The sequence below is a fragment of the Mytilus trossulus genome, chromosome 9 (assembly GCF_036588685.1).
Source record: "Mytilus trossulus isolate FHL-02 chromosome 9, PNRI_Mtr1.1.1.hap1, whole genome shotgun sequence".
NCBI lineage: Eukaryota > Metazoa > Mollusca > Bivalvia > Mytilida > Mytilidae > Mytilus > Mytilus trossulus.
Genome location: NC_086381.1, coordinates 17,782,037 through 17,925,445, shown reverse-complemented (window position 1 = coordinate 17,925,445; position 143,409 = coordinate 17,782,037). Strand labels below are relative to the sequence as shown.

Sequence of the window (143,409 nt, the reverse complement as noted above, 5' to 3'; positions counted from 1 at the left end):
ATATTTATAATTTACTGTTTACAAGTTTTTGAATTTTATGAAATACTAAGGCTTTTCTAACTCAGGCATAGATTACCTTAGCTGTATTTGGCAAAACCTTAGGGAATTTTGGTCCTTAATGCTTATCAACTTCGTACTTTGTTTGGCCTTTTTAATTTTTTTGGCTTCGAGAGTCACTGATGAGTCTTTTGAAGACGAAACGCGCATCTGGTGTATATACTAAATTTAGTCCTGGTATCTATGATGAGTTTATTTTCAATTCACTTTCTTTGTGTAAAACAGTATGGTTAATCATGGAGTTTGTAAACAAGCTCATTTATTTGTACCTAATCAATTAAAACGCAATACAAATATACCTTCATGTGCTAATTTTCAATGGCGGCGAAATTTAGATATTTTAATTAAAGATTTTTCTTTTTGGGGGTTGGGGGGGGATTTCAACCCTTTTTTTTATTTATTTTTATTTTAACCAAGATAAGCAGAAATATTTCGCCTTTCTGTATCGGTCAACCAATGGGTTATGTATAGTCCTCTCATAACCCTTATGCCCGTTGTTGTTGCGTGTATAGTGCACCTCTAACAAGAAGTCCATACATACATGTGTACAGACACTCTAACTTTAGTTTGCCTGTGTCGATTTTTTGAAAATAAATTATACAATGCTTATATATAAAGATTATATTCGATTTTGGGTATTGTACCTGCTACGTATCAAGAGTTATGCACCTTGATGTACAGTCCCATCTGATGCTGTATCAATTGAATGGCTTAGTTATTGTTATAGGTCTCTATGAGTTTGTGCTCGACCAATAAAGCAATAAGAATAATAAGAAAAATGGTCAAATATTGATAATATTATTTAGAAATAAAGCTCAATGCAGATGTATTCTGTACTGTATTATTGACTAAGTATTTTATAAATTGTAACAAGTATGGTTAACTATATATTTAGGAGTTAACACAATTATTGTATGTACATCTTTATTTATAGATGAGATTTGAGAATGATATGAAACTGATAATTTTGTTATAAATGGGTATTGATAATAATCTCAAAGAAACAACACATTTTATATTTCTAAATTTTATTGGGATCAATATCTGAAAACCTGAAAAATAACGGTCTTAGATGATTTTCATACACTAAGACAACTTTGGCAAACTCAATTTGGGAAGATCAAATTGTATATTTTTATAATAAGTACCAATTTTATCAGATAACATAACATTTAACATAACGTCTATCAACTTATCAAGTTGACATACCGGTAAAATTCAACTGTCAGTGAACAGGCACTTCGATCACGATTTTCACGGGTCTACATTAAATTCACACTTTCATGGGATAATGGCTTTGTAAAACATGTTTGTCGTTACCTATTCATGCAGTCTCAGTGTTATTTGAAACATCTTTTGGATAGTTTTCCCTTAAATTCCATCGTGGCGAGTGCTTGTTTACGTACATTGGAAGTTGCCATTCCAACGGTACTTCTTCATAAAGTTATAATAATACATACAAGTATTATTAAGATATGATTAAATTACTTGCTGGCCTTCCTTTTACTGTGTAGGATATTTAATAATAAGATATAATTACGTTAAGTACGTTTTTGTGAAGCGCCGTTAAGGAACTATTCTGTGATTTCAATGACGTCATATAGTAACGTAGGTGATAAGGCTACGAGTATTGAATTTTAAGGTTTATATTTATTATGTCACTTATTTATTGGAATTAAAGGCAAACTTTCGCGATTTTATGTATTTATAACGACATTTTGGGACATGAGTCAGTGTTTTCCTTAGTATTTCAAAGTTATAGTAGATTTTCAGTTTTGTGAGTCGCGGATGTATTTTACCGTCAAGTATAAATACGGCGTCGCACTAGTACTTTGACATATCATATCTGGCTATCAAACAGAGCAGTACAATAAACCAAACAACCTTCAAGTCAAGCAAGCTATTAAGGTACAGGATGCATTTCGATATACAGCTATTTCACCTAAAGCTATGCTATAGCATTTCAAGCCTATATTTATCTTTTTACATCTTTTAGAATATTTAACTAAAAGCTCACATAAGGACGTCTAGGAACCAAATATCGCTTTTCTAAATATTCCCGCTTAAGCAGGTCTTCAACAGGAAGTGGCTTCATATTTAGACAAGATGCGGAACCAGTTCAATGTTTACAATTTCTAATAGCAGTTTTTGGCAAATTATACAATTATTAAAGATGTAAAGATACGATGTCCCACCACGTTGACAACTTTCTATATCGTAATTTAATGAAATAAGTATATTTCATTCTCTCATAATTGAATGATTGATAGGATAAAGTCTTGTAAATCTGTATATATAAGTTACAAATGGGACTCGGAAGGCCAGCATCTTACTATTCCAATTTATGGTTATACTATGTTATTGCTGATATTTGCATGAGTTATTTATTGAGATATATGGACAAGAATAAAAGTCATTATCTTACGCTGGATTCATCAATTTATGTATGATTATGCTGGAGTCAACAAACTACACTTAAAACAAGACTAAGTAAAGGAACACTGTCAATAAGCAATCATACGGAATTAAAAGTACAATCGACCCCTACTCGCCCGCCTGTAACAATATGTATATATATATAAAAAAAAAAAAGAGTTATGCCCCTTTATAACTGATTTGGAAGCGGGGGCATCTGTATTTCATCCTACTTTCTTTATTTTTTTCTTAATTTGTATTTTGGAGAAATAATGTCAATTTCCTAGAGATTGGTAAGATTTAAAAAAAAAAATAGAATTTTACCACTCGCCCCACTTGCTTAACATAGGTGGATGACAATCTTTTCAAGACAGTCCGCATTTTAAAATATGAAAAAGAGAAAAGATCTTTCCTTTGCCAACAAAGGTATCGAAGGCGTCAACTTAGGCAATATCCTTCATCATAAATTTGTTCAATCTAAAATATCACCTTATTTCAAAGATCAGTCTGTAATAATCATTTCTTATTCCTGTACCAAACCTATTGTAACTAAAATGTTTAATCACATACAGGTTTTGCAGGATCTCATTATTGACGACTTCAATTATAAACCTCCTGATTGCACTTGTGCTAGTTCCCAATTCACATATAATTCGGCTGGCCACGTTATTACCGGTGACCATAACATTGTTAATAACACTTCCCTACGAAATGTGTTATCAAAAGGTCCGAAATATCGTGAGTCTAAATCCATCAATTGGAAATACAACTTTAAAATGTTGATGGATTCAGTCGAGGATTATGCCAGGCAATGGGCTAAGCGCAAGGAGGATGACGTAGACACTCTTTCAGAATGGATTAAGGCAGTGAGGTCGTTGATATAAATCAGAATTAGGGAACTGAATGGGTCTATCAATGCCCATATAACTTCAATCTTTTAAGACCCAAATGTTGTAAAATACTTACCCTACTCCATGACAAATATGTTGTTGCCCCCGCAGATAAAGCCCCAAACAACGTCGGTTTTGTGTGTAAAACTGCTTGATGAACGAATTAGGAATTGACAATTCATTTGGAACACATTTGAATTTTTTAGATTTGTATGACATATCTAACTTATATTAATAACAGTGAAAATCAAAGACGGGCTTCAGAGTTATTGTGAAACTTCCTGTTCTAGAGGTGGCGTGAATCAGAAATTCCAAAGATCTTTAAGGGTACATACAATCTAACTCTCTTTCATCTTGTAATAGTATTAAAACATTTGGCTCTTCTACACTTTACACAAGTGTTCCACATTCCAAACTAAAAGACAAATTGAAAGAGTTGCTATTGCTTTGTTTTATAAAAAAGAATGATCAACTTAGATACAAGTATCTTGCCTTAGGGAGGGATACATCCTACTGTGTAAAGGATCACTCTGATTCAAAGAACAAGTTCTCCGAAACTGACATTATCGAAATGCTTGATTTCTTGATTGACTACATATTTGTTACGTTCGGAGGACGTGTTTTTCAACAGACTGTCGGCATTCCAATGAAAACATATTGTTCCCCTCTTATTACTGACTTGTTTCTTTATTTCTATGAGACTTCGTACAGGAACCTCTCTGTAAGAGAGATAAGAAATTGGCAATATCCTTTAACTCTACTTTCTCCTATATAGATGATGTTCTTTTACTAAATAATCCAAAATATGGAGACTAGGTTAAACTAATCTATCACATCGAACTAGTGATAAGATAAAGGGTACTACAGATACAGTTAAGTCGGCTTCATATCTTGACTTACATCTATAGAAATTGAGAATGAGGGTCGGTTGAAAACAAAACTTTACGACAAAAGAGATGATTTCATCTTTTTTCCAATTGTGAACTTTCCAATTTTTGAGTAGGAACATTCCAGCAGCACCTGCATATTGGGTATATATCTCCCAATTGCTACGACATTCCCGTGCTTGCATTTCCTGTTATGATTTTTTTGATATAGGATTGTTGCTCACAATGAAGCAATTAAACCAAAAGGCCCAAATGGTGAAGTTGAAATAATTCCTTCGTAAATAACGAGATGGTTGACCATTATGTAATATTCGTTTCACAAATGATACCGGATATGTTCCTTACGTCGTAACTACGATCCCTTCCCGTTCATGAATGTGACCTACCGAATAATACTATTTACCGAATTTGTTATCACTTAAGCAACACGACGGGTGCCAGATGTGGAGCAGGATCTGCTTGTCCCTCCGGAGCACCTAAGATAACCCCTAGTTTTTGGTCGGGTTCATGTTGCTTATTCTCTAGTTTTCTATGTTGTGTCATGTGTACTATTGTTTGTCTGTTTGTCTTTTTTAATTTTAGTCATGACGTTGTCAGTTTATTTTCGATTTATGAGTTTGACTGTCCCTCTGGTATCTTTCGTTCCTGTTTTTCAACTTAACTCTATGTTATGTTACATGTGGCCATACGGGAACTTACTGAAAATCTAGATTAAAAAGAAAATACAAAATATAAAACATGATATTTTCGCCGCTATTTATAGAATTGTCTTCTGATAGAATAGAACGAGGAAATGGTTCTGAAGTGTAATCTAATAGTTTACTGGTAAACACAAATGGCACTCTATGGTAATAAAAATTGGTAGCTTGAAATTAAAATATGTCTTCATAAGATAATAATATGATAGAATAGTACCATGATATAGAGGTGTAGTGAGGTGACAAAATGGTATGAACAAGTTGCTCAATATTATACAAAGACGTCTTTATAGCATAAAATGTATCTTTATGATAAAGCAATATAGCATAATAGTATGGTAATAGTACGAAATGGTTGCTGCATGTTAAATCAAGATATGTTCATAGTATAAAAGAATATCTTCACGAAAAAGTTAAATGAAAGAATGGTAGGAAAAGGTTGCTTATTATAGCGATAGTTATTTTCCTTATGTTAAAAAAAGTAGTTTATTTACTAATCTTATCAAAATGTATGTTTCATATAAAATAATGGTACGACTTATTTCCAACGTGACTAGCTCTTGGTATATTAAAACAGCAAAAGATTAAAATTTAATTTTATGTTAAGACTGATCAAGTTCTCTAAAGGTTCCCATACGTGTATGTTCATTGTCATACAGTCATCCAGTCTATTGTCCTGTAAATTCAGGCTGCGCAAATTAGTTAATCCTATAAAAGATGAATTTCTGAGTTCGTGAATCTCATTGTTTGATAGATCCAGTTTCATCAGGTTGGTCAAGTTATAAAACGCCTGGTCAGGAATAACTTGTATTTCATTGTCCTTAAACAACAGTTCGTCAATGATGTTTGGAAGTTGAGGAATCTCTCTTATTTTCAATCTGGAACAATCGACAGAAAACAAAAGATTGACTGGGTTCAGTCGACAATTGCATTTTTGGAGGAAATCACAACTCTCATGTCTTTCATCTGCTGCCATTACATGGTATATATATCGAAGAAAAAACATTTGAAGCAGCGTGAAATTCATTTTTCTTGCTCTCTAAAAAATGTGATAAGAAATAATCAATACAGTTTGTGATTGAATAATATATCAAAAGCCTTACAGCAATGTTTTATATTCATTCTTTCTTGTTAGGTTTTGAATTATTAATATGTAGTCGACGTATTATTGCCATTGTGTTATTGTGCTATGGTCATTTTATTTAGCCTTGTCTTTAATTTTTGGTCTAATGATTTGTATATAAAGTGTATTTATGTCATTATCTTTTTTGAAGACATGCTGGTTGTTTCTATAGGGACAAATATTATAACACAATAATGTCTGCTGTACCCCCAACTTATTGCATTTGCATCTATCATGTCTGCTTGTTTTGTTCTCAGATTATTGTCAATTTTAAGACAATCATACATGCGAGAGGTTTAACTAGCTTTAAAACAAGATTTAATCTACCATGCCCTACATATGGAAATACCCGCACTAAGTCTGGAATATGACAGTTGTTTTCCATTCGTTTAAAATGTGCGAGCTTTTGATCTTGTCATTTGAGAAGGAGATTTCCGTTTTGAAATTTCCTTGTAGTTCAGTATTTTTGTGATTTGACAGTTTTCATTATGATGAGGACGTAAGACGTGTCATACTCTGATCCTTACTTTCCTATTGTCAAACTGAACTACGTTACATATCCCATGTTACCATTAATAACTAATAAACTTATGATAACTGCATATTTTATAAATGGAATAACTATTTATATATTTGATGCGTCCTTCGGGCTATGTGTTTCACTTTGACCGGGAACAATCAACTTCTAATATCTGAAAGCCAAGTATATATACGAACTTGCACACACCAGCAGCTAAATCACTAAACGGGACATAAAACGAATAGGCAACACCGACTTCGCTGTCTGAGGCCATAAGCAACTTTGTTTCTTGATAATTTCTATCTATGAAGAATATAAGAAACTAAGGGTTTAAATGATTTCAGTTCCGAAGTATTGAAATCCGAGCTGACGACATCGTTAAGAATACCAGAGGCCGAGTTGAACATAGCTAGTATCAGAAAATGAATTTTATTATATATGTAATTGTTTCATCCTAAGCGCAGTCCTAGATATAGCTTAGAATTCATAAGGATTCGTAAAAACCAAACTATAGCGAAAGACGATTGCGAATACATAGCTTGCAGTAAGACATGGTTTCTTTCAAAGAAAGTTGACAAAGGCCGAAATTTAAAATATTTTTTTCAAAACTTGAAAACTATTTAAGGAAAAGTTACTAGGTTTTCTTCTAATATAAAAAAAAAGTGAAAACAAACAAATGTATACGCACTCAAAGCATAATTGCTTTCATCCATATAAAATATAGGTATCAACTTATTAAAGTCATATCACAAATCAAATATTGACAAAAGGCCAATACTAAAAAATGTGTTTCACTGCTGGTAAAAAATACAATGTAAAAGTTTATAGGTTTTACTCAAATAGAATATAGATTAAAGCAAACAAAGTTCAATGCATGCATAGCCAGAATAGCTTTTATTCATGTTAAATATGCGTATACGACTTATTTGACTCATGAGTCATGGCATAAAACTATAAATTACAAAAGGTCGAAAATAGAAAAAAAATATTTTACTGCTTGCCAACGATACAAGGAAAAAAATTGTAGGTTTTCCTCAAACATAATAAAAATGAAAGCAAATAAATTTAAATGCACATAAAAGTAAGAATTATACTTATACTTATACATATAAATGGTATAATTTATTCATACGACTTATTCAATTTAAAACACTAACTTAATGTATTAAGAAAAATCCATAACTTTCTGTACAGCAAAACAACATCTGAATACGCCATTAAAATTTTGTTTAAAGTCGACAAACGGAAAAGAATGATCCAAAAATCCTTTTATTATTATTGTTATTACCATTGACAAGGGTATTCCGTGGTTGTAAGTCGGCTCAGATGCAATACTTGAAATACTAATAATAGATTACCTGAGCTGTAGTTTGCAAACTTTTAAGAATTTTAGTCCTTAATGCTCATCAGCTTTGTACTTTATTCGACCTTTTTTTTGGATTCGAACGTCCTTGATGAGTCTTTTGTAGACGAAACACGCGTCTGGTGTAATTACAAAATTTAATGAGTTTATTTGCAAAAAAAATACATTTTAATATTATAATGCAATAACGATCATTCCGTATCAATGTATTCATCGTTGATTGTGCTATATTAATATTTTTAAAAGTTAACATATATCAGAAAAATATGAATGCAACTTGTACGGTTATACTATGTTAATACTTTTAAAAGTTAATATTAGAAAAAATATGAATGCAACTTGTTTAAAGAGACTAAGTTTATAGAAAATATTGTTGGTTGAAAAATGACCATTTGATAAAAATTGGAATACGCCATTATTATTTCTTTATTTAAAGTCGACAGCGAAAAAGAGTGTTCCAGAAATCTTTTTATTATTACAATATGGACAAGGATTTTCGTTGGGTTCTTGTCGGCTAAGCTGCAAATAATATGAAATTTCTATAAACAAAAAGAAATAACGGTTATAAAAAATAAATGCATCATTCGTTTATGACATTATATTAATATTTCTAAAAGTTTATACTAACATTAGAAAATATTAACGCATCTTGTTATAATATTATCTAATTTGATATATGACAAATTCCTCAAACTAAAAAAAACGAATATTTTATAACTGCTAAAAGATAAATATTAAGGACTTTTCTAAGGTTCGGAAGTATTAGGAATTGACTTACTTGATTCGCTTAAATACAAAAATGACACCAAGGCTATGTCGGTTGGACTAATAAATCACATGCATGGATAAGCCATTTAATCCGATTTTAATTTCCTGTTTTGATGTAAATTCTTTCAACTTAACTTCCTTTTAAATGATTTTGAAAAGTTTTAATCATAAAGACAGCAATAGTTGATAAATGTTTTTCTGCAATTAATAATTCGATATCTGACAAATTCCTCAAGCTAAAAAAAACCGAATATTTTATAACTGCTAAAAGATAAACTTTAAGGAATTTTTTGAGGTTCGAAAGTATTAGGAATTGACTTACTTGGTTCGCTTAAATACAAAAATGACATCAAGGCTATGTCGATTGGACTAATAAATCACATGCATGGATGAGCCATTAAATCCGATTTTAATTTCCTGTTTTGATGTAAATTTTTTCAACTTAACTTCCTTTTAAATGATTTTGAAAAGTTTTAATCATAAAGACAGCAATAGTTGATAAAGATTTTTCTGCAATCAATAATTCGATTAACACAAACTATGTAATAAAAAATTTGAACCAAAAAAAAGGCGAACTCTCAGGAAAATTCAAATGGCAAATTCAAAAGGTCAAAAACATCAAATGAATGGAAAACAACTGTCACAACCCTGACCTGGTACATACATTTTCGTATGTAAAAACAATGGTGAATTTACCTGTTCATATAGCTAACTCAATATCACACTTGTATGGCAATCGCATAGAATTCCTATTTGTTTTAGATAATATTTTTGTGGCGGGATGTATAGAGACACAGACACTTTAATTTTTATCTCTATAGAAGTCGCTCCTCACTATCCTACTACTTGTCGAAACATTTATTTTTGGCATTGTATAAGTCATGTCTTCTCTGACTGTTCATGACGTTAAAATACTCAATCTCTGGGATGTGTTTTAGTTGATTTTATTCTCTGATGCATTATTTGTTATCATTAATTGGTTTTTGGCTTTTAAAACTAGCTGAAAGTAACTGCGAGTACTCTCAAACCGTATTTTCTTGTTAATTCGAACTGTTGATACTGTTTATAATTGTTTTTTGTTATTTTATATTAATACGGATCTTGTCTATATACCAGCTTTGATTTTTTGGAATATACTCTAATTTTCACTTCCTTTATAACATTTGAATAAACTTCAAGATTTACCTGTATTATTAAAACCGGTTTTTTTCAAAAGTGATTATTTTCAATGGGTTAAATATTCCATATATTGACCTATAATGGTTAATTTTTTTGTGATTTAACTTTTTCCTTTACATAAAAGTGTGAAATATTAAACAAATCAGGAATTTAGTTTTCTTCTGTACATATTTCGTGAACTGATGTAGACTATTTGGGGAACTTTAGTTGGTAACATCTACGTCATTTGGTCTTTGGTGGTAGTTGACTCATTTTCAATCATACCATTTAATCTTATTTTATAATGCAATTTAAAATGAATCAGACTTCAATAGTGCATAATGTGCAATCATTTGGTATATTTAAGATATTGTATTCAATATAAATGGTTTTCGATGCCACTGCTGGTGGAGATTTATTTCCCCGAGGGTATCACAAGCCCAGTAGTCAGCACTTTTTGTGTTGACATGAATTGTCATTGATATTGTTATATTTATAATTTACTGTTTACAAGTTTTTTAATTTTATGAAATACTAAGGCTTTTCTAACTCAGGCATAGATTACCTTAGCTGTATTTGGCAAAACCTTAGGGAATTTTGGTCCTTAATGCTTATCAACTTCGTACTTTGTTTGGCCTTTTTAATTTTTTTGGCTTCGAGAGTCACTGATGAGTCTTTTGAAGACGAAACGCGCATCTGGTGTATATACTAAATTTAGTCCTGGTATCTATGATGAGTTTATTTTCAATTCACTTTCTTTGTGTAAAACAGTATGGTTAATCATGGAGTTTGTAAACAAGCTCATTTATTTGTACCTAATCAATTAAAACGCAATACAAATATACCTTCATGTGCTAATTTTCAATGGCGGCGAAATTTAGATATTTTAATTAAAGATTTTTCTTTTTGGGGGTTGGGGGGGGATTTCAACCCTTTTTTTATTTATTTTTATTTTAACCAAGATAAGCAGAAATATTTCGCCTTTCTGTATCGGTCAACCAATGGGTTATGTATAGTCCTCTCATAACCCTTATGCCCGTTGTTGTTGCGTGTATAGTGCACCTCTAACAAGAAGTCCATACATACATGTGTACAGACACTCTAACTTTAGTTTGCCTGTGTCGATTTTTTGAAAATAAATTATACAATGCTTATATATAAAGATTATATTCGATTTTGGGTATTGTACCTGCTACGTATCAAGAGTTATGCACCTTGATGTACAGTCCCATCTGATGCTGTATCAATTGAATGGCTTAGTTATTGTTATAGGTCTCTATGAGTTTGTGCTCGACCAATAAAGCAATAAGAATAATAAGAAAAATGGTCAAATATTGATAATATTATTTAGAAATAAAGCTCAATGCAGATGTATTCTGTACTGTATTATTGACTAAGTATTTTATAAATTGTAACAAGTATGGTTAACTATATATTTAGGAGTTAACACAATTATTGTATGTACATCTTTATTTATAGATGAGATTTGAGAATGATATGAAACTGATAATTTTGTTATAAATGGGTATTGATAATAATCTCAAAGAAACAACACATTTTATATTTCTAAATTTTATTGGGATCAATATCTGAAAACCTGAAAAATAACGGTCTTAGATGATTTTCATACACTAAGACAACTTTGGCAAACTCAATTTGGGAAGATCAAATTGTATATTTTTATAATAAGTACCAATTTTATCAGATAACATAACATTTAACATAACGTCTATCAACTTATCAAGTTGACATACCGGTAAAATTCAACTGTCAGTGAACAGGCACTTCGATCACGATTTTCACGGGTCTACATTAAATTCACACTTTCATGGGATAATGGCTTTGTAAAACATGTTTGTCGTTACCTATTCATGCAGTCTCAGTGTTATTTGAAACATCTTTTGGATAGTTTTCCCTTAAATTCCATCGTGGCGAGTGCTTGTTTACGTACATTGGAAGTTGCCATTCCAACGGTACTTCTTCATAAAGTTATAATAATACATACAAGTATTATTAAGATATGATTAAATTACTTGCTGGCCTTCCTTTTACTGTGTAGGATATTTAATAATAAGATATAATTACGTTAAGTACGTTTTTGTGAAGCGCCGTTAAGGAACTATTCTGTGATTTCAATGACGTCATATAGTAACGTAGGTGATAAGGCTACGAGTATTGAATTTTAAGGTTTATATTTATTATGTCACTTATTTATTGGAATTAAAGGCAAACTTTCGCGATTTTATGTATTTATAACGACATTTTGGGACATGAGTCAGTGTTTTCCTTAGTATTTCAAAGTTATAGTAGATTTTCAGTTTTGTGAGTCGCGGATGTATTTTACCGTCAAGTATAAATACGGCGTCGCACTAGTACTTTGACATATCATATCTGGCTATCAAACAGAGCAGTACAATAAACCAAACAACCTTCAAGTCAAGCAAGCTATTAAGGTACAGGATGCATTTCGATATACAGCTATTTCACCTAAAGCTATGCTATAGCATTTCAAGCCTATATTTATCTTTTTACATCTTTTAGAATATTTAACTAAAAGCTCACATAAGGACGTCTAGGAACCAAATATCGCTTTTCTAAATATTCCCGCTTAAGCAGGTCTTCAACAGGAAGTGGCTTCATATTTAGACAAGATGCGGAACCAGTTCAATGTTTACAATTTCTAATAGCAGTTTTTGGCAAATTATACAATTATTAAAGATGTAAAGATACGATGTCCCACCACGTTGACAACTTTCTATATCGTAATTTAATGAAATAAGTATATTTCATTCTCTCATAATTGAATGATTGATAGGATAAAGTCTTGTAAATCTGTATATATAAGTTACAAATGGGACTCGGAAGGCCAGCATCTTACTATTCCAATTTATGGTTATACTATGTTATTGCTGATATTTGCATGAGTTATTTATTGAGATATATGGACAAGAATAAAAGTCATTATCTTACGCTGGATTCATCAATTTATGTATGATTATGCTGGAGTCAACAAACTACACTTAAAACAAGACTAAGTAAAGGAACACTGTCAATAAGCAATCATACGGAATTAAAAGTACAATCGACCCCTACTCGCCCGCCTGTAACAATATGTATATATATATAAAAAAAAAAAAAGAGTTATGCCCCTTTATAACTGATTTGGAAGCGGGGGCATCTGTATTTCATCCTACTTTCTTTATTTTTTTCTTAATTTGTATTTTGGAGAAATAATGTCAATTTCCTAGAGATTGGTAAGATTTAAAAAAAAAAATAGAATTTTACCACTCGCCCCACTTGCTTAACATAGGTGGATGACAATCTTTTCAAGACAGTCCGCATTTTAAAATATGAAAAAGAGAAAAGATCTTTCCTTAATCTTTCCTTTGCCAACAAAGGTATCGAAGGCGTCAACTTAGGCAATATCCTTCATCATAAATTTGTTCAATCTAAAATATCACCTTATTTCAAAGATCAGTCTGTAATAATCATTTCTTATTCCTGTACCAAACCTATTGTAACTAAAATGTTTAATCACATACAGGTTTTGCAGGATCTCATTATTGACGACTTCAATTATAAACCTCCTGATTGCACTTGTGCTAGTTCCCAATTCACATATAATTCGGCTGGCCACGTTATTACCGGTGACCATAACATTGTTAATAACACTTCCCTACGAAATGTGTTATCAAAAGGTCCGAAATATCGTGAGTCTAAATCCATCAATTGGAAATACAACTTTAAAATGTTGATGGATTCAGTCGAGGATTATGCCAGGCAATGGGCTAAGCGCAAGGAGGATGACGTAGACACTCTTTCAGAATGGATTAAGGCAGTGAGGTCGTTGATATAAATCAGAATTAGGGAACTGAATGGGTCTATCAATGCCCATATAACTTCAATCTTTTAAGACCCAAATGTTGTAAAATACTTACCCTACTCCATGACAAATATGTTGTTGCCCCCGCAGATAAAGCCCCAAACAACGTCGGTTTTGTGTGTAAAACTGCTTGATGAACGAATTAGGAATTGACAATTCATTTGGAACACATTTGAATTTTTTAGATTTGTATGACATATCTAACTTATATTAATAACAGTGAAAATCAAAGACGGGCTTCAGAGTTATTGTGAAACTTCCTGTTCTAGAGGTGGCGTGAATCAGAAATTCCAAAGATCTTTAAGGGTACATACAATCTAACTCTCTTTCATCTTGTAATAGTATTAAAACATTTGGCTCTTCTACACTTTACACAAGTGTTCCACATTCCAAACTAAAAGACAAATTGAAAGAGTTGCTATTGCTTTGTTTTATAAAAAAGAATGATCAACTTAGATACAAGTATCTTGCCTTAGGGAGGGATACATCCTACTGTGTAAAGGATCACTCTGATTCAAAGAACAAGTTCTCCGAAACTGACATTATCGAAATGCTTGATTTCTTGATTGACTACATATTTGTTACGTTCGGAGGACGTGTTTTTCAACAGACTGTCGGCATTCCAATGAAAACATATTGTTCCCCTCTTATTACTGACTTGTTTCTTTATTTCTATGAGACTTCGTACAGGAACCTCTCTGTAAGAGAGATAAGAAATTGGCAATATCCTTTAACTCTACTTTCTCCTATATAGATGATGTTCTTTTACTAAATAATCCAAAATATGGAGACTAGGTTAAACTAATCTATCACATCGAACTAGTGATAAGATAAAGGGTACTACAGATACAGTTAAGTCGGCTTCATATCTTGACTTACATCTATAGAAATTGAGAATGAGGGTCGGTTGAAAACAAAACTTTACGACAAAAGAGATGATTTCATCTTTTTTCCAATTGTGAACTTTCCAATTTTTGAGTAGGAACATTCCAGCAGCACCTGCATATTGGGTATATATCTCCCAATTGCTACGACATTCCCGTGCTTGCATTTCCTGTTATGATTTTTTTGATATAGGATTGTTGCTCACAATGAAGCAATTAAACCAAAAGGCCCAAATGGTGAAGTTGAAATAATTCCTTCGTAAATAACGAGATGGTTGACCATTATGTAATATTCGTTTCACAAATGATACCGGATATGTTCCTTACGTCGTAACTACGATCCCTTCCCGTTCATGAATGTGACCTACCGAATAATACTATTTACCGAATTTGTTATCACTTAAGCAACACGACGGGTGCCAGATGTGGAGCAGGATCTGCTTGTCCCTCCGGAGCACCTAAGATAACCCCTAGTTTTTGGTCGGGTTCATGTTGCTTATTCTCTAGTTTTCTATGTTGTGTCATGTGTACTATTGTTTGTCTGTTTGTCTTTTTTAATTTTAGTCATGACGTTGTCAGTTTATTTTCGATTTATGAGTTTGACTGTCCCTCTGGTATCTTTCGTTCCTGTTTTTCAACTTAACTCTATGTTATGTTACATGTGGCCATACGGGAACTTACTGAAAATCTAGATTAAAAAGAAAATACAAAATATAAAACATGATATTTTCGCCGCTATTTATAGAATTGTCTTCTGATAGAATAGAACGAGGAAATGGTTCTGAAGTGTAATCTAATAGTTTACTGGTAAACACAAATGGCACTCTATGGTAATAAAAATTGGTAGCTTGAAATTAAAATATGTCTTCATAAGATAATAATATGATAGAATAGTACCATGATATAGAGGTGTAGTGAGGTGACAAAATGGTATGAACAAGTTGCTCAATATTATACAAAGACGTCTTTATAGCATAAAATGTATCTTTATGATAAAGCAATATAGCATAATAGTATGGTAATAGTACGAAATGGTTGCTGCATGTTAAATCAAGATATGTTCATAGTATAAAAGAATATCTTCACGAAAAAGTTAAATGAAAGAATGGTAGGAAAAGGTTGCTTATTATAGCGATAGTTATTTTCCTAATGTTAAAAAAAGTAGTTTATTTACTAATCTTATCAAAATGTATGTTTCATATAAAATAATGGTACGACTTATTTCCAACGTGACTAGCTCTTGGTATATTAAAACAGCAAAAGATTAAAATTTAAAAAAAAACCTTTATATTTTAAATTTGACAATTTTAATATCTACCCAAAGATTGTATGCAAGTCCTTTTATTTATTCTTGTTGTAAATGATAAAAATTAGATTCAAGAAATAAAATAATCATTAACAATTTTGCTTCTCTGCTTTGTAGTGTTTAACATTTAGGTATATATTTGAGTTGGAATTCATAAATCGGTATATTTAGATTAGTGCATTCACCACTGATAAACGTACTATTTCTAGTTGGCCACTGTTTCATCCACTGAAGACCCTCACATGTACATATAACATTGCATCCTGTCAAGTCCATCGAATACAGTTTTGTTTTCTTAATTGCTTCAGGAACTGTTTTCAATTTTGTGTACCTTAGATTTAGCACTTGTAATGACCGCGTTGTTGCAAATGCTCCTATTTCCACCACGGATATCGGGTTAGATGACAATTCTAACGTAATCAATGATGGCAAGTTTGAAAAATCACCTGCCCTGATAATTGATATATTTGCTTGAAACATTTCAATCTGTTTTAAGGACGGCATATTACTAAGAGCTTTAGGCACGTCATGTAGTTTTGGAAGAACAAGGCTTATTTCGTATAAGTTAGGTTGTATTTTAGCTGGATATACTGCATCTGTTATATTTGATATATAATCAGACTGAAGAGCAAATGATTTTATGTTAGAAGAATCTTTATAAATAGCTGAGATGTTTGAAAACGCGTTGCCCTGAATAACAATATAATGAATGTTATTAAGTCCTTCAAAGATCTCCTCTGGAAGAACCTTCAAGTTCACATTGTAGTTGATTAATACGGTAAATAACTTTGATAGTTTGTTTATTGACAATGGAAGCCTACTGATTATTGTAGATTGGATCTGTAAAAACTGTAGTGAATATTCTAATCCTTCAAATGCGTTGATAGGGAATGAATCCATAGAAACATTGTATACACTCAATTCCACAAGTTTGTTTAAACCCATAATAGATGTTGGCCATTTCGTCATATTGATTGAACCAAACGATAGTTTCTCAAGATTTGTTGAAACATTCACAAGGATGTTCGTATCTAAATCTTTCATAGGATTATATTGGACATGTAGATCGGAGAGTTTAGACAGACGAGTAAGTGTTATCGGCAATGAAATTAGTTGATTTCCACCTAAATGTAATGACTGCAACGTATCGTCGGATCCTGAAAATGCTTCAATGTCAATGTAAATAATGTTGTTGTTCGATATCCATAACGTGCTTAACTTTATATTAGTGAACGCATTTGCTGTCAGTGATGTTATGTTATTATCTGAAAGGTCTACAAACCATGTTCCATTATAGGATGACGCCGTTAAAGTAGGAACTTCTGTAAATCCCTTGTCCTGGCAATATTCTTGAAGTACTCCGATGGTATGACAATCGCATTGCGGCGGGAAAGGGCACTTTTGTACATCAACTGCATATGCCATGATGTAACCAAACGCAGTCATCACCTTTAAAATTCAAAAAGTATATGTCATGTTTTAAATAGAAAACAACGTTTGTTTTCTACTTGGCAAAACAAAATTTAGTTTATATGAAATTACTGGACATTAAAAAACATGGTATATTTAACTGTATGTGTCTATTTTTATATCGTATTAAAAAGAAATCACAAAAAGGTTCTATTCGTATTCAACAATTGAAAATGCAACAGATAACATTCCAATATGTACTCTTCTCCAATTTTAATTATTGACTGACAGTTTTTCTATCCATGGTCGGTGGTTTCCCCGGGAAACTCCGGCTACCTCTACCAATAAAAACTGGCAGCCATGAATAGCCCAAAAGAGGCATTAAACACTAAAAAATCAAAATCAAATCATATCCAATAAGTATTTAATAAAAACATGCACGCAAATTTAAACAATTGAAATATTAAGGTAAACAAAAACTCGAATGCTGGCATTTATTCTTAACATACTAATAAGAGTTTCAATTTCTTAGGTTAAGTAATAAACAGTTATTATTATTTATATTAATTATGATATTGATTTATCTATTTACTTGATTTTGTGCAAGTATTTGCAAAGGGTAACATTGAACTACGATTATAAAAAAATGAATCCAGGTTTGCCAACTTTACATGGTGCGAAAAGTAACGGCCATGATATTTAAAGATAAATACAAAAATATACCTTATGGAAATTGCGTTAAACGCTTTGAACAAAGCAACTACACAGGCAAAATTTGCTCACATGAATTTCACATGAATCTCACATGAAATTCACATGAAAAATTTCACATGAGATTCACCTCAATTGAGCTTATACATGAAACTCACGTGGAAATGTTCATGTAAATTTCACGTGAATTGAGATTCACATGAATCTGATGTAAAAAAAATCACATGAATTTCACGTGAAATTTACAACAACAAAAAAATATATCTTTCATGATATTTATTAAATTTGAAAATATAGATGTTATTTGAATTACTCTATTTTGAAAATTCATGTGAATTTCGCATGAAAAAATTTACGTGATTTTCATGTGAAATTCACTTGAGTTTCACATTAAATTCACGTGAAACTCACAAAAACAGATTTCACGTATAAGCTCGTTTGAGGTGATATCACCTGAGATTCACATGAATTTAAATTCACGTGAAATTGATGTGAAAGAAATTTGCCTGTGTAACTTACATAGAGACTTGACAAAACAAAATCCATCATAGTTTTCTATCACGCAACAACACAAAGCAATTCAAAACATATGAAGCTATGGCAAGCCGTTCTCGTCAAAACTATGTTTAAACCATTTTTCGAAAAATTGACACACAGAGAATTACAACAAAGCACAATGAAATTTAAAAACTTCAAAACACACACTGAGAATTAAAAATTACACACTGAGAATTAAGAATTACACACTGAGAATTAAAAATTACACACTAAGATTTCATAAAGACGCACTGTGATTACAAAAATGAAAAACACACACTGAGAATTGAAAATTACACACTGAGATTTCAAAAAAAACACATTGAGAATAAATAAACTGATAACACGCACTTAGAATTCAAAATTACAGACTGAGATTTGTGCGCACTTTTTATGCGCACATATCTAATTTGCATACTTGATCTGAATCTATTACAAGCTTAAAACAACTAGGGGACAGAACTCGTTAGTCCTTCAATTTTACAGCTCCAAATTATTTATAAAAAAACTTTAGAAACACAAGAACAAGAAAAATACCCACTTACTTTTATTACAAAATATAACCAAATGGTAAAAAACTTTATTAAATTAATAAGAAAACATTGGAACAATCTGCAAAAAAAAAAAAAAAGATTCCAAAATTTTAACTCAAGTATAAAAAAAAGAAAGTGTGGTATGATTGCTAATGAGACAACTATCCACAAGAGACCAAAATGACACAGACAGTCACATTAACAACTATAGGTTTCGGTACGGCCTTGACTGTTATAGCATATAAACGTAACACAAATATAAAAGATTGTCTTGCTAAATCAGGGTAACAGTTTGAAAACTTTTGGAAGGGGACCCATGCTTGAAAGGTTTTAAGTTTTAAAAAAATACCGATACACTGGTGGTACTGAACTGAATTAAAAGCAACAACATTTGAATATGAGCGATATTAAGTCTTGAAATTTATATCGAATGATGGTTGAAGGAATCGCATTTCAGTGTGTAATTTTGATTTCTCAGCGTGTGTTTTTTAATTTTTTTTAAATCTCAGTGTGTAATTTCGATTTCTCAGTGTGTATTTGTTTTGAAAAAAAAATAAATGAAAACATAGTTTTGACGAGAACGGCTTGCCATATGACGCTATCAATTTGGTTATCGGTATTTACACACAAGAATTTGCTGTATAATGTTTAAATACGCTAGTATCGCAATATCACAATCGAATGATAACCCAATTATAACATTTTGAAACTATAAATAATCTTAAATAACTTTATCCTGGTAAAAAGTTGTACTAGTATATATCATCTATCATTTCTGCGGGCTTCTTTGTCCTCTAATTTTAAGTAATATTCTTCGTTTTCTTTCTGATTCTTTCGTTTTTATGACGATGATAAACTGTTTTATGCAAATGAATCACTTTAATGCGAGCTGATGAACAACTGTTAATGGACAATACATTACAATTAAATCATTAAATTGGAAGCAAGCAATTACATTCTATGTATAGTATCTTCATAGATTTGTTTATCAGATTTGTAAGAACATACACTTACGAATAAAGTATGTAGACAATAATAGTTGAGACAAATGACCTTTTCATTTCCTTAGAAATGTAGATGGTCGATTCAGGAAGATATTGTGGACATACTGCAGGTCAACAAATAGTTCATAAACACAGTGTTTAGTTTTGTACGTTGTGTTTTGATTTATAATTATGAGTGTATATCTCCCTAGGTATCTGTTGTCCCTCATTTACATAATCAAGAGACAGTATGTAACAATGGCTTATTCATTGCAAAACTTCCCTTCGGTCAGCACTGTAAATGAAGATTCCCATTAAACATTTGTTACTTATCGGTTACAAGTGTTTTGTTAAAGAGAGTCCCATTGACAAAGAGAAATTCCTATTGAAATTCATTTTTGTAATGTATTATGATTTACAAAAATTGTATATAAACTCACCAAAGATACCACCATTAGTCATTACAGGAATTATACGCAGAACGCACGTTTCGTCTACACAAAACTCATCAGTGCCTTATGCATCATTATAAAGGGAGATTCCCATTGACATCATTATGATTTATACTTAGTTATTATTTAGGGATTTTCCTATCGTCAAAGATAGATTTGCTTTTGAGCATCATTATAGATAGCCTTTTATTTCCTCTTAGACATCATAATCGACACACATTATTTATACACACAATATAAGTGATTTTCCTCGGGCATAGTTGTATAAAAGCATCATGCAAAAATAGTGTCCCCTTTGTCATTAGAAAAAACTTATTTCAGTGTTCATCTCTGTTGACAATAATTCCCTTGGAATACCTCTGGGTAACACACTGTCTCTGGCAAATACTCAAACTGATAGCTCTCATAAAGCATTAATAATGTACATCTTTATATAGGTTTCTATTATTTCAAAACAAGGATAAGAAATGGTAGATGAAATTTTCTCCTTCACATTCATCTATTGTTGTTTTACTACTATTTACACTATTGAACCATTCTAAATGGCGGTCAAAAGAAAAAAAAACGCGTTTGGGTAGCAAAATCAAGTTTTATTTTTTTCATATTTTATTTCTCACAAATGTCCTGCTGATATTAAGAAAATACATAGAACGTTCTGTTCAAATTTTCAAATGCAAAGTTAACTTTAAATGAATTTGGCGATTTATTTTCCGGTACAGTTCATCAGAAAATTAGAGACTAAACTATATGTTGCTGTTTATTATGTCAAGTCATGTCCAAATATAAAAACACCTGAATTTCATGTGATCACGGTCACCTTCCCCGACTTTGAAACGCACCGCTGGTAAAGTTTAATCAAGAAAAGCTCATCGGACCCACGAATTCATAAAGAGTTATAAAAGGGTCAAATAAAACCACGGAAATGGAAGTCAATACAGTAAAGAAGCAAATAAAAACATTGTGTTCATAGGTCAAAACAGAACGGAAACAAATCACAATATGAGATCAAGAGGTTTATTACAGTAGAAAGTGATTCTATTTTATAAATACTGTGTCCACTTTATAGTCGCCGTCACGTAAATTTGGCACCATGTTTTTTGTCAAAATTTTCTCAAATATCAACCGCGTTTACTAAAGATCATGTTTTTTAATTAGCGGAACAAAAATCCTGTCAAAATATCCACTACTGTCCTACCTTTTATTGTGTTTACACTGTATAACCCTGACCTTTACATAATCCAAGATTATTTTGTTTGGCATTGTTATTACCGAAAGTGTTGCCGTGAAGTTCCACGTGCTCTACATTTGCATGTGTCTCTCGGAGCTTTTCGTCATCTTTACGAAAAAAGCGCGGGAAAGTGTATCATCAATGACAATGATATTACCGGAGAGTAAGGAATGTTATGGAATAGGGGATCCTCATAGAAAGCAAGATGGCGCTTTTACAATGTAAATAATCAGGTCAGGATTATACAGTGCAAACACAATAAAAGGTAGGATAGTAGTGGATATTTGGACAGGATTTTACTTCCGCTCATTGAAAAACATGATCTTGAATAAACGCGGTCGATATTTAAGAAAATTTTGACAAATCATGGTGCCAATTTTATGAGACGGCGACTATAGGAGAAAAGCAAATTTAAATGAGGAATCATAGGTCCAATACTAGAAGCTAATAAATACTTAAAATCTTGATTCAAATACAGGAGTAAGCAATTCTGAACTTGGAAACCTGGATCCAATATAGAAGAAAGCTACTCAGGGTCCAATATAGGATTGAATGACATTTAAACTTTGCATAAAAGGTTAAATTAGTTATCAAAGGTAGCAGGCTTTTAATTTGATACACCGGATGCTCCCTTCATCTACATAAGACTATGCTCAGATCAAAGTCGTTAAAACCAAACAAGTATAAAGTTAAGGCGCATTTAAACACAACATAATTTAATCAAAGTTATTCTGTCAAGAATACTAGTTTGAAAAAAAATAACAGTACACAATGTTGGTATTATTCGTTTGATTTTAATCTCGTTTATATATACAGGGGAATTTCAGTGAAAACTCTTTTACAATGCTATCGACGTTTGCCTTAGTAATAGATGCATTGCTATAGTATAAAAAAAATATTTATAAGAACATTTTATACATTATATTAATGGATAAAGTGGAATTTTGTATACTTTTCGGGAATAAAATCGAATATTGTGTTCAATCTTTTGCTTGCCGGTTGCGTGTTTACATACGTGCTGAACCCTTGCACATTCTTGATGTGTCTATCAAAAAACATGGGACTTTTATCCAATGGATGTCGTTGGCTTCAATGTTGTTTCAACAATTTAAAAAAATTGAATTGTTAACATATTTTGTTCATACCTGCATGAATATTTCTCTTTTCAACTTGAACAAATTTCGAAACATAAATCTAAATCTTTCACTTGTTATACAAGATGCAAGAAAAAGTGCTGGGTAACTAAGTACTACTGTTAAATCAATTGCATTCCTAACCGGTCCGATTCTGTAAAACGTAAAAGATTCATGCGATGGCAAAGTCCAATAATAGATCTGGAAAAACATGAGCACGGTGTAAGGAACCTCAACAATAAAAACTACCGACGACAAAATGAGTATGAGTAGTATTTGAGGATGTCCTTCATGTTTATCGTATTTATTCGATACCGATTTGTATCTATCTTTCACTACATGGTGGATTACTTTTTTGGAAGCATGCGTCATGACATGATGAACTTTTGTAATCATCTTAAGATATATTATTAAAGAAATATCACAGTAAAGTATTATCAAACAAGACGGAAGGATAATAGTAGTAAATTTCAGAATCATAATAAAAATAGCAGCTTCCATCCCATAGATGCCTAGCCAATCAGCAAAATGGGCATGACACGTAGTGAAACTGCAATTGATGCCCGTAATATTTCCTTCACACTCCACTTGATATGGTACTAGTTCAGATCCAATAAACGGAATTATCGATATTAATGTTGAAACTATTAATGCAATGATTATTTTGATTTTTGTTTTATTCACTGTCCATTTCTGAGATCCAGCAAAAGGATGTTTTATGATCTGGTATCGTTGCAATGATAAAAGTGTAACAAACAAAATGGAAGCACAATGAGGCACTTTTGTGAATTCATGCACAAAAAACCACGTCCAACAAAGACTAAATGGAACAAATGTTTTAACGTTTGCATATGTGAATGCATATGTGTGAAGTATTGCTGTAGGTAAAATAGCCGAAATGTTAGATAGTCCAATTACAGAATAAATAAGACTGGCAACTTTTCTGATTTTGTTTTTTGATGTCCTGTATTCCTTCCAGTAAATGACAAAAACAAAAGCACTTGTAAAAACCACTATAACGGCAGCTATAGGAATTACATAACAGTCAATTACTCTTGTCCACGAAAAGTGATATTCTCGTACTTCGCTTAGAATCCCTTTCTTCATCACTTCCAACTGATATGTTCAAGTGTATATAAGTAGACCGTATTCTTCTAAATATGTGCAAATGGTTTGTGCTTCTGTATTCATATATTCATACAGATGCAATTGACAATATCCTAAAGGATTTCTATGAAAATTTCTAATTAATGGATGATGCGTGTTGATGTCTATTATATGATGGACTAAAGACAAAATAGGTTGAATCCGTAGAAAATTAGTATTGAATGAGAACATACCATCTAAGAATGATTAACTGTTATGATCAAATATATATGAAATACATCACGGACATCGCAATGATTCATAACTCATTTGATTTTATTAAATCCTCCTAAAATCTATCAAAATATATGTGATATTATCCCAAAATATGATAGTTGCACAAATTGTAAACGATATGTTATAAATCTGAAGTAAATGCACCTCGATGAAAGAATATTATAGAAAATATAAAGATATCAATGCGTGTAAAATAGATTTTTAATTAAAAACAATACGTGGTTTGTTAATAAGCTTACTCTGAAATCATATAATAGCTTGAAAGAAGTCGTCTAAATGGAATACGAATGGCAACAACTAATTAAAGTAAATTGTGCGAGGCTTAGATATTTATAACCGGGAAACCTTCTAAGGTCACTTGTGTTTTAAAGATATGAACAGTGTTTTATTAACATCATAATAATATCTATTCATCAAATCTTGCTTGTTACAATTTTCATCAATAGTCCAAGCTTCTATTGAAAGCTATGAGTAGTTTTATGTATTTTATTTTGCTTACGATCATTTAAGACTCCAATGTACTTAAAATGAATTGTATAAGGGGTTTTTGATGGGTTCTTGATGGGGTTTACAGAATAGAACAAAATATACAATTTAATTAACACCAGTGAATAAACGACAAAAAAATATAGCCACATAAATTAATAGCCAATTGTCACTTTAAAGAATGAGGAATACTGGAGAGGAAAGAGATACATGGTCTGACAAATTTCAAATTGATCAGAAATGACCCCTACCATCGATACCTTTCTATATTATTATCTCAAGTAAATGTGTTCAGCGCTATGAAATCGTTCATAAGTTTATTTATCAATCTCATCATATCTGGCAAATTACAATGTTGCGTAAATGTCTCGGTAAATGTACGACAAAGGCAGGATGATTCCAGGAGTTTGTGGATAGATTACACAAAAACTGTCAATGGAAAATTTTACAAATAACAAACATAAAATATATATGACACGAGACAACAATTTACGGTCACATGAACATGTTTAATAAAAGAAGGGATATCTTTAATCAAATTATTTAACTCATTGTATTAAACAAATGTTCAGTAAAGTTCTCCCAAAACAATATTAATCACATGGATGAATTGAATAACATAAACGGTACCAATTTTAAGGAACCAGTTGCGTATTTTTTCGTCAACTAATACTCTTCATTGATACTTGATGTTTATTTAGATATCCAAAACATAATACAAAGGTTGTGAAACGTATAAAACCAAAAAGGACCTTAAGTATAGCCAAATTCTAACGCAGAATCAGAGGTATGCATGAGGGAGGTACATTATTTTATTTAAAATAATTTCCGAGATCCTTTAACAGCAATTTATAACCATAAAATATCCGTATTTTCACGACAGTTCCGAATTCCTGGCTGCTGGATTAGTGATATCATATGGGACTAACATTCAACTAAGACAGGTATGGACTATAAATACCATAAACGGTAACATATTTTGATATAGCACAAGATGCGCACATTTCGACTGCTAATGTCTTTTCAATTATTCTCTAGGCAAAAAAAATGAATATCCAAATACAAAATTGTAGAACGAATCGAAATATAGTTATTATTTTCTGTGTCATTTTTGTTTCTTTTTGAGAGTTGTCTAATTGGCAATCATACCACTTTTTTTATAAGTATATCCATAGTCTGACGAAGATTCAAAGGTTTGCATGAGAAAGATATATTCCTTAATTTTGAATGATTTCTAACAATTTTTGTCAGTAAATTTTATTCAAACAACATCCATATTTTCACGCCAGTTCTGAAGTACTTTTTACTGGGTTGCCGGTACACTCGAGACCTAAAAGTCGACCAAATAACATAAACGGTACCAATTCAAATTCACTTGATGCGCATTTCCACAGCTAAAGTCCGCGGCAAAATATTTGAATATTCAAAATTTAATGTTGTAAAATGAATCAACCCCAAAAAAAGACTAAGTCTAAAGTTGAGCCAGGATTCAGAGCTTGGAATGGTGTAGATATATTCTTTATTCCAAAATTTCAATAAATCAATACATTTAAATAAACAATCAATGAATGCATTTAACAGTTATTATCTTATAGTTTCTTTATGTGTTGTATTTTAGTGTTTCTGTTGTGTCGTTGTTCTCCTTTTATATTTGATGTGCTGTGTACAAACATTTATAATGTGAATATCTACATGCCTATCTATTAACGGGTAATTTTTAATTTTGAACAATTCTCAAACAACCTTTTTTACATTTAAACAAATTTCGAAACATAAATCGAAATCTTTTACTTGTAGTACAAGATGCAAGGAAAAGTGCTGGGTAACTAAGAAGCACTACTGATAAATCAATTGTATTTCTTACCGGACCAATTCTAAAAAACGTAAAAGATTCATGTGTCGGTAGAGTCCAATAATAGATCTGGAAAAACATAAATACAGAGTAAGGAATCTCCACAATGAACACTACTAACGACAAAATGAGTATAAGTAGAATTTGAGGATGATCTTCCTGATGGTCGTGTTTATTTGGAACAGATTTGAAGCTGTCTTTCACAACATGCTGGATCACTGTTTTGGAAGCATGTGTCATGACATGGTGAACCCTTGTAATCATTTTCAGATATAAAATTAGAGAAATATCACAGTATAATATAATAAAACAAGACGGCAAAATAATGGTAGCAAATTTCACAATCATTATAAAAATTGCAACTTCCATCCCGTAACTACCTAACCAACTAGCAAAATGTGCATGACATGTAGTGAAACTACTATTGCTAGTCGTTGTATTCTCTTTAAATTCTACATGATATGGTACTAGTTCAGATCCAATGAAAGAAATAATCGATACTAATGTTGAAACTATTACCACAAGGATTATTTTGCTTATTGTTTTACTCACGGTCCATTTCTGAGATCCAACGAACGGATGCTTTATGATCTGGTATCGTTGTAATGATAAAAGTGTAACGAACAGAATGGAAGCACAATGAGGCACTTTTGTAAATTCCTGCACAAAATACCAAGATCTACAGATATTCAATGGAACGAACATTTTAACGTTTCCATACGTGAATGCATATGTATGGATGATCGCTTTAGGTAAAATAGCCGCTATGTTTGATAGTCCAATTACAGAATAGATAAGACTGGCAACCTTTCTGATTTTGTTTTTCGATGTCCTGTATTCCTTGCAGTAAATAAAAATAACAAAAACGCTTGTTATAATCACTATTACGGCAGCTATAGGAACTACATAACAGTCAATAATTCTTGTCCAAGAATGGTGATACTCTCGGACTTCTCTTAAAATCCCTTTCTCCATCAGTTCCAACTTAATCTGACTTATGTTGAGAAATATGTGTGCAACTAGTATTTCTCGAAACAGCTAACGACTTTGTCTTCCATTATTCATATATTCTATCGGATACATTTGATAACGTTTGTCTAAAAGGATGTCAATATAAGATCTTTCAACAGTTTATACGTTAATGAATCATTCATATGCGTGTCGATGTTTATCATATAATGGACTAAGGACAAAATAGGTCAAATCTTTGGAAAATTAGTATTGAAGAGAATACATCATTTAAGATGGATTCACATTTTTTTATCAAACAAATATGAAAAATATCAAGAAAATTGAAAATAAGTTATATCTCATTTTATCTGAATATTCCATGCAATATCTATGAATAAGAGATGTAACTGTTGTAAAAAAATGACAAACGCATTACAGGTGAATGATTTGTTAAGAATACATAAATTTCGCTTTGATGAAATAACCTAAGAAGAAAATATAAAGATATTAATGTGAAATCGTGACAAATAGATTTTTGGTTTTATCAGAAACGGACAGCTTTCCCTGACATCGTACAATAGCTAATTAGCAGCATGAACTAAAATTTAGATAGTGCAAGTTTGAACAATCCTAACCCCTGATGTCAAAATTGTATCATTTGCTAATTTATAAATAACACCATCTTTGGCATTGACAAAATGAGGGTCTTGGTGGGTGTTTAGGTCTCATTTTTTTATAGTAAAATTAATAAGACATATTTCTGCCTTTGTTTTTTCAAATATTCAATTCTCTTTTTTAATCTTCAGCACATTTTCTTTATCCAATTTTCGTTTGCTCATTATTGTCTCATCTTTCGACATTTTTCTCTGTTCTTAATTGTTTATCCCTTTCATTCTCTAAAATATGTAAACACTATTAAAATATCGATGTAACTAAGTGAATGCCAGCAAAAGTGTAAGACAAAGAAATGTTGTGTCTTTGTTTTCGTGTGATGACATAGTCGTTTACAAAAGATTGATACAAAGACAAATTTATCAGAGACAAGGTACTTATATCAAAATAGGTTATATCGAAAACACAACATTTCGTTTCGTCGACAAAAATTTATCAGTCACGCTTCAATATAATTGTTTTTAATCATATAAAGTACGAATTTAAAGAGCATATTAATGAAAGGTGTTGTCAAATACAGCTTATGTAATCTATTATTGGTTGCCTTTAAGTATGAAACAACTATTTGTCGTATGAATTATTGAACTGTAAATTCAGCATGTACGACGTTCATTCTCATTGAACTAGTATATATATTTGTTTAGAGGCCAGCTGAAGGACGCCTGCGGGTGCGGGAGTTTCTCGCTGCTTTGAGGCCTATTGGTGACCTTCTGCTGTTGTCTGTTCTAAGGTCGGGTTATTGTCTCTTGTAAACATTCCCCATTTCTATTCCCAATTTTATGGCAAGAATGTAAATGAAGAACGCCTCCGAGTGCGGGAGTTTCTCGCTGCATTGAAGACATATTGGTGACCTTCTGATGTGGTCTGTTCTAAGATAGGGTTGTTGTCTCTTTGACACATTTCCATTCTTAGTTTTATGTCCAGAATGTAATTTTTTTTGCTTTTAAATCTGTCTTTGTCCAACTTCATTTTTTTATATTATTGATACAGATATAGAAAGGAATAAAATAAGAGAATGAAAAAAAATGTAATGTTATTTCTGTTAGAATAAGTGGTTAAAGAAACAAGAGTTCCTTAGAATTCTGCATGGAATGGATACTCTGGATGCCCACTTGCCCTGTAATCGAATATGAACAGTTAGTGTTAAAGTATATGCAAATAAAAATAATAGAAACACATGACTTGTTTTGCTTAAAAATATTAAAAGGATCCCTCCAAACGGAGTTCTTTGGAATTTGGAAGAATGCTTAAAACCCTTATTCTGATAGTAAAGATGACTTGTCGATGACTATGTACAATAATTGAATACAGTGGACAAATGATCAGATGATCGAAAATACTTATTATTTCATATTGTTTTATATGATAAATGTATTTGTGTACTCTACAAAAGAAGAAATCGTCAATTATAAAATAAGCAAGAATATTTTGCGTCATCGAAACAAAGACAAAGTACAATAGACAATGGGGAATCTATCATACATAGAGAAACTTGACCATCTGATGACCTCTAGTTATATTGGAATGCTATCTTTGCGACTTTGTTAGTAATGTTGTGTGATTTTCTATTAAATTAACAGAAAGAACGATTGTATGACAACAAAAAAGAAGAATCAATAATTGCTGTATACGATTCTCTCATCAAAAGATGTTATTAAATATCTGAATTTGGAAAGATAATATTAAAACAAATGAAAAATACATTGTTTTATCTGTATTCCTGTCATGTAATGAAGTTATTTTAGTGTTATATTTAACATTGCCATTGAAGCCACAAAACCCGGTTCAACCCACCATTTTTCTTAGAATGTCCTGTACCAAGTCAGAAAAATAGCGGCTGTTATCTTCTAGTTCGTTTTTGTGTGTGTTGCATTGCCGTTTGTTTTTGTTGCACTTCAGTGTTTCTGTTGGTTCGTTGTTTTTCCCTTTAAATTGATGTGTTTCACTCGGTTTTAGTTTCAAACCGGAATTTGTTTTCTCTCAATCGATTGATGACTTTCGAACAGCGGTATACTACTGTTGCCTTTATTCATGATATAAATAAATACTGAACCTTACCACTTCTCTATAAATATTCGTGGATGTTTATCTAATGTCCATATCTGTTTCATCTCGTCTGGTGACAACGAAAAACTGAACACCTGAATTAAGAAGATAACTCTAATATTATTTTTTTTCTGAAAGTATGATAAGAAGTAAAATAAATAGGTTTCTGCTGTCTTGTTCATGAGGATAAAATTATTTTGAATTGATCATTGAAGTGCATTTTTGAAAGGGAATACATCCGTACAACATATGTTCTGATTCCTGTGATAACTGTGCTCAATAAATGAATACAAAAAACTGTGATCTCAGTATATAGACATTTTTCACAAACAAAACTTATCTGATTTAAGAAAAACAAATTACTACAAAGATGCTTTAATCTTAAAAAAATTACTGAGATAGTATATAACAAATTTAGGAATTTTGGAGGTTAACACGTATTTGAAATTCGATTTGTGAGCTAAACTGTAATTAACTTTGATTTCATTACCTATACAAATGGTTATACGATTACAGAACTTAATTTTTAAATGCAATATAAATGTGTGAGCAATTATCTATGATTTTCATAAGAAGGATTTAGACACGAAAATTGTTTCATGACAATTCAACACATCCGTTGTGTCCCATATCTTTAATCTACAACATTTTGATCTTACATTAACTACTCACATCAAAATTCTCCTTGATTCTAGACGGCGTAACTGATTTTGGAATCACAATGATATTGCGCTGTAATATGAATCTCAAAACTACCTGCCCAAAAAATATGCAATTAATATTGGATCAGCTTATTATCTATTTTTTAGATCATTATTTTAAATCAAATATACTCGTCCACTTTAACAATTAAAATCACACGTGGAAGCTCGAGTGACGAATGTCAAGGGTTCGAATCTCTCCACTAAGCAAGTAACCCTGATATTTCAGAGTAAAGCATGCTGTTAAAAGTACAATACTGTCTCAGGTTGAGGTGACATATCAAAACGTTTAAACCCGTAACATTTGTATTCACCTGTTCTAAGTCCGGAGCCTTTTGCTCAGTGCTTGTTGTTTGTTATGTGGTATATATGTGCTTCTCGTTTCTGATTTGTTATATATTTGTACAGTTGGTTTTCCTGTTTGCATACTTTTACACTAGTCATTATGGGGCCCTTCATAGCTTTCTGTTAGGTGTGAGCCAATGCCCCATGTACTTTGACCTGTACTTGTTTTATTTTCTACACATTTTGACTTGAATGGAGACTTGTCTCATTGACACTCATACCACATCTTCTCATATATACAATGGGGTATGTCAGGAAAATGTGTCTGGGTATGGATGCCATGTCTTCATTTAAATTATTATCACTTTGTGAGCTAGCCCATTATGGCTAATACAAAGAAGGACTCATATTTGTTTTGGGTCCTCAATGCTCTTCAACTTTGTATTCGTTTGGCTTTTTTAACTATTTTGATCTGAGCGTCACTGATGAGTCTTATGTAGACGAAACGCGCGTCTGGCGTATAAAATTATAATCCTGGTATTTTTGATAACTATATAATCATATTCATATCGCACAAACATGATATGCATGTTATTTTAGCTACTTTTTATTTTTTTGTATTAAAACATCACTGCTGAGTCTGTTGTCAAAGAAACTCGAGGCTGGCATACACAACTTATATTACGGTATCAATATTAATGTGAGTTTATCCACGTATTATCTTCTGAAACGTATTATATTTATAATCGTCAGAATTGTTGGCATAGAAAATATCAGCTGAAGATAGAAAAATCCTACATTTTTTGTAATACGTTTTTTTGTCCAAAATTTTCATAGATTTTTTTTAATTTACTCTTAAATAACGTTCATATTCCAAATATCATACTAAATTTTATTGTGTACATAAAGAATTTCTAAACTGTGATACCATTGCTGTGTTTCATCCCATGAATCACCCTTAATAAATGGCTGTACTAAGATCAACACTTAATAATATTGATATAGCTGTCTTCATTTGACAGCTTATATTGCATTATTTTTGTAATTAATTCTCCTCGCCCTGACTCATCATTCATTTTACCTGGGCTATGGTTTTGCCTTTCTTCTGAGCAATATCCTTAAGAATAGGTTCGTCAAATATGCTGGGTTCTTTCCCTGTTCGCCTATATTATAAATAAAAACTATTATTGACATACAAGTAGTCAGTGAGTCGGTGTTATAACATTTGAAAGGTAATAATGTTACGTTTCATGTTTGACCCTCACTATTAAAAGGTCATAATGTTATTTATTTAAGAATGACCAGCACAAAATTATAATGCGCGCGTTTGTGTTGTATATATTTCATGTAACAACACATTGACTTTATAAGTTCTTAGACGATTTAATAAAAGTTCAATGTCAATATCTATTTCCTTTTAACAAAAATTGTTCTATCTGTCAGAAAATCTTCTAGCAGATAGTTGAATGCAGAGATAATTTATTTCTGTATCATCGGTTTATCTCTAATTGAAGTCATATTATGTTATTATGGAAAACAGTATACATGGACCATTTTACCTACAAAGGACTATCTGGGTTCGCTAGAGGTGCATAAGCCGTAACTGTTATGCATTTTGACAAGCAGAAATCCGCAAGCTTTTGGTTTAAAAAATAAGGATGTATTTCCACCTACAAACAAAATTCTTATATTAAGATATGACATACAATATTATGCAACAAATGTTGGTGTACTGTTAGTTGTTATTCTAGGCAAATAAAAAATACCTTTACTACTTTAATCTTCCATATTTTAACATCATCAAAATTCTTTAGAGGCATTTAAGTAATAATTTTAAATCTGCATTTTGCGCCTGTCCCAAGTCATGAATCTCTTGCATTTGTTAGACTGGTATGATTTGTTTTAATTCTTTTTCAATTCGGGTTAATTTATAAATTTATGAGTATAGAAGTACGTTTATTTTCGCTAAACTGGTACATAATTTTGTTTTGGGGCAAGCTGAAGCCTGCCTCTGCGTGTGTGATTTCCTCGCTGTGTTGAAAACCTGTTAGTTACCTTGGGTTGCCTCTGCTCTTTGGTCGGGCACTTCTTTTTTTGCATATTCCATTCTCAATTGTATTGTATATTATCAATGGGAAAAAACAACATTTTAGGACTAGATTTTAAATTAATCTTACCTGTAGATTACATGGTTTTATCCGGGCACTTTGTAGGATACGTTCTATCTGTGACTTGTTGAAGTTAGACAATCCGATATTCTCGGCCATGCCGGCATCAACTAATTCTTCCATACCCTGCAAGTTCATAAATTCGAAGGTAAAGATGATATAGAAATTAAGAATTTAAGAACAAATAGAAAAAAGATTGAAGTTGCAAGTACCGACTATAAAACGAATTCGAAAATGACTCGTAAAAATCAATGAATTTCACATGTGAACTTTGTCGTTCACCAAAATAACTCATGATACTTGACAGTTTTAGACGCCTTGAAATGTATTTGGTTTATACTAACATTTTGAAGAGAGATGATTGTAATATATCTTCAATCGTAAGATAAAAAATTAAAAGTAATACTAAGTGAAATCAGTATATCAATTCATCGAAAAAGATTAAAAAAGATAAACAAAATATTGATCTAAAAAAAATTTAACAAGATAAAATGGGCTATAAAAGATTTTTTACTTTTTAAATTTTTCAATGAGTATTATTTGAACAAAAAACCAAGTTCTTTGTTTCAAGAAGATGGATATATTTCTATCATAAACCATTCTTTGTCAATATATCGGATTTATGTAACATGACAGCAGGTTCTTTGATTTTATAAGCGAAAGATATTTCTATGACTATGATAAATTATATTTTATAAGTATAATTCCAAAATATTTGATTTTACTCCATAAATCAACATTGTCATGTCTTGGTGTCTTAGAAATGCAAGTAAGTGAACTATACCTTCCATGTATCTACTATGTCGTGATTCTCAAACATAAACTGGTCATTCTCATCTTTGGGAAATAAATCATCTCCGTCCTAAAATGAAGAAAACTATTGGTTTATCATTTGAATAAATTTCTGCCGTACACGACAAAAATGGTTCAATTTTATGATTTAGCAATGAAAAAGGATAAGAATAGTTCAATAAAATTTAAATTTCCCAAAAACAAATTCCTCTCAACACATCCAACCATAGAGCAAAGTAATTTGGTCATAAAATAAAGAATGGAAATGGGGAATGTGTCTAAGAGATAACAACTAGACCACTGAGTAGATGTTGCGCAAGGCAACAATTGGTTCTTAAAGACAGTAAGAAAATCCAATACCCATATGCCAGCTTTAGCTGGCCCCTAAACTAAAATGTTCATTAAAGACATAAAAACAAATCATTTGATAGAAGAAGGAAAAATCCACGAACAAATTAGTTTTGTATCGTTAGGTGTAATAACAGATTTCTTTCTAGAGAAAAAAAGAAATCGAAATTCTAGTACGAAATTCTAATACGAACACAATATAAAGTAATAACCTGACTGCTCTACGGCCAACAAAATCAGACGTCACCTCAAAACAAATGTGTAAACACACAAATGTGCAGGAGCATGGTATTGTTGTGATGAAAGTCGATGAAATCAAAATTAAAGTCACTATGTATAGACCCTTAAACTTCTTTTTACTATCAGTATCTAAAACTAAAATGTGTTTAAATATAAAAAAAAGAAGATTTTAAAAAAGAACACTTACACAAACGGTCTAATTTATGTACAAGAAATGAACAGAAACAAATATGTAACATAGCAACAAACAAAAACAACTGAATTACTGGAATCTATCACAAAAATACTTACCACTTAGATTGATCGTTTTTTTTGTGAAATCTATTTCAGGTTTCTGACTTCTGATAGGCGCATACATACAGAATGTGGCGGGGTTACATTAAAGTATTTTAATATACTAGTAAGTACTCACCTTAAGTGAAATGGGCCAGTGAATGATCAGTAGCTGCACACGGTCGACTTTAAGATTGTTCAATGATTTCTGGAAGTTTTCCTTAATATGTCGTCGATTGTGGTGTGTATCCCAAAGCTGAAAAGTTTTTGATATTTTATTGACTTTATGTTTCAAATTGGTTTAATGTCCAGTGTAAAGTTATGAAATTAATTTTAACGGTTCTTATCAAACAATTTAAATATTTTGGTTTTGTAAGTAATTACAAAATTAGAATAATTTACAATTTTAGAAACTCATTAATTTTAACATTGTAACGCTATTCTATATTGAAGGGTCTCGTGAGAGTTTTAAATTTAAAGTACCTGAAAGTCTGGTAATGGAAATTTTGTAGATTTGTGGGATATTTATGACTTATATAATCTATACTAACACTTTAGTACTTTTTTGTCGATAATTAGTTGCATCATTTCCTTATCTTGTTTTCTAAGATGAATTCGTCCTTTTTTTATGCAAATCATTAAGTTAAAACGGATTTTTATTTGCCATCTCACTAAATAAGCGTTTGCAGTGCATGTTATCATAATAGTGCAGATAATTCCAATTTTTTGTAGAGGCGATGTATAATTATACAAAATGTACTGCATTTCCCCCAATCATGCCCACAGAGGTCATCACTGCATCATGTTTTCTATTATAAAAACAAACCTGTTAAAAGATCTTAAAATAGAAAGAGACAACAGATGAAAAAGTGACATTTAACACTCGTTAGAAAATAGACAACGCCATGACTAGCTGGCAAACTATCTTTAAAAATTGTTTCAAGCCTCCTACCTTAGTCGTGATAAAGATTTCTTTTTTATCTTTAATAGTACCGTCATCTAACTTGGCCTGTATACCCTCTCCTACCTCCTTCTCGTTTAAATATGCATGGGCACAATCAACACTTCTGTATCCTATATCTATGGCATACTTCACTGCATCCCTAACTGAACCGGGTCCACCCTGATTGAATGATTGCAAGTTAAATCAATGACTTAACGGTATGTTTCAGTTTTTTGTGAGCAAGTATCTTAGTGTTCATCATAACAAATAGACAAATATAGCTGTATTTGCAACTCCCAAACTACTAAACACTTACCTTTGCAGTTTAAAAAGTTAAAAGGCCTGGCATCAACTTTATATATAAAGTAAAAAGCATTTTGTGTTTTATGAAGATAAAATCTTTTTTTTGGATTTTGATTGGCATATTTTTTTGTTCCACTATTGTAAAAATTAAAAAAAAAAAAAAAAACAACCTACAGGCAACAGTAGTATATCGCTATTCAAAGTCATAAATCGAATGAGAGAAAACAAATCCAGGTTACAAATTTAAACAGAAGGAAACACATAGGAAATCAACGAAACAACAGAAACACTGAATGGCAACAAAATAATACTGACAAGGCAACACGCACACACACGAACAATGAGATAATAATTCCAATTTTCTGCTTTGTACGGGAGATTTACCAAAAAAATAATGGTGGAATGAACCGGGTTTTGTGGCTAGCCAAACCTCTCGCTTTTATGGCAATGTTAATTATAACACTGTAATGACAACTTTACATGTCAGGAGTATAATAAAACTGCAAGAACATTTAGAACAGAGAAGTATACAAATAAACGATACAATGTTCATTCTCAAGGTAAATAGTACATTTTGACATGAATAAAAACGTACACGTAACATAAACTAGAACAGCACACAAAAAAATCACAAAAGAAACAAAATTGTCCGTTACACGACTGGATCAACGTCACAAAAGTCACAGGTAAATTTCTTAAAATTTGATATAAGATTAAGTTTATAATTATGTTATTGAATAAATTTTATAACAATTACAAAAATATAAATAAAGAGTTGTGTTAATAACTAGATAATGTATTGTATTATCTACCTATGTCAATATTTCTCCCAAATCAAACTATAAAACAAATAAATCGTGTTCATATAGTTGCTTTAACTGAAATCTTATAAATAAACTGGGTGATTAATTTTCTTTACATTTGCATACGAATAGAAACAAAAATAGATATACAACTACAAACGATAACATGGATAAGACATTTAACAATATTCGGTCTGAATCATAAATACATCATCATAACTGAATATATGAAAGTTGGATAAACAAATACCGTCACCCGTCTTGTACCAATGCGAATTACATTCAGCATAACAGTCAGATTCGAAAGAAGGTCATGTTTGGAAAATAAAAGACCGGACTTAACACCTTAATTACATTTACTGTCAACTCAATACTACCTTTAACTCATCTTTTGTTGTGTAGCAATCTATTGTATTTCTATTGTTCATGCCAATCAAGGACAAGCAATAGAATACAATACAGTTGTCAATACCTGCGAGAGAGCATCTCAAAGATTTACCTAACTTAGTGTATTTTTACACCTTTTGCAGAAACAGAAAAAATGCCAAACAAAATTCAGAAATAGTTCTATCTTTCTGAAATACAAAATGCATTGAACTTTTATATATCTAGTGGATACCATGCTTTAAATCTTTCATAACTAAACAGGTAATTCCGTACAAAATAGTTTTTGAAGTGAAAATACGGCCGCATTTGTTCATTTGTTATGATGAACCTTCAAAATTCGTAAGGGTTCCGCGGAACCCAGTGTCTTGCCTACTTTTGATGTTAATCGCAGGTTCATCAAAATGTCGGAAAAAATAAGTAAAAATATTCCTTTCGATAATATCTTTTTATATTTAAGAAACTTCTGTCTACGTGGGACGCTTTATGAATACAATAAATGTTTTAAAAACTTTAACTGCAAACTGTATGTAATGTTAATTGGAAAATCCATTTATAACATGTATAAGTAAAATACGGAAAATCAGGTAAAAAATTTCAACAATTTTGTTTTAAAGATACTAGCTTCTGTCCAAGTTTGGAACCATTCCAGGATAGTTTAAGAAAGTTATTTTAATTTCAAATATCCACAGAGTGAATAATAGTGGACCCCGCCGCCGACGACAGGAATGTAGGATCGCGAAGTATCGCTTTTCGGCTGAAGTCGAATGCTCGACAAAAAATCAAAATTTAAAAAAAGAAGTAAAAGTTACATAACAATTCATTTGCAAAAAATGTTCGGTGAATTAAATATCATATACGTGTTATACCTGTTTCGTAAATTCAATGAAACATACTGACGGTATTACGTAACTATCTATATCAGAGCTTGATGATTCAAGAAATCTATAAATAGAATTACTTGAACTTAACATTAAAAGTAGTACTACATTTGTCGAAGAGTATTATACTTACCGTTACATTATGGGTTCCTAACCCAATCACAGGATATTTTGTTCCATTCGGTAAAACAGCAAACTCTGCAATACCTGAACTCATTTTTTATTCTGCTTGTATCTAAATCCTTCTAATGTATGTCAAATTTTATCTACGAGTGTCTTTCGGTATTCCTAACATTTGTCAACTTTCAACTTTACATCTTATCACAGATAGTGATGTCTCAAGTTTTGAAAGCGCCATGTTTGTTTGGGAAATATATCTTTATTTTTCGCCTTTTTTGGTTTTATCAGTCCTTTAACATTTGTATCAGGTAGTATTAGAATTTGAAAAATAGACTGATCAAATTTATTCGTTCATTGTGTAATCATACGTTTTTTGATTGAGTTAAGTCTGCCAATTGATATTTTATCGTATGTTTTTATATGTTGTGATGTTATGCTATTGTTTCAGAAAAAGGGAGAAGGTTTGTGCCCATTAAAACGTTTAATCCCGCTGCAAATGTTTGCACCTGTCCTAAGTCAGGAATCTGATGTACAGTAGTTGTCGTTTGTTTATGTAATATATTCGTGTTTCTCGTTTCTCGTTTTGTTTATATAGATTAGACCGTTGGTTTTTCCGTTTGAATGGTTTTACACTAGTAATTTTGGGGCCCTTTATAGCTTGTTGTTCGGTGTGAGCCAAGGCTCCGTGTTGAAGGCCGTACTTTAACCTATAATGGTTTAATTTTTAAATTGTTATTTGGATGGAGAGTTGTCTCATTGGCACTCACACCACATCTTCCTATATCTATGTATATTTGAACAGAAAAATATCATGTTTTATCATCAAAATCTCATCCACAAAATAAAACCACAACCTTCATGTTGTCAACGTGAACAAGGTTGGATTCTTTGTGTTAAGTAATTAATTCTTTGTTTTTGACAACGGTATTGAAAGACTCGCATTTTTGACATTATTGAATAACTGATCAATAAATTGTCGCGGATGAGAGAAACACAAAATGTGCAACCACCGATATTACGCTAGTACAAAGACAACACAAAAATGAAATCAACGACTTATCATTTCATCTCCAATCATATAATTTAGAAATGAAATAATAAAATCAAGATGTATAAATTTAAGTTTCTGTTTATTACAAATTGCATCTATATAATATTATTTCTGTTTTCCGGTTAACACATACTGTGGAAAGCTGTGGATTCTTGTTTTATAAGCCATTATTTACATTTCATGGCTGGAAATAGGTGTCGTCCTTGTTTGAAACAAGACGATGCTAGTAATCGAAAGCAAATGCATCCATTACATCATTGAATTGCTTGGGCTAAAATTTTCTTGTAAAAAAATAATATTTAACTAGTTGCTAAAAAACACATGTTCTTACGATTGTTTAACGAATTTCAGAATATAAGGAGGATAGATTTCCACTTTAAAATTCCCTTTGCCTGGTCACTTCTTGTTTTAACATTATAAGATCTGTTTTCCTTGAATCCTCCAAATCTAATTCAAAGTTCGAAAATATTTCATTTAGAATGGAAGTGACAACTGAACAATTATATATCGTGTAATTAATGGTATCCAATACAAAGTTAACGAACCTATAGTAGCCTAAATGGTCTTGGTTCTTTCTTTTTTTTTTAGCAAATCCTCTTAACTGTGCTTTGTAGCCTCGTTGTCTAACAAATTCACCACTTTATTTAGTTTTTTTTTCACCAACCTCCATTTTTCATGGGTAGCAAGGCTTCCTCATCTTCGTAACAAGTCGGGAACATCCTCGTCTATGTTTGTTTCCTCTGTTTTTTCTATTTTTAGAACCACTTTCCACGTTGGTGGTGTTGAGAAAGCTGTCATATTGCACTCCTGGAGTGCCTTTTCTTCACTTATCATCTGTGATGTGATCTAGCCAAGGGCTTGCAAGTTTGATTTATGAATTCAACAAATTAAAACTACTCATTACTCTGGAATATTTCGAATATTCCTACGACTGGTAAAAAAAAAAGAGCAAAAGTGGTTTTGTCGTTTTGTCGTTTCTTTTCCTCTTTCAGTTCACTATAAAAATTGATAACAAATTTTCTAATTCCGTGTCGGAGATACAGCAAGTTGAGAGATTTGACGCTTGCAGTAGTGAATGGTTTATTTGCAATTATTGTAGGTTGAGAAAAAATAGGAAACATGTAAATGCATCTGAAGGTAGGATTTACATGAAAAAACTACCACAGCTAATGTGCTTTATTTTTTATTTTTAAAGGTTTCGTCTATTCACTAATTAATTTTGACATATATATCTGCCTCCATGCAAACCATCTAAAAACCAGCGAAATACTCCAGCTCAGATACAATCTCCTCAGTTACTTCAAACAGATCATGTTACAACTTCCCCAGTTACTTCAACGAGCTCTGATATAACCCATTCAATTACTGCAACCATGACAGATACAGCCTCCTCAGTTACTTCAAACAGCTAATGTTACAACCTCCCCAGTTACTTCAACGAGCTCAGATATAACCTCTTCAATTACTGCAACCAGCGCAAATACAACCTCCTCAGTTACTGCTCAAACCTGCACCACGGTAAGATGAACAGCAATTACGATTTCAACTGAGACGATCTCATAGATTTAAACAAAGGAAACACACAGAGACAGCCATTTTCAAGTTACTGTAAATGACATACATTGTTAAACCTTCAGCAAAAGGAAGATAATCGAAATAAGAAAAATAAGTCAGTGGAGGTTTGAAAACAATAATTCAATAGGTACAAAGTTAATTAAATCTACGTTTAAGAATAACCAAAATATTATTCACATGCAGTATCTCCATTTTTTATTGCATTTGCTAAGGTTTATCAAGTTTAAATTTGTGGAATGAATCAAATACAATTGATAATGTTATAAAGTTTTAGATTTAAAGAGTTGAGTTAGATTTAAAGAGTTGAATTATATGTCAATCTTTGTTTTAAGACTCAAAGAGCTTTTCAATCGTTGCTTTGGTGAGATTAGATGTGTATACATGAGTTTTTTAATTGTAATAAATGAGTTGTATTGAATGGTTTATGTATGTATTTTTTTAATGTTTTGTACTTAGGAAGGGTATTGTGTGACACTATTTTTACTGTTTTTATTAGATGACAAAAATGATAATATAAAAAATATTCTACTATACCACCTTAGTGAAGGAGGCATGAAATGTAACCTTTTTCTCTGTTTGTGTGTCTATGATCATGAGTTTATTTGTACCAAATCGGTTTCTGTTTCCTAACTTTAGTTTGTTTCAACCAAATTCTGTGAATCAAATACGCCTTGCTGATTACCATAACACAGCGATCAAGTTTGAATTTTGGTGCACTCAAACTTTTCGACAATTATATTTCTTTTCAAATGAAAAATTGCTAAATGTTCGTTTCTGTTCTCTAACTTTAGTTTACAACTCAAAAATGTTATGAATCTTTTACACAATGCTTATAACTACAAAACCCAGACCAAGTTTGAATGTTGGTGGTGGCACTGGTACCGTTCTAGAATTATACCCCTTCACAATTGTTAATAATGCTACATTTATAGTTTCCCTTGACTAACTTTAGTTTTTCTCGACTCAATGTTAGGAAACTTATACATAATGCTTATAACCACAAAACGCAGTTCAGATTTGAATATTTGTGGTTTCACTTTTACCGTTCTAGAGTTGTGTCCTTTAACAAATGAAATAAATGCTATTTTTTTTGGTTTCCGATATCTTATTAACTTAAGTTTACCTGAACCAAATGTTATGAAACTTTTACACAATGCTTTTTATCATAATACTAGGATTAAGCACACATTTGGGTAGTGTCACTTTTAGAGTTATCAGTTCTTCTTTTCTTTGTAACGTTATATGCAAGTTGGAGCATCAGCTATGTCCGATGGACACATTCTTCATATTTTTTTCAAATGTATTTATATGTTTGTCCTTCACCGTACCTTATTTAGAGAATCTAGTTCACAATTTATACAAACAAGACATTGCTAAACACAATCTGAATCTATACTTTACAGCTCAGTAATTATTATCTAGATATATACAAACAAGACATTGCTAAACACAATCTGAATCTATACTTTACAGTTCAGTAATTATTACCTAGATAGGTTTTGTACGTTTTGTCTTCTTATGTATGATAGGAATGCTCAAATGTTCTAGAAGTTCTAATTGGATTTAAATAAAGCCTGGTGTCGGTGTATGTATACATATTTTAATGAACCAGTGAATGTTTCAGTTTACTAATTTGCTATATTTTCCTATTAACGATATTGTATATGCGATCGATATGTTAAAGTTGTGATTAAAATTTATAAAAATTGAACCTCCGCGGGAATAGTTTACCTAGTTTATCGATGATTTCAAGTTTTTCATTATTATTTATTTTAAAGAGATGCGAGGTGTAGAATTTATACTTGAAATGGCAATGTCTCTTCCCTGATCGTTAGATGGAATTCATAAACTATTGGTCATTAATGTGAAATTTCATGGGTATTTTTGTTTGTTTCAAATAAAGGTAACAGTAGTATACCGCTGTTCAAAAGTCATAAGCATTAGTTTTCAACAGCGTTCCAATGTATATAAAAAAGGATCAGGGTGCAGTGTGTTCCTTTAGAAATGCCGATTGCATATTGAAGATGTCTGTTGGTGTAAGGTCTTCCCTGTCGTGACCCTTTTTTTTTGTATTCAGTAGATGTGAGTCTTATTGTCAAACATACATCATCTATTTACATACTAAAATTTCAGTAGAATCGCCGTCATTCGACAAACAGTAAACAATAATACAATATAATAAGCCTAAATGATTTTATTTTTACAAAAAAAACATCTCAAACCAGTTAATACAACTCAAGTTAAATGTGATCTTCAATATTCGTCGTGGAATGCATAGTACTTGTGATCTTTGGCACTAAAATATAAAATGTAAATCTTGTTTAATAAAATGTGACCTTAATTATGTATAAGCAGTATTGTTTTAATGCCAACTAATTGTACTTACTTGTAACACACCAAAAGGCAAATTTGCTGACCTAAATTTCAAATGAATCATTAGTACAAGAACTGTAAAGGTAACGCCACCAAAAATCAACTTAAATTTGTGTGTGTTATGGTAATAAACATAGTGTATCATATTTAAAACATTTGGTTGAGGCAAACTTAATATACAAACGGGAAACGAAAGTATCAGCATTTTTTTACATTTAAAAGGAGCGTAACTCGTAGAAAAGTAAAATTGCCACAACCTTTTGTGGTAATAATCAGTGTGTATTTATTTAGTTTAAAAATATTTAGATGAGACAAACTAAACTTAAATAACAGATACCAATTCTGCAACGTATAACAGACGTGATCCATTCTTATGATAATTAACTCATACGTAACATAAAACTCACATAGGTTCACTATAAAAACGTAGATTTTTGTTCAATGACCATATTTTCTGCATTTCTTCATCTGTAAGACTGAAACTAAAAACCTACAAAATACGTTATAAAAAAATGTCATCTTTGACTGTAACATTTAAATATCTTAACCGACTCCAATCTATCAGTAAACCAGTTGCACACTAACATAAATCATATTTTGACTCCATTCCTGTATGTAAGAGGGGTAGGAGGGGTGACATATCGAATTCTGCAAGCAATAAAACATTCTCTTCCGTATCCCGATAGAAAACTTATCATAAATTTCCTATTCTCAAAAAGAAACACTTATTCCCGATGTCCTGAAAAATATTTTTCTGTCCCTCGAGGATAAAGTCAATTACTCTACTTGCTAAAGAACAAAAAGAACATGCACATATATCTGCAAGATTTTAATACTTTCGAAAAAAATAATATTAGTTTCAAATTAAGATTTTGAATTTGGAATATCAAATTTCAATTTTGAATCTCGAATGGTCTGTTTTATGCTTTCGACGATGTTTTTAATATCAATAATGTCGCCTCTGATAAAAAAACGAGACTACACATGTTTCAAAAACTACTGTTAAGATTATGTTTCAAATATGATCAGAATTTTATAAATTAAATGTGATACTTACATCAAAATTTTCCTTAATTCTACTTGGTGTGACAGATTTTGGTATAACAACCAAATTTCTTTGCAGATGAAACCGTAATACTACCTGAAATCAAATTGAAAATAATTAATATATACCATCGAACAGGTTTTGCACATATAGAACAAACGTAATGGCAATTGATACCATGCTTTGTTCTATTACTCACCGACTAACCAATTTCAAAATTTACTTAGTTTAAACATATTTATTTATAGTGGATTGGGAAACAAGTTTTGCAACTTATATTAATCCCTTTCCACTTTGCGGGTGCGAGTGCTGCCTTGTATCGGCATTAGCCTACTCTTTTTCGAAATCTACAAGGGTGTCTTTAACGTGCAAGAGATGTGGCTCTCTCTTAACACGGGCCAGCCATTTATCGTCCCCGTCCGACGGACTATCATCGTTTCCTCAAGACCATACTCGCAAATGGTGTCAAGGGAGAGCCGAAAATTGAGTTCCTGAAATTTTCATCCCAAACGGGAATCGAACCAGGAACCTTTGTGTTAGTTACTTATAGCGGAGGATTAGGTACAAGTAAATGAGTGGGGTTTTTTTTTGTTTTTTTTATTTCATTGGTATGATAATCCCTAACTTAGGCATAAAGACTACCACAAAAACACGAGGGATGAACACAACATACTTCAGAATTGCAATTGAAAGAACTGTAGTACACTTAAATCTGTTATTCACAAATAATCTGTACACTCAGTCGTTACATTTCCAGTTCATGTTATTGTAATCATAGTAAGGTGGCTTCATCAGTATGCATTTTCCCCTCAGTGATCGAAGGTTTGCCATAAAAAATACATTCATAAATCACAGCATATACGTTGTGTCAGGAAACTTACTTGTGTAATAGATTTCCCCTTTGCTTTCGAAATATCTTTCAAAACTGGTTCATCAAATATGATTGGCTCATCTGCACTTTTCCTGAAATACAAAATATTGTGAACCAGAAAAGGAGAAATAATGATTAAAGCTACAATTAACCGACACCTGAAATTTAAAATTTATAATATTCTTCCTTCTTTAGATTTCAACATGTGTAAACTATTTTAAGCCAAGAAGCTACCTGACAAAACTATTTATCTTGTTGTAGAGAGCGAGACGGGACGCTTCTGCAGCGATTCTCTCAAAGATATCGTTGACAAAACTGTTCATGATAGACATAGCCTTTGAGGATACTCCTGTGTCTGGGTAACTTTTGAAATGATATATTTTAAACAGCAATGTACTTACATTACCAAATGAATTGCATACGGAATATATGTGTCACAAGTTAACTAGTTTGAATCTTATGAGCTTGTGTTAACTATTCATATTTTAATGTACACCACAAAAGTCTGTACAGTGCGGCACTGCCAGTTATAAGTCCAAACTGTAAAAGTTCATGACAATTTTGTCACTGTTTTAGAGAGAATCGTTTCAAGAGATGCTTCATTGGCTGAAATGCAGTAATCGCTAAAATTTATTAACTTGAGGTGGATCGTCTGTGTATATATATCTAACATTGTTGGGTTGATGTTTAGACGAGTTGTATATATTTTCTAAGATATACTTTGCCAAAAAGTATTTTTCAATTCTTTTTCAAAAATATAATAAAAAGTATGGGTCTTCGTGCTATTTTTCAAGCTACTAGCAGTGCAAAACTACCCAATCTGCATAGGTTATTTATGGAAAAACATTGTTTTATGAAAAAAAAAAGAAATCTATGTGATTCTTTGAAATAAAATATGAGAAATTAGGTTTTATGATATGTTTTAAGAAAAGAATAAGACAGACTGGATTCCATGAACTTGTTTACATGCTAAAAGATAAAAAAAAAATCATTTAACTATAAGAGTTATCTCCCCTTAAATGAATAATTTGCACAAAAATTGATTCAAACATAACCAAACGTTTTGCATCTATTAAAACAGTTCAAATAATGCAACACATCACATTATTTTCTTTATTCAAAAATCTTCCACATTAATTGTCAATCTGTCTTAAATTTTGCAGATTTAAGCAAAGGACAAAACCGACTGTGTACTGCTATTTTACAATTCAAGATGTCGGAATTCAGTTAATCTACCCAAATCAAATTGCTTACCAAGTTCTTCCTGCATTTCCCAGGGGTGCATAGGCTGTCACTGACATTCCAACAGATTGGCAGAACTCAACTAATTTTTTATTGCAAAAATATGGATGTATTTCGATCTAACAGAGAAACAAAAATGGATAATAAATAAACAAAATTAAATATAATATAATGACTAAAAAAAGTCAAATGATTTTTAGAAAATAAAATTGTATAACAGCTTTGTATGCCCTTCTTCTATTCACATATGTGAAACCATGTGAACATTTCATTCTATTTCTTATCTAATGTAAACATTTGTATAATTTTCTCAATTGAAATTTTAAATGAAAAAGAAAACAGTTGAATCAAATGATATTACTATATACTTTAAAAATCCAAATACCTGCATATTACATGGTTTTATTCTTGCATTTTTTATCAGTCTCTCAGTCTGAGCTTTATTAAAATTTGATATTCCAATGTTTTCAACCAGTTTTGCATCTACCAATTCTTCCATTGCCTAAATATAAAACACAACATTTAGAAATACTAAAACATTTCTACTAAAGTGTGTATATGCATCTACCATGTCAGTAAGCTATCTACATAGTTTTAGTAAACCACCCAGGTCAACACATCTACTTATTCAACAATACCCAATCGCATGCTAGGCTCTTAATAGTCCTGAGTCAGAGCTCTGCAAATATCCACAGCCTTTGACATCTAAGTAAATTTGGTATTTGATGCACAGTTGTCTCATTGGCAATTATGTCATTGATACATCTTCTTTTATTTGTCTTTTATCTAATTAATATATCGATTTGTATATGCTTAGTTGATTTAAGAGATTTCAACATCGGTAAACTATTGGTAATTATAATTCAAATATAAAAACATACTATCCACACTTATCTGTGTGCACACTTGTTAAAATTCAAATTTTAAATTATTATGATATATAATACTAACTAATACGTTAACTAAACCTGTGTACTTACCTTCCATGTATCGACGTAGTCGTGGTCAGAAAATATAACATTTCCATCTTTGTCTTTTGGGAACATGTCGTCTCCATCCTTAGTAGAATGAAAATTTGCTTTAAATAGTATTCCATTGGTTTGATAGAAAATGGTAACAGGTAAATTATAATGTATAAATACTAAAGTAGGGATCTGGGTAGGAATCCTTTAATCCTGTATTCTTATGATATTGTTTAACCCAGTTTTGCTATTCTTCATAAATTTTGCTCATTAGTCTCGATTCTTTATATTTTATCACCATATTATTCTTTATCTTTTATTTATTTTTTTCTGTAATATAGGCTCTATATTTTCTATTTTCTATCTTGTAGTTGCCTATATTTATGAAATGTATGCCTATTATTTCCCTTTCTGTAACGCAGACCCTCTGACCTGATTTTTTTTTATAAATATGTACATAAAGCGAAGTGTCTTTCGTACTTCTAATTGACAATTCTTTTGTTGGAGAAGAAAATAAAAAAAAAAGAAGGAATGGGTCGAAATAATTTTACTCTGAGATGTCTAAACCTTAAAACCAAATGGCCAGTGCATTAGGAACAACTGTACAGATATAAAAACAAGAATGTGTCCTCAGTACACGAATGCCCCACTCGCAATATCATTTTCTATGTTCAGTGGACCGTGACATTGGGATAAAAACTCTAGTTTGGCATTAAAATTAGAAAGATCATATCATAGGGAACATGTGTACTAAGTTTGAAGTTGATTGGACTTCAACTTCATCAAAAGCTACCTTGACCAAAAACTTTAACCTGAAGCGGGACAGACGGACGAACGGACGGACGAACGGACGGACGAACGGACGCACAGACCAGAAAACATAATGCCCCTCACTATCGTAGGTGGGGCATAAAAAATAGAAGAAGATGTGGTATGATTGTCAATGAGACAACTCTTCACAAGAGCCCAAATGACACAGACATTAACTACTATAGGTCAACGGTACAGCCTTCAACAATGAGTCTACTCTGAAATGTCTTACCTTAAAACTGAATGGCCAGTGCATTAGGAATAACTGTACAGATATAAAAAATAGGAGAAGATGTGGTTTGATTGTCAATGAGACAACTCTTCACAAGAGACCAAATGACATAGAAATTAACAACTATGGGTCACCGGTACGGCCTTCAACAATGAGTCTACTGAGATGTCTTACCTTAAAATTAAAACCAAATGGCCAGTACATTAGGAATAACTGTACAGATATAAATACACAAAAAAAGAAGATGTTGTATGGTTGCCAATAAGACAACTCTTCACAAGAGACCAAATGACTCAGACATTAACTACTATATGTCACCGGAACATCCTTCAACAATGAGTTTACTCTGTGGTGTCTTACCTTAAAACCAAATGGCCAGTGCATTAGGAACAACTGTACAGAGTCTACTTACCTTAAAACCAAATGGCCAGTGCATTAGGAACAACTGTACAGAGTCTACTTACCTTAAAACCAAATGGCCAGTGCATTAGGAACAACTGTACAGAGTCTACTTACCTTAAAACCAAATGGCCAGTGCATCAGGAACAACTGTACAGAGTCTACTTACCTTAAAACCAAATGGCCAGTGCATTAGGAACAACTGTACAGAGTCTACTTACCTTAAAACCAAATGGCCAGTGCATTAGGAACAACTGTACAGAGTCTACTTACCTTAAATCCAAATGGCCAGTGCATTAGGAACAACTGTACAGAGTCTACTTACCTTAAAACCAAATGGCCAGTGCATTAGGAACAACTGTACAGAGTCTACTTACCTTAAAACCAAATGGCCAGTGCATTAGGAACAACTGTACAGAGTCTACTTACCTTAAAACCAAATGGCCAGTGCATTAGGAACAACTGTACAGAGTCTACTTACCTTAAAACCAAATGGCCAGTGCATTAGGAACAACTGTACAGAGTCTACTTACCTTAAAACCAAATGGCCAGTGCATTAGGAACAACTGTACAGAGTCTACTTACCTTAAAACCAAATGGCCAGTGCATTAGGAACAACTGTACAGAGTCTACTTACCTTAAATCCAAATGGCCAGTGCATTAGGAACAACTGTACAGAGTCTACTTACCTTAAATCCAAATGGCCAGTGCATTAGGAACAACTGTACAGAGTCTACTTACCTTAAAACCAAATGGCCAGTGCATTAGGAACAACTGTACAGAGTCTACTTACCTTAAAACCAAATGGCCAGTGCATTAGGAACAACTGTACAGAGTCTACTTACCTTAAAACCAAATGGCCAGTGCATTAGGAACAACTGTACAGAGTCTACTTACCTTAAAACCAAATGGCCAGTGCATTAGGAACAACTGTACAGAGTCTACTTACCTTAAAACCAAATGGCCAGTGCATTAGGAACAACTGTACAGAGTCTACTTACCTTAAAACCAAATGGCCAGTGCATTAGGAACAACTGTACAGAGTCTACTTACCTTAAAACCAAATGGCCAGTGCATTAGGAACAACTGTACAGAGTCTACTTACCTTAAATCCAAATGGCCAGTGCATTAGGAACAACTGTACAGAGTCTACTTACCTTAAAACCAAATGGCCAGTGCATTAGGAACAACTGTACAGAGTCTACTTACCTTAAAACCAAATGGCCAGTGCATTAGGAACAACTGTACAGAGTCTACTTACCTTAAAACCAAATGGCCAGTGCATTAGGAACAACTGTACAGAGTCTACTTACCTTAAAACCAAATGGCCAGTGCATTAGGAACAACTGTACAGAGTCTACTTACCTTAAAACCAAATGGCCAGTGCATTAGGAACAACTGTACAGAGTCTACTTACCTTAAAACCAAATGGCCAGTGCATTAGGAACAACTGTACAGAGTCTACTTACCTTAAAACCAAATGGCCAGTGCATTAGGAACAACTGTACAGAGTCTACTTACCTTAAAACCAAATGGCCAGTGCATTAGGAACAACTGTACAGAGTCTACTTACCTTAAAACCAAATGGCCAGTGCATTAGGAACAACTGTACAGAGTCTACTTACCTTAAAACCAAATGGCCAGTGCATTAGGAACAACTGTACAGAGTCTACTTACCTTAAAACCAAATGGCCAGTGCATTAGGAACAACTGTACAGAGTCTACTTACCTTAAATCCAAATGGCCAGTGCATTAGGAACAACTGTACAGAGTCTACTTACCTTAAATCCAAATGGCCAGTGCATTAGGAACAACTGTACAGAGTCTACTTACCTTAAATCCAAATGGCCAGTGCATTAGGAACAACTGTACAGAGTCTACTTACCTTAAATCCAAATGGCCAGTGCATTAGGAACAACTGTACAGAGTCTACTTACCTTAAAACCAAATGGCCAGTGCATTAGGAACAACTGTACAGAGTCTACTTACCTTAAAACCAAATGGCCAGTGCATTAGGAACAACTGTACAGAGTCTACTTACCTTAAAACCAAATGGCCAGTGCATTAGGAACAACTGTACAGAGTCTACTTACCTTAAAACCAAATGGCCAGTGCATTAGGAACAACTGTACAGAGTCTACTTACCTTAAAACCAAATGGCCAGTGCATTAGGAACAACTGTACAGAGTCTACTTACCTTAAAACCAAATGGCCAGTGCATTAGGAACAACTGTACAGAGTCTACTTACCTTAAAACCAAATGACCAGTGCATTAGGAACAACTGTACAGTGTCTACTTACCTTAAAACCAAATGGCCAGTGCATTGCATTAGGAACAACTGTACAGTGTCTACTTACCTTAAAACCAAATGGCCAGTGCATTAGGAACAACTGTACAGTGTCTACTTACCTTAAAACCAAATGGCCAGTGCATTAGGAACAACTGTACAGAGTCTACTTACCTTAAAACCAAATGGCCAGTGCATTAGGAACAACTGTACAGAGTCTACTTACCTTAAAACCAAATGGCCAGTGCATTAGGAACAACTGTACAGTGTCTACTTACCTTAAAACCAAATGGCCAGTGCATTAGGAACAACTGTACAGTGTCTACTCTGAGAAGTTTTAGAGATTTCATTGTATTCTCTTTCATATCTTTTGGATTATGGTGAGTATCCCATAGCTGTTAATTAGAAATGTTCACTATGTATTAAACATTTGATAAAGAATGCTATCAGAATATCATGAAATCACGTATTTTGCTGTTTAAATAAATGTATGTCATTGTTATGCTTTATAGTATATCTACATAATCATTGCTATGATTTAAATATGTTCAAACACTCTTTACAAGATACATTCATTTTGTTATTATCATTGATCAATTATTTTGTCAGTTGAATATGCTTTTAAGCGTTAAATACTCTTAAACGCAGGAATCTATTCCCGATCCTCAAATTCAGATCATCATGATAGGGTATGCTATATATAGCCCTCTTATTTGATTTTTACCCTAAAGATGTATTCAATATTTACACACTGATTAACTATCAATCGGACAATGATAACTTGACCTGTCCGGTGTTATAAATATGTACAGTTATGTACGAATATTCCATTTAGTACATTATAAAAAGAAATTCTCGGAACTCAATACTTCATTGAATCCCTGGTGCCTAAATTAATATAATAAATTTGGTTCAATAAATATAGAGAAAGATGAAGATAATCCAATAAGAACACATACATTTTGTACAATTATGTCAGTGAAACAAATAGATACGCAAACCTTTGTTGTGATGAATATTTCTTTCTTGTTTTTTATTGTTCCGTCGTCTAGTTTTGCTTGTATTGCATCCCCCACTTCGCCTTCGTTTCCATAAACACGGGCAGCGTCTACATGACGGTATCCTATATCAATCGCATATTTAACAGCTTCAAAAACAGCACCTGGTTCACCCTATAAGAATTTGTAAAATGTAAAATGAAAATTTGACACACTGGTATTTCCTATGGAAAGCCACAGTGAACCCCCCGATTATTATTATTATTATTATTTTTTTCCCCTTGGAAATACATGGATACAAATAAATCTTCGGCTTTGACAATCCCGCCGATTATTATAAATTCTACAATCTCCAACTTTTCAAAATCTTCGGCTTTTCAAAATCTACGGCTTTTCAAAATCTTCGGCTTTTCAAAATCTTCGGCTTTTCAAAATCTACGGCTTTTTAAAATCTTCGGCTTTTCAAAATCTACGGCTTTTCAAAATCTACGGCTTTTCAAAATCGTCGGCTTTTCAAAATCTTCGGCTTTTCAAAATCTTCGGCTTTTCAATATCTTCGGCTTTTCAAAATCTTCGGCTTTTCAAAATCTTCGGCTTTTCAATATATTCGGCTTTTCAAAATCTTCGGCTTTTCAATATCTTCGGCTTTTCAAAATCTTCGGCTTTTCAATATCTTCGGCTTTTCAAAATCTTCGGCTTTTCAATATCTTCGGCTTTCCAAAATCTTCGGCTTTTCAATATCTTCGGCTTTTCAAAATCTTCGGCTTTTCAATATATTCGGCTTTTCAAAATCTTCGGCTTTTCAAAATGTTTGCCTTTTCAATATCTACGGCTTTTCAAAATCTTCGGCTTTTCAAAATCTACGGCTTTTCAAAATCTTCGGCTCTTTAAAAATCTACGGCTTTTTATAATCTTCGGCTTTTAAAATTTCACCGACGATTATTATCATAAAATGCAGACGCGGAACGTGCGCGGGACAGAGAAATACATTCGAAGCTCTCTAGATTTGCATATTTTGGCTCATTATATCAAGAAACTTTGAGATATGTAGGTGTTTTTTTACAACTGGAAAACTTACACACGCAAGCACGTGCAGACTATATAGTAAGTATGCATGTACATATTTTGTAAGTGTGTGCGTAAGCGAATTGATATTTTATAAGCCCCCGTAACAAAATTCAGGTTGGGTGTATATATACTGTCCGTTCGTCTGTTCGTCCGTAATGAAATCCTTTCAATAAGGGTATAGTTTATCCCCTTATTGGTAGGATTTCAAACTCCTGTGCCTGTGGTAAGATGATCTAATTAAGATGCATAATTTTGTTTGTCAGGCTATCTCTTATAATTTTGTAGGATGTTCATATACATAATAAAGTTGTGCATGGCCACAGCATTTTCAGGGGCGGATCCAGCCATTCTAAAAAGGGGATGGGGGTGTACCAACTATAAGTCCACAGGGGAGAATCTAGAAATTTTCATTAAGGGATCCCACTGGCTGCCTAAAAGGGGGCAGCTCTGGTTACACTTCAGTGATTCCCAATATAATCAATTATTATTATATTTTTATCTCAAAAGGGGAGGGGGGCCCTTGGCCTGCCCCATCCCCAACCACTAGATCAGCCTCTGGTCCCCATTCAAATGTATTGATCGTCCAAAAAAACAGGGGTTTCAACCTCTAAACCTTCCCCTGGATCCGCCAGTGATACTGATTCCTTCCTAATATTTTGACATTTGCCACTGTATATATAGTTTCTTAAGTTGGAGTTCTGTCATTTTGGGTCATTTTTTTGGAGGGCTATTTTCTTCTACAGTTAAATATACAGTTTAATTAAATGCTGATCAGATGCAGGAATTTAATATCATATTTAGATATTACTGTTAAATAATGCTGGCAATGTTTCTTTTAATCGTTACGCCATGATTATGATTCTATTCCATTTAATACCTGTATGATGTATTTAAAAAGGACATTTATGGTTGCAAAGTCAGCTGGAAATTTGACATTGTTTGACAAATTTCCATATATCACAAAAGGAAGGCTTGGACTCAGTTTTTGGGTTATAATAATAATTGCCCCAAACATGCAGGAATTCACCAGGGGACAACAAAGGATCCAAAAACAAGCATTTCTAATGTTTCAAGACAATACTTAATTTTAAGACAATTGATTTCTCTCAAATTTAAAGACGAGGTTTCATACATCAAAATAAGGACTGGCCAGGTTGAGTTTGATGGCTAATGCTTCAAGGGGGATCAACATTTTTGAAAGGGTTGTCATACTGTTTTTAGGGGGTTTATTTTTAAATTTTTTTTTTCAAATCTAAAATTTTTTAAAAGCTTCAAGAATAAATCATCACTTGCAATGTATTTGATTTGTAAAATCTTTGACTAAATTAATTTTGTGTGTGAAACATAAATTATGTCAAATTGGGATCACAATTCAAATGCACATAGAATCAATCTTCAATATTGTGTCCAAATTTGTACCACCCATTCCAGGTTCTACCACTGCAATTTTATTAGGCTGCACTCAGCAAAGCATTTTAGTTTTGTTTGAATGGAAACACATTGTGTCATCTTTATTAGGCTGCACTCAGATATGAGTTTTGGATTTTCCTCATTATTGAAGGATGTAGGTTGACCTTTAAACCTTAAATCTGCAGTCATTTCAAGTCAGTCAGATAGTTAATTCCATCACATCTTTTTAATTGTTTTATATAGTTAAGGTTCTGGATTGCAGTCTTTCCAAATTGTATTGTTCAGTAATGAAGGTCACTTTTTATAAAAAAAATCCCTTATTATTTATCATATTATTAAATCCGTTTGACTGGTCTTTTTTTTACCCTTTTTTCTGTAGTATTGGTTCATTATTCTATATTCCGAAAACCCAATCTAGACTTCATAAGAAGAAACCCATTTTGAAGGTTGGAATTGATACACTACATGCATCCTGATCACTTCTGACAATAGAAACAGCATAGCTACAATATACACTTGGCTTATATGACTTTTACGTTGTTATTGAACACCTGTTCAAAATGTTAATTAGGAAATTTGGAACTCCAGTCAGTAATAAATCAGTGCCCTTTAAATCTGCATCCAAAGAAATGCTAGGTCATGTTGGTACATGTATTGTAACCTTCCTATTTTTAAAGCAAAAAAAACAAACCCTACCTACCATGACCTACAATGTACTTAACCTATTTTGTCATTGATGCTTTTGGAAACACACATATTAGTTATTTTTGTCAATAAGGCTATCAAAGTGGATCTAAATAAAACTGTCCAATCTTATTTTTTAATTTCTGCAGCTCCAATTAATAACCAATAAAAAAATAAACACTTCACAGTTACCATGTTTCTCTCAAACTATTTACTACAAATGTATATGCATGCTGATCACTTCCAACAAATATATATATATATATATATATACATACATGTATCCCAACAAACACAATATTACCTAGATTAACCAGATTTACAGGGTGTCCAGAAATTGTGTAAAAAATAAATGTTAAGCACCTCATGTTTGTTGTTTACCATCTTTTCTGGGAAGTTTATTGTTTCCTGTTTGGTATCAAATACAAATGTAGATATAAAGATCCATTTTGTTACATGTTGTGATCAATTTATTTGTTAATCATATAAAAAAGAAGATGTGGTATGATTGCCAATGAGGCAACTACCCACAAAAAACCCTAAATGACACAAACAAACAAACAAATATTTTATTTGCCAATCACTGCGCCCAGAATGCGCAGAATAATTATAATATAATTTTCAAACATAATGTAAAGTAAATTAAAAATAGGTTAAACAAAGTACATAATATGATTGATTTTGATTTAGTTGGTTGATATAATATTAAAGAAAATGAAGTAAGCAATTTGTAAATAATAAACATATATAATACAATATGACCAATAGTCTGTTACTCTGGTCCCTTTATTGGACAGCACACCTCGTAGTATACTAATAATTTATCAAATGTAAAAGAAATAACTTATGTAAATATATATTTGATCATACATAATTTTATATAGAGAAATCTAATTTAATATTGTATTTCTGTTTATATTTAAAACCTCTAATAACTGACAAATTATTATCAAAATTTTTTTATCTTCATTTCCCATTAGCCAAATAAAAAAAGATTTGTTATCAAGTTTTGAAATATTTTTATTTTTACTATTTATTTTGCTTAGGATGAGATTTCTAACATTATCCAGAGTTTTACATGTTAAAAGAAAATGCATCTCATCTTTTATTTCCTCATTACAGAGTTTGCATATTCTATTTTCTAGTTTAATATTAAAATAACGACCTTCTTCTATTTCAAGTTTGTGAGCTCCAATTCTAAATCTTGTTTTAAAAACACATCTATAGGTTACTGTACAGCCTTCAACAATGAACAAAGCCCATACCGCATAGTCAGCTATAAAAATGGCAGTCACCAGGGTTTAAGCAAACCAGTTGTTCAACCTGTTAGTCAAATGTCTCTACAACAAAATTTGTTTTACATGCACACTTATAAAAATTGCAGTTTTGTCTTGTTGTTTGCTGCTCTAGGTTTTTTTTTGGTAGAAATGTAGATTCCTTCAACATGACTTATCATAGGGAAAATAGAAACCTTCTTCAGATTTTTAATCCTATTTTGAAATGCATTTATAGCATCTCCAGAATGCTGTAACAATGAACTTGTATCATCTTCAAGGCATATATTCCACAAATTCAAGTTTTAATCAAAATTAAACAGTATTGTAGTATTGTTAAGTATTCTGCATGGCAATTATTTCAACCATTTTCATTAAACAGACAATTACATTATATTACATTATATATAAGTCACTCATTACTGTGAATACTCATACTGACAAATTGATGAAACCTCATTTTCAACAATTCACATGATATTATGTTGAAAAAATCTACATGCTATATACCAGCTAGAGTGAGTTTCATGTTTTCTATATTTTCGTGCATCGGATATTTTATTGAAGAATTTATGTGTATCATTCCAGCTACAAATGTAAAGTATTGTTCAGGTAATTTTACTAATACCTTATTTTAATGTATAGTCGTAACTAGTATCTTATGTGATAAATATATTTATTATTGTTTAAAACTAGCTCTGTCGTAATCATGGATTTATTTTCTGAAGAAGGATGTCAATCTTAAGTTGTCACACGTTTAGATTTATACATATATATTTATAAGTACATTTCTTGTATATGAAAAATCTGGATGTTAATTATTGAACGAATTTCCTATGACAGTATACATGGGATAAGATCAAAAACCTGTTGCTTTCTTTAAGAAAAAGAAAAGCAATATGTGAACCGTAGACCGCTGACTTGTCACTTAAAGATTGTTACTGAAATTTTGTTTACATTTGAACTGAAAAAAAAAATGACTTTACATAGAATAAGACAATGATGGTTAAACTACCTTTATTAAAAATGTTAAAGATATGCACTTGTGTGTATTTTCTTGCACAAGTCAATTGATGGTAATGTTGGACAGATATTACAGCACATATCATATCAAACACACCTTCAACATGTTATCAATAAATTTTCAATTTAGATTGCTATTAGTTGTTAAATCCGACAGAGTATACATGGGATAAGATGAAAAACCTGTTGCTTTCTTTAAGAAAAAGAAAAGCAATATGTGAACCTTAGACCACTGACTTGTCACTTAAAGATTGTTACTGAAATTTTGTTTACATTTGAACTGAAAAAAAAAATGACTTTACATAGAATAAGACAATGATGGTTAAACTACCTTTATTAAAAATGTTAAAGATATGTACTTGTGTGTATTTTCTTGCACAAGTCAATTGAAGGTAATGTTGGACAGATATTACAGCACATATCATATCAAACACACCTTCAACATGTTATCAATAAATTTTCAATTTAGATTGCTATTAGTTGTTAAATCCTACAGAATATTTAATACTGTCATAGTCTTATTTGTTCTTTTTTTCAGGTCCTCTGTATAATAGCACCATTACAAGATTAACTCAAGATGATACCTGATGGTTAGTGTTACTTATAAATATTTGAACTTCTGTAGATTTCCTGTTAAGTTTATGTTCAAACTATGCACTTACTAATGGATTTCTTATTATACTACAGTCAGGAATTTACTCATAAAATGTTTTTGAAAAAGTTTTTAATTTACAGTGTCGAGTGAAATATTTTTTTTTGCATTGATTTCAGTGCTGTAGTTAATCGTATTAATCTACAAAAAAGTTATCTACCTTAAATTTATGTTGTAAAATTATATTATATAACTATTGTAAAAATTTACTGATATATACAGTTGTGTTCTTTAAAGTCAAATAGTGATGTTTGTAGTGTATTTAAAGGTGTGTGATTTTCAGAAATTATTGTTCAGTTGTATTCTTCAACTTACCTGACCCCTTTTATATAACACAAAAAGCTGATTCAATAGTGTATAATTGGAATAGATTTTACCATAATTTGAAGACAGAATTCCTTATACTTGTAATCTATTATCCATGAGATATGAAGTCTGTGTTTATATTCTGTATATGACTCATTTCAGAAATAAAGCAGTGCATAATTAAAATGTTTTATAAAGGATATCCTTATAGACTGATGCACTACATACTTGAAAAAAAAAAGAACTTTCAGATAAGGTATGTTGCTGTAAAATGTAATTATTTCCTTAACAGTTGAGACATACAATTGCTGATAGCCCATTTGCCAAATACGATTTGATTTGGTTTTTACATTCTTTTAAAAAAAAAATACCCTTAAATTTGTCCATCATAATCTATATCTACAACGACTAAATTGGGTTTTGACAATTAAAGCATGTTTTACTAATATTTTGTGAAATTAACTTCTAATGTAAAAGGTATTTAGTTTAAAATCAAATAAATAATAGAAAAACATAAAAGTTTCTGACATTATGCACAGGTAGATTTGCTCATTCTGGTAGCTCTTCATTGCCCATAAAAATGTGTCTATATAAGGGAGACAACTAAAAAAAGGATCTATAATGACAGGGTCAATTACAGGAATTGGGAAATACACTATTGGAACATCATTGACAAAAATGGGTACACACACTTATGTCAGGATTTATTTTGTACATAAAAGCTTCCAAATTTCACTCCTTTGCAATTCACATTACACTTACTTTGATTATATTAAAAACAGACTTCTTTAGAAAATTTCTGCTGCTATTCCTGACTTTCCAAAAAGAAGTCAACATCAATTGGTTTATTTTCCTCCCTTTAATGATTAAATATTTTTATTCTGAATGATGTTATTTTTTGGCAGTTTCCAGTATTTGCAGCATAAAGTTATCCCCAGGTTAGGTTTAAAGAGAAGGAACTGTAGAATTGACATTGATACAGCAATCTCATTGGCAGTGGTAAGTGACAATTAAGGGCATATTATACAGTTTTGATCTCATATTGAAATTTTGCAGACAATTTGAATATAGGCTTTTTTTTGCCTGATTAAATCACATATGTAAAAAAAAATATACCTTGCTACTTCTGAGAAAATGAGGTTGAAATTTTATATATTTGCTCAAAATAAGGATTTGTGGACATATTTTCCCTTTCGACAGAAAAACATGACTTTTTTGTTTTAAAAGATAAAAGCTAGCTACTTTTTGTTGAATTATTTGTAAATTCTGTTTTCGACTCGCTTGACAGAGACACAGGTATGCTGATTCCGGCGTCAATGACGATGAAGGAATCAATATTATTAGTTTGATATTAGGTCTACTTTATGGTTAACCTTTAGTGGTAAGTCAAAGTTATTTGGTATGCAGTTGTATAAGTATTGACACATGTCATTACAATCATGACAATGGAGATTATTTGGCACCGCCCCCTCAGTAATGGTTTATTGACTTCGAAATGTATTATTTTGTGATTAGGTCAGTTTATGATGAACCACTAATGGTATGTCAAAAATATTTGGTATGCAGTTGTATCAGTATTGGCACATCTCATAACCTTGGGGATTAGTTGGTCCCATGCTGTCAGTTATGGTCAACTGACTTTGAAAATTGCTTCCCCTCATTTTTTTTTTTTTACTCTGAAATGTTTGCTAAATTTCATTTATTAGTTTGTGATGAGGTCACTTTGTGGGGAACCACTAGTGGTAAGATAATGAAAATTTACTTGCAGTTGTATTAGCATTGGCATATTTCATTTCCATGGAATTATTTGGTCGGTGAATCTTAAAAATGATGACATACATACAGCATTAGAACAAACTACCATAATCAGTTGAAAAAAGGCTAAGATCAGGGGTTGAAGTCATTAAACTTTGCTCAGTGCTTGAAGCACAAAAATCTTGCTCGAAACATGAAATGCCGTTCCCATGCTGTATTTTGATATGGAGACTGAGTTAATGAATGAAATTTATACGTGCTTTAAAAAAAACTTGGTTTGGAGAAGCCTCTGTCACATAAAACAGCTGACCTAAGTCTTGCTTTTTTTTTCAATTCATTGAAGTTACAGAAACAAACATATTATTATTTTGGTGTTTACTTTTTGGCTTTTTCACTATTTATATAACTTCATTGCCTTTTCCTAAAATTGCTTTTTTATTTTGTTATTTTAGAGTGAAATCCAGAATGGTTGTAATGGATGTGAAAATTTACGTCGTTCACTGAAAATAAAATACCACTTGCAAATAACAAGGTAATTCTATATTTTTATGAAATGTTGTTATTTATAAACAGTACTTGACATCAAATACAAATATGTTCATGATTGTTTATAATGGATATCGCACCTTGATCCAACTACATTTGTAATGGACCATTGTGGTTCCTTTATATATGTAATATGTTTTTCACATGCATTGTACACTTCTTTTTCAAATGATTATATGGATATATTTTTTTTAGGTCTCTTTCCAGGGAACTTGTTAGAATTTTAGATGCTGATGGTATTGAAAGACGTAAAGGTAGAAGATTAAGGAGAAGAAAATATATATCCAGGGTAACATATCATTTAAAGAAAGAAAAGTTCAGTTCTTATTTGTAGGTGTTCGACGTACATGTTGATTTCATGTTTGGAGAACAATAATTGATCTATGCATTTTTATCAGACAAATTAAAAAGGTCATATTGAATTTTTTTTCTCAGGATCCATGATATCTAGTTTTATGTGCATAGAAAGTATTAATTTAACTGTTAATACATGTATTCTGCATTATGTTTTAATTTTAAATATATCCTTGTAAGAGGACTTTTAAGTAGCATACATGTACAAACCTTCAAACTTTAAATATAAACCTTGATTTACTGCCACATCCATTCATAATATGACAATTTAATTATATAATGTAAGAGAAATAAATCTTCATGTTGCTGAGATACAGTGTCTTCATCAATTTCAGTCTGAATTGTGTCATCAACATCATTGCAGTAATTAAACACTTGTTTACTGGACATATAATGGTGTACTGTTGTCCGTCTATCATCAACATTTTGGACAATAACTCAAAAACCCTTTATCTTGCAAGAAATTTTGGTGAATTGTTTATATCTTTTGACATGAGCTCCTTTACCATTTTTATAAATTTTAGATTATACATCTCTGAGTTACAGGGTTCATTCAGGGAAAAAAAGGAAATTTTCCAGTATTCGAACAATAACTCCAAATTTTATGATTTCAGTAGTCCTCATGAAACTTTGGTGAATTGTTGATATCTAATTATGTAAGCTCCCTTTAGATTTTTATAAATTTTAATTTCCACTATGACATTAAGAAGTAATTGAAGTTTATTCTATTAAATATGTAACAGACGTATCATGTGCTCAAGGCACAGCTGTTTATTAACTGTTTCATTTAATATATTATTCCTCAATGTTTTTACACATATAGTTTTGAATTTTCGTGCAGTTATGGCTACAAACCTTTTGAAACAGGTTCATAATTTTAGTTTCTTGTGTACAATTTGGAAATAAGTATGGCGTTCATTATCACTGAACTAGTATATATTTGTTGATGGTCCAGCTGAAGGACGCCTCCAGGTGCGGGAATTTCTCGCTACATTGAAGACCTGTTGGTGACCTTCTGCTGTTGTTTTTTTATTTGGTCGGGTTGTTGTCTCTTTCACACATTCCCCATTTCCATTCTCAATTTCATAAGTATGTATAATGTTCTTGTCGAAAACAAAATTTTGAATTTCAAGTCATCAAGATATAAACTAAAGTGTATGTTATTATTCCTCATGCAACTTACTTTATTTTACTTGAAATTCTACACAGTCCTGTTAGCCTTATTTGGTTGTGTTCTTTTGTTTTTCAGGGTCCTAACTATGTGTGGCACTTAGGTAAGTAACATTATATGAAATTAATGTCTCAGACAGGGTATATATTATGACATTCCGGGGCTAAAATTGTTTATTTCATCAAAATGTATACCTGTCAGAGATATTATTAACACATGGCATGGATTACCCTTGCCTTAATGTTTTCTCCATATGTAACAGGGATCATGTGCCAGTCATGCTTCAGTAATTCCCTATATAATCAAACAAATTTTCCCAACAAAAGTCATCCATCTCCTCAATACATTTGCCTCTGCAAACATGTTCTATTTCAATTCTGGGTGAAAATATATTACATTGAAAGATATACTATTAAGTAGATGATTATTTCAAAATACCTTTTTTTTTGGTTTGGTGGGTTTGATGTCAAGCAAACATTAAAAACATAATTGCATACACCTTTGATTATTAAGTTGATATACATGTTCTACTTTACTTTTTTATACAGCTTACAGTATGAATTTATTTTTTAGATGGTTATGACAAGCTAAAGCCCTTTGGTATATGTATACATGGATGTGTAGATGGGTAAGGAGAACAATTTAGTTGACTTATATTTTATGAAACCTTATTTTTTTAGTAACAGACACCAAATATCAGTCATCCTGATGACCAACATTTTTCAGATATTGAACATAGACCTCTATTTTTATGATACACATAACAGATAACAATATTAATGATGTTGGCAACAGAAACAGTTGGATTGAATAGAATGATGCTCTCCTGTTTGACCATTTATTACTTAAAAACAAAGATTTTTGCCTTCGGCTGTTGTCTGCTGAGACTATGGTCGAGTGGTTGTTGCTTTGACATATTCACCATTTCCTTTCTCAATTTTACATTATATCAATGTTGACTCCCAGCCATAAAATTATATTCGAATGCAATTTGTATACAACAATTTTTCATTGGATAAAATCCAAAAAACAAGGAGTCTGCATCCTGAAATTGGTGCTTAGAAAATATGCAGATTAAACCCTAATTTAGCATGACTTTATGATGCTAGTATCCGATATATGTGCATTGTGTGTTCAAAAACAGCCATATTTGTGTAGCAGAATCATTCTACTTTCCAATAAATAGTTTCATGATTACATTATCACAATTTTGTAAAACTGCTATATTTTGGGGCCAAAAAGGGATCTTACTGAACCTTCTCCTTTGATAACTCCAAAGCTGGAAAGTTTACAAAGTTTAAACAAGTCTGAAGGGTTGTGAACATATCAGACACCTAAACCATATTATTTTATGAATCCTTTAAAATAAAAAAGGTGTAGTATTTTGACCAAGTTACTGGTGTTGCTATTCAAGGAATTAACCGTTATCATGACAATTTTATAAGTAATCAAATGTATCATATAATCTTTTGACTAAAATCTTTTAAAGCAATGTTGGTATGAAATCTGTGTATGAAAAACAATAACCCATGAAATGTGCAGAATCGGGACTGTTTTTAAATAATCAATATTGAAATTTGCTAATGATGAAGAGTATCAGGATAAAATGTGTTTTATAAATTCTATTTTCTATTCAGATTCTCAAGAAAAATTATATGGCTTTGTGCTAGTATCACTAATAAAAGACCAGAAGTTGTAGCTGATTTTTTCCTGAAAGCTGTGGATAACATTAAAGGTTGGTGTAACTTCAATTTATATTTGTTATGCCCCCACACTATTGGAGGCGGCATTCAGTTTACCCTTTTCCATCTATACATACATTCTGAAGTTGGTTTATATTCTTTAACTTCAGTTGCCTCAGCCAAGTTAAATAACAACGATTTTAAATTTTACAGTTCTGGAGTTATGGTTCTTGAATAATAGTGTTTCCAGTCTTATCCGTGCATTTACTCATGAACTATTAAACCAAAGCTTTTAAAATTTTAATATCTTGTTTCTGATGACAAAATGGAGGTCAAGATCAATAATCATGAAAATTTTGACTTTTACCATTCAGGATTTATGTTTCATAAAAGATTGAAAAAATAAATTGTTTTACCAGTCATGTTATTGCATTTACTCATGTACCATTCAACCAAAAGTTTTCAAATTTTAATATGTTGTTACTGATGAAAAAATGGAGGTCAAGTTTGATATTGACGATTTTTACTTTCATTGTTCATCAGTTATGGTTCTTGTGATATTGAAAAGTACCAGGACACGAATAAATGTTAATAAATCTGGTTGTCGCTCTGACAGTCTCTTGTTAATGGTTTCAATTGAATTTTTCAAGCAATTTAAAGTCACAGCTATAGAACAGAAGTGTCATATGTGTTAAAGTTAAAACAGATGCAAACAGTTACTTGTAAAATTATTTTAAAGATCTGATAAAATATTGTGAAGTTGAAAGTCTATAAATGTATTTTGCAGCTTTTCCAAGCAAAATCAGATGTGACCCTGGTACTGAAAATGGGTTGACAGCAGCCATCCAACTCACTCACACTTCTGATAAGAAGTCTGTGATTTATGGCTCCTCGGTTTATAATCAGGTATTTAGACCTATAATTTGCATTTATATTAGTTGACATAATTTGTCTCTGACTGACTGTTCCTGATCAAATCCAGAAACTCACAAAAGTTTTCCTTTACTCTTGTTTTTTTTTTTTTTTTTTTTTTTTTGAAGAAATTAATAATTCTGATGTATTTAATTGGGATATCTGTCAATAATAAAGTATATTCTATCTGACAGTATTTTTGATTTTGATGTAATTTTTTATATATTGAACCCATCTAGGGCAGAACGAAAAAGTATGTGTGTTTACTGTAACATTTTATTTTACATTGAGTCGGTTGCCCCGGCCTCTTTGTAGGTGACAGACTATCTTACTTCTGGGTCGTGAGTCCTACTTCTAGATGATGTAGTACTGGTGTCTGAAAATTTATTCTATGAAGATGCTTTTGAAATTTTAAATCTTCAATTTTAATTAGCTTACAGCTTGAATTAAACTGTTACAAATGTTCATCAATAATTCAACTTCACAAACAAAATATTCACAAACACTACTACACAGATCTGCGCTACACGGAAGGTAAAATCAATGCACACACAAGACTGCAGTTTCTACAGTATGCTTTTATCCTTATTCTCCTGACATCTGTCAGATTCATTTATGTGTGCCTCCAAAAGGGAGTACTATAATCCTGGTTTCCAGAGTTTCTTACCTTCCTCTGGTTGAAGAGAAAATAAATACTGTGTTTCAAATATTTTTTATTATTGATTAAGACAGAAGTGCATCATGCTGCACATCAACATTCGATTCTATGATATAAAATTCTTGAAACATCATAGTAAAAGTGTTAGCTGTAAACCTATGGGAATTAGCACTGTCTATATTTACACAAATGGTTCATTTTCCTTTTTTCAGAGAATTGAAAGATATTGGGGTTGGTTACGGCAAAGCAAGTCAGACTTTTGGATCAATCATTTCAAAGTATGTACAATATTTAATGTAAATTTCACATACATGTAAGGTGCATTTTCGGGGGTTTTTTTTGTTTTTTTTTTCATTTGAAAAGCTTCTTTGACATTTGAAATTTGATACAGTCTTTCTGCTGTTTCTATGCAACATTTCTGAATGAAAACAAATTCAGGACTGTTCCATTAAAACATATAATTGTTGACTCATTGAAAATGACTTCTACTGATTAATAATAGATTTTACTCCTAGATCCTAAGAGCTGCATGTATGTTATGATGAAACTTTTTTAGACATTAGAAAAAAACACACTTTTCATAGAAACCAACTTTATAATTGTTTGATCATGAAACACAGTAAAAAAACAACTCAAAAAAAATTGTGAGCTCTATCTAAAAATGAGAGAGAAAGTTGAGTTTTTATTTAATTATGCTATTAATAGTGAAACTATGGTTGCAATGAAAGGACCGCAATGAAATACTATAAAATACCTTCATTTCCTAATTAAATAAAAAACTTATTATTTCACAGGGGAAATACAACTGATAAAAACCTATGAAGACAAAATGTTTACAATAAAAAAAAGTCTGAAAAACATTGTATTAAAGGGGCGCCAGTTGTCAAATTCATGTTCACTGATTTTAATTAAATTCTCATATTTGAATTATAACAATGTAAGACATTTGTCTAAAATAAACAATTAACAGGGCACATAGCTTCCTATGTATTATAGTCTAATTAATTATCTCTAAAAAGTCATCCGATTACCAAATATGCGATATAGAAATACTGGTAGATAGATTTAGCAAACTCATGCTGTAATTATTGTAGATCTATTCAATTTCATATCAAATCAAAATGAAATATGAATTGTAATTATCGTTAAAACCAGTATAAGAATGTTTTTTTGGGGGGATTGAATCAGTCAATCAAAAGATTTATGTTTGTTTCACTTTAAATGTTGACATTCTTTTCCTTTAAATAACTTCACACATACAATTCACGTGTTATTAATCTGAAGTTAATGGTTTAAATTGAAATTTCAATGAGGTTGAATTAATCACTTGCAAGTGATTACTTCATAATCAATGTTTTTTAGCTTATTTTGACAAAATTGAACTATACTGGCTTTTAAAATGAATCATTATTTTGTTTTTTTGCTTTTCATTAATCAGTCAGGGGCGTTACTTAAACAAGTCATTTTTTTTAATTACTTATATAAGTATTTTTTTATTTTAAAAATAATAAAATTACTTAATAGAGTTATTTTGATTTTCAATAGAAACTTACATTAAATGTAGTTTTCATGATTTTAAACAACATTTTATACCATAAAATAAAGAATTTATCAGATTTGAGAGGAGTAAAGAGATAAAGGGTTACTTTGAAAATAATGACAAAAATATTACCTGAATAAGTTATTTTAAACATTTTTGAAAAAAATAGCAATAACACTTATCTAAGGCACATATTTAATTGATTTAGGTTACAAATTATAAATAACTTCAGGTCTTAATTAATTCACAAGTATCTATCTATTTATATCAGTCTACCTTCAAGATTTTAGAGGAAAATGATAATTTAATAGTCCCAAGAGACCAATCTTTGACCCAGAAGCGTCGGTATGAAAGATAAGTGCGTCGGAAAGTTAATTAGTGTTTCAGAAGAATTAGTTTTTATATATCAAGGGAAAAATAACCAGATAACTGTGAAAATTATTTAAAGCTAGTAAAATCTGTATTCTTGGACACCTATAAAAATAATATTCAGAAAAATAACTTATATATAAGTTATATTTAAATTAGCCTCGTTTTCAACATTACTTGTATAGGTAATTTTTTAATTGTTACTTGTTTAAGTAATGCCCCTGACTGTTAATGATTGAGGCTTAAAAATTATATATTAGATTTCTTTATACATCTGGTCTGTGGTGCCCCTTAAAGAATATCTTTTATTAAAATTGTCTGATTTGACTTCGTTGAAATTGAAGCCCATGAAGTCTTTGACGTTTCAAAAAAGGACCTATTCAAGTGGTACTTCTGAATAAACTTTACAAAGGTAGAGATCTTCCATGTCCAGACTTTATAAGAAAAGAAATTAGATAAAAGGATGTATGATTTTAAGTCCTCCAAAAACAGTCATAGAGGGGTAGGACAATACTGTAATCAAATATATAAGGGTGACTTGACTGAGACTTACGTAATATTTCTATTTTTACAGTGCCTTGAAGCAGATGGAATATTGAATGTAAGCAGTCAAATCCACAAGTGAGTTGCATCGTAAATGAAACTAACTAGTGTAAAAAATGTTGCAATTTTGTTACAACAAAGGGACAAATCATTCAGTATTCCAATGTACTGTGGATTCATTATTCTATAAATTTTGTGCCATTTTCAAATTTCTTGGTCTGTGAGAAGAATATTTCTCCTCACTATTGATTATAATGATATATCTGTTGTTTCCAACTAAGTATTGGTCAAAATTTTAATTATGATGTCATTTTTCTAGGTTTCTTCTGAACGTTCCTATTGTGTCTTCGTGGGGGAAAAAAGGGTCTATGCATGATGTCACACATATAAAGAACACCACTTTCTGCAAAAATTTGAAAAGGAATAGAAAACATCATTAGAGAAACACATTCCACCACTATAACTCATGTATTGCCTTATTTGTTCATCCTCAACAGTTAAATTTGAATTATTTAAAAAGCTCTGCACTCCTTGCCGTTTACAAATTAAAATTAAACCGTCTGAAATAGAGAAATATCGTAAGACATTTGTTACAGTGGTGAAATATATATCTTGATTCGTGGGATAACAATTTCAGCTGACTTTTGTGGTATAGGTTAACCACAAATGTCAATCATGTCAATGTTCTCTGAAGTGCAAATTATCTGTTTGCTTTGGAAAAGCAATAAACTTCAATATCTATGAAATAAACCCTCATTTTATGCTGACCTGGCCCAAGCTTTTCTCATCAAGTCGTTAACTTTTACAGAAACCTTTTCATATAAAACTACTGTGCCAAATCTAATCCAACTTCGCCACAACCATCATTATGGTATCTAGATTAAATAATGTGTCCAATGATAAGGCTTGCCAAATAAGATTGCCAATATAACTAGAACATAGGGTAACATTCTTATGAAAACCATGATAGATATCTATATTAGATTAAATCATTCAGGGATCATAACAATTACAGATGTCATTAGATTGTCCAAATAAGATGTATCATATCTGTATCAAAAGGAGGCTAACATTTTGCAGTAGTTCTTACATATATATTATAAAACAAAAAAAGTTCCACATTTAGAATTTTGACCTTTAATCTTGATATCAATTTCTTTCTAGTAAACTAGATCCTCAATACATATATTATACACCACAAAGATACTCTTTTCTCTTTCTTAACCAATTTTTTCTTTTCTTTGCTGTAGCGGTGAGGGCATTAGGTTTAACACATGTCCACAGTTTTTTCGGTGGAATGTGGAAAAGATGATCTGGATTTGAACAAAAGTTGTGTCTATTAACATAAAGCTGTTGAAATTGTTTAAACTAAAGTCAACGTATGTAAGTTTCTTCATGTCATGAAAAGAACGATGATACAAAAGTTTTCTTTAAAAAGACATGCATCTTTTTACCAAAAAAATTAGCTGACCAAAGAGCAGAAAACAGCTGAATGCCACCAATACAGTGTGCAAAATTCCACACCCATTCATCCAATGAAGAAAAAAAAATACTAAGCATCAAGTTCTAATTGTACCTATTATTCATTGCTATATTTGACAATAAATCCTTTTTAAAATTTTAAGCTTCAAATAGGGACCATATGAGGTTCTTAAATAAATATAAACTCCATTAACATTTCAGACTATGCTTGCAGTTTGTATATTTGCCAATAATACAGCAAGATTTAGCAGAGTTAACAGTTCTTTGGAACAGTCATAACATTAGAAAACAAAATCAGGGAGATATATTGTCAGGCATACCTGATGTTCTCTATCACTATCCTGAAGTGTATGGTAAGAATGATTTGCATATTGTTGAAAAAAACTATTGTTACAGTACTTGCTGTCTTTCTTTCACAGAAATTACAATTAAATGTAACTTTTTTGTTACATGATTATTTCCAAACTCAGACTTTGAACCTACTTTTGAAATTAACAGAATTTAAAAAAGGAAAATATTGCTTATATATTTGGTGGTCAGATGCTGAACATTGTCTGTACAATAACTTGACAACATTAATAAGATATTTTTTTGTGACTTAATGAAGGTCAAGTATGATTTTCAGAAGATAATGATTTCCTTTATTTACTTGATTATTAGAATGATTAATATATGGCAAATATCAAGTGAAAGACATTATGTTAATTCATTGCATTAATTTTCCATAAACAAGGTGACAAAGTTGCTTTCCACAGCTTTTATTTCATTACTTTCCTGCACCAAAAGAAACAGTGTTTGACACTAGTATCAAGCTATGGTTCATGAATTTTTGTTTTGAAATTTATGAATTTGTAATCTCAAATTGAGTACTGATTGGTTACGTGAAACCAAAAAATCAAAACACTTGGAATATTTCAAAACACTGTTTGAAATAACATTACCTAAATGATAATTTGATGAAATGTACTTATAGGATATGAACTTCTTTTCTGTATTCTTTGTCTGCAATATTTATACCAGTTTAAAATCTGTTTTAGGTACTTCAAATTTCTGTATTCCTGCAGATGATATAACATTAAACTTCTTCAAGGATCAGTGTACCCATGAAGCAAATCTATTTAAAAAAATAGATGAAGACTTTGAGGCAGTTTTGACTGAACTAAGGGATAATCTTAACATCCCCCCTGTAATTGATTCTGTACAGAATGCGCGGTATTTATTTATATATCTGAAGGAAAGAATGGAGAACTTGCTATCATAGAGGTATGAATTGAAAGTCATTACTTTTATAGTAAAAGTCATCCACATTAATTTATTACACTAAAATTGATTTGGTATACAAGTTGCAATTAGCAGATTTCCACTAAAATAAGAGTATTTACTACTCATTATCAAATTGTTTGAACTATGATGAAAAATCATAATTACAACAACAAACTGATAGGTTTCATATGTATGAAAGAATGGAAATGGTGATATTTTCAATCACTGTAATGAAGGTTGAAAGTTACTATGGATTTATTATTATCTAATAGATACCAATTTTCCGTGATTTCATGGTTATAGGTTCATCACAAAACTAAATGTTCACTAAGTACAACTTTCTGTTAATGGCAGGTATGCAGACTTTTTCAAACCATCAAATATAAAATAAACTAGAGCGTCCTAAGAGCCTGTGTCGCTCTTCTTGGTCTATGTGCATATTAAACAAAGGACACAGATGGATTCATGACATAGTGTTTTGGTGATGGTGATGTGTTTGTAGATCTTACTTTATTTAACATTCTTGCTTCTTACAATTATAAAAAATTATAATGAACTTGGCCCATTACAAATGAAACTATTTTGTTAAAATTTACAAAAATTTACAAAATAAATAAAAATGGACTATAAAGGTCAATAACTCCTTAAGGGGTCAAGTGACCTTTTTGGTCTTGTTGACTTATTTGTGGATCTTACTTTGCTGAACATTATTGCTGTTCCCTGTTTTTTCTCTATTTATTATTATATTCAAGATAAGAACCAAAAACAGGAAAATTTCCTGAAAATTACTTATTCAGGGGCAGCAACCCAAGAACCAGTTGTCTGATTCTTTTGAAAATTTCAGGGCAGATAAATCTTGACTTGCGAAACAAATTAACCCCTGTGTATGATTTGCTCTATACGCCAAAATCTACATTTTACCCCAATGTTCTATTTTTAGCCATGGCAGCCATTTCGGTTAGTTGGCAGGGTCACCGCACTCAATTTCTAAACTATACCTCAATGATGATTATGACCAAGTATGGTTAAATTTGAATCAGTAGTTTTAGATTTTGAAGAGTACAAAAAATTACCAAAAATTGGTAAAAAATTACTATACAGGGCAATAACTCCTTAAGGGGTCAAATGACCATTTTAGTCATTGAATCTTATTTTTTGATCTTAATTTGCTGAACATTATTGCTGTTTACAGTTTATCTCTATCTATAATAATATTCATGATAATACCGAAAAAAACTTTATAATTTCCTCAAAATTACTAATTCAGGTTGGATTTGGAGTTGGATTGCTGCCACTGAATTGGTAACTTTAAGGAAATTTTGCCGTATTGGGTTATTATCTTGAATATTATTATAGATAGAGATAAACTGTACACAGCAATGAGGTTCAGCAAAGTCAGATCTACAAATAAGTCAACTCGACCAAAATGGTCAAGTGACCCCTTAAGGAGTTATTGCCCTTTATGGTCAATTTTTAACAATTTTCATTAATTTGGTAAACTTTTGTAATTTTTTTTCCTCTGTCACCTAAGAGCCATGTTTATTATAGATAAAGAAAATGGTAAGTAGCAAGAATGTTCAGTAAAGTAAGATCTTCAAACACATCACCATCACCAAAATATAAATATGCACTCACACCAAGGATAGCGACACAGTTATGAATAAGCTTCATGATTTCATAGAACTGTAACATCAGGTTACAAGCATTTTACGGGAAAATACACACGTGTGAGACTAAAATCATTACAAACAAGGAAACGTAAATTAACGATGCTAAAATGTGTTATATAAGCCATTTTTTGTATACTAATACGACATGTAAGTACCATTGTCCTTTAGATTCATCACAACTGATCTCAATGTTGTACAGTTTAAGCATCTCACTTATTCAGTTTGCTCTGTTGTTTTACATCAATTTGATAGTGCGTTCATCTATGAGAACGGCAAATAATGCCTTCACCTAGATCGTTTTGATCCCAAACAATTGCCGTATTTGACCTATTAGAAAAGAAATAATTCATGGGGGCTGGATTATGTCATGATTTTACAACGGGTTGTCGATTTATGCCGATATTTGTCATAAAGGGCAAACCCATGGTAAAATCACGATATATTCCAGCCCCCATGATTTATTCCTTTATTTTCTATCAATCCATGGAAATAAATAATAATGAAAAAGAATTAATTTAGTTACATAATATTAATGTGTTACATATAATTCAATATCTATTTTTTCTTCTTCAGATTTTAAAAGATCATTTGTGAGAGTCAAGTCTGGAATTCATCCTTATCCATCCACGAGAAGAGACAATACTTGTTACTGGTATCTGAATGATGTGTCCTCTGTCAAAATCTTTGAAGACTAAACTTATCTGAATCAACATAAACTTATATGAAAAATTGTTAATTATTGCATATACAATTAATTGTCCAAAACTAAAAGTGATACATTTTGGCCAGTGAGTCTGCATTTTGATGTTCATATGCTATGAATGTACCTGTACATGTAAAAGTGTCAAGTAAATTACAATTATAAATGATAAATTGTTTGACAATGTCAAACATAGCTGCTTATAAAATGAAATTATATTATCATGTTCTTTATATAACGATGTACAAATGACTACCCGACTAGGTTGATCAACCAGCAGACAACTGTCTCATCTGACAGGATCAAAATTAAGGATATTTGCGTGTCATGTTTTGAAATTTTTGTCAGATTTTCAGAATCCTCTGGGTTTATCCATTGAAATGCCTTTAAAAATGTTGCCCATGGACCCCCATTTTTATTTTTATAAATCTTTTACATGTATAATTATAATTTATTTGTAAAAGTCTTATAAAATCTTATTTATTTTTTAATAGTATTTGAGAACCTTCACTGGTGAATGACAAAGCTATGAAAAATCAAGGGAGAACATTTTCCTGCCAAAATTTCAATGGCTAATATCTCTAAAACAAGCATATTGACCCCTATTTATTTTTTTTACTTTTTTAATTCCTCAATTAACCCCCATTCAATATATACTAGTTTTATAAAAAGTTATTTATTTTGAAACTGAGCAGCGGACTTCCTTAAAGAACAAAATTAAAATGCCTTCAATTTTAGCAAAAATTTCTATTCAGACTATTCTGTGTAAACTGGGCAACTTGAAATCAAATTAAATTCCGTTCTTTTTGAATATCTGACACAATATTGGGTAATAAATATATTATATGGCTCATAAATGCAAATAGTTGAACTGCATTTAAGGTGATATGTGTGTCTAGATTTTATTAGGTCAGCAAATGTTTATGTTAAATGCTACTAAGAAACAATTGTATTCATTTATTTCTCCTTAAATTCTAATGTTGGACATTTTTGCTTGATTTCAAATTACTATAACTTTGCATGTGAAGGGGAGGTAGCTCAGAAAATGTATGTTTTTTAAAGCTATCTTAAGGGCACACGATACAATTTTTATTCTATATTGAAAATTTGCATTTGCATGTAAGATATTTTTGGCCTGATAAAATCAAATATTTTATACAAAATATACCTGCATGTGCAACTCTTTGAGAACAACTAGGTTTAAATTATAAATATTTGCTCAAAATTTGTATATGTGGATTTTTGAATTTTGGTGGCAGAGTTATGCCTTTTTCAAATGGAAATATTGCTGAAAAATTTCAAAAATATCAATCAAGTAATTTCATTTTAACTTGAACAAAGGAGTATGTTCAATAAGACCCGTTTTTGGCCTCAAAATATAGCAGTTTTACAAATTTGTTAAAATGTAAACTTTTAGTTATTTATTTGACAGTAGAATGCTTGTACTTCATCAATACAGGCTGTTTTTGACAGTTCAATGCACATATCTGGTACTAGCATCTTTAAGTCATGGTAAATTACTGAAATCTTCACAATTGTAGCATTTAAGTTAAATTTTAGATGGTTTTCGTGTAAAACGAAAGTGGCCACATTTGTGCTCATCCTTAATATTGAAATGTAAGTTGTATTTTATTATAATACATATCATATATAAAGGTTGAGGATGAACTCGAATGCGGCCACGTTCATTTTTGACAAAAAACAACTAAAAAGTTACATTTTTAGGCATATTTGATAGATTTTTCATATTTCAGCTTGAATCTGATCGATTTTAATGACTAAATCAGTTAAATTATTTACAAAAACTGATTGATTCAAATGAAATAGACACTTAAGTGTTTAAAAAGTGGTCAAAAGCTTTCGTCAGATGAACCTGAAATTTGAGGTAAAAATCGGTCCTTACTTGACTACTCCTTTCATGGAATGTATAAATAATGCTTTTTTCCACTGAACTCAGTTTTAGTTAAAGCTTTTGCAGTATAAATTTTACAGTTCTTGAGTTATGTCCCTTCATAACATCATATGCTAGCTGGGTTGTCTTTCGTGTCCCTATGAACACCTTCCATATTTGTTTTCTTGACTTGTCATCATGTAGTCTCGATTTTATGTTTAAAAGGACAGAAATCAAACTTTTTAATATCAACAATAAATGAACTGTTGTGGTTCCTTTTATATGCTAAATATGATTGTGTTGTCAGATTTATTAGCTCATCTGGACCAAAAGAAGGCAAGCAAGCTTTTCTTATAAACAGAACATAGGAGTTAAATGCAGTTTTCTGTTTATATCTCGGAAACTAATGCACTTAAAGCAAATCTGACAGTGGTAAAACGGTCCATTAGATATAGATTATCCACCCTGAAATTTTTAAACAAATCTAACAAACCTGATGTTCGGATGCTGCCCCCGAGTTAGTATTTTAAAGAAATTTTGCAGTTTTTTTTTTATAATCTTTGATATCATTATAATATCTACTGTTAATTATGATTTAAAACTTATTTTACATGATTTTAAAGCAACAGTAAAATCAGATGAGCGACACAGGCTCTCAAGAGCCTCTATAGTTGCTTTTAGGCCTGTTTTTTTCGTTTGTCAACATTAATGTCAGTGATGTTAAAAATGAACTGACATATGTGTCTCATATCAGCATGACCTTCATTTGTACTTGACCTTTGATCTAATGGTATAAAAACTTGATCTTTTGACATTTTTGTTTCTGTTTCATAATGTTTTTTTATCCTTTGGCATAGGCTTATGTAAGAGGAGTACATTTTTTTGTATTTATGTTACTTTATAAATATATAGAAAATGTTATGTAAATTCAGAAATTATTGTGATGTTTTTTTATGGCAAAAATGCGATAGAGTTAGAATCTCAATTTCATGTATTTAAACTGGCATTTTCAAATATTTAATATGAATTACACAGGATTTTTGTCAATATTTCAAAAATTAAATTCACACTTTAAAAATGCAAAAATCATAATCAATAAGAAATGCAAGCATTAATTTCTGAATTAACAGTATATACCGGTAAATGAAAATAACATTGTACATACATTGGTGTACTGATAAATAAGGAAGTATACCTACTATAAAAAACATTGTAGTCAGATTTATGTATCATTATATATGTATGTAAAGGAATTGATGTTGATGTAATAATAATAAAGACATTTTAGAAATAGATTTTTTGTTGAGTCTTTGACTTTCGTGGAAAAATCAAGGCATAGCGATACTACCTTCTATTGTGATCCATAAATATTCACTCTGTGGGTTTTTTTTTCTAAATTTTGATAACTGTCTTAAACTAGCCTGGATTTGCAACAAGATTTGACAGAAATTGTTTGTAATCACAAGATATTTTTGAGAAGTAAATTTTGTAAAAATAGAATTCCTGTTTCTCTGTATTCTACTTATAAATTAACTTTTTCTTCCACGAAACATTACATTCACTGGTGTCTTCAAATATTCATTCTGTAGTTAAACTTTAAATTTTAATAACTTTCTTAAACTAGTCTGGATTTGTACCATCCTTGGACAGAAGCATGTGTATGATCCTAAGATAGTATATATAGAGGTTATTTTTTTTTTTTAAATCCTGTTATATCACATTTTACTGATAAATGGACTTTTTCTTTGCCAGGAAATATTGAATTCACTCTTGTTAGAGATTTTAAAATTTTATTAACTTTCTGATAATATCCTGGATTTGTACCAATCTTGGACAGAAGCTTATTTATAATTATAAAATTGTATCAAGAAGTAATTTTTTTTTTTAAATATGCATTTTTTTCAGGTATTTATTTAAAAATTGACCTAATTTTTGCCAGGAAACATTACATTCCCTCTGTGGCTAAAGTTTTAAAAAAAATAATAATTCCTTCAACTGTCCTGCAGTAGTAATAAATTTGGACAGAACCTTGTTTATGATCAAAAGGCAGTATCTGGAAGAAAACGAAGTTTTAAACCATTTTTTCCATATTTTACTTGTTAATGGACTTTTTTTCAAGTTAATGTTATATACAGTTTGCAGTTAAAAAAGGTTTTAAAGCATTCAATAGATTAAAAAACTATCCTTGATTTTTTTCAAACTTTAAAAGTAGCTTCTAACAAAAAAAGATGATATTGACAGGAATATTTTTGTTATTTTTTTCTGATTTTTGTTGAACCTGCGATTAACAGCAAAAGTAGGCGAGACACTGGGTTGTGAGTAACACTGACAAATTTGTAAAATTTTGTGTCTCCATGGATCTTTATTAACTTTACCTTCAACAGGAATGCTTATATTACCTTTATTAAAGTTTATTTCTATAAGTATCTGAAATATGGGTAATTATTTTGCAATGAGCAGCTTTAAATCATTACAAGTTTATGATTACATTCTTTTACAGTTATACCATGACTATTACAAAAAGACTGCAAGAGGCATACCGTGCAGGAAGGTTTTGCAATGTGCAACTGGTTTGTGAAGATGATAAGGTTATAAATTGCCATTCTGTAATTTTGCAGACCTCAAGTAGTTTTTTTGAGGAAAAATTATCAGATAAATGGAGTGATGCGGATAATCAGTCAACAGTCAACTGTAACAATTTTCATATAGATACCATGCAAATGGTCATTGATTTTATATATGACTTCCATATTGATATTACTTATACCAATGTTGCTGATCTGCTACATGCATGTACATATTTTTTGATTGATGACCTACTAGCAGCTTGCCAGTTATTTTTAGAAAAGGCAGTCTGTGATGCCAATGTCTTCAATATTCTGACAATTTCAGATCAATTTCATTTGAATAGTGTGAAGGAAAAATGTTTTCACTACATAGATTCTAAATTTGTATACCTTGGTGCCAACTTTGTTGAGGACTTTTATGCTCTACCTCTAGAACTAATGGTACAGATTGTAAGCAGAGATTCGTTGGTTGTTAGTGAGGAATTTCTGTTTGATATTATTTCTGTTTTTTGCAGTAATAATGAGGTACGTGATATTTGGGACTCATTTACACCCCACATCAGATTCGGCTTCATGAGCATTTCTTTTTTTGCAAGTAGATGTGTGTTTGATCACATCCTTCCGACATTACTTTGTAATAAGATATTTCAGTACATCAGTAGTACTGAGGACATTTCGTTCACTGAAGATAACAGATACAAAAAGATATGTGTACCTAGGTTATTCAAAACCAACAATGATATTGTGGTTAATAGATTTATGGTAAGCAACAACAATTCACTATTGCTGTGCAATAATATTGATGGAGAACGTCTATCTTTTACAATAGACAACACATGTAATTTGCGCTCTGTAGGTGTATATGGTAAAGCAAATATGTCATTCCTTGCAAGACTTAAGGTCTATAAAACCACTTCAAATGAGATAATTGGAAAAATTGATCGCCGTATTGTATGCCAGAGCAATGTCGTATTTCTTATGTTTAAAGCTCCTCTATTGTTGTTAGCCGGAACATGCTATACATTGCAACTTTTTATGGAAGGGAAAGAATGCGTACAAGGTAGTGTAGGAGCAGCAATTAGACAATGCAGCAATGTAGATGGGGATCAGAATATAATTACATTCAAGGAACCTGTTAGTGGTAACACAACTGTGAATGGTGGTCAGTTTCCTGTACTTGTATTTTCTAAGAATTAGATTTTCAATAGTGAATTATTAAAGGTACCACTAATTCAGGCCCGGTCGGAAAGGGGGTATATTTGTATTTGTGGTTTCAAAACTTTAAAGAAAGCTTTGGGATCACTGTAGAACCCTTGTTGAAAGATTTATTTAGATTATAAAGAAGTATATGTTATTTTGATAGAAGAGCAGATTTGACCTGTTGTTCAAATCAGAAGTTCCTGTTTTTGTACTATCAAACTTCAGGGAAGCAGTACACTCTAATATGCAATTAAAGGTATTTTGATTTTTGCAGGATAAGGTACAGTTTTGACATGAAATAACTGCCACTTTATTTGAATTTAAGACAAAGAAGCCATTAATGCTTGAAATTGAAGAATTTAACATAGAAAGCAATGGGGCTATGAATTAGTGGTTTTATACCTTAAGGCAGTATAGATTTTTTGCCATCATATTTTAGTTAAAACAGGCAAAATAAGATATTTCTGTAGAACTATTATGTTTCCATTTATCTAACCGTTTGTGTATGCTATTTTATCATTGATAGACTTGTTCATACGCAATGGTTAGTAATTGCGGGATAACGATCATACAAATAATAAATCTTTCGACTGGTGTGGGTTCTTTTCATAACAAGATCCCCAGATTTTTTTACTTTTCTAAAATGAAAAGGAATTGTATATTTAAATATACAATTCCTTGTAAAAAGATAAATAATTTGATTGTGAATAAAAAAGATTATCATTATAATCAAAATATTATTGATATAACTGGAGACAGTTCTTGCATTGATTAACATCCAAAAAGTGTCTATTATTATGTATTTGCTTATAATCGGGGACTATAATCACAGGCACTTGTCTCAAAAAAATATTCCTATATACCTATAACAGTCCCAGTTGTACGCAGTTGAGTGTTTGTGCAGAGAGAACATATTTTAATACATATGCTTCTTCCATAAGCTGAATGGTGCAAGTAAGCCGGACATTACATCTAAAGTTTTGTAAATACATGTACATAGTTTAATATTCTACAGGTAAAATATAAATGTAAAATGACAAGATTCGCTGTACGTTTGATTACAGATATGTTTACAGTCATGGAACTGGTAAACAGACATTAAGTTCATATCTTTTTTGTATCTATTTGTTTTAGAAATCAAATTTTAACTAAAAAAGTAAAGAATCTTCCTTAGTCATGTTAGTATAGATGGAATATGTGCGAAAGAACGTTGACAACAATAAATCGGATATGCACTGAAACTTACAACATTTTTAAAATGTAATAGCTTCACATCAATTTTGAGCATATTTGTTAGCAAACACGCATTATGTTAATCATTTTGAATAAAAATTGAATGTGAGGATGAAGTGTTTATTGAAATTATAATTTTAAAAGAAATGTTTTACATGACATACACATTTGGAATGTCACAACAAAGACATATAATGTATGTCCCTTGTCACAAGTATGTTTTGTTTTGCCATTTGACAGTCAATACAATGGAAAATCAATCGTTTGAAATGAAAAAGGCAATAACTTTGTACGTAAAATTGAAAGAAAAATGAGCTCATAGAAATCATTTCAACAAATTTCATGAGAATTGATTAAATATTCCCTTTTTGTTGTAAATTTCAGTGATGTAGAATTATGGTGTAACATTGAAATATATGAATCTAGCACATCAGTTATTCCTGTTAATATTGGCTATGTATTTAATTGTGTCAATTCATTTTTTAGATTTCCCCTACTTGGACCAGGATAAGGATTCATTAATGTTCAAAAATACCAAGGTGGTACAATGTTCATATATATCAAGGTTATCAAAATATTCACAGATACCGGTGACCTTAACAAACTGGAATAGCTGCTGCAATCTCTTTGAAAGTTGTATGAATTGATAAATGTGTACTCCAGACATGGCTAAAGTTGGAGAAATATTGAGTACACATTTATCAATTCATACAACATTCAGAAAAGATTGCAGCAGCTATTTCAATTTGTTAAGGTACCGGTGGTAAGGTGCACTGTGGACATCTGTTAATATTCGACATTCCTGATATTGGTGTTTTCATGATTTTTATAGTTGTGTTTTCAATTTGTATGAGTAATCTTGTATGCATACATGTCTTAAATTATAAATTTACTTTGTCAGTAAAGTGTTTATGTCTTCATGTTGAATTACACAGTATTTTGTATCAAATATTAAAACCTTGTTTCCGTCGACCTTTCTGCTAGATTTATATGTAAATACCAGAGACATATATATGTGTGTATCATGTCTCTCTTAATACAAGTAAACAGATGTGGTAGTACAGTTACCAACGAGACCACTATCCATTAGTACTCAAATGAAGTGGAAAAAAGATACAAGTCCACCTGGGCGTACAAATTTTAACAATGGAAAAATCCATGCTGTACAGTAATTCTATAGAAAGAAGATGTGATATGATTGTCAACGAGATTACTCTTCACATGAGGCCAAATGACACAGAATTTTAACAAATTATGTCACCGGACAGCCTTCTACAGTGAGCATTAGTGAGCTCTAAAATGCACCGAATTGATAACAGTAAAACAATTCAAACGAAAAAACTTGCACCAGAATTAATGTACAAAAAATGTGTACATAATACACGATGCCCCTCACGTACTATCATTTTCTATGTTTGTTGGACCGTCATTTTGCACTCTGAACTATAACTCGGGATTAAAATTAGACAAATCATATCACAAGGAACATGAGTTCTAACTTTCAACATGTTCAAGTGGATTGCACGTTAACTTAATTAAAACTACATAGACAGAACAATTTAACAGCAATATTTAACCTGAAGCGGAACAGACGGTCAAAGGAACGAACACAGAGACCGAAATACATATTGCTCTTAAATAAGGCATACAAAATGAACGGGAACCACGTCACACACCAACCAGCAACAAACGACAACCACTGAAACTTTAGACTGGGGACAATACACAAATACAGATTGTGGCGGGTTTAAATATTTTAACTGAATCCCTAGCCGCCCCTAATCTAAGACATTGGTGTAACCGTACAACATAAGAAAGAAGGATAACAAGACTCACCCTTTTCACTAACCTTTGTTTTTATATTGACAGTCATGAATATAAAGCTTCATTACAACTGTCACACAAACTTATGATTCACGGAAAATGAGCTCAGTCATGAAAATTAAACTGGAAATAGATGCGCTCAGGGACTTCCTATACCAGTATAGGAAGTTCCTGGTACAACTTTTAAAATACCATTCCACATAGTTACTAGTACCTATATTTTTTTAAATATAGTTGACGTATTGCAAAATGTATCTTATCAAGGAAAACTTCCTGATCATCTGATGACCTAAGAAAATTAGGTCATGTTCAGATGATAACTTTCAGATGGACAAAAACACATTACAATTATTCCATACCCCAAATGTTGCTGACCTGTGGATTATAGAATTAGAAAACCCAAAACTAAAAATTAAGCAATGAACCTTTAAAAGAAGGGGTGGTTAAATAAACCATGCAAGACTCATATCCATGGTATCTTAACCTTTCAAGAAATTATTTAACGCCAGCTGAGCATTGCCCCTTTGTCAACCTTTCTGCAACATTAGTAGCCTACTCAACAAAAACTCCAAAAAAAGTCGGCTATAAAAAGATGGTCTAAATTGGTTAGCATGCCCCATTTTGTAAACATTACAGATCATTTAAACAACTGTCTTACAAGTAAGCCATCTATAAAACAAGAGTGCACACGCTGAAATGTCTCGTCTTCTTTAGTAATCATTGATATTATGTTGATAGTCCTAAGTATAACGCTTTATCAAAAACTGTAACATAAACTTAACATTAACCAAGATAACTAAAAAAAGACCAATGAACCATGAAAATGAGGTTAAGGTCAGAAGAACCATGCCAGGCAGATATGTACAGCTAACAATGCTGTCATACAACAAATACAGTTGACCTATTACTTATATTTCAGAAAAATAGACCACAACACAAAAACTTAACATTGAGCAATGATACGTGAAAATGAGGTCAAGGTCAAATAAAACCTGCGCGACTGATATATAGATCATAAAATATTTCCATACACCAAATATACATGACCTATGGCATATAGTATTACATAAAAAGACCAAAACTCAAAAACTTAGTTTTGACCTCTCAACCCTGAATATGAGGTCAAGGTCAGATGGCATCTGCCTGATAGACCTGTACACCTTACAATCATTACGTACAACAAATATAGTAGATCTATTGCATAAAGTATGAGAAAAACAGACCAAAACACAAAAACTTCCCTATAAGCACTGAACCATGAAAATGAGGTCAAGGTCAGATGACACCCGTCAGTTAACATTGTTTACCTTACAGTCCTTCCATACACCAAATATACTAGCCCTATTGCTTATAGTATCTGAGATATGGACTTGATCACCAAAACTTAACCTTGATCACTGATCCATGAAATGAAGTTGAGGTCAAGTGAAAACTGTCTGACGGGCATGAGGACTTTGCAAAGCAGACTTGTTTTTGTACTGTTACGAGTCCCAGTTTATGACTCAACTCAGTAAAGACCCGTCGAAATTGCATTTAATTGATAAATTCAACAACACTTACCGTTATCTTGATGAAATTTTTTCGTTAAATAATCAAGAAATTTCTCAATATACTGCTGAAACTTACCCCAAGGAACTTACTTTAAATAAATTAAATGTATTCGGTAATAACTGTTTTTTTTTCTGGATTTAGATATTTCGGTTTTAATGCGGGGTTCACACATTGCCGATTATTGCTCCCGATTGAGATCAGACAGCAATACGACACGAAAAGTGAAAAAGTCGGATTAGTATCCTCAATTATCTGGAATGTCCTATCATTGTCTGAACGCATTCGTTTTAGTTCGTAACAGATCCCTACGGATCGGGAAGGGTCCGAATAGTTCGGCAAAGCATCCCGACAGTAAGGTGCGTCCCGTAACATTCGGGGCAACTCAGCCGATTTTGTCTAGTCGGATTACAATCGTGGCTATGTCGTGACAGATTCTGCTGTATCGGATCGAATTCCGAACAATGTCTTGTGTATTCTGGACGGTGTCCTGTGGAACGGGAATGATCCGGAGTAATTTTTCATAGATGTTCTTCTGCCGATTGAGTCCAGATTGCATCCAGATCTTGTCGATTGCGAACCGTTTTTTGCCGAAACCGTTCCGAAACAGTCCCGTTATTAATACGAAATTCGTCAATGATACCCACGTCAGAGTCCAGACAATTAAAGAATACAATACGACTGAGACCAGACAAAGCCGTTTGCAATGCGATAGAGCGGACTATGATAGGATTACGTTCCGACAGTACTTGATCATCACGAATATGCCGACAGTTTTCGAACGGATAACTTCCGTCAGCGTCGGTTCACTGTCCGGTCACTGTCTGATCTCAGTCGGATAACATTCGGTAGAGTCGGGACGCAGTCGTGACAGACTCGGTCGAATTTTACCTGGCGAAAGATACAAATCGGATTAGAAGCGGATTCAGAACGGTATTATCGGGACTAATTCGCTTAGAAACGGTTGAATATCGGTGCTTCCTGAATACTATCTGATTGTTGTCGTGATCAAATTTTTTTTTTACAAATTTTAATTTAAATTTGAATTTCCATCCACGATTCACAGGATCTTGATCAGACTTTTAATAAATTTTAATCGGGAATGGTCCTATCAAGAACGGTAGTAAAAATCGTGAATGTGTGACCCCAGCTTTAACGGGGAACTACACACTTAAATTTACGACAAAAGAGACGATTTTTCGTTCCCTATTGTTAATTTTCCATTTTTAGATGTTGATGTTCCTTTGGCACCATCTTACGGTGTTTATATTTCATAACTTATTCGCTACACCCGTGTCTGTTATGACATTTTTGATTTTAACGAACACAACCTATATATTACTGGTAAATTATTAAACCAGGGATATCGTTACCAGAAATTACAAAAACATTTCCTTAATTTTTCCTTAGATACAAAGATTTGGTTTTGAAGTTTGGTTGTTCCTGTAGAAAACTTATTTCAAACGTTATTGCACATACTCATTTTTACAGAAATGTTATTAATCATTCCCGGAAATTTAGAAATGATCCATGTAAAGTTGTTGCTCCTTTAAATAAACTTATTCTAAAAGGTTACCTATTCAACACTGTAATAAGTTCATTGAATATTGTTTTATTGGTATAAATATTGATTTTGTTATCAGTTGATTAAAAGCTGACTAAATATCACTAGTATGTTATATACATAAACATTTTCATGGATCTACAATCTGTCGATACCTGTAACTTGGCATTGCACAAGGTCATGTTCTTCTCTGGCTGTTTATGACTTCTTTACACTAAATCCATTGTATGTTGGATGTGTACGGATTGAGTGTTTAGTCTTAGAGGCATGATTTTTTTAGTAGTTGTTAGTGGCTTTGAACTAGCTGTCAGATAACTGCGAGTACTCTCAGATCTGTTCATTGTGTTTTTTTTTGTCGGGATGTATAAGTACCCGGCCACGTCCACTTGTATTTTTTGTCCATCTGATGAGTTAAACCTTTTTCAACTGACTTTTATAGTTCATTCATATGTTGTACTGTTATACCACTGTCCCAGGTTAGGGGGAGGGTCGGGATCCCGCTAACATGTTTAACCCCGCCACATTATTTATGTATGTGCCTGTCCCAAGTCAAGAGCCTGTAATTCTGTGGTTGTCGTTTGTTAATGTGTTACATATTTGTTTTCGTGCATTTCTTTACACCAATGAGGCCGTTAGTTTTCTTGTTTGAATTGTTTTACATTGTCTTATCGGGGCCTTTTATAGCCGACTATGCGGTATGGGTTTTGCTCATTGTTGAAGGCCGTACAGTGACCTATAGTTGTTAATGTTTGTGTCATTATGGTCTTTTTGTGGATAGTTGTCTCATTGGCAATCATACCACATCTTCTTTTTTTTATATTAACCAATTATTTTCTTTAGAAAAAGCCTGTACCAAATCAGAATTATGACAGTTGGTTTCCATATTTTCCTTAGGTTGATATACAGTATTTCTAGTATAATATCCAAGTTGCTACTAAATTAGGTTTCCAGTGTAACTGATGGATCTTCAACGAAAAAAGAAAACAAATAGGACAGGCTTGTCTACAAATATATATATACCATACCCCTGCAAACTTAAAACCAAGTATACAGAAAAATTAAACTTCCAAACGGATTTGACAAGTAGGTATCCTCATTGAGAATTATCCCCTTCCCTATTCAAAAATATGACCAACCAAATTCGACTATTTTCTGTGTTTGTAATGAGCAACTTGATTGGTAACATTTGTTGATCAGGATCTTCTTACCCTAACTGACTACCTGAGATGACTATCACCTGTTGGATTTGCTCTAAATGCTATTAGTTTCAGGGATACTTAAACAAACCTACGAAATCGTGGGCATTTAGAGCTTAGTTGAAAGTATTGTAGGGTGAATTTTTGAAAGAGACTTTGTCTGGAGGATTTCTTGGTTCTTGTAGAAAGTTTAATTTTTTCCAGCCCTCTCCATTTTTCCATAGTCAGCTTTTTTTTGGTTTTCGTGTTTCTGTATACTTTGAGCATATATATCATAAATAAAGAGCCTTTGCTATTAACTATCCATTTCAAGTTTCTTTTCCATGATGATCACTGCTATATCATGTAGTCTCTTTCAACCCAAAAATTATAGTACTGTTATGAAAATAATGTTCAAGTTTAAAACCAGAAGTCTGTTTGTCAGGACGCCTTTAAAATAATTTTTCTGCCAAAATAACACAAACTGAATGACCATCAGAATAGGTGACAAATGTGACCATGCATGGCACCTATAGAACACAGAGACATGTTAAATTTAACAGGTGAGGTATGGTCGACTACAGACGCCAAGAGATGAGAAAAGCTCACTTGAAGTTTCATGCCAGGTAAGCAAAATATATAATTGACACCATTCACATCTTTATTTACAGTTTCAGTACAAGGAGAATAATAAGTGCACTAAATGTGAAGTTAAAGTATAGGAATTGTATTTTAAGATATAATGATGATAAATTTTACAAGATAAACTTCATCACCTGATGAAAAATGTATGTGTCAAAACACTTACCACTTGTAAAACCAGATGCTCCCCAGGGTGCAGCTGTATACGACCACAGAGGTCAAACCCTGAACAGTTGGGGCAAGTATTATAGACACAACATTTAAGCTTGATACAGCTCTGAATTTGGATTGTGATGAAATATTTGACACAACATATGTTTTTGACACATAATGAATGTGGTATAAGAACTTAAATTTAAAAACTTATTTTTTTTTAAATTGAACATTTATCTATTATGGTGCAATATATATCCAAAATCTAAATTCATGGTTAGTTTCGGCATATCATAGAACCCCAAGAATTCAATTCTTGATGAAATCAAATAATGTTCAATTTTAGACCCATTAGACCTCAATGTGGACCAATTTGATTACCGCGCCCAATATTAAAAATGTAAATACATGGTTAAATTCAGCGTATTGAATAACCCCATATATATTTTTTTAATTTGGACCCCCATTTGGACCAACTTGCAAAACTGGGCCCATAATCAAAAATCTAAGTACATATTTAGATTCAGCATATAAAAAAACCCTGAAGAATTCAATTTATTAATAAAATCAAAGTCAGTTTAATTTTGGACTTTTCTGTAGATCAATTTGAAAACAGGACCAAGAATTAAGATTCAAAATACATGGTTAGATTTGGCCATTAATTCATTTCCTGATAAAATAAAACAAAGTATAAAGTTGGCCCCTTTTGGCCCCTAATTCTTAAACTGTTGGGACCAAAACTCCCAAAATCAACCCCAACCTTCCTTGTATGGTCATAAACCTTGTTTTGAAATTTCATAGATTTCTGTTTACTTATACTAAAATTATTGTGCGAAAACCAAGAAAATGCTCATTTGGGCCCTTTTTGGTCCCTAATTTCTTAACTGTTGGGACCAAAATTCCTAACATCAATCTCAACCTTCCTTTTATGGTCATAAACCTTATGTTAAAATTTCATAGATTTCTGTTTACTTACACTAAAGTTATGGTGCGAAAACCAAGAAAATGCTTATTTGGACCCTTTTTGGTCCCTTATTTCTTAACTGTTGGGACCAAAATTCCCAGAATCAATCCCAACCTTCCTTTTATGGGCATACACCTTGTGTTTAAATTTATAGATTCTATTTACTTTTACTAAAGTTATAGTGCGAAAACCAAATGCCTTCGGACAACAATGAAGTTGAAGACGACTCCAACATTATACCAATATATGACCAAAAAATACGGGTTGTATTAAAACCCTGTACACATTATTATTTGAACAAACTTGCATCTTGCGCACCTCTTATACTGGATGCAAAATATTTATTTAAAATCAGATTTTTTTTCTTATTGAACAAATGAAAAAGTGTTGTTACAGATCACTGTAACTGAAGTATACTTCGTCATAACAGGTGAAGGTTGTATTGACTTCATCAGCCTGAAAAAGTAAAAACATATAGATGTACATATACTTAAACTAATGTTTCAAACTTCTTGTATTAAAACCTTCAATCAAATTTGCTGTGATAATTACAGATATGAAATTACCATCAATGTTCTGGTAAAATATGTATTTTATAAAATTAAACGTAAACACAAGGACATGTTTTATAGTATAAAGCAAATGTTATATATTTTTGTATTAAAAATCAAAAATTGAAATATTTAATATTCAAAACATTCCATGTTAATAAACTGTGACTGAAGGTGCATGAACAGGTAACCAGTGCATTTTTTATTTACGCACATTATAATCACATTTGTGTGCAATTGTACGAAATAAGTAGTATGATTCCACCTAGACACTTGTAGGAATGTAGTAAAAATTAACCTATAATCAAATATTCTATAAAGAAAGTAGGCCAACATTGAAATTGAACAAAATTCTGCTTGATTTTTGTTTTTACACTGTAAAATCCTACCATCCAGCTGTACTTATATAAATAGAAATATAAAAACAACCTTGGGTAAAGAAGGTGTCATTAAGGTAAATGGTACAGTGGACTTTTATGTTTCTGAATTAGGGTTGCTAATTTGTGTACTGAATTTAATATAACTTATCTGTGTGATTAGGCCAAAAATGCAGTAATTACTGAAAAATACTTTCCAAAACTGAGGGACATATTAAGTGTAATATATATGAAATACTTTTATAAACCAGTGAAAATGATGTTTTGATTTTTTTTTGATATTTTGTATTCACTGCATGATAAAATACTGTAATGCTCTAGTGGCCTTAAGTTTCGTAATACAAATGTAGTCTAGAACAGTAAACATTTGTTATACATAATCACATATTCAAATTAATTTCTGAATATGATTTTTTTTTAAAGTTAGTATGCAAAATTTAAGGCAGTGTTAAAAATTGGTGGGATATCTAAAAAGGCTAGAATTATACCAGGATATACTACTGTGCCACTATAATCATCAACGCCAAACTGTTTGGATATTATAGGCTTAGCACGAGTAGGTTAATATTACTGACAGCTTCATTGTATCTTCCAAGTCAATAAACTGATTTATTGTCAACATCAAACAGCCAAGTTAAATTAATGATTTGTAGAAGTTAATATCTATTTCTCAAAACAAATTAAGGGACAGTTGTCATGATAAGCATTTTTTTTATAGGTGAATGTTTATTACATTTGTGACCAACGTATTTAAACATAACTATTATCTTATATAACTCTATTAGGCTAGCAATACCTTATTGAGTTTGATATCCATATACTTACAATTGGTGAGATAACCAAAGATGATGGGACAGAGATCAACAAAATGTCTCTGTCCCTCTCATCAGTTATGGGAAACCGATGCCGGCAATCTGTTAGTTCACATACGTCTACACCTACACATTGTAAAACGAACCTTGCAGGCACTGTCTCATAGGGTATGGTGGCAACTAGCCAGTTATAAAGACCCTGTAATCAGAAAAAAATATTGCTTGAAAGCATTTGGGCTTTGAAACATCTACATGTTCTGAAACAAGAACATGTCACAAAAGACAGATTAATTTTTTTGCATTGTAACATTTCCATATTAGCATTTATACCATGATCAAAAATTATATCCTAGTTTATACCACTTGATATGAATAATTGATCTAATTATATGTGTAACATTCCAACTTACATAGAAATTTGAATTTCTTCAAGACATTTTGTCAAACAAAACAAGAACAGGAATCTTTTACAGGTCATTCAGAAAGAGAAACTCTTAATTATCTGAAGTAAGCAGAAATGTTCAAATGACATGTACATGTACTTTGATGCATTCCCAAAATATCTGTTTCTTTTTTCATAATTACTCTCCAAATTCTTCTTACACTAATCAAACTTTATTCAGAACAAAAGTCCACATACTGAAATGTCTTGTTTTTTTTACAAACCATCAATATTATGTTGATAGTTCAAGATATAAAGCTTTACTAAAACTGTCACATAAACTCAAAATGAACCAAGAAAATGGGATCAAGAAGGTTAGATAAACCAAAGGAGAAATACATGTACACCTTACATTCAATCAATGCACTTAATAAAGTTGACCTTTTGCTCATAGTTTCTATGAAACACTTCATCAATACAAACATTAACATTGAACAATGTTATGATGAACCATGCCAGATAGACATGTACAGCTTTAATCCTTCAATACAACAAATTTAGTCTACCTATTGCTAATAGTTTTAAAAAAAAAGAAGACCAAAACATAAATTTTAACTTTAAGCATTGAACAATTAATTTGAGGTCAAGGTAAAAAGAGACCTTCCAGACTGAAATTTCCATTCTTTCACCAGTTTAATTCACCTATTGTAAACAGCATGTGGACCTTGCAAGATAGGCATATACCAAATATAGTAATCCTTTTACTCCTAAGAGAAATGAACATGACGATAAATCTTAACTTTATTTTGAGTCACTGAACCATGAAAATGAAGTCAAGGACAATGGTTATGTCACAAAAATTTGTAACATAAGGCATCTATATACAATGCATGGAGCATCCAGGTATTCCACCTGAAATATAAAGCTTTTAAGAAGTTAGCTAATGCTGCAGCTGGATCACTTTCTCTATGTTTGGCTTTCCGTGAAAAGAATTGCAGGTTTAAAACAAGTAAACTGCGAGCTACTGCTCACTAATGATACCCCTGCTGCAAGTGGATAATATTAATAGTGTAAAAATATGCAAGTGTTCGGTAAACAGGAAGTTGTCAAGTGATCAATCTGAAAACGCATCACACGGTATAGCTGACTTATATAAATCCTGAAACAAAATTTCAGAAATTCTTGTATTGTAGTTCCTGAGAAAAATGTGACGAAAATTTTCAACTTGGCTATCATGTGTAAAATCGTACAAGTGTTCGGTAAACAGGAAGTTGTCAAGTGATCAATCTGAAAACTCATCACACCGTATAGCTGACTTAGATAAACCCTGAAACCAAATTTCAGAAATCCTTGTATTGTAGTTCCTGAGAAAAATGTGACGAAAATTTTCACTTTGGCTATCATGTGTAAAATCATACAAGTGTTCGGTAAACAGGAAGTAGTCAAGTGATCAATCTGAAAACGCATCACACTGTATAGCTGACTTAGATAAACCATGAAACCAAATTTCAGAAATCCTTGTATTGTAGTTCCTGAGAAAAATGTGACGAAAATTTTCAACTTGGCTATCATGTGTAAAATCATACAAGTGTTCGGTAAACATGAAGTTGTCAAGTGATCAATCTGAAAACGCATCACACGGTAAAGCTGACTTAGATAAACCATGAAACCTAATTTCAGAAATCCTTGTATTGTAGTTCCTGAGAAAAATGTGACGAAAGTTTCATGGGACGGACTGACTGACGGACAGACGGACTGAAGGACTGACTGACGGACGGACGGACTGACGGACAGACAGAGGTAAAACAGTATACCCCCCCTTTTTTAAAGCGGGGGTATAATAAATTAATTGAAAGGGTTTCTGCTATTTTATGAAATACTTAAGAATTATAACAATTCGATAACATTACTTTTTTTTACTTTTTTATGCTTTCTTGGACTTTATCTGATAAAGAAAAAACTAAGAATTCACCTTGAACTCATTAGGAATTTAACTGAAAATAAATAATCCATTTGATATCTGTAGGGACTCTCCCTTGAAAAGCATTTTTTTCCTAAATTTGGTTTAATTGTACTTTTATTACTTTGAACACTAACCTTAATTGGGGTTGTTAAATCGAAATGACGGGAGTATATGGCATTGTCATTTAGAATCATAAACTCCTTGGAAGATCTTGCCCCTGGTTTTGGTGGGATGAAATCCTTTGCCATCTACAAATAAAAATTGATCCTGTTCATATTGACCCTCAATACTACTTGGAAGCCTGAGGTCCTGTTTACTCCTTAAGGAGTAACATTATCTGATATTCAGCTCTCAGACAGGGTATATAACTGTGACATTCCCAGCTTAGAGTTTATATCCCTTGAGTCAAAGACCATTGGAATTTTAGCAGAAAGTCTGCAGGTCCCACACCCAGTATGTGTCCATCTGAGACCTGAATTACACATATATTATCCTGGTCTAAATGGTTATTTTTTTGCTTTCCAGTGCAGGTGTTTGTCAAACATGCACAATGCAGCATGTACATTCATTACAAATTTATTGTTTCTTAATATTTTGGCTATCCATTCATAGGCACTTTTTCAATCTGGAAATTTCTTTTTTTTTTTTTAAATGTTTTTAATACAGTTTTGAGATTTTTTGCTATGCCTGCATGTGGCTTTGTTTTCTTAACACATAAGAAAAAACCTAACTTATTTGTTATGCATACCTGAAGGAATTAATAACTTGCTGTGAAAATAATTCATATTTCATGAGAATTTATAATAACACTTTAAACAAAATAATTTAAGAATTTGAATGTTAAATTGAGTAGCTTTGAAATCAAAATGTATTTTAAAGACAGAAGCAGGTTATTGTTGACCCTCTGTGAGCCTATGATGTTCTGTAGAGCTTTTGACAACGCCATATAGTACCAGGTGTTATGGAGACTTATTTGAGGTTGCAATTGGTGATACAAATATCTTTTACACCCTGGCAGTTTCCTGATTATACACTGACATCTCAGAGTTGTTATATCAAATTACAAATCTCATCAGATTTGTAATTCCTATTATATCATATAAATAAGCGTCACAGGACCAGTTATACAGATTTATAAAAGTATGTCCATAATCAAAATTAACATATGAAAAGGTCAACTGTACCTCACTAATGTTCATATACAAAATGTTTCTGTTTAACACTTTGAATTAAAATAGATAAATAATGCATGAATGTAGATCTATGTTGATTTGAATGTTAATACAAAATGTATGGTGCTCTAATTAGTATTTTCTAATAATCATGAACAAAATTTCTTGTCATAACAATTCATTTATTTGTTAATGTGAAAGTACCAGAGAAGGTGTTACTCAGTTTAGTTTTCTATCCGTACAATATGTGTAAAACTATAAGTTAAAAAACTTACTTCTTGTCGTAATTTTTTTTTTTCTTTCAAAGTCAGCTTTTCACAACCTTCAAAGAAATGTATATATATATATATATATCGACGCTAGATTAAAACTGATGTGAAAAGGTAACACCCGTTCACCGAAAGCTTCATTTTTATGAAGCCCAGGTGGTTGTCTTGTCTAGCGGGACGGCTACAGTGCAGGCGATTAGGTGTCACGATATCTCAGTAGCATGGGTTCGGATCCCAGTCCGGGAAGAACAAAAAATTTGCGAAATTTCGCAAATTTACAGATCTAACATTGTTGGGTTGATATAAAGCTTTCAGTGGCCGTGTGTTACCTTTTCTCGTCAGTTTTAATCTAGTGGCGTACTAGAGTACATGATATATAAGGCATGGAGATGTTATTGTTACATATCAGCTCAATTATCTAAATAATAAAAACTATAACACAAATTCCTATACGTTTTGGATATTATGGCCTTCTTCATAATGATTGGAATAAATTACAACATTAAAACAACAATTACATTGCTTGGAAACATTACGTTATAGAAACTTTTGTGATGTTCATTTGCCTGGTTTTTCTCAATTCAAAAAAAAAAAATCATAAATGTAAAACAATTTAAACTACAAAAAACATACCTGGTGTTCCTGTTCTGGCTCGTTTTACAATATTCATTGTTGCCAACTGAAAAGAAATACCAAAACAAACCATGTTAATGCTAAGCAGGTGTTCATACTGCCCATACATATCAATACAAAATATCATATGGCGTGTTCAGTACCACATCCGATTGAAGCAGAAACACCAATACAGCATAATAGGTCTGCTCGATGTAATTATGGCATGTTATATTGAAAAAGCCATATCATTTACTTTTTAACATATCTAATGTTGTAATTTATTAAAAATCAACATAAAACCATACCAATAAGGAGTTTAACCCCTTCCCATTCACACCGGTACAGCTTACCGGTGAAGCCAATTTCAAGATTTTTTTGGGGCATTTAGACTGGTTCCATAGCCATTTGCTGACGTACAGATGTGGTTAAGGGCTCAAATTAATCCTCAGATAAACAGCAATGCGATTTAATGTGCAGCAAACCTCTATCGTTATTAGTTAATAAATAAGTCGCCTCTTACTGATGTGTAATTCTTCTGTAAAAACCATTTATTTTTCGTCGAATTTTGAGGAAAATTCTCAAAAAGAAGGGCAAAGAAAACTGCTCTTTTAAGAGGAGTTATGACTTTTCTCAATAACTGTGCAGTGAGTTTTGAAAGAATAGTATTAAACTAATAGTTCTAACTTGTACACTAGTTGCAAATGTAATTTTTAGACTAGAAGCGCACTCACAAACTTGAAATGCGCTAAAAATTCGAAGTCATTTCTTAGAGATATTATGAGAAAAGTGACAAAAACCACTTAAATATTCTAAAAAAAAATTCCAAAGTTGAAATAGATGTAACAAAACATAGTTTCGTAAGTGTTGGGGTATGATAAAGTTGAAAACACTTTTGTTTGAATAAAGGAACATGTATATTTCAATGAAAAAATGACATTGTAAAGAGTGGATTCCTCCTAGATTTGCATAAAAATCATGCATTTGGCAACAAAAGATTATCATCAGAACTCATAATTCCAAAAGGAAAACAAACTGGGTGAGAATCTTTATATTATTTTTTTTTTTTTGAATTTCTTCCGTAGTAGTCGACTTAAGTACTTAAAATTTCAATAATTTCATTACAATGCCAGTGGCGCAGGGGTACGATGATCTATCCCAAGGCGCTAAGATTGAGGGTTCGAATCTCACTGCCGGAGTTGGAAAACTTATTTCCTATATTAAATGTAACTTAACTTAACTTTACTTTCAATTTCAAAAATAAAACCTAAGAATTTTTTTTTCAAAGAATGTGTGTGCCAAATTACCCCCCCCCCTTTTTTACCCCCTTGGCTCCATCCAGCTCGGTCAAGGGTGTCCCAGATCAAGCTAGCATTGGTAATTCAATGAATTTTCACTTGTAAAAACAAAGTTTAAGTTGCTGATTGATTGAAAACGAATTAGACCAATAATTAGGGTCCAAGTTTGAAATCGGACAACAATGGTGTCTAAAATCAGTTATTTTGAATGTTACGGACATCTATATTTCAAGGCCTATAGCACATTATGCGTCTATTTATTCCACTATGATAACTTTTATGGCTTCAACAGACTCGAGGCATTGTGTTTCCACCAAAACCTGACCCTATTAGCCCACCAACTTATTTTCTCGAGCAATTTATTTTCGCGAGTATAAAAAATTTGCAAATATAAATAGTCGCGTATATTTAAAATTTGAATTTCTCCTTATTAAACTACACCAAATAATTAGGAATATCGCGAAATCAAATAGCCGAGAAGTTAATAAGAATAGGTTAAATAAATATCCGCGAAATTAAGTTGTTTTACAGTAATCTCTTTGAGTGAAAGAAGATTCTTTGCAGTCAATACCCACTTGATACAAATTGTACAAATGAACATCTTATAGGTTAATATGATGCAATTATAAAGATTATCAATACATGAGTAATGTATTTTTTTGTAAATCACAGTTTAACAACTATCAATTAAAATCTTGCTCTAATTAACTATGAAGCAAATATAAAAATATGTAGTCATGGAAAGCACAATGGTTAAATTAGTAACACAAGATTTAAACTAAGATAGATATAGGAAGATGTGGTGTGGGTGCCAATGAGACAACTCTCCATCCAAATAACAATTTAAAAAGTAAACAATTATAGGTTAAAGTACGTCCTTCAACATGGAGCCTTGGCTCAAACCGAACAACAAGCTATAAATGGCCCCAAAATTACTAGTGTAAAACCATTCAAACGGGAAAACCAACGGTCTTATCTATATAAACAAAACAAGAAACGAGAAACACATATATATTACATAAAAAAACGACAACTACTGTACATCAGATTCCTGACTTAGGACAGGTGCAAACATTTGCAGCGGGATTAAATGTTTTAATGGATCCAAACCTTCTCCCTTTTTCTGAAACAATAGCATAACATCACAACATAGAAAAACACACGATAAAATATCAATAGGCAGACTTAACTCAATAAAAAAACGTATGATTACACAATGAACGAATAAATTTGATCTGTGATATCTGAATACAAATGCAGTTAATTAAATATTGGAGACAAACATTCATGACCAAAAAGCTAACAAACAAATTCAAACAAACCATGGCAGGACATCACTGAAAGACAGATTATTCCTCAAAATTATCAGCTTGTTATGAAAAAGTGAGATGAGATGCATGTTATTGCTTATCTAATTACCAGTACCTCATTTTCACTGGTATCAGCATCACTGTCACTTATATTGATGAACTGGGAATCATTCTGGAAGAAAATAGAACACAATTTATCATCCTTACACTAGAAAATGAATTTATATTTTGAAACATTCTTAACAGCATTCTCTCTTTTTAAAATTGAAAAAATCCATCAGACTTGGGCAAACTATGAGGCAGGATTGCAATTCATTTGTTGTCATGCAGTTGTTTAGTTACTTGTTAACTTAATGAAAACAGAAATTGTGGTTTTACTTGACTATTTTGTATTTTTCAATAATGAAAAAAGTCATCCTGATTAATGGAGTTAAACATTGTTTAACTTAATTAATAAAGGGCTGCGCTTTAGGGCATGATACGCCTGTTGCTCTTTTAACTTGTCTTTTATGCTTTAAATGTATTGTCCCAAAATTGGAAAATCACCCCCTTTTTAAGCATAAAAAATCATAACACGGAAATGTAAAATCTGAAATTTATAAAAATTGAAAGGGAGCTTACATCAATAGATATAAACAATTCACCAAAGTTTCATGGACATTGGTGAAAGCCTTTTTGAGTTATTATCCGAAGTGTTAAAAATCCCCCTTTGTTTATGAATAAAGCCCCATAAATCCAAGACTTAAAATCTGAAATTTATAAAAATTGAAAGGGAGCTTACATCAATAGATATAAACAATTCACTTAAGTTTCATGGAAATTGCTGAAAGTGTTTTTGAGTTTTTGTCCGAAGTGTGGTGACGGACGGACAGACAGACAGACAACAGTATACCATAATATGTCCCGTCTAAAAGACGATGGGTGTATAAAAACCTTAGCGGAGAAATAAAAAAAACTGAAAAAAAAAAATGAATCATAGTTTCCTATAGGCACATCTACATAGTATGTCGTTTTTATCTTAAAAGGAATTTATGAAACTATGTTGTGTGTTTTCAGAGGGGTTGTGATAACAAACTGTAGCAGCAATATATAGAAGCAGAACCCTTAAAAATTGTTTTTCAATATTCAAGGGACAGAACTTCATTGCAAACAACAGTTACTGGTGGAAACTTCTTCAAAATCTTGTCAATACAATTGATGAAAAAGTACAATTCAAGGACACATAACTCTAGTAAAAGATGGATTTTTTTTTTAAAGCTATATGGCTATACATGGTCAAAGAGAAGTTGGATTGAATTTTTTAGCTCAATACTTTTAGATGAGAAGATTTTGTGTAAATTTGAACAGAAAATGAGTGATGAGTGAAGGCACACGTTTGTGTCATGGGAAGAACATCTCGGATACTGTATAGTAAATCAGGTTGTAGGCAAGAGATTCTCATTTTAAGACATAAACATACTATCAATGATGAATTGCATTTATTTTTTTATTTGTTTTAAGTCATAAACTGATTTCACATTAGTTTATACCTTGGCTATCTGTACACTTTTTTTAGCTGTGTGAGTATCTGCAGACTGCTTTGGCTTTAGAGCTGTTGTTTTGTACTGGTCTCTTTTTATCTCTGTCATCTGCTCCGTCTCTATTTCTAAAACACAGACACCATAATTATAAGTCTCCTAATTTGCCAGTTAATTGCAGTCACTAAATTCTGAATGATTATCAGATTTATGATTGATAAAACAGTTTATATAAAATCATTTTGACTTTGGATTAACTTGTAATTGGATTAAAATTTTACCATTTAAAGCGATTTCTGATACCAATGTATGTTTTATCTCTTTAATCTTATAATCACTAAAATTAGGATACAAACAAGAATGCGTCCACAGTACACCGATGCCCCACTCGCACTAATATTTTCTATGTTTACTGGACCGTGAAATTGGAATAAATTTAGAATGATCTTATCAAAGGGAACATGTATACTAAGTTTCAAATTGAATGGACTTCAACTTCATCAAAAACTACCTTGACCAAAGACTTTAACCTGTAGTGTAACAGATGGACGAACGAACAGATGGACGGACAGACGGATGAACGAACATATGCACAGACCAGAAAAACATAATGCCCCTCTACTATCGTAGGTGGTGCATAATTAATAGGACTTCAATTATAATCAGATGAATATAGGCAAACCCTGAAAAGATAATGAGACTGTATGTCAACTGTGTTTTGAATTTATTGGCCTACAAACGAGATCTAGAATAAATACCATGTGAAGGTGATGTTGGTTCATTGTTAGATCTTAGGATTTGTTGTGGAGAAGGTGATGCTGATGCACTAGGCTGTTTACTTCTTCTAGCTGTGTGAGTATCTGCAGACTGCTTTGGCTTTAGAGCTGTTGTTTTGTACTGGTCTCTTTTTATCTCTGTCATCTGCTCCGTCTCTATTTCTAAAACACAGACACCATAATTATAAGTCTCCTAATTTGCCAGTTAATTGCAGTCACTAAATTCTGAATGATTATCAGATTTATGATTGATAAAACAGTTTATATAAAATCATTATGACTTTGGATTAACTTGTAATTGGATAAAGTTTTACCATTTAAAGTGATTTCTGATGCCACTGTGTTGTATGTTTTATCTCTTTAATCTTATAATCACTAAAATTAGGATAAAAACTAGAATGTGTCCTCAGTACATCGATGCCCTACTCGCACTATCATTTTCTATGTTTACTGGACCGTTAAATTGTAATAAATTCTCTAATTTGGCATTAAAATTAGAATGATCTTATAAAAGGGAACATGTAAACTAAGTTTCAAGTTCATTGGACTTCAACTTCATAAAAAACTACCTTGACCAAAAACTTTAACCTGAAGTGTAACAGACGGGCAGACGAACAGACGCACAGACCAGAAAACATAATGCCCCTCTACTATCGTGAGGGGGGCATAATTAATAGGACTTCAATTATAATCAGATGAATATAGGCAAACCCTGAAAAGATAATGAGACTGTATGTCAACTGTGTTTTGAATTTATTGGCCTATAAACGAGATCTAGAATAAATACCATGTGAAGGTGATGTTGGTTCATTGTTAGATCTTAGGATTTGTTGTGGAGAAGGTGATGCTGATGCACTAGGCTGTTTACTTCTTCTAGCTGTGTGAGTATCTGCAGACTGCTTTGGCTTTAGAGCTGTTGTTTTGTACTGGTCTCTTTTTATCTCTGTCATCTGCTCCGTCTCTATTTCTAAAACACAGACACCATAATTATAAGTCTCCTAATTTGCAAGTTAATTGCAGTCACTAAATGTTGAATCATTATCCGATTAATTATTGATAAAACAGTTTATGTCATCAGTGTTTAAACATAAACCTACAGCAATCTTTATTCCAAGATTAATTTCAAGAACTGTTCCTTTTTATCTGTTTTAAACAAGACAAAAAATCAAAAACGTATGAAAAGCAGGCTTGTCAGATAAAATTTATAATTTTTTTGTTTGCAAGACTGTCAAGAATTTATACCTTAATGTAACATTTCTTTATTTGTAACAGTTTTACAAAGATAACCATCAACAAAGAGAATACATCAAGAATGGTTGGTCTAACACTTTTCAATGTACACTATCAGAATAATCAATATTACAATTTTCAGTTGAAATGAAATTGTGATACATGTGTGTATCAAAAATCTGGTTGACTTTCTTCCCTTCTTTGTGTATGATGTTTAGGGACACTGTGACATTGATAACTTGTGAATCCATGTCCTGTGAAACTTAGAAAATTTTATAAAATATTGTAGGGCTGTAACAAAATTCTTATCACAGTTTCATTTAACATAACATTTTTGTAGTGTGTGATTATACCTGGTATTCTAGGTGGTATACCACTTTCATCCACTACCTTTCCTTTCTGCGCCTGCAGTAATAAATCTTGTATTGTCTGTAAATATCAGGGGAAAACATATTGTAAATAAAGAACAAGTTAACTGCTTATACCATATCAAAATAAATCATCCACTTGGCTAAATGAGAACAATGCAGAAATGGTTATCCAAGTCATATGGAACTTCAAGTTAAAAAAATATGCATTATGTTTTTTCTTACTTAATGGCTACCTTTATTATAAAATTATAATTTTCTATGAAGAATTTTAGAAGTTTACTTTAAAATTGTTTAATTGTTTCCAGCAAGAATATCTGTGCTGCTTTGTTGATAATTTATTAATAGGTGACAATGGTTAAACTTCGGCTTCAAATTAGCTGCCATATTTTTACAAATATATAATTGAAATATTTTTGACGATTTTACAACATGTATGTGAAAAAAATGATAAAACCATGCACAGAAGACAAGTTTATGATGTATGTATGCATTAATTGGTTCAATAATTGGATTAATTTTTCATCGATTACTCATTTCATATGACTTTAAACCAGAATTTGTCCCTGTAGCACACAGATTAACTTGCTCATATGAACCTTAATTCCCAGATTGGAGAAAGCCTTGATAGTTTGTTACTGCTAAAAAATGTGATGACATTTAATGTAACACACTGACTGATGAAAAAAAATGCAGACAGAGAGATGGGAGTGTAACAGTATTTCAATACCTGTGTAATGTTTTTTCTTTATATTTAGTCTTTTCTACATAAGTCTTTAACGCAAAATAAGAAGCAATAACCAATCCTTCTTTCATAAAAGCTGCATATTTCATAAGACAATTCATGTCAGAAAATAAGAAGAAAGTCGTGTCTGTCATTTCATCTAAAAATACATAATGTACCTTCAGGGCTGTACCATATGTTTTCTGCTTAGAGGTATCACCTGCTGACTTAGCACTCTGAACTCCTGACTCATACATTGACAATCTTTCAACCAAAATTAATACTTTATCTTCATTTCCTCCTTCCTGACTAGTAAGTTGGAGTGCAGTATCTTCATCTGATGATAAACTTTCATATTCAGCCTGGTAAATTATAATAGATATAACAAGAATGGGTCAATAGTATGATGCCCCACTTGCATCATCATTTCTATGTTAAGTTGTCAGTGATAATATTGGTTCAAAACTCTAATTTTGCATTAAATTGTGTAAAAAGTTTCAAGATGATTGGACTTAAACTTCATAAAAAACTACCTTGACCAAAAATTTAACCTGAATCAGGACATACAGATGAATGGATAATTGCACAGACCAAAAAAGTAATGCCCCTAGTCTAGTCCCTGGACTCACCTAGGAGCATTATGTGTTTTTGTTTTCAAAGAAACCAACTCTAATTCAGCCTAAAATTATAAATTGGCTTTTTATAAATTGAGAAAAACACAGCAATTGCTACATCATAGTACAAGTACTATTTAAAAGTCTTGTTTGAAATAAGGAAGTAAAATAATCCATAGGGTATAATGGTATAATGGGAAAATATTATAGGTAGAATCTCCAAAGAGACACATTTTATACCTGGATTGCACCTGCTTTGGTGGCTCTGCCTTCTTTTCTTATTTTCATCTCAATAGATTTCTCCTACAATAATAAAAGTGAACTAATCATGATCATCAATTATAAGGTTTGTTAGAAATTACACAAAAATAACTGTATATATATATATGCTATTTGCTAATAAATCAATAAGCCTAACTACTGAGCATCAACTATTTCTTTATATCTTAATCATACCATAAATCAGTATTTCAATCACTATATAATCTGTGTAACCAAACTTTTGATATGATTTGTGCTTCAGTATATTTCAGATGTTGAGATTTTTTTTTACAATTTCATTCAAAGCAAATATAACTGGATATCATTTACATGGGAACAATTTCTGTGGGCTATGCTGTGAAAGATTTGACAATGACTGTCGACATTAGGAACTGGAAGTTTATGAGACATCCACTGGTGTTGGTCAATATACATGAACTTGAGTGCCTGTAGAAAACCACAACCTGTGATTGGAAACTAGGGAAAAACTACCACCATATACATGTAGTACCTTGAGAGCAATAGTTGAAGTTGTCCTTGATTCTGTTACCCTGGCAACATCGTCCTTGTCTTTTTTAACACAGGGTCTTTCCTAAAATTATGATTTAAGGGAATTAAGTTACAGTCAAGTGGATCTAATGATAAAAAAAAACAAAACTTAATCAGCATTTTCACAGAAAAAAATTACTTAGATAAATATAGATAACCAAAACACAACAGGTGTATTCAAGGTTAGGTTTTTTGTTCCCTGAAATCAGCCAGTATGAACATTTGAAACATAATTGAAGACAGTTTTTAATGTTGATTTTTACCATATATAATTGATTTTATAAATTTCAACAGAAGAACAATGATTTTAAAGGTATACGTACATGTAAGGATTATATTGGCACAAAAAATTATAAAATCTGGCCTTAGTGAATTCTTGCACCTAAACATTATTATATAGCTTTTATTTTTAAATTTCTTTATCCAAGTAGGTAACAGTCTAGTTTAATATAAATTATTTAAGGAATGACTGTAATATTTTCTGTCTATGAAGAAATATCATAAACTCAAGAGCCTGTGTTGCTCACCTTGGTTTATGTGCATATTAAACAAATGGACACAGATAAATTCATAACAAAGTTGTGTTTTGATGATGGTGATGTGTTTGTAGATCTTACTTTACTGAACATTCTTGTTGCTACAATTATCTCTATCTATAATGAACTTTGCCCACTAATTGCAGTGGAAAATATTTTCTAAAAATCGTCCAAATTTATGAAAAATGTAAAAAAATAACTTTAAAGGGCAATAACTCCTAAAGGGGTCAACTGACCAATAGGTCATGATGACTTATTTGTAAATCTTACTTTGCTGAACATTATTGCTGTTTACTGTTTATCTCTATCTATAATATTATTCAAGATAGTAACCAAAAACAGCAAAATTTCCTTAAAATTACCAATTCAGGGGCAGCAACCCAACAACAGGTTGTTCGATTCATCTGAAATTTTCGAAGCAGATAGATCTTGACCTGATAAACAATATAACCTGGTCAGATTTGCTCTAAATGCTTTGGTTTTTGAGTTATAAGCCAAAAACTGCATTTTACCCCTATGTTCTATTTTTAGCCATGGCGGCCATCTTGGTTTGTTGAACGGGTCAACGGACCCAATTTTTAATCTAGATACCCCAATGATGATTGTGGCCAAGTTTGGTTCAATTTGGCCCAGTAGTTTCAGAGGAGAAGATTTTTGTAAAAGTTAACGACAGCAGACGCCGGATGCAAAGTGATGGGAAAAGCTCAATTGGCCCTTCGGGCCAGGTGAGCTAAAAATGTGGTATGCACTGAATTAAGCGTGTAGCGGGTTATTTAACAGTGTGCACCACATTTTTTATGTTATTTCGAATAGACTGATAAAATATTACAGTTATTTCTTATAATTTAATTCTAAATTCTATTTTATAAAGGAGTAAATCACGAATCTTTGATGACAGTATGGTAACATGACAAAAATGTGTCTATGATATGATAAACATAATGATGTCATCCAATCAGAAGATGTGTTACATTCAAATTCAAATTATATAAAAATAGTGCACAATGTTGATTGTTCTATCCGTATCATTGTCACAAATTACCTATCATATCTTTTTTAAAATCACTGAAAACTGACAATGACCATATAAGGAAACGTTGTTAATAAATAGTATCAGATATATGGCATTTAAGGAAAACAAATGAAGTGTATTTAAGTATAATATCTTCTAATATACTATAAGAGAGTTTTAATGTTATAATTTGTTAAAACAAATCAGTCAAATCTAATGTCTCTCTGCCCTGAAATGTTAAGTTAACAAACAAATGCATTTACTAAACGTAAGAAAATATTTTTCTGAAGGAAGTTTAAGGAGATTCCAGTATTTTGGCACAAAAAGGCTATAATTAAATATATTATCAACTATTAAAAATTGATAACTGGAATATCCTTTAAATAAAAGAAACAAAACAAAACAAAAACCAAACAAAACTATTCTTAGTAATAGAAAAGCACCTGTTCTCTCTGTGATTGATTACATGTAACTAACTTCTTAAGTTGTGAGCGGTCTGGGAGAGAAAAATAAAATGAAATAAATTATAAAATCCAACTAATCATAAGAACATATCAAGTGTCAGATATATGTAAAGTAATATGCTTCAAGTAACAACTTCAAACAAGAATGTGTCCACAGTACACAGATGCCCCACTCGCACTATCATTTTCTATGTTTACTTGACTGTGAAATTGGAATAAATTCTCTAATTTGGCATTACAATTAGAATTATCTTATCAAAGGGAACATGTATACTAAGTTTCAAGTTGATTGGACTTCAACTTCATCAAAAACTACCTTGACCAAAAACTTTAACCTGAAGTGTAACAGACGAACGAATGAACAGACGGACAGACAGACGGACAGCCATACGGATGCACAGACCAGAAAACATAATGCCCCTCTACTATCGTAGATGGGGCATAAAAAGTTCAAGTTTCGACAACTAATTTAAAAAAGCGAAATAATACAAGAAGTTGAATTAAAGTTTTATAAAATATAAATTTTATGTTCCATAATTGGACTGATGACTGCAACAGGTCATCATGGCCATAAAAAATTTTTTGTTAATCAAATCTGGAATTACTCATATTCTTACACAAGTGACAGTGAATTCTCAGTTACTTGTTATATTGTATCTTTTATTATTTTTTTGCGAACCATGAAAATGGTGAATAACACACTGACTTCATTATTACACAACCTGTTTAGCATGTTCATATTACTTAACCTCCATTTTTTACTTTTGAATTTAAATGTATAAATAAACATGTTAAAAGGATAGAATGCAGCAATCTCTCTTCTTCTGTCAAAGTATCCAAGGTAATGACAAAAAGCAATACAGAGCTGTGCAAATAGCAAATTATAAAAAAAGTCCCACAACTCAACATAAATGTAAAGTAAACAACACTTTTGAAATTCATCTAAATTGAAATGTATATTTATGCTATTAATTTGAGGGTTGAAACTGAATTTCATAAAATTAATAAACTGTTATCACAGAGATATGTCTCTCTTTTTGTAATTTTGATTATTCAAATGTTGAAATTAAAATAGCCATACCTTAACATTTTATACAAGTTATGCAAACATTCAAAGTCAATGAACCATGACTGATTGACATGACTTAACAATCTCCATGTAAATGAGATGTGCCAATGCTAATTCAACTGCATACCAAATACCATTGACTTATGTTATAAGTTGTTCCCAAATCAAAATACAAAAATTAACTTGTAAACTATGTAATAAATTCAAAGTCAATGAAGCATGAAAAAGGGGGGGGGGGGGGGGGGGGGGGGGGGTGTGCTATGTAATCTCCATGGAAGCAATACTAGCAATGTTGCATACCAAATATCATTGATTTAACATTAAATTACAAAAAAAATCATGTAAACTAAGATAAATTTCAAAGTCATCAGATCATGACTGAGGGTCGAGGCCAAATATTATCCATGGAAATGAGATTTGCCAATGCTTATACAACTGAATACCAATTTACATTGGCCTACCACTAATGGTTCCACTTGAACTGACCTAATCACAAATTAATAGATAACTTTCAAAAATTTTCAAAGTCAATAGACCATGACAAAGGGGGCGTAGCCAAGTTATCTCCATGGAAATGAGATATGCCAATGCTGATACAACTGCATACCAAATATGATTGACCTACCACTAGTGGTTCACCATAAACTATACCTAATCACAAACTAATACATTTTTGCCGCCATTGCTGCCGCCACCGGAAACAGCATACCTATGTCTAGCTTTTTGACTCCATCAAGGCAAGACAATAAATCAATTTGACAATAAGACATCCCTATTTAACAGTACTGTACAGTCAAGTTAATCAAAAAATTTTAATGTTATTCAGTAATTATTGGTCTTTAATCCAAAGTGAGGGCAATAATTATACTACAGCCTGTGTCACTCACCTTGGTTGGTCTATGTGAATATTTAACAAAGGACACAGATGGATTCATGACAAAATTGTGTTTTGGTGATGTGTTTGTTGATCTGACTTTACTAAACATTCTTGCTGCTTACAATTATCTCTATCTATAATGAGCTTGACCCAGTTAGTTTCAGTGGAATATGTAAGTGAATATTTACAATTTTTTTGGAAATTGTTAAAAAGTGACTATTAAGGGCAATAACTCCTTAAAAGGGGGGGGGGGGGGGGGTCAATTGACCTTTTGGGTCACGTTGACTTAATTTGCTGAACATTAGTGCTGTTTACAGTTTATCTCTATCTATAATAATATTCAAGATAATAACCAAAAAGAGCAAAATTTCCTTAAAAATTTCCAATTCAGGGGCAGCAACCAGTTGTCAGATTCATCTGAAAATTTCAGGGCAGATAGATCTTGACTTGCAAAACAATTTAATTCCCATTTCTGAATTGATCTTAATGCTTTGGTTAAGAGTTTTAAGCCAAAATCAACATTTTACTCCTATGTTCTATTTTTAACTATGGCGGCCTTCTTGATTGGTTGACAAGGTCACCGCACACATTTTTTAAACTAGATACCTCAATGATGATTATGGCCAAGTATTGTTAGATTTGGGCCAGTAGTTTAAAAGGAGAAGATTTTTGTAAAAGATTAGAAATTACAAAGAATTGGTAAAAAAATGACTACAAAAGGCAATAACTCCTGAAGTGGTCAACTGACCATTTTAGTCACATTAACTTATTTGTAGATCTGACTTTGAGGAACATTATTGCTGTTTACACTTTATCCCTATCTATAATTATAATCAAGATAATAGCCCAAAAACGATGTATTTTCCTTAAAATTGCCAATTCCAGGGCAGCAACCCAACAACTGGTTGTCCGATTTGTCTGATAAACAATTTCACCCCGTGTCAGATTTGCTCTGAATGCTTTGGTTATAAGCCTAAATCTACATTTTAACCCCTATGTTCTATTTTTAGCCATGACAGCCATCTTGGTTGGTCATCAACTAGATACCCAATGATAATTGTGGCCAAGTTTGGTTGAATTTGGGTTATTAGTTTCAGAGAAGATTTTGGTAAAAGCTAACGCCAACAGAGGACGACGTCGGACACAAAGTGATGAGAAATGTATACGGGTAGAATTTTTTGTAGTGGAGACTCAGACAAGACCAATACGGCCTACTGCATTTCTCTCGATGACCATTGGTAAAAGAAATTTACAGTGAGATTTTGTCTTAAATATCAATGGGTTATTCATTTAAGAATTTAAAAATCAATCAGAATTACAACATCATTTACCTTTGTCTACAAATTTTATGTATGCTTGCAAATCACCGGCCTTCTTGTTAAACTTTTTCATTTCAAACTTCAGGTTTGCAATTTTGAAATCTTCTGGATTGTCAACAACACTGTATCCAGAAGAACAAATTGTCATAATCTGTAGCTTATAATTGCCCTGAAAATATTCATTAACTTTCTTCATCCAGTAGACACCAGTAGACTTGATTGGCACTGTAATAGATATCTTCCCAGATAATATGTCTTCTGATGTAGGGAAAACTCTTTTCACAGCTGTTTCATACTTATCCAAAATTTGGATTTGTAACTGCACTTGTATATCCTATAAAATTAATAAAGAAAAAAATGAAAGACACTTTCATGCAAGGTTTGTTGTACGAGTATTCCCTATACATGTACTATAGGAGAAAATTTGGAAGATTTGGATATGCAATATCGATTTTACATCAGATACAAATCTAGGACTTTACAGTACTTCCTAATATAATAGATGACTGTATAAAAATGACCCGGCTGATATACATGTAATAGTGAAAAATGGATATTAGGTACAAAAATGTATCATCATGATCATCATCACATCATTGTCAAAATCCAGTAGAAAAATGACAAATTATGATAAGAAATTAAGGAAAAATGAGCTGGCCCAGATTTGAAAGATACTGAAGAGGATTATGAATTTATAAATAAATGTGAGTATCTTTGTTTTTGTGATTGTGTTGCTCACCTTGTCAGAAAATTGTGTTAATGAGCTTGTTGGAAAGAATTGGTTTTTCTAAATTATTTCAGGCATGCAGAAAGCTTCAATTGATGTTGACCCATACTGGCATTTCCCATTATGAAGTTATAAAGGAGATGTAGGATATATTGCTTTTAGATATTTAAAATAATTCAATCGGTTGAAACAGCCTAGGTGATTATAATCAGATCTTGTGGTTTGACTTATCATTGAGCTTAGGTACTAAGTTTGAAGAAGTTGTTACAGCAACTTCATCAAAAAGGACTTTAACGTGATACCAGACAAAAAAAATGACAAAAGGATACCTAGAGGGACACACAGAACGAAACATATAACTCACCTCTAATATCAAAGGTGATGCATAAAAAGTTATCAAATACTAAACCACCAAAATATTTTACCTCTTTTATCTCTTTCATCTTCAAATCTGGCTTCACGCAGCTTTTTTTAGGTGGTGAAGCTTCAGATTTGTTAGTGAGAAATCGTTTTCTCAAAGCTTCCAGACTTTTGCTGCCATCTACAAAAAGGAAATAAATCTATATCCTGGCCAAATGATTTCTGATTTTGGTTTGGTTTAAACAGAAAAAAACAAAAAATTCCCTCTGATGTCGGTTCGCAGGGTTAAAGTTTCAAAATCATTTATGATTTATATTATTTCTAATCTGTTCATATTCGACAAAATTATATTCCAAAAAAAATGAACTAAAAACTAAATTTACCTTGAATTACCACAGAAAAGCAGTCAAAATCACTATTCATGATGGCTTTTCATGCAATTAAATGAATGATTAGTCATGTTAGGATAATTCTATAAGCATAGTAAACAACAGTAGGAAAGAAAATGAAGCTGGTGTTCAAATGATAAGTAAAGAGCTGCTAAACTAATGCCTCCTAAATGGTAATGGAGATGAATTCTATATTTTGCTGATATGTAAAAATGAAAACATTGTGTCATTTTAAAAGAAACAATCACATACCTATGTACTACACAGCTCATCCGAGCTCGTCAAGTTTGAATGTTTACTGTCTTATTGTTATACTGAACTATACAAAATTCAATTTTTAAAAGCTTTCATCAGAACAGCAAAAACAATTTTTTGAATTATGTCATATCCAACTATATATATATAATAACAAAAAATTTGCGAAAAGCAAATTTACAGATCTTACATTGTTGGAACATCCCATGCTACTGAGATATTGTGACACCAAATCGCCTGCACTGTAGCCGTCCCGCTAGACAAGACAACCACCTGGGCTTCATAAAAATGAAACTTACGGTGAACGGGTGTGACCTTTCCGCGCCAGTTTTAATCTAGCGTCGTACTAAAGTACATTATATATAAGGCATAAAGAAGTTATTCTTACAGATCAGCTAAATTATCTGTAGTAAAGCAAATAATTATATTCATAAGTACGTCTGAGTCAGTGACAACTCTTCAACCGATTTATCCATCGGATCACCAGCAGTGATGGTGATACATGGCTGTGTAAATAATGTATATATATACAACTTGTCTAGACATCAACCCAGCAATGTTAGATCTGTAAATTTGCTTTGCATTATCACTGTGGGAATCTAAAGAGCTATGAAATGACTTTAATAATAATCATCTGTCATGTTATTTACATTGTATTGTATTTTTGACCTTATGGTACACTTTTATATGTGTGTCTGAGTAATTTCTAATAAATCTTATCAAATCATACTTTCATTTAGGTACAAAATATGTGTACATGTATCGTTCTTTGACCTGAAATTGTTATCTTTTACATTCATGACTAGAGACTTGGAGAGTTGTCTCATTGGCACTCATACCACATCTTTTTATATCTTTATAAAATTTTATAGCAGTGAACCTCCTTAATAATTAAAAAAGAGTCTGTATCTAGAATCAATTCAGATTAAATGTCATATAGGAAAAGTCTGTCAGGAATATCAATTCAATCTTGCCTATCATTTCTTTGCAAGGCTCATCCGGCATTGCTTTTATGGCCAAGTTTTTTTTGGGGGGTCCAATCAGTTCATTTCAAAGTGGGTCTCATTGGGGTCTAAGCGTGACGTGGGATTGCCAATTATTTGTAAGCGTGACACATGACAGTCAAATTATTGTGTCCTGAAAACGGGAAATGAGGTCTTGCGGGACCCGAGAAATGACAAAACTAGCTCACCTTGGTCTATGTGAATATTAAACAAAGGAAGCAGATGGATTCATGACAAAATTGTGTTTTGGTGATGGTGATATATTTGTACATCTTACTTTACTGAACATTCTTGCTGCTTACAATTATCACTATCTATAATGAACTTGGCCTAGTAGTATCTGTGGAAAATGTTACCAGTAGTAAAAATTTAATAATTTTAGGAAAATTGTTTAAAATTGACTATAATGGGCAATAACTCCTTAGGGGTCAACCAATAATTTTGGTCATACTGACTTATTTGTAAATCTTACTTTGCTGAACATTACTGCTGTTTACAGTTTATCTCTATCTATAATAGTATTCAAGATAATAAACAAAAACAGCATAATTTCCCAAAAATTACCAATTCAGGGGCAGCAACCCAACAACTGGTTGTCTGATTCATCTGCAAATTTCAGGGCAGATAGATCTTGACCTGATAAACAATTTTATCCAATGTCAGATTTGCTCTAAATGCTTTGGTTTTTTAGTTATAAGCCAAAAAACTGCATTTTACCCCTATGTTCTATTTGTAGCCATGGTGGCCATCTTGGTTGGTATGGCTGGTCACACCACACATTTTTTAAACTAGATACCCCAATGATGATTGTGGCAAAGTTTGGTTTAATTTGGCCCAGCAGTTACAGAGGAGAAGATTTTTGTAAAAGTTAACGACGACAGACGCCAAGTGATGAGAATTGCTTACGTATATAGTGTAAGCGGGTTAGGGGAATATGACAAAACAGTAAGCGAGGTCCAGGATTGGAACCCACCGATGAGACCCCCTTCAAAAGTCTATAACCAACTTAACTAGAGCCTCTAAAGAGCCTGTGTCGCTCAACTTGGTCTATGTGAATATTAAACAAAGGACGCAGATGGATTCACAACAAATTGTTAAAAATTGACTATAAAGGACAATAACTTAGACCATTTTGGTCATGTTGACTTATTCTTAGGTCTTATTTTGCTGACTATTATTGCTGTTTACAGTTTACCTCTATCTATAATAATATTTAAGATAATAACCAAAAACAGCAAAATTTCCCTAAAATTACCAATTCAGGGGCAGCAACCCAACAATGGGTTGTTGGATTCACCTGAAAATTTCCGGACAGATAGATCTTGACCTGATAAATAATTTCACTCCTTGTCAGATTTCCTCTAAATGCTTTGGTTTTTGAGTTATAAGCCAAAAACTGCCTTTTACCCAGGTCCCCTATGTTCTATTTTTAGCAATGGCGGCCATCTTGGTTGGTTGGCCGGGTCACGCCACACTTTTTAAATTAGATATCCCAATGATGATTGTAGCAAAGTTTGGTTTAATTTGGCCCTGTAGTTTCAGAGGAGAAGATTTTTGTAAAAGTTAACGATGCTGGAGGCCAAGTGATGAGAAAAGCTCACTTGGACTTTTAGGCCAGGTGAGCTAAAAACAGGTATGAAATATACTCATTTTTGGTGGATTTGAACAAATGTCTGTATACAAATGATATAGGCCCATATCATTTCAAAGATGATTCATTTCACATTTTGCACATGCTTAACAAGACAGTCTAGCACACTTCAGCATAAGTCTACAAACCTGACGATAATTCGGTTGGCATTAAGCTTTCACATTCTGCAAGAAAAACATTTAAATAAATATTAAGTTAAATGAGTGGTCCTACACAGTCCCGTTAATTTGCCAACCTAATTACTGTATTTGATCATATGAACATTTAAAAAATACAAATTTATTTACACAATAACCATGATACAGTTAGGCCACTCAAATTAAATTTCTTATTGTTAAGGTTTTTAAAATTCAAAAATTGGGGCGAGCCATTTGAAATTTTTTATAAAAAAATATTTAATTTCCTAATTTTTAAGGCAAAGCTGGAACCCATTGGTGGCCTTTGGCTGTCATGCTGTTGTCTATTCTGTGGTAGGGTTGTTGTCTCTTTGCCACATGCATTCCTCATTTCCATTCTCAATTTTATATGGTAATATTTAAATTTTATTTATCACTTGTATTTTGATTTTTTTTTTAATTTATGAAGTACTTTTTCCCTGTTCACCAAGAAATAATTGAATAATAAGATGTGGTATATGTATGTGTGCCATTGAGAAAATTACCCATCCAAGTCATAGTCAAGTAAGGAACAACCCCTTATTGTTATTGTTATAAATAGCCTTTGAAGAGGGGTCAATTTAAGTTTTGGTAAAAAACCGCTTTTAAGTACTAACATGACTGAAGGGATCATCAGACACTATATATATCTGGTATCAAATGGTCTACTTTTCAAAGAATTTTATAATATATCTGGACTTTAACATGTATAATTTTCTTTTATATTATTCAAAATAACATGAATAAGTGGACTCCTCTTTTAAAAAGTTACCCCCCTTATAAGTTTTTCTATTATCTTTTCTACAACAGTAAAATGGCCCTTTCATGAGGAAGGGTTGTTCCCAACCTGATAATAACAAATACATATTACATGTATGGCATGTTTTACAAGGCTTTGACCAGACCAAACAGAAAGCTATAAGGGACTCCAAAATTACTAGTGTAAACAATTCAGAAAGAAATTATATAGTACATATGCAGCAGGTATGGATAATTTTGTTCCGCCACATATATAGAGGATCCAAGGACCCTGTCTCACTCAGCTGATGTTGTTATATACAATTGATGCATAAAATAATGGATAGTTTTGCAAAATAGTGTCAGAGATATAAATTGAAACTGCATTTCCCCCTTAAGTTCTGTTGTAAGCCATGACTGCCATGTTGTTTAACATTATTGAAATTTAAAAAGCTTTGGCTGAATGGTTCATGAGTACATGCAACAAAATCAATGGAAATACAATTTTTCACTATCACAAGAACCATAACTCCTGATCAGAAAAAGTGAAAATCACAATTTTATTAAGATTGACCTCAATTTTGTCATCAGTAACAAGATATTGAAATTGGAAAAGCTTTGGTTGAACGGTTCATGAGTGATTACACAGACACGACTGGAAACATCATTTAACCATTTTTCAAGAACCATAACTCCTGAACAGGAAAAGTCAAAATTGCAATTATTGATCTTGACCCCATTTTGTTGTCAGTGACAACATATTATAATTTTTAAAAAAATACACAGACAGATTATTGCTGTTTACAGTGTTTCTCTATCTATGATGTCTATATTCAAGATAAATTTCCTTAATTATTGTTATATACAAAATTATTAATTCATGGTCAGCAAACAAGAAACAAATTGTTTGATTCCTATCAAAATTTTAAGATAGAGAGTTTTATTTTCACCTACTGTCAAATTTGCTCTAAATGCTGAACTTTCAGAGGTATAAGCCAAAAAACTACTTCGTCGATACACCTGCATTGCTGCAATATTGCTCAAAGAACTTTAAAGGTATCGTCTGAAAACTGGAAAATCCCATTTTTTTTAATGTCTATGGTAATTAATTTACATACAAATGTCTTTTCATGTGTTCAAATAAACCTATTAAAGCCAGGTGAGCAATTCGGGTTCTTCAGAACATTTAGTTTTGTTTTGTAACGAAAGATTTCAGAAACGCTGAATGTTTTGTTCATGTAATATGTTAACATGTACATATTCGTGATATTCTATCTGTCCAATTAAAAAAAAAACAATTTCATCATGTGATTTTAACATGTATACAGGAATAATAAATGTTGAATTATGACTTTGTGAATCGACATGCACTTATTAAACACATGTGTATACATGGTATATATCTCTTACCTGATGATGTGGGGGCTGATGATGTGACAGACTTGCCACAATTTGTGCAAAAGTGTGCACTTTTGGCAAGATTTTCCCCACAGTGTTGGCAGTACATTGTAACTGAAACATAAATTAAAACATACAATCTGATGTACAGTAGTTGTCGTTTGTTTATGTAATATACACATGTTTCTCGTTTTGTTTATATAGATTAGACCGTTGGTTTTCCCGTTTGAATGGTTTTACACTAGTAATTTTGGGGCCCTTTATAGCTTGTTGTTCGGTGTGAGTCAATGCTCCATGTTGAAGGCCGTACTTTAACCTATAATATGGTTTACTTTTTAAATTGTTACTTGGATGGAGAGTTGTCTCATCGGCACTCACACCACATCTTCCTCTATCTATACAATTGTATGACTATGTCATGGTTAAATTAAATTTTTTAAGTTGTAACATGTAATTGTTAAATGTGTTACCTTCGTTAAATAAAGAATTTTATCATTATTATTAAAGTCAAGGAACATCATAACTTGATCTGTAACTTGTCCCATTCCAATCAAAGGCATGGACATTTGAAAGGGGCCAAGTGATTTCATTGTAAAAACTCAGGCCCCCCTTTTGAGAAAAAAAAATGTTTATCATATAGGGAATCACTGAAGCATTACGCATGCCGGCCACCTTTATGAAAATTTCTAGATTTGCCCCTGGGGACATAGAGTTGGTGACCCGACCCCCCTTTTGAGAATGGCTGGATCTGCCCGGGAAAATGCTGTGGCCATGAAACTTAATTATGTTTACAAAATTGTAAGAGATAGCCGGACAAACAAAATTATGCATCTTAATTAGATCATCTTACCACAGGAGTTTGAAATCCTATCAATAAGGGATTTCATTACGGACGAACAGACGAACGGACAGTATATATACACCCAACCTCTATTTTGTTACGGGGGCTTAAAAAATATCAATTCGCTTACGCACACACTTACAAAATATGTACATGCATACTTACTATATAGTCTGCACGTGCTTGCGTGTGTAAGTTTTCCAGTTGTAAAAAAACACCTACATATCTCAAAGTTTCTTGATATAATGAGCCAAAATATGCAAATCTAGAGAGCTTCGAATGTATTTCTCTGTCCCGCGCACGTTCCGCGTCTGCATTTTATGATAATAATCGTCGGTGAAATTTTAAAAGCCGAAGATTATAAAAAGCCGTAGATTTTTAAAGAGCCGAAGATTTTGAAAAGCCGTAGATTTTGAAAAGCCGAAGATTTTGAAAAGCCGTAGATATTGAAAAGGCAAACATTTTGAAAAGCCGAAGATTTTGAAAAGCCGAATATATTGAAAAGCCGAAGATTTTGAAAAGCCGAAGATATTGAAAAGCCGAAGATTTTGGAAAGCCGAAGATATTGAAAAGCCGAAGATTTTGAAAAGCCGAAGATATTGAAAAGCCGAAGATTTTGAAAAGCCGAAGATATTGAAAAGCCGAAGATTTTGAAAAGCCGAATATATTGAAAAGCCGAAGATTTTGAAAAGCCGAAGATTTTGAAAAGCCGAAGATATTGAAAAGCCGAAGATTTTGAAAAGCCGAAGATTTTGAAAAGCCGACGATTTTGAAAAGCCGTAGATTTTGAAAAGCCGTAGATTTTGAAAAGCCGAAGATTTTAAAAAGCCGTAGATTTTGAAAAGCCGAAGATTTTGAAAAGCCGGAGATTTTGAAAAGCCGAAGATTTTGAAAAGCCGTAGATTTTGAAAAGCCGAAGATTTTGAAAAGTTGGAGATTGTAGAATTTATAATAATCGGCGGGATTGTCAAAGCCGAAGATTTATTTGTATCCATGTATTTCCAAGGGGAAAAAATAATAATAATAATAATAATCGGGGGGTTCACTGTGGCTTTCCATAATTTCCCTTTGCAATGCTTATTTTCTTTTTTTATATTCTGTATTTTTTTACAGAGTGCGTCTTGTTCCAAAACTCTGAAATCTTAAATTCTTGCAATTTCATTTTCTAGAATGTAATTTCTTTCTGTGTTTCCCTGCCTTTCTAAATGTTTTTAAGAAATTAATTGCTATCACCATGATATGTAAAATGTACATGTGTGTTATCGATATTACAAATTTTGATTTAGGAGGCTTGATATAGCATGTGTAGCATGTATAAGTAACTCGGATAATATTGACCAATATAAACATGATATAAACTTACGGTTGCATTAAAAACTGTAAATGTTCCCAACCCAATAACAGGGTATTTTGCACCACTAGGAAGTGTAAAGTATTTAGGTATTTCCGCAGCCATGATTTCTCTACACTTAACCTGAAGTATAGATAACAGTTTGTATATCAATTCTCTTATCAGAATAGATCATACCTCGTTTACAATATGTTTACACTGGGAGATAAATATAGACTTTTAAAATGTTGATTAAGTTTCTTTCTTGGGAAATAAAGAATTCGAAATTTTAGACAATCAAACTAAAGTGATCAATGTCTAGTTTAAATAAACTTTTAAAAAACATTTTCGGGGCTTTTGTAGATTTTCTCATTGTCAAAGGTCGTACGGTCACCATAGGTTTTTGTACGCCATTTGATTTCTGTAATTTTGTTAATCCTGTGCATTTTATTGTTTAATTATTGGGAATAATAATTCAATCTTATTTGTTTTTGTATTTTTTTATCTTCTTTTTAAACTTCAAACAGGGTATAGTATATACGATGATCATATAAACATTTCAAAATGTGCCGGTATGTGACTAAAAAAGCAAATAGGATAAAATTCAACAATTGGAATAAATCTTGCAAACCAGGGGTATAGTTTGCCGGCCTCAATGGTCGAGAGACCCGCGGTAGCTCGCCCGCGTCTAACATGCGCCTCCTCGATGAAAAAAAATCACAGTTATACGGTGATTTGCTGTTGCGTCAATTTGCATTTTATTTGCTTCAAAAAAAATTCTTTCATTTTCGCTGCAAACCATATTACACTTGCGCCACATAAGTAACATTTCATTTACAGGTCAACACAGGTAAATAGTATAAAAATAGATTCATTCTAGAACACAGTTTTTTTGTTTCCCAATAACACATATATTCATCATAAATAAAACAATGCACCATAAAACCAAAATACAAGCACTATACACTGATAAGAGACATGACAATGTTAAAAAACAGAGTGACTGACGTGATTATGAAACCCACAAGAAAGCACTATAAAATGTGTTTGGCTTTGCCCCAAGAATTCTTTTAAATTTATAACCAAAAAATGTACGCATTCGTACAGTTGCAAAATATAATATAAGTGTTATTCTGTCACGTCGATTTTGAAAATAAATGTTGACTTGCATATTGTATAAGCAATATTCTATCGTATTTTTGCAATCAAACACAATTTACCTTATCTGAGCTTCTATAGTTGTGTGTAGTAACCTGTATGGTCACTCAGTATTTAAACTTTTCCCGTATGTTAATAATGTTTTCTGTAAACATGGTAAAATGGCGCAAACATAGTTTCAATTTTTGGCGCAACCAAGGGCGCAATTGAAATATGACCTTTAAGTGCAAATAATTACAATAGATGTATGTTTCATTATAATACTTTATTCTAATTTGCTAATTGCACATCACGTGTTATTCCTCCAGCCGAATTGTATCCTCAATAAAACTTAGCATCCATTATAACACGTGGTCCCACAATAGAGTGCACAGGTGAATTAAATAAAAAAAAAAACAATATAAAATTCGTGTTTTCATGATAAAAGCTAAAAAATGTAATTATAAGTATCGAATGCTTCTTTTTGTAACTTCACTGTAGGGTTGTAAAAGCGTTGACCGTGCGTACATTTTTTCCGCGCTTCATACAAAATGTACTCCGGTCAACGCTTTTACCATGTGTTTACACCCCAATGAAGTTACAAAAAGAAGCATTCAATTCTTAAATGAAAAATTAAATTTTGTAATAATTGGCGCCCCGGACTTTTGGATACAGAAATGATTAAAATGTGAACATCAGCCAACAATATTCTCTCCCAAAAGTGTAGCCTACAGTAGTTGTCGTTTGTTTATGTAATATATACGTGTTTCTCGTTTTGTTTATATAGATTATACCGTTGGTTTTCCCGTTTGAATGGTTTTACACTAGTAATTTTGGGGCCCTTTATAGCTTGTTGTTCGGTGTGAGCCAAGGCTCCGTGTTGAAGGCCGTACTTTAAACTATAATGGTTTACTTTTTAAATTGTTACTTGGAAGGAGAGTTGTCTCATTGGCACTCACACCACATCTACCTATATCTTCTTATTTGAGTTTAATCCTTTCTTAAAATTGACAAATTTAAACGTCATGTTGACACTCAAAATTGACAAATGATAAAATTATCAAGATCTGCAAAAATACAGTCATCGGCTTTAACGATTTGGTTTATTTGAGAGAAAAAAATTCAATGACTTGAAAAGGTATTTTATTTTTTGGTAAGCGTAATTAACTATATATGTTCCGGACCATATGAGTATTTGGACCATACGCGTATGGTCATGACCATAGAGGTATATACTCATATGGTCCGACCATTCACCGTAGACACATCGGAGTGACACAGGACCCAAGAAAAGCTATGGTACTGTGTTGACTTAAGTGTCACCCTACACATAATGATGCGAGAAAACTAGCTTTGACTCCAATATTTAATGTTATTTGAATTGTAAATAATACAATTGCATGTAGCAATCATTGTTATTTTATAAAGTTTTCTCACGCATATTATTGAAAAATATACCTCTATGGTCCAAATACTCATATGGTCCGGCCCGTTAATAACCAAACGAGTATATACCCATATGGTCCGACCATACGCGTACGGTCGGACCATACGCGTATGGTCGGACCATATGAGTATACGCATATGGTCATGACCACACTGCAAATATTGCGGACGCCTGACGCGTCTAGACGCGTTCCATTTTTAAACACAATATGTTCAGTTATTAACATTCGTGTTCCACATTGAACGCCAGCGTTAAAGAATATAACACATTGTGTTCAGTCTTTGAACGCACATGTTCAAGACAAGTGTTCTAAATTAAACACTAGAAATGTTCTAATATTGTAATGGGGAGTGAAACAATATTTCATCGCTTCAGAGTCAAACAGACGATGAATAAGGGTGATTCGCACTATAATTTGACGATAAATGTATGTTAGCTGTATCAACATAAGCAAATTATAGTTTGGTAAAAAAAAAATGAAAGAGCGTATTTATATAAGCGTGCAAATGATTGATTTTTAGTATAAATCTTCTTTCTAAAGGAGATCAAAGGACTTAAGTTCTTTGGGTATATTTTTTTACAATGTAAATGTGTAAATGCTCATGAAAACGTTGCTATTGTAACAGCGTTCTGGCGTCGAACATGATGCGTTCAAATTTACCATTTCCCCCGAACGCCATGTGTTCCAAACATGCCCGCGTACATAACAGCGCGTGACGTATTTAATGTACCGGAAGTTTGGTTTTTGATCGTGATTGAAGAAGCTTCACTGAAGAAAATTACAGCAAAACTTGATTTAATAGGTATGTTTAATTATCTCTATTTATCACACATTTTTTTTAAGTATTAAATCAACAAATTTCTACTTTCACAGGACACACTGAAGTATAAATGGAAGTAGAACATTTTGTGTCAACACATAACGGTGCTGTTATGCCATAATTCGATTTAAAAAGTAGGAGGTTCGTTGAGAGAATATATTTAGATGATTATGCTATAAAAAAAACAAACCAATGTAAATTGATACGTAAATGTTTAATGATATCGTTGCTATTGTAAATGTGTTCTAGTCTCGAACATGAAACGTTCCAGCTAATCGTTTTCTCTGAACACCATGTGTTCCAATGTCAAGACAGAAGTTTGTAAAAAGGCATACTGCAACACTAATTTTAAATTTCTTATGTATATGTTATATTAATAGCTTTCTCATTCTTTTAAATCTTAGTATTTCATTTTAGCAAATGTCCACCGTTCATACATGTATTGTTATGTATTCTTATGTTACTTTTATAGGGTACAAACACAACTACAGTACTGAGGGGTAATTGTTCGTGCATACCTCGCCGAGAATGAAGAGAAAATTTCGCAGTTCAAGAGATGACTACTTATCCTGCACCATAAAAGTACTTTATGTAAGTTTAAGAATTTTAGGAGTGCCCATTGACCTCTTACAAGTTTTGTTATTGCAGATTTATCAATAAAATGTGCACCATTCACTGGAGTACATTATAATCCGAAAACTATTTGAGCTAAATTCGATATAATAACATCAATTTAAATTGGAATTATCGTATACAGATCATAAGTGAAATTACTTCATATCTTAAAAAAAAAAAAGGCAAAAGGTAGTTAGTTTCTAGAAATGTGAGCAGTTAGTTTAGTGACAAGTCTAACGACAAAGTTTTGCCTAAAACACCTATGAGCATTTGCTGGACACTTCCTACCATCTTTTTTTAAAAGCTATAGAACACGAGAGCCCATATACTTGAAAATGCATGTATACCACTCTTTAACAAATGTATCTTATCTAATAATGCTGACAAGTATAATGGAATTACAAAAACGAAATAAGAGTTTAATTCTAATTCTTAAGGAATATCGACATGATCCATAATTTGTTTACTCATACACTTTATATTTTATATTTTAGAACTCACAGTTGATGGATAACAAGGTTAAAGAGTAGTTATAACCCAAGGAGACGAATGTTCTAAAAAATGGAAGTTCAAAAGACGAATGTTCTAAAAAAAATGGCAGCTCAAAATCAGTAGACGACTAAAATCATGTTAAAAAGTACCTAAGGTAGCAGTGTTACATGTACACCGACTCGACTAGTAGCAGCATATACACAGGGTATTTTATGTTTGATATTGACTATCTGAGTGCTATGAAAGCTGTGGATCATCGAAAATATTGGTGATAAACGAGTCATTGACATAAGTATTTTGTAATTCAGGACTGTGCTTGACTTGAGAAGTTGCAAACGATGAGTTAAACTGTGTTCATAAGTCACTAAACTTTGTTGTTACATACTAATTTTAAATATGACGAACATTTTGTTTATGGTTAAATATTTTGACACATTAATTTTTGCAAATTACAAATGTTATATTTTTAACTTGTCTAACTTGTCATTTTAAAGTTGCTTCAATATTTCACATTGTATTGTACTTTTTTTTTTTTTAATTTTGCCCCTTTTAATCAATTAAAGATGTTTTTCATCAATTTAATTATTTGTTTTACAAGACCACAATAATGTTTCAGAGAATAGAACACTTTTTTCTGGAACATGTAAAATTGTGTTCCACTAATATACACTATGTGTTCTGGATCTTAACACATACTTCTGGAACACAGTCCGAGCGTTCCAGAAGTGTTACAAGGCTTGGAACGCGTAACGGCATACAAATTTGCTCACAAGGTCATGTTCCAGATTCAAACACTAGGCGTTCAAGGAGTACACACTATCCGATCAAGAATAACACACATAGCGTTCGAAGGATGCACACATGATGTTAAAAACTGGAACACCAAAGTTAATATTTAGAACACTGTTACGCGTTCCAGATTCAAACACTCGGCGTTCAAGGAGTACACACTATCCGTTCAAGAATAACACACATAGCGTTCGAAAGATGCACACATAATATTAAAAACTGGAACACCAATGTTAATATTTAGAACACTGTTACGCGTTCCAGAAGTGTTACAAAAGGGTGTTCAAAAAGTGTTCAGATTCTTAACACTTTTATTTACAGTGCATACGCGTATGGTCCAAATACTCATATGGTCCGGAACGTACACACACTTCTATAGCAAATAGATCGGAACTAAACACATTTATTTCTAAACTAAAAAAAACAGTTGTTGGCATGGCACGGGTTATGTTCTTCTCATATATTTTATGATAGTATGATACTAAACCCCTAACGGGAGGGATTGTACCTGATATTCATATGATGAAGACATAGTCTTTTAATCAGTTTAATTAAGGTCTGGAGCTGGCATGTCAGTAATTAACTGCTAGTTGTCTGTTGTTATTTATGTATAATTGTCATTTTATTTATTTTCTTTTGTTACATCTTTTGACATCGGACTCGGACTTCTCTTGAACTGAATTTTAATGTGCGTATTGTTATTCTTTTACGTTTCTACATTGGCTAGAGGTATAGGGGGAGGGTTGAGATCTCATAAACATGTTTAACCCCGCCGCAATTTTGCGCCTGTCCCAAGTCAGGAGCCTCTGGCCTTTGTTAGTCTTGTATGATTTTAAATTTTAGTTTCTTGTGTATAATTCGGAGTTTAGTATGACGTCCATTATCACTGTACTATTATGCATATTTTTAGGGGCCAGCTGAAGGACACCTACGGGTGCGGGAATTCTCGCTACATTGAAGACCCATTGGTTGCCTTCGGTTGTTGTTTGCTCTATGGTCGGGTGGTTGTCGCTTTGACATATTCACCATTTTCCTTTCTCAATTTTTGATGTTTATTGTCACCTAAGTTAATAATAAAGGAGCAGGGTTTTTTTTTTACTTTTTTTTTTAAATTTTCCTCTTTGAAACTACTTTTCGACAAATTTTAACCAAGCCCAAGTCATCATCATTCAATTTGGAGTATTTCGTTTTAAGTCAAATATGTCCGGTGACTCCGTCTTCCAATCTGCATGACCGAAATGGCTAAATAGTACAAATGTATATAGTTCAGTTGGATTGCCTTTCAAGGTCACAAACTAAGTTCACCATTGCATCACTATACTTTAATAAAGTTACAATCTTTGGTCATTTTTTTTTTTAAATTTTAAATTTTAAACATGAGGCATTGAGCCCTGTGAACTCCTGATTAACCATCAAATACTACTTTGTTTTTAAAGTCATCAAAGATAAATAAATGAAGTATATACAACAAAATCTCTATGAATATAAGATGAAAGTATGACTGAAACTACTTTTACTACATGTACATGAAAGATGTATCAACCAAGTCCGGAATAGCTCCATGGCCGAAACGATTTGTTTCTTTTTTGAGGTATTTAGTTAGATCAAAGTTCTTTTGTTTGGAGGCAAGAAAAAAATACAAAGCCACGGTGGCGAAAAACAGAGCAACGTCAACAATAAACCAACTAAGATGTATCAGATCACAGATTTTCAAAGTAAATAGCAAAAAGAAAAACGTTAATACTCTAAGAAATTCAACAATTATCAGACGTTCGTTCCAAGTCAAACATTCTAGCAGAATCATTAATGTAAAACACCCGGCATATAATTTCACTTTCTAACCAGGGCAGGTATCAGGTCCGCCTTAAAAACACATTGTCACCCTACAAGTTTGCCCACCGAGCCTGTTCGCAGCATGTATTTTCGTGTTCACCTCTATATGCTCTGGAATTCGGAGCTCCCTTCGAAAGCTGAGAGGTACAGTTCATTTTATATGGTATCGGGATCGTTCGCCCTGATTACATGTTCGCCCTAGGTTCGTTTGCACTGAGTTTGTTCGCCCTGATAGTCCGTTCGCCCTTGGTTTGTTCGCCCTATATTCATTTATGATATGTATATGTCACATCAATGAACGAAATATAATTATATATATGAAAATTTATGTATATCTATTAAAAGTTAAATACAGAAAATTTTCCAAATTTATATTAATTAAATAAAATTCTTGGCTGCATTGTTACACTTTATTTTATGATAACTTTTAATTACTGTTGATTGAATTTTGATTGCTGATTAGGTGTCATTTGAAACCTTTGATATCACTGATTGTTATATAAATTGTCTTTAATGGATTAATAATGAGAATAACATTTTTCTCAAATAAAATAGTCAGCTTGGATGGGTAAAATTCAGTTTGAAATATAAAATATAAAAAAAAGGATGGGTAAAAATACTAATGACAAGTGATCAATGTGCAGCAGTGTGACTGTGTTTTTGGTATTTGTTTCACTTAAAGTAATTCTATTTAGTTTTTTAAATATTCGTTTAGTCAATTAATGTGTGCGAAGTACAATTCGGAATTGATCTTGTTTTTAAATTGTTAAATGTATCAATAAAGTTAAATATATTAATAATTTAGTCATGTTAGTCTTTAGTTGTTTTATGTTAAATACTTTGTAGTCTTTGAATTCACAGAAACTTATCCTCGTAGCAGCAAGACAACAACTAAGTCTTCAGTTGTTTTACATTTAAAAATACAATGTAGTGCTGAAATTCTGAGAAACTTATTTCCTAATAGCAACCACAGAATACATCATAAATAAATATTTGGTGAATGTAAACTTCAACATATTCAATTACATACAAATAATTTAGTCTTCAGTTGTTTTACATTTAAAAATACAATGTAGTGCTGAAATTCACTAAGGATTTGAATAGTAACTATACAAATCCTTGAATTCACAGAAACTTATATTTCCTAGTAACGTAATTACATACAGATACAAACTTAGTCCTAAATACCTTGAAGTCACAATATCTTGTAGTCCTGAAATGTACTGAAACTGATAACCAAGTATAGCAGCTAGCTTTAGACAAGTTAACATGAAACATCGTAAATATTTGGCAAAATTGTAGACTGACTTCAACACATTCAATTATATACACACAACGCAACACTATACTGAAAAATAAAATCAGGGCGATCGGACTCAGGGCAAACAGGTATTAGATGGAGAGTTGTCTCATTGGCACTCACACCACATCTTCCTATATCTATTAGGGCGAACAGAAACTAGGGCGAACCAGAATCAGGGCAGAGGGACCCGGATTCATTTTATATCCTCATAGTTCTCGTATACATATGGGAAATAATTATTTCATGCTAGACTCAGGGTTTTAGCTAGGATTTTGAGGGCTTTAGTCACTTTTGCGCGTGATAAAAATCAGCCTTATTTTTAGTAGACTTGATATTGAGTAGAATTATTTGACAATTCAAGATACTTTCATAGCATTTGTTTATGTTATATGTTTCCTTAAGTTGACATGTTTATGGCCTAATTAACACCTTTGATGGTCTTTAATCTGTTGATCACTTTTTCTTGGGTTAATTAGTGTTGTTACATTGATTTGCACAGGTCAATGTTTTCTTTGCAATTTCCTTCAATCCAGACTACTTGTAACCTTCGTTTCTCATGTTTCTAAAGGCTTTTATTTTTCAATTTTTTTTTTTTAGAAAACTAAAATCCACGAATTTAAAAACCCACAAACATGTAAATATTGCTCAAACCACGAAAATTGATGCCCACGAATTAAAGTACTTTCACAGTAATGTGATCACGAGAAACACTGAATTTGATTGGCTGAACACGATTGTCTCCCTTGGACACAGTTCAAAATCAGGAACAATTAAAATTTTGTGTAAATTATTTTTTCAAAATCGTTTTTTAAAGTTTTTTTTATGATCACGATCGTGCAATCGTGTCAAAATGGTGTAATACACAACTAAATCATGAAAGTTGGCAGGTATGACAATGGAAAAGTGATTGTTGTATGATGTCAACAGTTCAAACAAGACAATTTCATTGGTCAGCCAGGAATAGCATTACAGTAACTTGACTGTTAGTGTTGCTATCCACCAATTGTAACTCATTCAAAATTTTGACCAAATTGCAATTTGTTTTATTAAACCAAATTGTTTAACTGGTCAGAATATTGAACAAATTGTTCACTGAGTCAAAATGAGAAAGTGCAAGGTGATAAAAAAAAACATACTTACAATCCTATAAGACTTTAACTCCACTTTAATGATGTTGTAAAAAATTCAGTCAATCAGTTTGTTTAGGTATATTAAAGTCATTACCATGCTTACGGTGAAATTGATATTTTGAATTGCTATAAAAATGTCCAAACTAAGCTTTCATATAGTTGTTCTTTCTAAAAGTATTCTATATTCATAAGAATCAGATATCATTTTAAATAAAACATCATACATGTATATTCCGGAATATATGTGTGATATAAAATATGCTATTGACATGATTGATAAGTTTTCATGGGGAGATAACCTAAAATATTATTCTTTTGAATAAAGACTTTTTGAAAGAAAAAAATATTATCTCCCCATGGAAACTTCCTACAAACATATTGCAATTTTACACATATTTTACTGGATATGAAATGTTTTAATTCACATAATGTCTGATTCTTATGAATACAAAAGACTTTTCGAAAGAAAAACTATATGAAAGCTTAGTTTGGACATTTTTTACTGCAATTCAAAATAACAAGTTTACATTAAGCATGATAATGACTATAATATACCTCATGATACAAACTGATAGATTTATTTTGTCACAATGTCATTAAAGTGGAGTTAAAGTCTTATAGGATTGTAAGTATGTTTTATTTTATCACCTTGCACTTTCACAACTTGACTTTGATTTTCTACAGCAGTTGGTTCAAATTTCTGACCAGTTGAACAATTTGGTTTAATAAAACAAATCGCAATTTGGTCAAAATTTTGAATGAGTTGCAATTGGTGGATAGCAACAGTACACTAACAGTCAAGTCACTGTAATTGATTGGTTGATTCTTGGTTGCTTAATGTCCAGTGGCAAATATTTCATGCATTTTCAGGATGAGAACAACTTCAAGTTCACAATAAATACAATAGGTAGGTCTTGTCATAATAAATGCCATTCTGGAAAGTAGTTGGGGAAATTTGGACAGCCACTGGAAAATAAGGGTAAATTGGATAGAAACAGAAATTTTTCCTTGCAACAGGCCATCTACAGACCCCTCGAAGAGTTGTTGCAAGGGTGCATGCAAAGAGAATGGCACTCTCTTTACATCTGATGTGACATCCTCATTCTGACCAGACGTAAACTGGAACTTGATACATCCCGCACAGCCTAACGAACACCCCACTTCAGCAAGCGATTTACTGTCAGTAGGGAGAAGACCAAGTTACCATATTTTTTCTCCAGTCACCCTTGCGGGTGAATAGTATTAAAGGTGTATTAAAACACCTTATCGCTATTCAAAAATCGGTACTGCTGGATCCACAAATCTGTTCTTCTTAAACTTTTGACTTCATACAACAATCACATTTCTGCTGTAAACTGGGTGACTGTGTCCATGGCCCAAGACTCCTAAAGTCCTTTAAAACAGGATGTTTTTGCATTACCAACATACATGTAGTGGTAAGTTTTGAATTAAGAAATAAATGTATTTAAGGAATAATATTGTGATTTATACTGCCTGCATTTAACATGTTCAAGATGTTTAAAAATACCTTTTGGTAAATTATTTCAATTTTTAATCCAAATCAACTTTTTTTCAGAGATTGGTGTTGGGCTAGCTGGATTTGGAATTGCCTTTCTATTGCTAGGAATTATGTTTTTCTTTGACAGAGGATTACTTGCCATTGGAAATGTAAGTTTTTGTAAAGCATGTATAGAGAGTATGGTACCTGCAAAAAAAACTGTGTAAAAATATCTGAACAACTCATTTCATTGTTTACCTTGACAGACATTTGAATAAGGAAAGTCTAAATTTACCTGCAAACAGAACAGCAAACATTATCTGTACATAAATTTAAAACAAAATTATTACAATGGATCTTTATTTAAAAGAAATACCATGAATACATGAACTTGATATATAACAGAAATCACAAAAAATAATGAACAGTGTAGTGGCGATATGAGATGTTCTAGCTATTTTCAAGTAAAACAGTACTATGAGTACCAACATCTGAAATTTCATTTATGGCCTTGTAAAATAAATTTGATGTTAAAAATAAATGTTCATTTGTAATTTTTATTATTTCTTTTCAGATTTTATTTATAGTTGGACTTTCTTTTGTGATAGGAATGGAAAGAACTGTGCGATTTTTCTTTCAAAAACATAAAATAAAAGCTACAAGTTTCTTTATAGGAGGAATATTTGTTGTATTATTAGGATTCCCAGTCATTGGGATGTGTGTAGAATTATATGGATTTTTCCTATTATTTAGGCAAGTATAATAATGTATAATTATCATGATTATGAATTAATGTTGATTGCTTGCTGGAGATGATACGAAAAATTTTAGTAACGCAATACAGTTGAGATGACCAATGATAATCACTATTTTACCTATGACGACAATACCATGTGCACCCTTAGTTTCTAGTGATAAATTTTCATTTCACTCAACAATGCTGAGAAAGGAAAGTTATCGCTCAGCTAGATCAAAGATTTCCTAAAATAGTGATAATACATTATAACGAGAAAAATAAAGGGTCATATACCATGTAATCAGTGTGCATAGAAATAAGAATATTTGCTATGAGTGCCAATGAGAGATAACTCTCCATCCAAGTCAAAATGAGTAAAGAGTAAACAATTATACATGTAGGTCAAAATATGTTCTTCAACATGGAGCCTTGTTTACAAAGAACAGCAAGCTATTAAGGGCGCCAAATGATAAGTGTAAAACATTTCAAACAGGAAAAGCAACCATGTATCCAGTGTGCACCTACAAATGTATATACAAAATGAGAAACGAGAAACACTTGTGAACTACATCTACAATTGACAACCACTGAACAACAGGTTCCTGACTTAGGATAGGTGCCAAAAAATATCTATCATATCTATTGGTTGTGTGCTCTTTTACAGAATTGAATATTGTAGCTACCATGATTAAATGTAAACTGATAAAACATATTTGACTACAATGTGAATCAGGTTTATAAGAATCCCACAATTAATTTGCTTTGAGAAAATTTTGCTAACAAGATTCCAGAGATGATACATCATGCAATATGTCTTACCAAAAACACAAAGAAAATGAAAATATTGGAGTATTTAACATCATGAACATGTTTAAAGTCATCAACTTTATATAGGTACTAATAGTGAACAATAATTCAAGATTGATTTGTTTGTTGTCAGATATGTTACTTTAAATTTGTATTTTATTTTTCTTTCAGTGGATTCTTCCCAGTAGTAATTAACTTTTTAAGAAGGGTACCAGTTATAGGAACAATTTTAAATTTACCTTATATTCGACAGGTAGGTTTTTTTAATTGGAGACTTTCTCCTAGAATTGAAAATCATGAAATATCTGTTTATTCAATCTAGAAATCAGGTTACCTTGCACCCTTACAAAATTATTGTTAATAATAGAGTAAGTGGACTAAATGTCAAACAGAATTCTCACAACACGGAATAGACAATAAACATTTAGAGGTCACTATACCGCATTCATCACCCAGCAAGTACCCACACTCATGACTGTATATTACAAATTATATATCTATCTTTGTCTTGTACAAAATGTATGGGGAAACAAGTTGTGAAAATGAATTTCAAACAGACAAGCACATTGCAAGCATGAAAAAAATGCCTAGGAGAAATCAGTTACTGACAGCTAGTTCAAAGTTCATAACAATTAATACAAAAATCATGCATGCAAGTCTAGAAGTGCCTGCTCCAAAAAGAAATGGTGTCAGATGAATTAAGAAATTAATAGATAAAAAAAAACTTATTTAAATTAGGCATACATTTTTGTAGATGCAAAAAAGGATATAACATCAGCTTTAATGAGCTTTTTTAAACCAATATATTCTCAGTCATAAATCTTAAATATGTCAGATTCACTTATTCTCAAATTTCACTTTTATGCAACTAAGATTTTTGCTTAGTTCATATTTTGTGGTTTTAGAATCCTGTTTTAATTTGCATAATGCATAAAAGAATATGTAGAGTAATATGCAAAATGAACAGCAACCTAACAACACAACATGCACAATAACAATAATTCTTAAAAAAAGACTTCATTGTATAAAACATAGCTTGAGAATTTCGAACTTGGTAATTTATATAATTTTCAAGACCATGTCAAATACTCACAAACAACATTCCATGTGGAAAGAACTGAAAAATTTCTTATAAAACTAAGGAATAAACAGATGAAATCAACATTTATTTATAATACTTTGATAAATCTTTAAAGATATTGGACATAGTACATATTCCTTTTTTCTCACATCTTCTTGAATTGTCTTCTGAAAATATATTATGAAGGAAACTATGAAAGAACTTCAAAAGACACTCAGGGCTCCAAACAAGTTTTCACACTTGTAATACCACATTTATATTATATTAATGGAGATCTATAGGGAACTGTTTCCCAAACCCCTTTCAATAAATGTCAGAATATCCCTTATAAGTGTTTATTGTTTGTTGATTGCAGGTTGCAGACAAACTTGGAGAGTCCAATTCAATGGTATAGTGAATTTTTGTTACTTTGTTAACAGTATTATCAGAAAGTGCCATTGTCAAGAACAAATAAGATCAGCATAATAATGAAGAAATTAACAAGAATGATCAAATTATGTAGAAAAACATATTGTGATTTTTACCAAAGAATACAGATTTTGAATTCCATCAAGACTCTGTGCAGCAAATACATGTAGAAATGCTCCACTTGTTGACAGCTTATTGAATGTTGAAACTTAAATGCATGATGAAGAAAATTAATCATCCTGTAGTTTAATGGTGTAGCATTATGCATCTGTAACTATTGTTGACCATTACACTAGACAAAAAGACTACTTTCAAATGTTTTATTGGAACAGAGATTGAACTCATTTATTTAATTTTAAAATTATTTTTGTGATCATATTTGACATATAGATTAGTTATTTTTTATAATTTGGTGCTTTAAAAATGTTTCAGAAATGATTGAAAGTATGTGTATATTAAAATGTTGATGCAAGCTATTCCTGATTGTATTCCTAAACTTGATACTGTATGAAAAGGGAATTCATTACTCAGAAAACTTACAATTCAATGCAGAATTAGCTACTTGTTAAAAAAAGACCTGGGGGGGAAAAGAGTTTTTTTTGTGTTTGCATGATGTACCACAAACATCAATGGTCACACCATAAAATCTTACCTTTTTAAAAATCATATATATAGAAGTTAATTATCAAGCATGTAATTAATGTTAGGTAAAGGAGTTATAGACACTTTTTCAAATTATCAGTTCACATAAACATATATATGCATGATCACTTTCAGGAGCAGATCCAGCCATTTTAAAAAGAGGGGTTCCAACTTTACATCCCCATTAAAATGCATTGATTGTCAAAAAAGATAAAAAAGATAAAGGGGGGGGGGGTCAACCCTGGATCTGCCACTGACTCTTTTAAGGCTGAGATACTTCAACACATGAAATTTTGTTTTCATGGTATATGATGTGCGTTAACATGATTAAATTTTTGGACTTCAGCACAGTTTTTATACAATCACAAAAAAAATGGGTCGTATATTGGTGTTCTGTTGTCGTCATGGTCAGCGTCATCTAAAGATGGATGGTTTCCGGATAATAACTTTAGTTGATAGAAATCAATAAAATTTTAACACAATGTTTATAACCACAAAAGAAAGGTTAGGATTGATTGTGAGGATTATGCCTATGGTCCCAACAATTTAGGAATTAGGGGCCAAAAGGGGCCAAAAACAAACATTTATCTAGTTTCAGGACAATAACGTGTGTATAAGTATTTCAATTGCTCTGAAATTGTACCATAATGTTTAATGCAATCAAGTAGAAGGTTGGGATTTATTTTAAAGGTTATTGGGCAACCAGTCTAGGATTTTAGGCCAAAAACAAGCATTTTTGTAGTTTCTGGACATTCACTTATGTATTACTGTATGGATCTCTCTGACATTGTACCACAAGGTTCCATATAATGAAGGGAAGGCTTGGTTCAGTTTGGGGTTAATATCCCTGATAATTAAGAAATAAGGGACCAAAAAAGGACCAAAAAGAAGCATTTTTCTTCTTTACAAGTTTACAGACAATAACTTGTGTTTTAAGTGTATGGATCTCTCTGAAATTATACTACAAATGTACAAGACTTCTTACTAGAAAGGAGAGGCTGGAATCAAGTTGTGGGGTTCTTGCTCCAAGGGGGGTTTCAATAAGTGAGGGGCCAAAAAAGGGGCCCAAATAAGCATTTTGTAGTTTCAGTCAATTTTTTACAACTTGTGTTTAGGTGTATAAATCTCTCTAAAATTATACAAGTTTCCATACTTCATAAGGATGGAAAGGGGTTTATGGCTCAAATCATTAAGCAATTAGGGGCAAAAAAGGGGGGAACAGGTTTTTCTGGTTAGGACAATATAGGCAATATAAAAGCAGTGTAGGGGAGGTAATCCAATTAAAATTTATAGAAGACTGTGATATATATGTTTGGTTACCTCCCTTACACTGATTGAAATTTGTGTATTGAGAAATGATGATTGTCTTGAGATGTGTAGCTGAAAATGGGAGGGGGGGTTAAAATTTTTCTCATTTCTGATTTCAGAAATTAAAAAGAATTTTTCTTCAAATATTTTATTTTTTAGGGGATTATTATTCAACAGCATAGTGTTTTGCTCACGAGCATAAAAAAAATTATTTTTAAGTTCATAAGACAACCTTCATTCTGTGTGAAACCTTAGCTGTGTCAAATATTTAATCACAATCCAAATTCATAGCTGTTTCAAGCTTGAATTTCGTGTCCATACCTGCCCCTAATGTTCAGAGTTTTACCTCTGCGGTTGTATAAAGCTGGCCCTGCAGAGCATCTGGTTTTAGCCTGTTAAAAAATAGATTCTTTAGCTGAAAAACAAAATAGTTTTACTTGGCAAATCAATGGTATAAATTCTGTTAAAAATTTTAATTATTTACTTATTCGTGAAATAATTAAATCATGTCCAATATAACATAGGTTGGCATTAAATTTGTCGAGCATTAGTGTTATTCATACTAGCAAAATATGTTTTTAATCATGTTAATTAATGACATTGTTTTTTAAAGCATCTTCATAATTATAGTAATTAAGAGCAAATCTTAGTGTTGGCAGCATTTAAATATTGTCCTTAGTATAAACATGATTTTTTTCCTTGGGTTTGTAATGAAGGTTTATTTTGGAAAGGAAAATATTCTTGTAAAGTCCTTTGTAGGGATTGTGTTTTGTATTACAAAGCTACTTAAATTAACATGAATAGGTGTTTTCAAGTCTCGGACCACTATTTTTTATGGAATTTTTCTTCTTAGATTCTTAAGGGAATTTGACAACACATTCATCTCTAAAACACACCAGCTGGTGGGATTTTTTAAATAAGAGATAGACAAATCTTTTACATAATTTCTTTTCACAATAGCTGAGGTATAGGCATTTATCAATTATTATAATCAATTATTCATGGTAAGAGATATATTTGTTCTTCTTTCAAACATTTCTACAAAACATGTATGAAATGACATTTTCACCTATTTTTTTAAATTTGCTTATTTCTTTGCAAATAAGAAAATATGCACATAGCTTTGGTATAGGAATAGATGTATAATGTATTTAAAGCTAACAGGTCATTTTTGCCTTTTTTTTGAATTTTATTCTGAAATGGAATCATGGGAAATTTTTCAAACTTCCATCAAAATACTTGTTAACCCATTTCTTTCATTATTTTGTGTAAATAAATGTGTCATTATTTATTTATTTATTCATTCATGCATCATTTAATTGTCAAAACACAGTGCATATAAATGTTTATAAAGATACAAAAAAATCGACAATAAAAAATATGCCCTTTTATATTCTTTGTATTGGATCACAGGCACTTGTTCTATCCATACGAAGGTCGACTATCCATATTTTTTATATGGATAGTCGACCTTCGTATGGATAGAAACAAGTGCCTGTCTATTGGATGGATAATTCCATAGCCTTATCAAGTTCAGAAGAAGATATATGGAGTTATATTAATTATTCTCTATTACTCATATGCATTCCTTTTTGTCTTGCTTGTTGCTTCTTCTGGAACATTGACATACCTGCCAAGTTTTCAAAATGCCCATGGGGGTTCTGCATGCAAGATGGCTACCATACTCCTAACAAACATTCAAGGGGCCTTCAAATACATTTTAATGTTGATTGAGATGAAGCTATGCTTTTTTCAGCATAGGCAGCAGCAACCTTTGTTAAAGTTTGTGATTAGGTCAGTTTTAGAGGAATGGCTAATGGCAAATCCATGATATTTAGTATGCAGTTGTGTTATATTTGGCATATCTCTTGAGATTACTTTACCCTGCCCCCTGTGTCATGTAATTTTCATGTAGATTATAATACTGTAAATTCAGAAATTATTGCTTGCATTTATTATTGCGATTTTGTCATTTTAGACTAAAATGCAATTTCAATTTTTGCCATATTGAGAAAAATCTTGTTTAATTCATAGAACGAATTTTAAAATGCAACTTAAAATTATTGTGATTAAATCCTTGTCACATTATTCAAAATAATAAAAACAATAATTTCTGAATTTACAGTATTTGATCCTGCCTCTTCTAAGTCTTGTCCATTGATTGTATAAAGCTTTTGCATAATAAATAGGTTTGTGGTTAGGTAAGAAGAGGATATCCTTCTGACAAGATTATAATATTTTGTATGCAGTACTGCATGTAGTTGTATTAGTATTGGCACATCTCATTTCAATAAAGATTACTTCACCATTCCCCTCATTATTTACTTAAAATTTTTGCATAGTTGACATGTGAAAGTTTGTGATATAGTCCATTCATCTGTATACTTTTAAAAACAAGAAATATCTAGAAAACAGATATAATTTCATACTTTATACTTGACATGTATAGTTTCCAACACCAGAGGGTTTGTCATAATGTTTGTACAAATTCCTAGGTCAAAGGTCAAGGTAAAAAAAATCTGGTTAAGTTGACAACCCAATGTCCTATGGAAAAAATGTGTCCGGTCTATATCTTTAGATCCGTTATGATTAAAAAGTCTACCTTGACATGTATATTAACCAAGACCAGAGGGATTTTCTTAATGTTTGTACAACTTCTAAGGTCAAAGGTCATAAACTTTGGTTTCAGTTGACAACCCCTTGTCCTATGGAAAAGATATACATTTTTGTAACCACACAATATTCCCAGCATGGCCCACAGAGATCATTCTTTGCAATCTTGTCGAATGGTATATAATGGTTGCTATGATAGAAAATTATAACATTGTTTCCTTTTTGTACAAATCAGAGTATAAATGTTGTAAAGATGCAGGTCTTCTTGATTGTTATTTGTGAATTTTCAAAGTAGTTTCGACACCATGTGAACCCTGGGTTTCACCCTAAAGAATAATTAATTTGCCCATATTTATTACAATTGGTGATAATTATAATATATTTCTCTATTTTCAGAGGGATGCAGAACCTTAACCAATGCACGTGTTGCTTTCAACCTGTCGGGATTTTTGCAATAAATACATTTTTAAAATACCATCTTTTTCCATTACGGAATAACATACATCTGATCAGATATGTTCTTTGTTACATGCATATAAACTCATCATAGATACCAGGACTAAATTAAGTATATACGCCAGACGCGCGTTTTGTCTACAAAAGACTCATTAGTGACGCTCGAATCCAAAAAAGTTAAAAAGCCAATTTATATAATATTTAAACGGATATCTGTCAAACACTTTAAATTTCAAATATAATTAATATTAATACGGTCTTGATAATGACTGAGTACATGTATCTACATTTCCCTGTAGTTTTCGCGTCCTTGTCCTCTGGTCTTTTGCGGTTATTGTCTCAATGACATTTTCAATTTTACCACGTCCTTGTTTTTATTTTGGTAAATGAGCAAAACCATTGGCTCTTTCCATACAAACTGTCAGATCAAGACCGATGTGTGGTGCATTCGAAATTAGTAGGAAAGGTTACAGGCGTATCCAGGAGGGCCCTGTCCACCCTTTTGTGGGAAAAATTTGATTGATTACATAGAGAATCACAGAAGCATGACTGGAGGGGTACACAATCAAAGAAGCATGACTGGAGTGGTAACCCCTTCTCCATTTTAGGTCAGAGGGAAATAAACCAATAAATCACAAGCCAATATTTTTATGCCCAACCTACGATAGTAGAGGGGCATTCTGTTTTCTGGTCTGTGCGTTCGTCCGTCTGTCTGTCTGTTCGTTCGTCCGTCTGTTCGTCTACCGTTCGTTTGTTCGTCCGTCTGTCCCGCTTCAGGTTAAAGTTTTTGTCAAGGTAGTTTTTGATGAAGTAGAAGTCCAATCAACTTGAAACTTAGTATAAGATCATTCTAATTTTAATGCCAAATTAGAGAATTTATTCCAATTTCACGGTCCACTAAACATAGAAAATGATAGTGCGAGTGGGGCATCCGTGTACTGTGGACACATTCTTGTTAACCTCTGTTTGCTGTTACATGTAATAGAATTAGATTAGATACGGACATGTAGAATATCATTAACGATAGTACAAGTCTTGTATATGTTATCTCGCATTGACATACAACATACATGTATATATATTATTCGATATTCAGTATGGTTTTAGAAATCGAAGTCGTATGAAACACAAGTTGTATATAAGTTTGTGTCTTGCTTGTGCCATATGGATAAAAATCTGGCGTAACTATAAAAAGAAGATGTGGTATGATTGCAAATAAGACAACTCTCCACAAAAGACCAAATGACACAAAAATTAACAACTCTAAGTCACCGTACGGCCTTCAACAATGAACAAAACCCATACCGCATAGTCCGCTATAAAAATGACAAATGTGAAACAATCCAATGCGAAAACTAACGGTCTTATTTATAATGTACAAAAAAATGAATGAAAAAAAAATAAGACACAGAATACACGTGGCATGCATGTTTATCTGTAAAAAGCTTTATATTTCTAAAGGTAGGAAACCTGGGTGCTTCAAATCGTGTATTCAGATGCCGTATGTAAAAAAGTTGCCATCTGTCCTATGTCCATGGTAATTGAATTAAATTTCATGGTTCAGTAGCCGTTTTCTACTTAGTCATGTGAATTACTCAGTATGATTGATTAAATCTCTGCAATATCTAAATGTTCGTCTGACAGGTTTCATCTTTCTTTATCAGTAATCAAGATTAAGGTTTGACCTCATTTTCATGGTAACAGGTTCTGTCCATTTTCAGATACTATAGATATAGTTAAAAGCAATTGGTCAACTATATTTTGTGTATGGAATGATTGTAAGATAAACATATCTAGTAGAGTTCATCTGACCGTGGCCTCATTTTAATGGTTCACCAGTCAATATGACGTTTTCACGGTTATATTTGTTGTTTTCAGATACAATTCTCAATATATGCCATCTGTATTTGGTGTATGGTGGACATATTGTCTTAATATAGGATTTATTATTCAATGCATATGCTGAATTACGGTCTGTTTCTCCGGACATATATGTGTATATGTCGGGTTTATCGTATACCTTTTTAAAAGAAATAGCAAAATTTCATTTGGTGAATGATTTGGAATCTAATATTCATGATTTATTATTTTAAAGGAGTGCAACATTATAGTTACACTGAAACTCATTTTAATCATAATGGAGTTTTTTGAGGAGTTCCACAAAGTTTCGCATGGTCATCTCCTTTATAAGCTTCTATGGCATACACAATGACACACTTAATCTTCCTTCTCTGTTACACCCCAAAGAACACTATGGCATACACAATGACACACTTAATCTTTCTTCTCTGGTGCACCCCAAAGAACAGTATTAGGACCAATACTATGGCATACACAATGACACACTTAATCTTCCTTCTCTGGTGCACCACAAAGAACAGTATTAGGACCAATACTATGGCATACACAATGACACACTTAATCTTCCTTCTCTGGTGCACCCCAAAAAACAGTAGTAGGACCAATATATGGCATACGCAATGACACACTTAATCTTCCTTCTCTGTTGCACCCCAAAGAACAGTATTAGGACCAATACTATGGCATCCACAATGACACACTTAATCTTCCTTCTCTGGTGCACCCCAAAAAACAGTATTAGGACCAATACTATGGCATCCACAATGACACACTTAATCTTCCTTCTCTGGTGCACCCCAAAGAACAGTATTAGGACCAATACTATGGCATACACAATGACACACTTAATCTTCCTTCTCTGGTGCACCCCAAAGAACAGTATTAGGACAAATACTATGGGATACACAATGACACACTTAATCTTCCTTCTCTGTTACACCCCAAAGAACACTATGGCATACACAATGACACACTTAATCTTCCGTCTCTGGTGCACCCCAAAGAAGTATCCGGACCAATAATACGGCATACACAATGACACACTTAATCTTCCTTCTGTGGTGCACCCCAAAGAACAGTATTAGGACCAATACTATGGCATACACAATGACACACTTAATCTTCCTTCTCTGTTACACCCAAAGAACACTATGGCATACACAATGACACACTTAATCTTCCTTCTCTGTTACACCCCAAAGAACACTATGGCATACACAATGACACACTTAATCTTCCTTCTCTGGTGCACCCCAAAGAACAGTATTAGGACCAATACTATGGCATACACAATGACACACTTAATCTTCCTTCTCTGGTGCAACCCAAAGAACAGTATTAGGACCAATACTATGGCATACACAATGACACACTTAATCTTCCTTCTCTGTTACACCCCAAAGAACAGTATTAGGACCAACACTATGGCATACACAATGACATACTTAATCTTCCTCCTCTGGTGCACCCCAAAGAACAGTATTAGGACCAATACTATGGCATACACAATGACACACTTAATCTTCCTTCTCTGGTGCACCCCAAAGAACAGTATTCGGACTAATACTATGGCATACAAAATGACACACGTAATCTTCCTTCTCTGTTACACTCCAAAGAACACTATGGCATACACAATGACACACTAAATCTTCCTTCTCTGGTGCACCCCAAAGAACAGTATTAGGACCAATACTATGGCATACACAATGACACACTTAATCTTCCTTCTCTGGTGCACCCCAAAGAACAGTATTAGGACCAATACTATGGCATACACAATGACACACTCAATCTTCCTTCTCTGGTGCACCCCAAAGAACAGTAGTAGGACCAATACTATGGCATACACGATGACACACTAAATCTTCCTTCTCTGGTGCACCCCAAAGAACAGTATTAGGACCAATAATATGGCATACACAATGACACGCGTAATCTTCCCTCTCTGGTGCACCCCAAAGAACAGTATTAGGACCAATACTATGGCATACACAATGACACACTTAATCTTCCTTCTCTGGTGCACCCCAAAGAACAGTATTAGGACCAATACTATGGCATACACAATGACACACTTAATCTTCCTTCTCTGGTGCACCCCAAAGAACAGTATTAGGACCAATACTATGGCATACATAATGACACACGTAATCTTCCTTCTCTGGGGCACCCCAAAGAACAGTATCAGGACCAATATTATGGCATACACAATGACACACTTAATCTTCCTTCTCTGGTGCACCCCAAAGAACAGTATTAGGACCAATACTATGGCATACACAATGACACACGTAATCTTCCTTCTCTGGGGCACCCCAAAGAATTATAATTTCATTCGTTTAAACGGGCAGTGCATTAGAGTGAAATTAATTTCTCCTGGGTGTTTCATCATATGTAGCATAGAGGGCGTAATGTTTTCCCGCTTCAAAATTATTTTCGCGGTATTTCATTGCCTATGTTATCATTCAGCACGACATCGTCAATCTGAGCAGTCGAATATTCTTGGTAAATTTTAATTCTGGTTAAGTTTATTGCTTTTTATTTGGAGAGTTTTTTTTTGTGTCGATACTGATGTTTGAGTTATATATTATATGTGTAGATATATATGTATGTATTGAGATTATTTATCATTAAATATAGAGCATCGGCGTTGTCGTGCGACTATCCACTTTACAAAGTCTTTTGGTATTTATTATGGCGTTTATATGCAGAGTGTGTACATATATATATACTTGGATATTTGGTACAAGTATTGGTTATACTTGGATATTTGGTACAAGTTTTGATTATACTTGGATATTTGGTACAAGTATTGATTATACTTGTTTATTTGGTGCAAGTATTGGTTTTATGTCTACATTGATGGGTGGTTTATACCAGGAGAACAGTATTAGGACCAATACTATGGCATACACAATGACACACTTAATCTTCCTTCTCTGGTGCACCACAAAGAACAGTATTAGGACCAATACTATGGCATACACAATGACACACTTAATCTTCCTTCTCTGGTGCACCCCAAAAAACAGTAGTAGGACCAATATATGGCATACGCAATGACACACTTAATCTTCCTTCTCTGTTGCACCCCAAAGAACAGTATTAGGACCAATACTATGGCATCCACAATGACACACTTAATCTTCCTTCTCTGGTGCACCCCAAAAAACAGTATTAGGACCAATACTATGGCATCCACAATGACACACTTAATCTTCCTTCTCTGGTGCACCCCAAAGAACAGTATTAGGACCAATACTATGGCATACACAATGACACACTTAATCTTCCTTCTCTGGTGCACCCCAAAGAACAGTCTTAGGACCAATACTATGGCATACACAATGACACACTTAATCTTCCTTCTCTGGTGCACCCCAAAGAACAGTATTAGGACCAATATATGGGATACACAATGACACACTTAATCTTCCTTCTTTGGTGCACTCCAAAGAACAGTAGTAGGACCAATACTATGGGATACACAAAGACACACTTAATCTTCCTTCTCTGTTACACCCCAAAGAACAGTCTTAGGGCCAATATTATGGCATACACAATGACACATGTAATCTTCCTTCTCTGGTGCACTCCAAAGAACAGTAGTAGGACCAATACTATGGGATACACAATGACACACTTAATCTTCCTTCTCTGGTGCACCCCAAAGAACAGTCTTAGGACCAATACTATGGCATACACAATGACACACTTAATCTTCCTTCTCTGGTGCACCCCAAAGAACAGTATTAGGACCAACACTGTTTCTTACATGTGTCTATAAAAATGACCTCCCAGAATTTTACGACTCAAAAATCTTAGACATTCTAAAAATGGCAGATGACAGCATATTTTTTTATTTTTTCAGAGAAACATTATTCTGACTATGAAAGGGAGCAAATGAATCATACCATATCTTCTTTTTTATAGTTGCTACTTTTGTTACGAATAAATTGTTTGAACATGCATGACCTTTACAAAAACTTATTTAGAAGGGAGCTCCATGCATGACATGTATAGCTAGTAACAATACAGTTGTAAGGTTGTTTAAGATGGCATTTTTTCAGAAATAATAGACTCACTCATAGGGTCTTTGCATCAGAAATAAACACATTATTCTAAAAGTACATGTAGTTGTTGGCATGATACATACTAAGCCTATTGATGTTCTTCTTGTATATCTTATGATCATGATGATGGTTTGATTGTAAAGGGAGGGATTGTGCATGATTTTCATATGATCATGAAGATAAAGACATAATCTATCAATCAGTTTAATTGAGGTGAAGCTGGCATGTAAGTTAACTGCTAGTAGTTCCTTTTTCATTTATGTATCATCATTTTGCTTAGTTTTTTTTCTGTTTACTATTCTGACATTGGAGTCAGACTTCTTTTAAACTTAGTTTGTTTGTTTATTCTACATTTGGTAAAATGTATAGGCATGATAGGGGGAGGATTGAGATCTCACAAAACATGTTTAACACCTCCACATATACATATGTATGTACATGTACCTGTCCCAAAGCAGAAGCCTCTGGCCTTTGTAAGAATTGTATAGGGTTTTTTTTATAATTGAGGTTCATTCATATGTTAAATAGTTCAGTGTGATGTCTACCTCTGCTGATCTAGTACACATCAGGTGCTGGAATAGCTGGATATTTTGCTATGTTGGAGACCCTTAGGCTGTTTTTGCGCTTTTTGGTCAGATAGATGTCTCTTTGACACATTTCCTGTTTCCATTCTCAATTTCATGTAAAATGTTTTACACATGTAAAGACAATTCTAACAGTTCATCAAACATGTTGAAAACTTGATAATTTAACTGTAAGTTGGATAATAAAAAATAATATACAATTTTCATGTGTAACAAATCTATTTATGGATAAAGTAACACTCAATCAACATTCATATATCTAATTTGAATAGTGTAAACAATCTATGATTCACATGTAGATAATACATTTTTATTTGACAAAAATTGACCTGTCACAAGAACAATGTTATCAAACTGATATTAATTTTCTTGAATGTCTCTGTAAAATTCCCCTTCAATACGAGTACATAAGTCTACTAAATTCGTGTATTTTTGAATGATTCCTGTCAGTTTTGAATCTGGCAACCGAACAGTAATGAGATTATACAAATGTCCAAACACCAAAGCATCCAATTCTGTGGGCTTTTCACCAAAGAAATAAGTGTTCTTAGCTAAGCGATCAGACAGAGCCTGAAGACATGCCTTTATTTCATCAAGAACATTTTCTTTTGTCTTATCAATCCA

At 32.1% G+C, this 143,409-nt stretch overlaps 7 protein-coding genes and 1 long non-coding RNA gene across 8 annotated transcripts in view; 3 read left to right on the top strand and 5 right to left on the bottom strand.

Moving 5' to 3' along the window:
* Nucleotides 1–16,072: 16,072 nt before the first annotated feature.
* LOC134684349 (leucine-rich repeat-containing G-protein coupled receptor 6-like) lies at nucleotides 16,073–18,660 on the bottom strand. The gene is made up of 2 exons (XM_063543636.1): nucleotides 18,593–18,660; nucleotides 16,073–17,401 (listed from the first exon to the last, which is right to left on the bottom strand). The coding sequence occupies exons 1-2, from the start codon at nucleotides 18,620–18,622 to the stop codon at nucleotides 16,073–16,075; spliced, it is 1,359 nt and encodes a 452-aa protein (XP_063399706.1). The 5' UTR covers nucleotides 18,623–18,660.
* Nucleotides 18,661–29,311: 10,651 nt separating this feature from the next.
* Nucleotides 29,312–38,900, bottom strand: LOC134683651 (aldo-keto reductase family 1 member B1-like). Its single transcript, XM_063542963.1, has 10 exons — nucleotides 38,584–38,900; nucleotides 36,089–36,259; nucleotides 35,276–35,392; nucleotides 34,268–34,345; nucleotides 33,493–33,609; nucleotides 32,879–32,985; nucleotides 32,397–32,478; nucleotides 31,002–31,085; nucleotides 30,342–30,424; nucleotides 29,312–29,400 (listed from the first exon to the last, which is right to left on the bottom strand). Exons 1-10 carry the CDS (start codon nucleotides 38,665–38,667, stop codon nucleotides 29,358–29,360), a joined length of 966 nt encoding a protein of 321 aa, XP_063399033.1. The 5' UTR covers nucleotides 38,668–38,900; the 3' UTR covers nucleotides 29,312–29,357.
* Nucleotides 38,901–43,380: 4,480 nt separating this feature from the next.
* Nucleotides 43,381–118,390, bottom strand: LOC134685229 (1,5-anhydro-D-fructose reductase-like). The gene is made up of 11 exons (XM_063544750.1): nucleotides 118,370–118,390; nucleotides 117,183–117,293; nucleotides 52,420–52,590; nucleotides 51,697–51,813; nucleotides 47,708–47,785; nucleotides 47,113–47,229; nucleotides 46,740–46,846; nucleotides 45,496–45,577; nucleotides 44,627–44,710; nucleotides 43,977–44,059; nucleotides 43,381–43,492 (listed from the first exon to the last, which is right to left on the bottom strand). The coding sequence occupies exons 2-11, from the start codon at nucleotides 117,273–117,275 to the stop codon at nucleotides 43,450–43,452; spliced, it is 975 nt and encodes a 324-aa protein (XP_063400820.1). The 5' UTR covers nucleotides 117,276–117,293; nucleotides 118,370–118,390; the 3' UTR covers nucleotides 43,381–43,449.
* Nucleotides 53,179–76,662, top strand: LOC134685228 (uncharacterized). Its single transcript, XM_063544748.1, has 15 exons — nucleotides 53,179–53,520; nucleotides 58,414–58,465; nucleotides 58,996–59,089; nucleotides 59,739–59,832; nucleotides 61,041–61,120; nucleotides 61,330–61,423; nucleotides 62,738–62,762; nucleotides 63,233–63,287; nucleotides 64,297–64,394; nucleotides 65,129–65,247; nucleotides 66,124–66,189; nucleotides 68,395–68,441; nucleotides 70,047–70,198; nucleotides 70,883–71,108; nucleotides 73,352–76,662. Exons 2-14 carry the CDS (start codon nucleotides 58,453–58,455, stop codon nucleotides 71,104–71,106), a joined length of 1,161 nt encoding a protein of 386 aa, XP_063400818.1. The 5' UTR covers nucleotides 53,179–53,520; nucleotides 58,414–58,452; the 3' UTR covers nucleotides 71,107–71,108; nucleotides 73,352–76,662.
* Nucleotides 87,731–116,303, bottom strand: LOC134685227 (uncharacterized). Its single transcript, XM_063544747.1, has 19 exons — nucleotides 115,985–116,303; nucleotides 114,991–115,092; nucleotides 112,816–112,851; nucleotides 109,454–109,569; nucleotides 108,314–108,635; nucleotides 105,016–105,068; nucleotides 102,987–103,067; nucleotides 102,455–102,517; nucleotides 101,780–101,962; nucleotides 100,862–100,937; nucleotides 100,066–100,245; nucleotides 99,261–99,440; nucleotides 98,515–98,630; nucleotides 97,101–97,157; nucleotides 94,399–94,444; nucleotides 93,772–93,818; nucleotides 92,459–92,572; nucleotides 89,993–90,178; nucleotides 87,731–88,695 (listed from the first exon to the last, which is right to left on the bottom strand). The coding sequence occupies exons 2-19, from the start codon at nucleotides 115,085–115,087 to the stop codon at nucleotides 88,630–88,632; spliced, it is 2,019 nt and encodes a 672-aa protein (XP_063400817.1). The 5' UTR covers nucleotides 115,088–115,092; nucleotides 115,985–116,303; the 3' UTR covers nucleotides 87,731–88,629.
* A 2,044-nt stretch (nucleotides 118,391–120,434) lies between the features above and the next one.
* On the top strand, nucleotides 120,435–121,773 carry LOC134683650 (uncharacterized). The gene is made up of 3 exons (XR_010101069.1): nucleotides 120,435–120,536; nucleotides 121,027–121,145; nucleotides 121,664–121,773. It is a non-coding gene; the product is annotated as an uncharacterized LOC134683650 (long non-coding RNA).
* A 2,281-nt stretch (nucleotides 121,774–124,054) lies between these two features.
* Nucleotides 124,055–131,387, top strand: LOC134685226 (vesicle transport protein GOT1B-like). The gene is made up of 5 exons (XM_063544746.1): nucleotides 124,055–124,165; nucleotides 128,293–128,384; nucleotides 128,789–128,967; nucleotides 129,929–130,010; nucleotides 131,194–131,387. Exons 1-5 carry the CDS (start codon nucleotides 124,141–124,143, stop codon nucleotides 131,230–131,232), a joined length of 417 nt encoding a protein of 138 aa, XP_063400816.1. The 5' UTR covers nucleotides 124,055–124,140; the 3' UTR covers nucleotides 131,233–131,387.
* Nucleotides 131,388–143,081: 11,694 nt separating this feature from the next.
* LOC134685225 (metaxin-2-like) overlaps nucleotides 143,082–143,409 on the bottom strand; it is a 913-nt gene continuing 585 nt past the window's right edge. The window contains exon 1 of the mRNA XM_063544745.1: nucleotides 143,082–143,409. This exon is cut by the window's right edge and continues 585 nt beyond it. Within this exon, the coding sequence (XP_063400815.1) occupies nucleotides 143,146–143,409 (264 nt within the window). The 3' untranslated portion in view covers nucleotides 143,082–143,145.

Excerpts from the sequence above, each read along its gene's own strand:
- LOC134685229 (XM_063544750.1), bottom strand. The coding sequence starts at position 117,275 with ATGGCTGCGGAAATACCTAAATACTTTACACTTCCTAGTGGTGCAAAA. Across the intron at positions 44,711-45,495 it reads AGGGGAAATCTATTACACAA|GTAGTATTACGGTTTCATCT; the intron begins GTAAGTTTCCTG and ends ATTTGATTTCAG. Across the intron at positions 44,060-44,626 it reads GAATTAAGGAAAATTTTGAT|GTTTTTAGTTTCAGTCTTAC; the intron begins GTAAGTATCACA and ends CGTATTTTGTAG.
- LOC134685228 (XM_063544748.1), top strand. Across the intron at positions 62,763-63,232 it reads TAACTATGTGTGGCACTTAG|ATGGTTATGACAAGCTAAAG; the intron begins GTAAGTAACATT and ends TTTATTTTTTAG. Across the intron at positions 64,395-65,128 it reads AGCTGTGGATAACATTAAAG|CTTTTCCAAGCAAAATCAGA; the intron begins GTTGGTGTAACT and ends TGTATTTTGCAG.
- LOC134684349 (XM_063543636.1), bottom strand. The coding sequence starts at position 18,622 with ATGATGGATTTTGTTTTGTCAAGTCTCTAT. Across the intron at positions 17,402-18,592 it reads TTGTTTTGTCAAGTCTCTAT|GTGATGACTGCGTTTGGTTA; the intron begins GTAAGTTACACA and ends TGAATTTTAAAG.
- LOC134685226 (XM_063544746.1), top strand. The coding sequence starts at position 124,141 with ATGTATCAGATCACAGATTTTCAAA. Across the intron at positions 124,166-128,292 it reads TCAGATCACAGATTTTCAAA|AGATTGGTGTTGGGCTAGCT; the intron begins GTAAATAGCAAA and ends ACTTTTTTTCAG. Across the intron at positions 130,011-131,193 it reads ATTTACCTTATATTCGACAG|GTTGCAGACAAACTTGGAGA; the intron begins GTAGGTTTTTTT and ends TGTTGATTGCAG.
- LOC134683651 (XM_063542963.1), bottom strand. The coding sequence starts at position 38,667 with ATGAGTTCAGGTATTGCAGAGTTTGCTGTTTTACCGAATGGAACAAAA. Across the intron at positions 35,393-36,088 it reads AAATCTTTATCACGACTAAG|CTTTGGGATACACACCACAA; the intron begins GTAGGAGGCTTG and ends AAAACTTTTCAG. Across the intron at positions 30,425-31,001 it reads GAATCAAGGAGAATTTTGAT|GTGTTCAGTTTTTCGTTGTC; the intron begins GTGAGTAGTTAA and ends TTCTTAATTCAG.
- LOC134685227 (XM_063544747.1), bottom strand. The coding sequence starts at position 115,087 with ATGTACTGCCAACACTGTGGGGAAAATCTTGCCAAAAGTGCACACTTT. Across the intron at positions 99,441-100,065 it reads ACCAACATCACCTTCACATG|AAATAGAGACGGAGCAGATG; the intron begins GTATTTATTCTA and ends TCTGTGTTTTAG. Across the intron at positions 88,696-89,992 it reads CTTTGGTTATCTCACCAATT|GCTGATGAAGTCAATACAAC; the intron begins GTAAGTATATGG and ends TTACTTTTTCAG.